We start from the raw sequence: 121,830 nt of genomic DNA, 5'->3' as shown, positions 1-121,830 counted from the left end.
CAATGAATTTTACAATTATAAAGATGCTACTTAATCAGTTTAAATGAGGGAAGCAGAGTTATCAAGCAGTGAGGCTCTAGGCTTAAATATATCAATAGATACCTACCTAGAAAAAGACATTCTGCCTTGGAGAATCTGGAGCCTAAATCCAGTATTGGAAAAAGGAAACCCACCAAACAACCTAGTGAAACATACAGTCTCAGAAACCAAGTGGTTTCTCCCAAAAAAAAAGACCACTATCTCTCTATTCTAGCTGAGCAATTCTACTTGTCAGCAAGAGACTTAAAATGCATCAGGGCATATTTTTGTTACAGGATATATCTCAGGCCTGTATTGATGCTGAGAAACTTTTCCCAGGCAGACTTCTGGCATTTTTCACAGCTGCATCTGGGAACATGTTAAGTATCTGCACAAGGCACATTATGTCTTACATTGTGCTTCATAGTAGTGCTCTATTTATTTTTCGCCTCCTACTCCTTCTTTACTATGGTTAAATAGATATAAAGTAAAATGTGAAAGTGGGAATGTGGCTTCATATCAAATGGCAGTGAATTATTTCACTTTTAGGTGAGGGTGGGAGCTGAGAAAAAAAATCATAGAGTGGTTTGGGTTTGAAGAGACCATAAAGATCATCTAGCTCCAAGCCCCCTGTCATGTGCAGGACACCTACCACTAGACCAGGTTTCTCAGAGCTCCATCCAAAATGACCTTGACATTATCAAGGATGGGGCATCCAGAACTTCCCTGGGCAACCTCACTGGAGGTGTTCCAGTACCTCAGCAGCCTCACAGCAAAGAATTTCTTCTGGTGAAGTCCTTTTAAGAGTGATTGTTTTCATACCTCCACCCACTTTGACATGCCTTTACACCCATTCTAGAATAGCCACAGGCAAAGCAATGGGCTATAAGAACATTCAAACAGAGATTGGATGAGCATAATGCAACTGTTTGCAATTGAATCTTATTTAAAATCTCTGTATTTCCAAAAAAGCTGCACTTCCTTGATTGTTACCTCTGCATCAGTTCGTGGGCTGTTATGGAATAGTCTGATGTTTTTCATATGGAGACATTTTGGGGGCTAAATCTACAGGGCAGTTTGCAAGTCCTGCATTCATAGACCAGTTCTGCACCTGAGGTGCTGTCTTCTCTGTGCACGTGACACCCACAAACTCAAAACTAATGACTTCTAGACAGAGCATAGGAAAAATTCAGTGCTTCTAGAAGTTAAAAATTTCTCTTAAACTAAAGCAGACAACTAATAAATGACACTACTTGTAATTTCTGTGATTCTGTCATGGCTTCTCAAATATTTCTAAAGAATATTTTGAAGCCTCCTCTTTAATCGTTTCCCTTCCTGACAACTATTGTTTCATAGAGAGAGTTACTGCAATTGAGGTATTATATTTGTTATATTTGTTGTGCTCACCTTTTCTATTTAGAGATGCAGTAAGAGAACAAAATAGAAATTCTAAACTTAGGTCAAGGTTTTCAGAGACATTTCATATTCTTGAAAGCAGCTGAAATGCTTCTTGGTAGATATAATTTAGTTGTAACCAAAACAAAAGGACTACTACTTACTGTTACTTTCTAGTCACTCTTTTCATTCTTAAGGCAGCTTGTCTCTCTGTCAGATACTGAAGATGAGGAGAAGAAGTTACATCCAAGCACTTCTGGCTTTTTGTTCTGGTGAGAATACTTTGATATATGAAGCCATACAGGAATTAATGGCCTTTGTCAGGACATGCTCCCTAATCCTCTGTCTAAGATTCTGCAAATTGCAGAGAAAACTGAAGGAAGTTACCCTACATACATACAGAAGTTAATGTTACAACAACCACAACAATGACAACAACAAAAATTAAAAATACATAAATGAGAAGAAATCAACATTCCCTTTCTCCCACTCTCTTTTTGATTATCAATTGGGTTACTTCTTGTTCTTGGATATTTGGTCTATGTCTCTGCTAGGGGATTCAGAAGCTCCAGATCACAAATTAGAATATAACAAAAGTAATTACTTCTATTTTTCAGGCAAAAATCGAATAGCAACTTAAAATTTTACTGAAATTCCTAAAAAAACCCAGAAATTTAGCAGTCTAGTTGAATTCAATCTAAATTGTGAAATGGTTTCTACCACGATTTTATTATGAGATATAAATAAATATTTTAATATCACTAAAAGAGGACTATGCAAAATGCCAAGTGGAAACTTCTCAATGACATTGGAAACTGCTTTTCGCCAACTTGTATATGGGAAAGGTCAAAATATCTGTTAATCCCATAAATTCAGAAAAAGTTGTAAAGTTTTGAAAATTTGAACCACATTTGGCCCCCAAATTCAACATGTGTGGATACCTTTTGGAAAACGCCTATCAATGCCAGGGCATTGACTTTTCTTTTCTGAAGTAATGCCATGTGATTTAAAATACTAATTCTAAAGCTTTGCTTTTCCAGCTGTACAGTAGGGTTTGTGAGTCCAGGTTCTGATAGCAGGAGTGGCTTCTGTGAGAAGCTGCAAGAAGCTTCCCACATGTCAGACAGATTCAGTCTCAGCTGGCTCCAAGATGGATCCACTGCTGGCCAGGGATTTTAATGCACTCAGAGAAGAGCAGAGTGACAATATGTGAGAGGCACAGCCCTGCAGACACCAAGGCTGGTGAAGGAGGGGCAGGAGGTGCTCCAGGCACCAGAGCTGAGCTTCCCCTGCAGCCGTGGTGGGACCGTGGTGAGGCAGCTGTGGCCCTGCAGCCATGGAGGCCCCAGGGGATGCAGAGATCCATGTGCAGCCCCTGGAGGGGACCCAGGCCAGAGCAGGTGGATGTCTGAGACAAGGCTGTGACCCTGTGGGAGGCCTGGGCTGGAGCAGGGTCCTGACAGGGACCTCCAGACCCATGGAGAGAGGAGCTGTGCTGGAACAGGTCCTGGTAGGACTTGTGATCTTGTGGGGGACTCACACTGCAGCAGGCTTTTCTTGAAGGACTGCACCCTATGGAAAGGGATCCACACTGAAGCAGTTTGTGAAGAACTGTAGCCTGTGGAAAGAATTTGTGATGGAGAACTGTCTCCCATAGAGGACACCCCATGGTGGAGCAGGGGAAAGCCTCTTTAACCTGAGCGATGACAGGAACAATGTGTGATGAACTGACTATCACCCCCACTCCCTGTCTCCCTGCATTATTATGGGGAATGAGACAGAGATGGGAAGAAGGAAGGAGTAGGGGAAGGTGGTTTTAATTTTCTCATTATACAGCTCTGATGTTTTTAGTAATACATTCAATTTACATCCCCAAGTTCGCTCTGTTTTGAGTCCTGTAAGTGATCCCTTCCCCATCCCTATGGCTCAACCGATGAGCCCTTTATTTTCTCTCCCTTGTTCAGTTGTGGGGAGTAGTGACAGAGCAGTTCTGGTGGGCGCCTGACATCCAGCAGGGTCAACCAAATACCAACTACTAAAAAGCCCTTTTTGTGTCCTCTGCCTAGGACTGATTTGTTGTATTCATCCCTCTCCCTCTGTGCACAGGCACTCATGCAACTCTGTTCCACTCTGAAAGAGCACAAACCACTCTCGGAAAACTCAGTGGAAAACTTAATTGCAATCAAAATCACCAACAGATTGTGCCACTGAAAGGTCCTAAACCCCTTAACGCTTAGGGGCATTTGCGGCTCCCGACATTACGTGGCGTGACATTAGCCTGCTTTCATGTCAATCTGGTAAGTGTGAACCAGCTATTGAAGCATTACAATAGCGCAGTTTCTCAATGTGGCAGGATGGAGTCAAATGTCAGGGAAGTGCGTGCTTTTTCACAGATGCTTTACTGGTTAATCTTTAACAATTAAAAGGTTTTTAGATTAGAGTTTCTAAGAAAACACCTTAGAAACAGGCTACAAAGAAAGGTGGGGAGGAGAACAGTCTAAGTAATGTAAAAACGGAAATAGATAAAGCAGAAAAAAAGGAAAGAAGCAACCAGAGAAGATGTAGCAGAAGAATCTCCCTACAAATTCCTTTCATTACGCTGCATTTTATTTTTAAGAATCTAACAAGGTATAAGAGGGTTTTCATTCATGGAGAGCAAAGAAGCAATCCAATTTTGCAGTAGAGGTCACTTTCTTGCCACTTGAGGAGAGGTGATGCAAAGTAAATTTTAATAATTTTGAACTCTATCACCCAGTTGCCAAGGACATCCCTGTACCCAACTGTACTGCCTTTAACAACCATCGGATGTTCAAAAACTGTAAACGCTGTTGTTCAAAAACTGCAGGCAGGCAGAGATGGCAGAGTAGTAAACACGGCTGGCTGCTCCTGATCTTGTCATCTCTGGTAATACCTTTGTCTTCTTGAATAGGCAACAGGTCTGTCTGGAATAACATTTGGTGGATTTGGAGTAATATAGAGTAAATACTTACTGGCAGATTTCTGCAGACTCTAATCAAGGAAATCTTCTCTGGTTTGTGTAGCATGAGTTCATATTTTATGAGATTTGGGAGAATTCTTACTTTCCTCAAGACATTTTTGACAATAGCTTTTAACAAAGCTAGGTGTCTCTGTCAAGGCACTGTAAAGCAATGCTACTTAGATAGCTCCTTTATTTCTTGGCTAATTATCCCATAACAATTTATAATAATATATAATACAATTTATAACATTTACAATTGTGGATGCAATAAAATGCTTTTCTGGTAGTGTTAGATTAAGGTTTTCGTCCTTTATGAAATCATTCATATGTTTAATGTACCTCTGCTAATAGTATTCAGTGGTATGACAACTGAAGGGGTTAAAGCTTTAGGATACCAGAAAGGAAGATGAGTGGGTGATATGATCATGCAAAAGAAGCAAGGTCCAATGTTTGCCAGCTATGGTCAGTTGTCCATTTTCTAGGTTAACACTAGCCTGGGACACTACAATAATGGGATGCTGCTGAAAGCACAATGCAGAATCATCTTATAAAGTAAAATCTCAATTCTGCATGGAGCAGGCCTTGCAGCTCAGTACCATCAAATCTTTTGTCTTGGACATAGTGACAAGAGACAAGGCAATGAGAACATTTTAAGAGAAATTAATTCAGTTTGGACTAGTGAAACTAGACTTAAATTTGACAAATTGGATTTGTATTTAACAAATCCTGATGTGAAAAGCAGTAATATTAAATTGGGTAAAAAAGAAAGACCATCTACAAATGAGCATAAATTACAAAGCTGACAGTTGGTTTACATTGCAAAAATTATTATAAAAATGAGAAATATTTTAATATAGCAGTTGGTAGTAGTGATGATGATTTAGAAAGATTTCTGTAATAGCTCAGCTGTACTTTTATTTAACTATGTCTCTTCAGACAAACTAAACCTTGATTTATATAATCACTTTTGTATATGACTGCAAGACTTTAAGAAGCTGCAGGTGACTGAGGAGAATAATGAACACAGATCAATTATAAAATGAAAAAAAAGTTAAAATGCCAAGTTTTCAAGACAACATTTTTGACTGACTTTAATGAATAAATGCTCCAAGTGTAAAAACCAATGAGTTGCTAGTTCATAGAAAAATATTGTACCAGGTCCAAGTGAGTTGACAAGCAGCCAGTGTGATTCTAGAAACTGCATGTGTATGTTACTACAGAGTTATAAAAAAGCTAATGAAATTTCCCTCCCATTTTCCTTACTCTGTGGTACATTTCTGCTCTAACAGAGTCAAACGTCTTTCAGATCAAAGTTCTCATGTTCTTCTGCTCAAAACACTATTTGAATTCACAAATGTCTGTATGCACCTGAGAAGGTAACCAAACCAAAATTGAGAAGAAAGGGGAGGACACGCCTAAGGACTGCCCAGAGAGGCAGGGTGATACTTCAAAAGCAAACAGAACTACCAATTTGAAGACGAGCTTGATGAATTACAATGGCTGTATAAAGGACTGAGGACTTTTGTGTACAGACAGGCGAGGATTATGTCCTGGCTTGGAGAGCTGTGTGGGCATGGCTGTGTGCAGCAGAGAAAGGAGACGCAAATTAATAGAAAAGATTCTTAACAGCCTGCTGGGGAGAGAGGAGACAGGAGCTAGGGACCATGAAGGACTTGTATTTAATTTACCCTGGATAAAGCAACGGAGACAGAGGGAAGATGGAGCAATGTGAAAAGCATTGCTTTCACAGCTCCCATGACCTGGTCCACATGAAGCAGGACTTTCACCTTCAGGTCTGAAAGATCAGGGCAACACAGAAGTGAGCATTAGCCCTGGTGATGCACCACTGTAGCATGGATGATTGTTGAATTTGCAAGCCCTGTGTATCTTGTGGCTCAAATAGGGTTCTACCTTTTCATCTGTAAACTAGAGTGGCTCCTTTGTTCCTTGTATGTGCTCATTTTGTCTGGGGTAGAGTTAATTTTCCCCACAGTATCTGTGATGGAGCTATGTTTTGGATTTGCTCTGCAAACAGTGTTGGTAACACAGGGATGTTTTAGCTGTTGCTGAGCAGTCCTCACACTGTGTCAGGACCTTTTCTGCTCCTCATTGTATCCCACCAGCGAGGAGGCTGGGGGCACAGAAGTAGCTGGGAGGGGACACAACTAGGACAGCTGCCCACAGCTGACCCAAGGGATATTCCACACCATATGGCATCATGCTCAGCATATAAACCTGAGGGAAAGTGAAGAGCGGGGAGGGGCACTGGTCAGGTGTTAGCAACTGTTTTTATTAGCTTCAATCATCTTTCTTGAATTTTATTTCTATCTCTTTGTGGTTTGGTTTTTTGTTTGGCTGTTCTTTTGTTGTGGGGTGTTTTTTGGGGTATGTTGTTTTTTCTTTTTCCTTTTAGATACAATTTATAACTACAATTGTAATTATATTTTATTTCAAATATTAGACAATTCTAATCTCAACCCATGAGTTTTCTTACTTTTACCCTTCCATTATCTGCCTCCTTCCATCCTTCTGGGATTGGGGGTAGTGAGCAACCAGTGGTGTGGTGCTTAGTCGCCCTCTGAGATTAAGCCATGACACTCTTATTTTTCTTCTTGTGCCTGTCACACTTAGTGCTTGAGCTACTACCTTTTGACTTGTGTAATTTTTCCTCTTTCTGGCAGGGAAAAGCTTTGCTAGCACAGTTTTCAAGGCCACCAGAATATATAATTAACCTTCTTACTGATACGAGATGTACCAGTAAGATCTTTTACATGTTTAGGCCACACAAAGCAAGCCTCCTTAATAGTGAAACCTACATTCCAACACAGGGAAATTCTGCTAAGCTATATTCTAATACTACAAGATTCAGTAATTATCACAGGTATCTACATTTAATACAGCAGCTCATTGCTGAGTGTTATTTAAATTACTTTGATATACTTCATTAGTCAACCTAAACTTCAATAGTTAACCAGAGTGGCAGAACAGGATGAAGCAGGTATTTCAAACATTCATTTAGGCCCTCAGGTATATTAGCTGTCTGCAAAACAATTAAGTGTTCTGGAAACTTACTTTATAAATAATGATGAATAGTATTCAGATGTCAAAGTTCCATGCAGCTCTGAACTAGACTACTTCTTTTCTTGGGAAACAATTTGTGCACTAACCTGAGAACATGCAATACATTCCAAACACATGCCAAATGTGACCATTTCCCACAGATGTGTAGGAGAACCACTCAGTCTAAGGCTCCTGTCAGTAGTGACAGTTCAAAACCACTGAACAGCATTAGACTGTTTGAATAATTAGCTTAACTTCAACTCTCAAGAGGCCATATGTGTAATTCAGGTACAAAAATATATTCTCTGGGCCATATATTCCACCTGGAAGAACTACTGATAGGGAAAATCTATTATTTTATAAAGTCCCCAAACACTTTTTCTTTAATCTTTGCTAGCATGAGAATAATCCTCAACTGATTTCCTGTGGTGTTACAGAACCGTGTGGGAGGTGATAGCAACAGTAATTAACTGTTGAGCAACACAAGACACTCCCTTCTAACTGCCACAAAACATGAGAACTTGATATTCTTAACATACACCTACTCTCTGGTATATCTTTTATCACAGCAAACACGGGCTCCCCAAACAGCCACGTTCAATTGTGTCCTTTGACACAGTGTACCTACAGAAAATAGGAAAGAATCCTATCAACAAAGCTCCATCCGTCCAGGTGAACCAATGCAGCGCCCCCAGGCAGGCGGATCGGCGCATGGTGGGGCTGCTCACATCCGCTGAACTCCACAGCTCTGTGTCACGCTGCTGCCTGCAGAACAGACGTGCCCTAAGCCCAACAAAAGGATTAGCTTTTTTTCTCTTGTCGCTCTGTTTTCTTCACAGGAGTTTCCCCCTTTCTTAAAATGGCAATGACATGTTAAAGATCCATCATACAGACCAAGATATATTTGTGCGGATGAAATTAAAATACCGCAGGCAGGCATTAATAACTATATTTCTTTCAGAGGCCATCCTGGACTATTAACACAGAAGATTAAGAATCAGCTTAAAATTCTATATACAAATGAAACTGGCTGTCTACCCAATTTGAGTTTAATTCTTGTCACTGATATCCAGCAAAATAATATTTCTTCATTTATTATGATATGTATTTTGAGATAACTTTTCTAAAAATAGGATTCAAAATTTTCATAGAAAGTTTTAATAATTATGCTGGGAGCTAAGACCTTTAGTTAATGTAAAGTAGTCTATTCAATAAATGCCTTGCAGTTAGAAACAATAGAAAGGGACAATACTCAGTATTTTCCAAATGTGAAGAGAACAGCAAAAAAATATTTTAATAATCCCCTCTTCTCTGCCTCCCACATTGACCCATTTTGTATTGAACAAAGGCATATACATATCATTTTTGTTGCTGAATACATTACCCAGTTCTTGTTTAAACATGTTACTTCAGATTACATATGGCTGTAAAAATAACTGGTTGGACCAATTTAAACTGCTGATTATAATCTCAATTTTGGCATGAGGAAATTTATTACAAAACTTGTTCAGGACTGCAGATGTATCTCTGCCTCACAGCTGTAAGAAAAGGGTGGATTTGCAATGTTCCCAGTGTACAGATCTTAGTGAGTGTCTGAAAGACTCCTTAGCACAAAGCTAAAACATGTCACTAAAAATACATTTTTTTTTTCTAACTTAGTTGGAAGGCAAATGGTGATAAAAAGAAAATTAGGAACAATGCTGCATGCCTATGCAATTAAAATATTCTTCCATGTGTAAATAAAATGCTTCCTTAATAGCCCCAAATATTTTTTTTTCAGTCTTTTGGGCTCAGTGGAATTTGGCAGGACTGGGTGTGGTTAAGGGTTGCTGGCATGTTGGATGACATTGGCTGTCATCTGGGCAGAGCCTGTGGGCTGGTGGGTAAGGCTGACTACACACACAAACATGATTAGAAGGGATGAAGATGTGGGGGTAGTTATGCACCTGCCTGAATTCCTGGCCACTCAGTCATCCCTTTTTATCCTCCATTCCCATTATTTTTACAAAATAGACTAAAAAAAACCAAAAATGGTGGAGGATGGAAGAAGACATGTCCATTTCATAACTCAGCCTTAACCACACAAAAGGACTTTATTGATATGTTTTACATACTTTTGTTCAGTTAGGTATTATAACCACTAACTGCTGACCACTGAAACTAATACACTGCTTTCAAGAACATAAAACCTCAGCACACATCTTGGTGGATAAGTGTGAGAATAGCTGCATAACCATAGCTCTTAGCAGCCAATGCTCAAGTTCTTTCTTTAAGGACTACTTTAACCATGCTAAAAAAACTGCTATTTGCACAGATGTTGTTGTTTAACTGATATGCCCATAATGTGACTACGTATTGCAAACTTAGTGTGTACTAAGCCAAGCAGTAAGTTTACCCATTCACTATGGCAGATGCCAGGCCCATGTGCACTAAAGAGCCCACAATTCTCAACTATGTGAAACAGACCCTTGCCTCCGTGTAAAAATGAGGTAGGACCAAAACCAAGAACTATCCTCCAGTGGTGCCAAAGCAGTGGTATTTCAAGTACTTTTATATCTTCTGTGCATAGATATATGTGCATACATTCAAGGTAGGTTAAGAACTATAATACAGGTATTAAAAAAAAAGGGAAGAAAAACATAACAATCAATCTTATTAATGTTGGCAAGTCGGAGTTTTTTTTTCAGGTTTACTATGATGGGGTTCCTAAATTTTGGATCCCAAGCTGACGAAGGAAATCATTCTTAATTAAAAAAAAACCCCAGGTGTCTTGTGAGAAGTCTGGCCTGACAAGAAACCCAATCAATGCAAAAAAGGTGGCAAACAAATCCCTAAGTTTCAAGATTTGTCAGTCCTTGTGCAAGAGCTAGTACACCTGGCACAGAAAAAAGGGCAAAGGGAGGTAAGAATATGGTGTTAACTTGTTATTCCCTCTACTGGAGAGATAGTTATATAGAAATTCTCATGTGCTAATGCTTTCTTCCAGATCTGTGTAGAGAAGAAAAAAAGAACAAGGTTTTTCTTGGCGGTCTTAATATCAGATACTTGAGCATCATAACCTAGCCATAAATAATCAGAGTTCTATCTTACTGCCTCCACAGAACTCAACTTCCACTTGTCACAGGCTCTTTGTATTTCTTCAGTTGGACTAGCTCAGTCTGATTCCAGCTTCATTGTTTCCTTAGGCTAGAAGGAAAAGAAAACTCTTTGATCTCTTGTAAGAACAAATAAATTCTTCTCCATCTTTTGACACTTACTGTATCAAGTTTGAATAAAAATCTCTGCCTTGGCAGACAAAGAAAATCTTCTAAGCAATATTCAATTCCCAGAACAGCCTGAAGAGATTAAATTCTCTAGAATCTAAGATTAGATTCTCTATGTTCTCTGATACAGTATGACTAAATCCCAGTACCACTAGTGAGACAAGAATGCAGTTCATTGCAGCCTAAGCTCTCTCCTTAAACTCTAAACTTTTACTGTTCTTAACAGCAAAATATAGCTATGAGCTAGTTGACTCTCAAGTGAATAATTTTATTTCAGTATGAACAGAGCACCCATTTTGACACCTGACTGGATTTTTAGATGTCTGATTTTTACCTGACCGATGGGTAAGAATGGAAAGTATGATTAAGTCTATATCACTCTACTTGTTCCACTTTGGGTTCCGAAAGAGTTTTGATACTATTAAAATACATGCCATAAGCATATAAGCAGAAAGTCATAAACAAAGGGGAAAACTCAGATTTAATTTTAACATTTAACTTACACACAAGAAAGATATTGCAGTTGCAACTGATATTGCTGGCTTAGTACCTAGTTCTTGGCAGTGAAAAATCATATACAGTATACCTTTACTGCTCTTTAAAATTTTTCATTTTGAAGACACCAACACTCAGTAATTAAGTACAGCTGCCATAGGAATGCAGAAGATATAAAATACAATTTTTTTTCTAAAAAAAAGCTTAAATAAAAACTTAACACAACTACAGAAAGAAGTAGTGAAGGAAATAATAGCAAAAATATCATTCTTCAAAGTAGAATTTTCACAGAAATTGGTGTTTGAGATGCTGGCTAGTACCAAGAGGTTTTAAAACTTGGAAACTAAACACTGCATGGCAGCAACTGCCATTATGTAGAAGGCTTGCAGGTGCTGGGTGGTAGAATGTGTCTGGATTCTTGCCCACAGGAGAGTCAAGTGTTTCTCATTTCCCTTATCAGAAACACCTCTCCTCCAGCAGAGGACAACAGTCAAGAAGGAGAATAATACCAGCAACAACTGATATCAGAAGAGTATTTGGAAGGACTCCTATGAAGAAGATAATAGTTGCCAGTAGGAGCAAGAAGGCCCCAAGGCAACTAATTTCTATTTTCAACTGTTAGAGACACTAAACCCAAAGGCATCTGGCTGATAAGATACTTGGACAAATAATTCACAGCCCACCTCTTCTTGAGCTGAATCCTTCATGGTGCAACTCAGGCAAAAATGGACGTTTAAAGTTTATTCCGCAATAGTGCATCAAATCCCTCTCCCAATGTGATCTGAGAAATGCTCCCTTAGGAACAGCACCCAGACTGAGCCTCTCTTTACTTACCAGTAAAAACACTGTCTGTTCCAGGAATTTGTGATATCCAACGAGCTCCCATGTTTTAAGGATCAGCCTTGGACACTTTTTTGCCTGAATAAGAACCCAAGTGCAATAATATATTTTCTTCTCTCACTTTCAAAGAAAGTTTCCAAACCAAAGTGTGGCCAGGATGGAACATTGTTATGATCAAAGCCCTCTCTTGCAGCCCTACAAACAGTGTTCCAAAGTGAGACCCTTTGAGCTCTCGTGGAGCAGCAGCTGTGACCAGCAAAGCCCCTGTGAGTGGGGCCTCTCAGAGCCAGGGAACTCCCACGTTTGCTGTATTTGGAAGATCCCCCGACTCCTTGAGGCTCCACCCTTCACAAAGGCATCTGAAGTGGGTATTTCACTACTCTGAGGGGAATTTTTCACCTTGTATAGGCTCTTTGTGCCTGTGTGCATGCAAGTGTGCATGTTCTGTACTAAGTGAAATGCTGCTCCTCTAGATTTTCTAAGTACTTTAGATTTATAAGTTAGGTCTGTAAGTAAGTTACTGTTGTGGTATAGTAAATCCTATATGAATCCTTTGCTAATACATTTAACTTCAGTTATAAGTTATGTGGCATAGTTTTTGGTTTATTTTGGACAGGACTGATTGAGTCCAGGTTTTCATTTGCTTTTCCTCAGTGTGCCCTTAAGACTGAACCTTGCCAACAAACCTTGTCCTGCTGTTGCTTTTATACTGCACCTGTTTTTACCAATACTTTTGCTGGTGATGCTTTAAGCAATCTGAAAACCTTCTTTAGTCTCTGTAGTGACAGAGACTACATTATGTCTGAAGCACAAACTAGTGACTGAGATGAGACAATAACCCCACAAAACTCCTCCTTTTCAAAACAGAGCAGGCATTAGGACCACAAAAAGTTTTAGACGAAAACAGTTTGGAAGGATTACATTCAATATCTTTACCTTGAAATGTGATCTATTCACTACCTTGTACTGTACCTCAACTCTGTTTCTGTCCAGGAGTCCTTCATGTTTGCTAAAGATGTGTGATTCATACATAGAAGGCTGATCTTAAAAACTGCTAACAGGAGCAACAAAAACTCTAAACCAGTTTCTATTCTTAGCTTTCTGGGGCAGAGTCAGATATTAGATGATAGAGTCACCACATAAATACTTGAATAGAGGATCCCTGCTATACCTCCTTCTGAAGAGAATACTGCATTTATGGATAAATATGCAAAACTGAAAATGCAAGAAGAACAGGCACAAACATCTGTTGACTCCCACAGCACATGAGCACTTGAAAATGGATACAATCTGCTCCTTCAAGATATTGATAAAAGTAAGTTGGAAGTATTTCTGAGCTACACCTATTGATTGGAAAATTCTCTTTATCATGTGTCTTGAAATGAAAGGGTTATCTCCTCATGTAGTAAAGATAACAGAAGCAATGTAATTTTGACTGGTCCCAAGGGCTTTTATTTTTTCTTTATCAGCTGTTCAACATTGAATAAAGTATACCAATGTATAAGTACAAAAGTCAGCAAGTATGAAAAAGTAATCCTTTGGATTTAACTTTACAGTAACAAAGAAACACAGAGAACAGTGGAAACTTATTTCTGAAAGACCTTGCTCTAACAGAACTGTACCTAAAATCCAGTTGTGAGAAATCCAACAATGTCCAATTCTGTAAAAGCCTGTGAATGCAGTGCCTGAATGTCAATTTTATATCAGCTCATAATTTAAATTCAGCCTTCATCATCACTGCTGCTCCAAGCATCTTCATATGCTGGATTTACATGTTGTTGAGGCAGAGACTAGGGAAAATAAAAATTATCAGTGTTTTGTTTAATTAAAAATACTACAATCAAATAAGGGAAAAGCTAAATGCACTTTTAAAATGACTACATGTAGACAAACTATTCTCTCATCAGTACTGGATTATTTTTAACTACTTTTTTAGAAATTCTGGTGATTTGAGACATGATAAATTACGAAAAGAAATAGTACTGTATTTAATTTCAATTTCAGCATAAAATATCTGGAGGACTGACTGGAAGTATTACAAATATTTGGTACAAAATGTAACAAATGTTACAACAGTGTTTATTGTGCGCCACTGCTTTAATTTAGATCACAATATCCTCAGCCCATCATAACTTAGCATTGCAGTTTCATACAGGCCAGGCAGCCCTGGCCTCTATCCACATCCAAGAAATATTTCTCACCTCAACCCCACTAGGGTCCAACTAAAGGGTTTGTGTAGCTATGCAGTGCAGTGAACACAATGACTTAGGGTAACTTATTTTTCTTGTTTACTTCTATTCTGGGTTCAGATTCTGGTCATACAAGCACTCAAATGCCTATTCTAGCACCTGAGAGCATACATGAATTAATGGCCTGTGGGCAACAAAACAGCTTCTTACAGAGAAATGTCATCTACAGGGCTCATCTACAGCATTTGCAAACACCAGCTGTAGCTTAACAGATTTCAAAACAATGGCATATGCTACATACTGCCACTGTGTCAAATTTAAAGGAGCAGTTCTAATCAGAGCTAAGTAAATAATGTTGTTGCTGTGGGTTTTTGTTTTCCAGACTAAGAAAAATCCAATTTACTCACATCAAAATTTTCATGGCAAAAATGTTAATTTCAGGTCAACACAATTTCCGTTTAGGGTATAAGACCTTTGGAACTATATTTTTCTTCTCTGCTTAAGTGCAGACAGTTTTGAAATACAAAAACTTACAAAAAGCAAATGTTACAACAATTTTATGTTTCTTATAATTTTTCCATCTAAAATGGAATGATGCGGAAATTTTAAAAACTGGAATTTTCACATGCTATAGGCCAAAACATTAATACACCCTCATTTTTCACCATCAGTACAGTTTGCCAGACTCTGATCTGGTAATGGTTTCAGTTCCTTAAAATATAGACTTTTTGGCATTCAGGCTGCTCACTGAAATATTTCTTGTCTGAGAGAAAGTACTCTACTGGAAAATAGTCTTACATTTAATCTTCCCTGCAATCACCCTAAATGTCTTGCCCTGGGCCTTTGATTTTCACATCATAAATATTTGTGTATGAAGTGTGGTATCCCTAATCTTACTACTTAATACACAGTATATTCTTAAACAATTTAAAATACTATCTAGCACCTCTAAAATTCCAAAACAGGACAAACTGCAGAAAGCAGTTTGGAAATGAAAGACGCAGAATTTGAAAGACGCAGAGTCAAATGACATGAACCACTCTTAAATAAGGAGGAAGGTAGCAGCCTCCAAAAGTTTTCACTACACTACAAGAGAAAACGTGTTCTCAAAACTCTACAAGGATCAAAAGATTGCACAAAAATAATAGGTGATTCTCCTCTTAATTAGAAATTGTTAAAAATATTGGTGGTGAATCACATACTTCATATTGACTTTACACACAACCTGCCCAAGTATAACAGCCACAAAAAAGTGCAGTTCAAACTCGAAAATTCACTACCTTTTCAGACGTATCATCAGGAACTGGTTCTCGTGGAGCTGGTATCCATGCAAGGATATTGCAGTCTTTGCTACCACTATAAAGTTCCTGTAAAAAACAAGCAAAAGTTACTTTCACACAAATTTAGTGAATAGTGACACAGATATCATACTGGGCAGAAAAAAGGGTAGTGAATATTATTTAAAAATAAAGGCAAATAGTAAATTTCTAATTTACATTATAAATCTGGATAAGTAGTATTTTAAATAATATGCCAAAACAAAATTAATATGTTTTTATATTTTTTCCCAGATTGCTCACCAAAACAGCAAAACCACACTGAAATGAACTGTGTTGCTTAAATACATTTTGCTTCTTCCCTCTCTCTAATCTCCCGAAAAGACAGCTATTTTAACAGTTAGGCACCTTAAGAGATTGTTTATGGACAAGTAAAAAACCTGAAAAAACCAGACAAACAAAAAAAAAAGAGAAATATTTTTTTATAATTAAAAACCAGGAATAAATTCAGAAGAATCAAGAATCTAGTAAGACACATCAGAAAAGAGAATATGTATGGAACAAAGATGTATTAAACAAATATAGTCCTAGGGAAGGAAAAGAAAAAAGTAGAGTACAGTATGAAGCTTGTACCCTGTTGGGAAGACATGGATGAGAAAGACTAATTTATAATTTTAATATAAATAACTCTTATAAATTGTTATAGTAATGACTAAGGACTGAGATCCCATTGCACAAGGCGCCCTGCAACACATGGAAACAAATAGTTCTTATATCAAATAGCCCTAAGTCAAATATATCTTAATTTTCTTACTGTTCTTACTAAAGAACAAGTGTGTAGTTCTGTACTACAGGAAATACAGACTTCTCTGTCACTCTAAGATGAGAAAATTTTGCTGGTGAGAAATCCTAACACCCTCTTTGCAGTAAATTTTGCACCTATAACACTTGCACTTTCCGACACGCTTAAATTAACAGGTATGAAGATATTTTCATATGCCTTCAACACTGAATTATATTCCTGCTTATTACATGTTATGTCTGACAACACTTGAGTATTGTTATGTATTTAACTTCCTGAGTGAGACATATGAGTTTTTTTGTAGTATTCAGGTTGACAGTATGAAGAATGAAAGCTGTGCTTTATGTATGCTGGTTTTTACACTTAAACTAGCAACTCTCTGCATATGTGCACTTTATGAGTATGTTGATTCAGTGTAAGCTCAATATATTATCACAGGTCTGTCTTTGCAGGAAGTCTCCTATATAATTTTATATAATCTCCTGTATATCTAATTATATGTAATTAGAACTGCATGAATTATGTTGACATTTGGTAAAGAAATTTAATGCTCAATTCCTATAAACATTTATGTGGGTAATCCAATCAAGTGAGCTGCCATACTTTTCTAAAGCTGGTACTATGCATGAAGTTGCTCATGAATAAAGAACATTCAAGATAAGAGTTTACAATTTTAAGAGACATAACCATCCTACTTACCTTGCTTAAAAGAAGATATGGTACACCAAAGTATAGGTGAAACTCTACTTTATTCTGTCAGCAAGCAGTACTCTGCTCGGGCCTTCTGTCTTTGATAGAATCTAGAATATCACTAAGAACTTCAAAAGATCTTTCTATGCCAAAATATCTCCTTATGAGCAATGTCACAGTGACATCTGCATTCTTCCATTTTAATCCTTCTTATCACTTGTCTCACTTTCTGATCCCGGTACGGTAAGATCTTCGGCCAATATCCACTGCATTAAGCAATACTTAAAATTAATTATTACTACCTGAACTGGTGACTCACACCATAAGTCAGTCAAAAGAAGAGCTAGTGACCTCTATGTAGAATTATGTTATAATACAGGACAGACACATATATTGCACTACAAACATGCTCTGTGCATGTTTATAGTACAATATATGGAAAGACTGCAAATAAAACCTAATTTAACTTCCAGTTAACTTTATGTAATAGCATACTACTGGATTTGCCAAATACCTTTGCAGATGTCACTAGCATTCTTGAGCAGTATGAGCAGCAGTGTGATTTAAATAAAAATTGCTTCCTGTTGCACACCTACTATTTTATGACATGTTATTCATACGGGATGATTTACGTGATTTTTTTTTCTGAAAGGGAAACATAGGTCTTGTTTGTTTATTTAAATCATTCTAAGCAGGCACACTGGTATCTAGTATGTTAGATCCAACTGTAATCATCATCTAAGATATTGCACAATGAAGATTTTCTCTTCCACACCACCCTTGAAATTACTGACCTCCTATTAAATTAATGCTTCTTATTAAAGGGCTAAATTCTGCAGTTCTTATTACTCAAGCAGTCTAACATCTTATTAACTTTATAGAGATATTTACGTAAGAACAGTACAGGCAAACAATAATATAGTGGATTTTATGGCTCTGTTCCTAGGATCAGAAAAGGCACATATACACACATTAACTAAAGCTCATACCACTCTCTGGAGACAGCTCTGTACTGCACCTCAAACATAAAAGGTATTTCACACGAACATGCTAATTAATTTGGATAAGAACAGATAAAGACTAGTGGAATTGAATTTCAAATAGCTAGCTCCTTGGTTATCAGTGATCGTGTTTTATTATATGGTTCCAAGCAAAGATAAGACACTTCTCATCTCAAATATTCTATATAAATTCAAATACATAATTGGTGCAAAATTTAAGTTTATTCTTAGAGCCTATTCTAGTTACAAGGTGAAACAAAGATACCAATTAAAATACAGTTAATGAACAAGAAGAACATGAAGGACTGACAGCAATCAATACTAATAAGGAATTCTGAACACGGTAAAAAATAGTGAGAAAAACCTAAGGACCAGATTTAAGGATGGGTAGGACACAAATCAGTCACCAGGGTTAAAGACAGCAGGAAAAGTTTATAAGACTGTTAATGTGAAGAACAATTAACAACAACAGAGAATACCACGTGGAAATGGCCCGAACTACAGAAAAGATGTAGATCTTGTTTCTCATGAACACAGAATAATAAAGTCTAATTAAGTGCTAACGAGTAACAAAAAAGTTACAAAGCCACTGCTACACATTTCATCACTGTATATATAGCTTACATCACAGATGTAAGCTATGTATACAGAAGAACCATCAAGCAAAACTTCCAGCTTGCTTAATTATGTTTTGATATGTATTTAAAAATTCCAAAGCTGAAAGTGAGCTGACATGCCATTCAGAAAGAAAAAAAAAAAAGGCTGAATAATATAGACAAGAATGAACTGACGTTTTTTAATCCAAACATGACAATGGAAAATATTATCGAATTATTAAGTTACTGTAGAATTAAAATATAGATATATAAATATCACTCGAGAATTTGCAATAGAGCATGTTTTGTTAAGGAAAAGTGATTTTACTTAAAACTAGTAACAAAATACAAATGTACAGCTGGGAATAACTTTGCAGCATGTTGATTTAATAAGACTTGAGACAGTAAAACAGAAGAGGTGACTATAAATTTTACAAACAATATTACATTCTCAGGAAAGAATTTTTACTGGCAAAATTGTAATTTATATCGGAATTACATGAAGACTGATGAATGCACTTAGTTGTATCAAGACAGGATAAGATACTTGGAAGTACATGTGTGAACACTGAAAATAACAGTGGCACTACCTTTGGTATTGAAATCCTGATTAGGATGTATGGATTTGGCATGGCCTGGTTTATTGGTAGCAGGGGAGGGCCACAGGAGAAGCTTCTGTGAGAAGCAGCTAGGAGCTTCAACCATGTCCAACAGAGCCAGCATCTGATGGCTCTGAAGATGGATATGCTGTGGGCCCAGTTAGAGAGGTTGGTAATGCCTCTGTGATGACATTTAAGGAGAAAATCAAAACAGTGCACCTTTTTTTCCCTGGGGAAGTGAGGCACCATGGATGCCATCATCTTGGTGCAGCCCATGGCTTCCCCTTGCTGGCCCCTGCCCCTGCCAGCCGTGCTGCGGGCAGAGAGGGCAGGGGCAGCAGCAGCTTCCCCTTCCAGCACCCGCAGCAGGTGAGGCGTCAAACACCGCCTGCGGCAGCCACCACTGCTCACGTGGTGCCGGCCCGGCCGCGTGGCTGATGGCACAAACACGGTGAACAGCACCCAACCTAGATGAGATCAACTTCCCAGCTGTGGGATCCTGTGGGAATCTGAATTTGTGGAACTTGTTGGCAATGGTACCTATGAGCAGCAGTTTTTCTTCTAGACAGAGAAGAGGAGGTGAGAACATGTGAGGGAAAAGAACATGGCAGCACCAAGGTCAGTGGAGAAGGAGGGGGAGGAGGTGCTCCAGGCGCTGGAGCCAAGATTCCTCTGCAAGTGAGGACCATGGTGAAACAGGCTGTTCCCCTGTAATGCATGAAGTCCACAGGGGATGCAGAGATCCACCGTGGGAAAAATGCTCATGCTGGAGGGGGTGGATGCAAAGAAAGCTGTGATCTAGTGGGAAACCTGTCCAGAAAAAAAGGGCTCCTGCTTCCAGAGACAGAGAGCCCTTGCTTCCAAAGCAGAGCAGCCTATCCTTAGAGGACTGCACCCCGTGGAAAAGTGACCCACACCACGCCAGTTTTTGGGAAGACTGTTTGCCCATGGGAGGGATCCCACAGCATAGCAGAGGAAAGACTCCTCATCCTGAGTGAACAGAAGGTGATCTCCCGTGATGAACTAACCAAATCCCCACGTCCTGCCTCCCTCCACTGTCACTAAGACAGAAGGAGGGGGTGAGGGGAAAAAAGGTGTTTTAAAGGCTTATTTTACTTCTCATTATCCTCCTATGACTCTGATAATAATAAATTTACTTTATGTCTTTAAATTTGAACCTGTTTTGCCCTTAGAATGTTTTTCTCCCAATCCTTACCCCAACTTATGAGCTTTTAGTTTTCTTTTTTTCTCTCTCCTCTGCCCAAATGTAACAGGAGAGGGTAAGCAAACAACTCTTGTGGGTGCCTGGTATTAAGCCAGTGCCAAATCATGACATATAGCAATGTTGTTTCTCAGACTACCTATTTAATACAACTGAAAGCACAGCATTTATGAAAAAAGAAAATCCAGTCACACTTCTACAGTATAGCACTGAACTCTGGAAAAGGGTGCTTCTGAAAGAGAATCAGGAGTCACATCAGAAAAGCAAATGAAGTTGTTGACATCACAAACTTCTAGATACTGCTGTAGTTCTTGTGTGCATATGCACACGAGTGATCCTTTACCATGGATCTCAAATGCCAAGGTAGAGACACCACATGTAAAACAAGTAAAACGTGTTTTACAAAGAGAGACCTAATTAGCCTCACCTCTTCAGTTTATCAAAAAGAACACCAAAGATAACTTTATATAAACACACTAGAAGTTTTGTTGGGAAACTATTCTTGAAAAGACAAAAAGCTTTTCAAGAACATTCTGGGAAAGATGTTCTTTAGCCACAATGTGAATATTGCAGTCGATGTATCTCACTGACTATTAGTATCAGAACTGCCTTCCAGATCTAGCAAAGTTTATTAGCTTAAGGTCCACTCATGTCCATAATGTGACCATAATTTTCAGTGACGTCTGTCTCAGTAATACAGTCTCAGTGATTCAATCAAAGCTACTGGACACAAAGCAGAAGCTACCAGAGTCACTTCTATGATGAGAGGTCATAAAATGGTATCTACACACCCCTTGTGCCTCAAGTATTTCTACCTGATACTCAGAAACAGCAGGAAAAGAAGGTAGAGCTGGGACATGAAGTATGATCCTTAATACAGGGGGGCAACTACGTAATGGCCTGAAAATCCATACTATCATACATTTTGCACTTGGCACAATACATGCCATATGAACAATCTGTTCTAAAGTAACTCATAACAAATTAATTTTTGTTGTCCTTAAGTCTTTTATTACAAGAGAAAAATACACCAGAGTGGGATAGGAAAAGGAAAAAAAGGCAGAGAAGAAAAAAAAACCTGTCAGTACCATGAGTCCCTGTACTGCTATGGTATTTCTCAGCTGAAATATTCTCTGATAAATTTAAGAATCTCACAATGTTATCAGCATTTTATCCAATGTGTAACTATAGGCACTTGAGCAAGATCCCCTTAGCAAAATATTTGAGAGCCTTCTCAGTACTCACTGAAGTACTAATGCACTTCACAGTCTTTCTTAATGTGATTAGTCTCTGAGAAAGATAACTCCTCTTCCATTTTACGGAAAACAAAAGTCTTCACACATATGCTTTATTAATGATTACACAAGTCAAAAAATTACTAAAGGTATATTGAGAAGTTACATATGTGAGACAAAACAAGCAGTGGAAGGAACCTAATCCAGAAAATGTCATCCCAAAAGCTTGACTAAACTTTTCCTGGATGACACATAAGACACATCTTATGATCTTTGATTAAAGCATATCCCTGAAAAGTGAATGCTTTTATAGTGCAAATGGTATGTCAATCTGCATAAATATTCCTGCTTGCCTGGAATACTGCTTGTATTTTACTTACCTGAAAATGAGGTTGAAATACACAGCAGTTGACAGTACTATAGTGCCCTCTAAGCATAGTTATCAGTTCTCCTGTGAAAACTGTATAAACAGCAATGGTACTTCCATACGGAACAAAGGCAAACTCTGGATTACAGCCACAAGAGATGGCAAATTTGAGTCCTTTCCTACTTTCATTACAGACTTTCCCGTAGTTTACCTGCAAAATAAAAGATCACATAGATTACATAGTCAGCTATTAAGTAAAATCCCAGGAAATTATATTAAAAGGTCAATTTTACTTCATGTTTAACACTCAATAAAATTAATTTCAGGTTATGTTAATAAATCTCATAATATTTCAAAGTACAGATGCCTACCAAGATAATTATTTTTATGTTCAATAAAGTTTACTCTTCTTAATATCAATTTAGAAATAAAGAAAAGAAAGAAAAGAAAGAAAAGAAAGAAAAGAAAGAAAAGAAAGAAAAGAAAGAAAAGAAAGAAAAGAAAGAAAAGAAAGAAAAGAAAGAAAAGAAAGAAAAAGAAAAGAAAGAAAAGAAAAGAAAGAAAAGCAAAGAAAGAAAAGAAAGAAAGAAAAGAAAGAAAAGAAAGAAAGAAAAGAAAGAAAAGAAAGAAAGAAAAGAAAGAAAAGAAAGAAAGAAAAGAAAGAAAGAAAAGAACGAAAGAAAGAAAAGAAAGAAAAGAAAGCAAGCAAAAAAGGCCTTAAAACTAGCAATTCCACACTAAGAAATAGGATTTCAACAGGCTGTTGCATGCCAGATCTGCATCAAGCACCTAAACCCTCAATGAAATTAGACGTGGTTCAGGAATTACCACCTGTTGTGGTTTAGGAATGGTGTTTTCAATTCAGTACACTCGCTCTCCTGCCTATTCAAAACACAACAGGCAGACATCATGGATTAAGCTAAGAACAATTTACTAGAAATAGCAATAAAAAAACCAAACAGTAAAAGCAACAATTAGTAACAAAAGGTATGAGACAATGAAATTATTTACAAGTTCAACAAAAAAGTACTGGACCATTTTCTCCCAGGGCAGCTTTGATAGGAAAAATTTCTAAGACTTTAATGGTGAGGTGTAAGGGAAGTCTTGCAAATTAAAACAGTATAAAAGTACCTTATTAACACCTGTACTAATGTCTCAAACTATAGTTTCATAGAGTTTCAAGCTCTTGACAAGTTTTATACAGATAAAAATCTCATAAAAGTGAAGTTTCCAAACATGTTTGGAAATATTCCAGTTGGCTATATCAGTCTAATTAGGTTCTATCAGACATCAGAAGTATATTTATGAAGTGACAGAGAAATATATTCATGGAAAAAGTCCCGCCTTCCTCAAAACAAGTCAATTAAAACAAAGCATTACAATTTGGACTATTTTTTCATTAAGAAAATGCATTGTGTTAGAATATTTACACTATGAACTTCACAAATTTCTTAGCTTATAGTCAAAAGATTTCACAATTGGAATTGTTTTCCTTCTTAACTCTATGCCTTCAGTTTTAGGTGGGGAGATTTAAGATTAACACAGAGAGCTTTGCTAATATTGTACACAGCAGTGACATTGCTAAAAGAAAATAATATGTATGGCTTTGTTTCTATGCCTTTTGAAAGATATAGAAAAGAAAGATTTAGGTCAAAAGGGTGGACTAGTCAGGGAAATAAAAGGACTATGGTGTAAACTTTTAATACTTGTACATGCATTCATTTCTTTGCTGATGCCTTAAAATTATTTTAAGCAATACCTCTGGGCAGTGTGTGAAAATACAGTACTCTGGACAATACAACTCTGAACTTCAAAAAGCAAAGCAGGGCCAAGCTATTCCACACCAGATTAGAAAACTGTAAAATAGCCTATGAAACAAGTAAATGAACTAACAGGCACAGAAAAATCAAAATCCAGTGATCTGGCTGGTAACAGGAGAGTGAACAAACTGCATTATCTACTTTGGTGGTGATTTGAAGACGGGAAGATGTTTGTGTATGAGGTGCTGAGAACAAGCTGGCAAATATAGTAGGATGGAGAGAAATCTTTTTATTTAAATATCTATACAGAATTATTTTTGCTCTGTTCAGAAACTAAGCAGCACAATTAAAAGATTTCTGAGGTATAGCAAAATTTCTTTCTTTCCTGATAGCAATGACAGACCATAATTACAGCTGACTAAAATTCCATGGACACTGACTTACCTAGTTTGTTCGTCTTTCAAAATAAACAAAGACAACTATTTTCTTTACCGAACAGAAAAATAAAACAAGAACCTTCAGCACAAAAAAAATCCAAAAGCCATTGAAAAGACTGCAATATCAGTAGAGGTTTAGCACATTTCCCACCCCTCATTCCTGCTGCTGTGTGATTCCAACACAAATCTGGAAGAATGGATGAATAGATATTTTTAATACTGTAACGCAACTTCACAGGAGAGATTCCACAAAAACAGAAGGAGATTTGCAAGAAAACCAGGCAGCCAGTGAAACTCTCAGGTATGGCCAACTGCTTTATGGACAGCACATTGGCAACTAATAGTTTAAAAAACCCCAAAACTTTCTACCAACAGTCACAGTTTATTCAAGTTTTTATTACTGTATGAAATATTTATAGCTATACTCTCAAATTTATGAACTTAAAGTTACCATATTAAATCTTTAAGTAGATTAGGCTTCTTCATACTCTTTTTTCTTTACAATAAGTAGAAGATAAGAAGTCTGAAAGAAAACAATGTTCACCAAATGACCTAGTGATGAAATTAGGCAGCTACATCCTTTATGAAAGTGAAATCCAAGTTGTACTGACAAGTGCAAAAATTATAAATCTCTTAAAATTAAATGAAAGGAAAAATGCATCTGAAGTGCCTTGAAAACTTACTAAGGTGTTTTCTCCAGTGGAGCTATTCCAGAGCCGCATTCGATCATCTGTACCAATGGTTAGCAGGTGAAGTCCATCATTTGTGTAGCATAAACCATTAACTCTCCCATTGTGAGCAGTGTTTGCTGCGGGGGAGGAAAAAGAGCTGCCTCAGGTCTCTAGACAAAAGTTACTACTTTGTATACATTTTTACTTCAATGTGGAGCAGTGGAAGTGCTGTTTGAATGGTAACATTCAGTTAAAAACATTTTAATTTTTTGTTTATAAAAGCATGTGGCCCGCTAACAGCCACCAGCAGTGCTCCTCGGGGCGCAGTTCAAGGGCCAGTTCTGTCCAATCTATCATCTAGTTGTTGATGCCCCCAGCCCGTCAGCGTTCCAGAGGCATTTGGACAACACCCTCAACAACATGCTGTAGCTTTTGGCCAGCTCTGAAGCAGTCAGGGTAAGGTCTCTGTGTACAATACTGCAGTACCTAATTTAGACATACCTTTCAGGTAGAAATATGACTGCTTTTTAAAGATTTTATTAGAAAATAATTATTACTTGCTATTGGTTTAGTTCATATACATTTCAATAAATTAAATACCCTAGCCTATACAATTGATATTAGACAACCAAAAAATCATCTTGAACCTGTCTGACGAAAATCAAGTTGAAAAGAAAGATGTTGTGATCGAACAAATCAACATGTTTTTCAAAGGAATGTATGAAATGGCACTAGTCGTCTTTGGAGTTACATCAAATTTTGGTTTTCATTAAACAGTCTTTCTTCTTTTTTGTCCAAGTACTAGCTTTTTTTAGAAAGTTTTCCTCTCAGAAATTTTTTTAACTTCAATCAATTTTGTATTTACATAAAGGCTTATCCACAGCATAAATGAATTCTTCCACTCACAAAAAAGATAACAGAATTTTCCATTTTAGAGGAAAGCCATTAAGAATAGATACACTGCTATTGTTTAGGCAATCTCTCTAAACAAGGTCCCAAACAACAAAAACTGACTCTAAACCAGAAGTAAGTGAACAAAGCTGAATGGCCTCTGTTGTGTATTAAGTCACAACTGGACTATCACTACTCCCCTTGCTGGTCTTAGTATTTCAAAACATAAATGAAATATAAGAATGGCATTAGTTACATATGAATTACCACCAGTTATATTTTGTATTACCTGCCTCAGAAGATGCTTTGGACTTTTCTCCATTGTACTGATCAAGCGTACTTAGACATCCAGAAGCTCTCCTCACATCCCATAATTTTACTCTACCATCAGCACTAAGAAAAACAGATTTGCTAAGATTAGGGAAACTGAATGCACTATGGTTCAGGAACCGTCTCTGGTCAACACACCTGGCATTCACCTTAGTCCAGCAACTGTTATGAACCACTCATCGTGTGGGCACACTCAAGTCAACAGAATTCCATTAAAACATTTAAGGCAGACTTCAGACTTTCATTTTCACGTATTAATAACTTCAGCTGGTATACTATCAGGACCTAACAGCGAATCATCATCTGTAACAAAATACACTTACCTCTTTGACTACAACCTAACACCCTTGCATACACACATAGCTTGAGAATAAACTTGATAAATCTTCTGTTGCCTAAACTGTAACTACAGACTCCAGCACTGTCTGTAATAGTGGTCTGAGAATTTGGGGTTTTGTTATCACAGATCTATTGTATGACTGGTACAAAAGCTGTCTACAAGCAAACAATTTTTCATCTGCTACAACAAGACAAAAACAACAAAAACCCCACAAATAAACAAACACAATCAAAGCAATCCCTAAACAACACACTGTTAAAATATTTTCCAACTTTGATAATCCTTTCAGAAAGCCTGCGTTCAGAAACCAAAGGTTTGCGAATCTGGTAACTTCACTGAACTGATAAAACTGCCATTCCACTAAACTTATGAAATAGCTGTTCTTCTCTGCAAAAGAAAAAAAACCACAGCATCTAAAAAGCAAGAAGAGAAATGTCACACAATAATCAAAAGTTAACTTGTGAAAGTTATAGAATAGCCAAGAGGATTTTTTACATTAAAAACATCTGGACAGAAAACAAAGAAAGCCCAGGAACATCAACATATAATCCATATTCACTGAATTACAGTCACTTGGAAAGTTACATCAGCTAAGCTACCCAAGTTATTCTTTTTGACATTAAGTGTGATTACCACAATGGTAATTTGAGCTAATAATGTTTTACTTTTATTACAACATGGATTAGCAACACATACACTAATAAACAGTAATAAGTGAGTATATCCTTAATATTCTACCATTTTCCTATATCAGTAGTTACAGTTGGTATTTCAAAACTCTGTACAAACTTGCTATAAAATAAGCATGACTTGTTGACAGATCTTCAGGTTTTGTTTTTCTAGGGAAAAGCTATAAAATTGTGAACAGTTAAAGTAAACAAAGAAAACTAACTCCAGAAGGACATTTGAATTGAAGTAAGTATGCCTAAAAAATGTATAAAATTTTTACTGACCAATATTCCAGTGCATGTAACAGTTCAGCAACATCCTTACCTTCCTGTTGCCAAAACATATTCATGACGTGGGGACCAAGACACTGCCAATACTTCTTGTCTGTGACCTAAGAATTACATGAAAAAGCTTATTATACACACCATTTTGTGTAAATAACTGAAGGTAAAAGCAAATATTTAGTTGTATAGGATTCCTCAAGCCAGAATAATAATTCAAACTGTAACATCAATTTATATTTTGTGAAACTATATTATTTTGGGACAGAAGTTATTTCTGTCTCTTCTTCTTCTTCCCTGAATGGGATAGTAGTGAGCAGAAAGTGATACACACAGTATTACATGTGTATAATTTTTGATAATAAAGATGTACAAACACATTACAACAGGGAAGGAACTTTCCATTTATTTTTCTTCAAATCCTTTAATAATGTTAAATTTAAACTATATCTACCTTACATATTTACAATTAAAACTTTACTTGTTTTATCCTCTAAGACTTTTGTCCTGAATTTGTGGTATTTTTTTCCCTTAACTATTAAAGTATCGAGGAAGCTAGTGAAGGGTGTTCCTTGCAGAGGTCCTGCAAGGAAAGCTGAGGGAGCTGAGGGTTTTCAGTCTGGAGAAAAGGAGATTTGAGGGGATCTTACTGCTCTCAAAAACCACCTGAAAAAAACCAGGTGGGGGGTCAGTCTCCCAAGTAACATACAACAGGAGAGGAAGTGTCCTCAAGATGCACCAATGGAGATTTTGACTGGCTGTTAGGAAAAATTCCCATACTTTACAAATAAAATTCTGGCAGGAACAGGTTGCTCAGGGCAGTGGTTGAGTCGCTACCCATGGAGATATGCAAAAGATGTATAGATGTGCCACTTAGAGATGTAATTCAGTGGTGGATTTGGCATTGCTGGGTTAAGAGCTGGACTCAACGATCTGAAAGGTCTTTTAGTATATATATATATATATATATATATGAATGTACATGTTTTTTGGTTTTGTTTTTTATACACACACATGCACACACCCACACTTTAAAACTTGGCAAGTTATGTTAAATAAGTACAGAAAATGGGAAGGATAAGATGTCCTAAATGGAAAGACTGCAATCATGCTTCACACCATAACAGAAACATATTACTGAAAAATAAACTAAATCATAAAATACATTCTTGCTAACGCAGTTTATAGGTTGTGCAAACCACCTTGTTCCTGGTGCATCTTCTAGTAGGTGCTTTCCCATTATCTGAATTACTCAAATCACTGCAATGACCAGGATAATAAGAAAAGCCTCCAAGATATAGGTATTACAGGATACACTTAGAAGGCTCAGAGCAGACAGATTTATTGGGATCCATTAATTAAACTACAGCCATGCATATACCTGTATTTCAGCTACTAGAGTTAGCCTATGTGAAAATATCTGTACATATGGTCAAGACACTACTGATTGCTTCAGTTCTGCAAGGAAGATTATCCCTAATTAATAACATATTCTCCTTCCACTTATTCCTCCAATATTGCACTTGAGGTAACAGGCTACCACTGGTTGTGTACTAAGACACAACGGAGCTTGTGCCTGGAAAGCATTAATTCTTGTATAAAATTAAGAAACCCTAATGAAACCAAACAGAATCTTTAGAGAACTGTTTTGGTCACTGCCCTGTCTGGAGCTTTTGGTTCTAGGAACAGAACATGAGATGCTTGTTCATAGAAGTTCAACTTCAACTGCAGCTTAAGCTCTGCATCACAAAAAAAATCACCTAGGCTCCTTTGAGACTTAGCTGACCAGTGAAGAAATAAAGCTGAATTTGCACATTGCTGTATCTGAGTTAATGTTTCTCTACAGTTGAAGCATGAAGATTTGCTTCATGACTGCCTTCTCTTGAGCATGTGTATATATACTGACACTCCAGAAAGTATACATTAGAAAAGGGCCACCAAAGGCAAATTCTTACTGAGTGACAAAAGTAATGGATTATGGAACAATAAAACATTACATTTAACTGAATTAGGAAAATAGAAATTATTTGGTAATATCCTCCTACAGAAAGGTTGTCTTACAGAAATGAGAAACTTCTAAACAAACCCATTAAAACATCTCCATGGGATACTTTCTTAAAAGCAATGAAATTTTCTTTTTGTTTCTTTTCTGGAGGGTGTTGGGGACCTTCTCTTGTTTTACTTGGTTTTCTTTATTAAAGACCATGTAAAACACAACTTGTTGACTCCATAACCCCCCAAACCAATGACTATATTTAACCATAAATAGTAATCGGTATTGATTACACCAAGAAAATGTCCAAACATCAGTAGTAACTGCTCATTAATTAATGTTTGTATTCTGCAATTCAATAGCTCTAGAAAAACACCCAGAAGAACCTCTTGCCACTGTGTAACTTTCACAACTGGCTACAAATAAATTACTCATGTTACTGACAAAGAATACATTGTATACAGTGTTTCTTTACAGGACTTGTTTTTACTCAAAGTAGTTATTGTTTAACATTTATGTTTCAGACTAAAAAGTACCCTGTAGAATGTGAGAACTGGATCCAGACTTCAAGTCACAGAGCTGTACTTTGGGGCTTTTGGTACCAACTGTAACAAGAGAAACAAAGACAGCTAAAAAACCTCCCAGCATCTGAAAGAACAACAACAAAAAAATCTTAGCAATGGCAAAAAAAAAAAAAAAAGAAGAAAAATGCTAGCTGCATAACTGCTCATTCAGTCAGAGCAATGCTTCTATTAATATGATGCTTTATGCTTAATCCTTCTAATAATAGATTTACATTTTTAGTCCAAACAAATTTACCATGTAAAAAACAAAGTTTAAAAATTGGAAGTAAACAGGATCATACTTGGGAAACTTAAAAATATCTCCTCAAATATTTTTTTGCTAAACATAGTTTAATTGTATACATGTAGCAAGACACAGATCTATTTACAAAATTTACTATATTTGGATCTAATAACCTTTAAATGATAACTTATCTAATGAAAGAATCTAATTACAGCTAAGAATTTTATCAGTAAGGAGAACTGATTGATGCATTATTTCAGAAGAACAAATATGATACTCTCATTGACATCATCCAAATAATGGACAGTACAATTTTATTGTACTACTAAATTTACATCTTATCAAGACTTGATTTATGTAAAAATAAGACAGGGTAGGGGAAAAAACCCAACTGAAATATTACTTGCTTATTATTACAAATCTTATCTATCTCTACATATATCTGTTTCTTAAAAACAGATACATACCTGCTATTAAACAGTGCTTTGTAGCAATTGGAGACATATGATGGCTATAGACTGTTCCCTCAAAATGAAATATATCTGCAGGCTGATGATAAAAATATTAAATTAATTACAATGCAAATATATTAGCAGAATGCAGATGCTCACCATTATTTTTCAAGTAACAGCTAAAAGTAAGACTAATAGAAATATTACTATTTACATAGTAATGATAACTCTCCTGGTTAGAAGCCAGATAACACAAACATCACAGAGTAAGCCTGTTTCCAACAGCAGGACAGCACTAGAGCTCAGAGATGACCCAAAAGACAGACCATGAAAACTGACAAATAAGAAGCATGCATGGAAATTATGACAGTTACCAAAATTTAATAAAGCTAGTAAGTAAACAAAAAGGTTGTAATATAGAAATAGTGTCAACAGGAAGAAGGCACTTCAGACTAAGTTTAAAGACCCTTTTCATTCACAAATACCACACACTATTTTCAACTCCCAAAAAAATAAAGTAGTTCCATATAAAACTATTATCTGCCTCATGACTATTTAAAACCAATGGGATACATTTACTTTAATAAACTTGAATATTTACTTTAGTAAGTACAATTTCTTCCCAGTAAACTGCTTTTTTTTGTGTCATTCTAAAATATTGTGTATTAAAAATCTCTCAAAACTGAGTTGTCTGTACTTTCAAAAACACCATTAAGTGGCAGAACAGGTCATTTAATAACTTTTATGTGTACACTGTGTCTTTCAAGAGATGGTCACAAAACTATCTAACTATCTGGAAACTTAATTTTTTAATGAGATTTAGCAACTGCAAACATAGCTTTATATCTTAAAAAAAAAAAAGAAAGGAAACCACACCAAACAAGCTAATTTTTTTCCATATTACATCCCTAGAATGACAGACCTCTTTTCAAAAAAATATTTTGCCATGTGTGAAAAAGCAGTCAAATACTATCAATGTAAATTCCAAATCCTATGACTCAATGTAAATGTTCATAGGGAACAGGACAAACCACAGCCATGAATTCACAGTTCAACACAAGATGTCAGGATTACTGAATCAAAGCAACAAAAATTCCTAAATAATCTGTTTACCTTATTAATGTCAGTTACATTGGTTAGTGTGGTTTTAATGGTTTCTCTCATTATCTACTGATTTTTAGAAATGGTGTTTATAGTGCTTACAACAGCAAAATTCAGGAACTGCATCCTGTATGCCAAGACCACCAGTCCTTCAAAAGTACTGGTTATTAGATGCTGGTTATTAAAAATAAGTAGCCACTGCCATTAGACTCAACAATCCCCAAGAATGAACAGCAGACTAGACCTTGCTGGACAGGTTTACCCAGAAAAATTCAACTAGCTGTATTCCTGTTCACTGCAAAAGCAGAAAGGAACTGTTCCAAGGGTTCCAGGCTCTCCTACAGTTTAGACATTCAGTCTTCAGAAATGGGCAGGTACACATCAAGGTGTACACAAATGCCAGGACCACACCACCCTGCTGCTGCACCCACAGTTCTAACAGGTAGCTGGTTTTCATCTTCAGGATACATAGTTCTGTTCACCTCTGTGAGAATTTCAGATACACAATAAATAACGTACACAAAGAAGGTAGCAATCTGTAGAAACTCTCTTACTTGTAAAGTGTTTGTATCCCATATTTTCAAGGTTTTATCAAATGAGCTCGATGTAAACATGCCAGTGTCATGAGGATACCACTGGACTGTCTCCACACTGAATTTATGTACATCAGGATGACTCCTAAAATCAAGAAAAATATTCCAACTGGTTAAGAGCTTTGATAATCATCTTGTAGTTGTCTTGGCATTTGATGACAAGCTGAAAACATAAACATTTTTCTTAATTTGTCCTGAGGTTTTCAAGAACTATATTTTTGTTGGCTTGATTTTCATTCAACTAATATTCATTACTTTGAAGAGTCTTCATTTCAAGAAACTACAGATCATTACCTTTTCAAAATACGATAACTGTAGCCTATCTCAAGACACTCATAAAGCATAAAAACTCTTTTGAAATATTTAAGTTGCAATGTTTACAAATCTTATGTTAAATGTGATGGCTTAACACTATCAACCATTTATGCTTCTTAGAAATGGATCCATTGAAAAATACAATCACACATGCAGTTCAAAAAATTCATTAGTATTAATGAGTAATTACAGCTACACATTTATTGGCAATTCCTGTCTGACAAAGTCACCAGAGAGCAGTCAGCTAAGTTACTGAGAGTCATTTATATTTGCATTCAGAAATCAAAGAGGAAGAACAATAGGAAACTTTCAAGTGAACTACGGATATTTAGAGACTGCAATACAATTAATAATAAACTGTGGCAGAAAGAACAGGCAGCAGAGCCAATCTTGACAGCTCCAGGATACAGACTCAACTGACCAGGCTCTGAATAATGCATGTCATTCAAATACCTGGTAGACGACTCATATCTGAGCTGGATGCACATGGATCCAGCTTCAGGGGCCCAAAATCAGCTGTTTGCTTACTCTACGCTCTGCAGTGGGATGAGGGAGAGCATACAAATGGTGAAGGTGTGAAAAGTTGTGGATTGAGAAAAACATATTTTTGTAAGTGAAAGGGAACAAATCAAAACAAACCCTGTGAACCCAGGGAAAAAACAAACAAACAAACAAAAGAAACCCCCACAGTGCAGGAATGTGCCCCCTGTTGACGGAGTGACAAAACTATCTTTTGTCCCCTCAAAAAGGAAAGAAGCCTAGAAATTTCTCTCCTGGATTAGATTAAAAAGCTGCCTAATAAGCCTAGGGGACTCCATCTCAAACTTAAAAATAGCTAATTGGACAGAAGCCAAAAAGTCCCACCTGGGCAATTTACTAGAAAAAGAAGTGAACAAAGAAGCTAATCACTATTGTGAGGTATTTTACCAAGAGCAAGAATCTCTTGCACCTGGCTCGGTTTTTCTCTATTTGTTATTTTGCCTTTTATTAAATCCTTTTGTTTCCAACACTGCAACAGAAGCCATCCTGCTGATTTTTAGGCCTCCAAGGGTAGCTAAGCTATCTTGGGTGTGTTATAGACCCAAGTGTTAAGAGCTTATGAGACCTGGCTTGAAGAAGTTCCTATAACACCCACCCAGTGAAGTGATGCCAAAGTAACCCCTTACCACAGGCTTAGATGGCTGCACATGGCACTTTACGGTATGGAATATCAGTATGTCTCTGGTCAACATGGGTCAGGTGTTCCAGCTGTTTCCTCGTAGCCTACTGTCCACCCCCTGAGGGGGCAGTGAGGAATGGTGATTGCCTTGACACTACCAAGCACTGGTCAGCACTCCCTAAAACATCAGTGTGCTATCAAGACTGGTCACAAGTCTGAAACGTACTACTATACAAACTATAGTAGTATAGACAAAGGAAATTAATTCCATCCCAGCTAAATGCAGTACTTATGGCAAAACTGCAGCTAGAAAAGGCTCCATGATATTTCAGCTCTTATCTTTGCATTGTTCTATCAAATGTCCTGGCCTCCACAAGCCAGGAGTAAGTATTAGTAAGTACTGCAGGGGTATCATTATGCAAACAGAGATGCAGATCTTCAATACTGCCACATATAGAAGAGCATGCACTTCTCAGTGTACCTATGCCTGGCCTAAATTTGTCTACTGCATAACACTACCTTTTAAAGGCAGGAGTGGATCATCACAAAGGAAAATCAAAACCTTTCACCTCTGAAGGGGATTAAACTTCTCAATAGGATGCTGACATCTCAATATGCTGAATTCAAAATAACTAAATGCGTGACAACAGTCTTATGCACTGTTGTATGCTGTATGTCAAAGTGGATTATGATGAAGGGAGAAAACCATACATACTTGCTCTTCTAAAAAGAGTGTTAGCATACCTTTAAAATATCCCATTCAACACTTGTGATTTGTCTTTGAACAGACCCAAACTCTTGACTGAAAGAGGGCCTTCAATTCAAAAGTGCTGAAGTGCCATTTTTAACAACTTAGCCTCAGCTGTTTATTGAACTGTCTCCTCACACTTATAACATTGGTTCCTTCTCAGTCAAGAATACAGGTCAACAGTAAATGTTATTTAACTCAACACAGTCTCTCAAGTAAGTTAAACTGTTGATGCACAATAATGTTTCCACAATCCAATCAGCTCGCTCACTGCTCCTGAAAACCTCTTATGCATGATGGACAGCATGGCTGCATAAACAAACCTCACTTCCTCTAGGCAAACAAGGAAGGATGTGACTGGTATCCTGGGAACAGGATGGGGAGCTCTAAGCAATAACACTCTGACTTATTAAGGAACAAAAAACCAGTCACAATAAATAGTGACTTAAATAAACTGAAACATCCTCTATGATCTTCCCTTTTGGCTTTCAGAACTAATCAATGGTTTCAAATGGATATATTACTTCAGTGGGAGGGTGCTAATGAAAAAGACCATTAATTGATCACAGATGCACTTAGCATAGTCCAAACCTATGTTTCTTTAGCACTTACTTCTATGCAAGTTCAACTATGCATGCACTGATGACAGCTACAGTCACAAGGGAAGACAAAAAAACCATTACTCATTGAAATTTGAGAGGTAATTTGGGTTAATACAACTGAATTTCAAAGGAATTCCAGTTCTGCTGGTATTTAGTCAATTTTACCTATGATTCCATGAGCAGCACAGCCACACCTTTTGTGTTAACAATACGCAATGCTTCACTATATGATATATACCCAGTCACTGCATTAGAATTAAACCACAATAGAACTATACTCATCCTCTGGAATATAGAGTATGCGCCTGAAAAGACAGAAATAAATGGAAGACTACTGATGCCAACATTGAATGAGGGCAACAAGGATACATTTCTGAATGCAACAATACCAAAACCTAAGGCATTTGTCTGAGCAAAATATTCCTCATTTTGAGATTCATCCTAATGAAAACTTGGAAATCATGTATAATGGTAAAGGATGAGCTTTCTATGAGATCCTCTTGTGATTTTGTATTTGTGGACAACATTACTGTAGACACAAGTAATCACTCTCACATTTGTACTATAACTTTGCCAACATGTAATTTAAGTATGTAATTTAAGTTATTCAGATCCTATTGTATCCTATCAAAATATTAGAATCTAATTATACTCTGATTCAAGATTGCAGCCTACTCCCATTGGTAGGAACCTCATGCTGCTAAAGAAATGGTTAGAGCATGAAGACCTTAGCTGTTTGTTGACAACAAATGCAAAAAAAATGGACAACATATTTTATTTACTGTCCATCATGATGTGGAAGAGACAAATCACATGATGGAGTATGTGAATAAAGCGGTGGGACACCCTTTTTGGATGGTCACTAAAAGCTACCAGAATTCTCAACAGTGCTTCACCCTGCTGTCATGTTGCTGATAGTAACTCTTTTGCTTTTTGTTCTAATAATCATACTGTATGTTAAGATTTGGATAATTAGAAAAAATTAGCCTGTTGGCTACCCTCAGTAATACCAGATAACCACACAATAGAAATATATTAGATGATCTGCACTGTATAAAAGTGTGAAACATTCTCAATTTGGATATTGTGAAGTTTGAGTGACTAGTCATGATTAGATTATGCGGAAAGATGGCTGGGGGTAAAATGGGAGGAAACTGCAAAGCTATATTCACATCCTAACAGAAGTTATAATGATATGGGAATTATAGGGTAAAGTGCAGTTGCTTCTTCTGGATGGAATGTGGTGAGCATGACTGAAAGCAATTCCACAATGATTCCCCATACAAACAGCCTGCAACCTCAACCACCTGCGAAGGGGGATGAAGTGGGGGGTGGAGCCAAGACTCCATGGCCAGGCACCATTGAAATCCCTGCAGGGAGGGGAACGTTGTATCTGATAAACCACACATCACCTGTTCCCCAAGGGAGAGAAAATGTCTTTCTGTTGAAGAAATTTTGGTTAAATAGCTCTTCTTGGATGAAATTGGTTCATTATTATCTAACTGGAATACGAATGCAGACCCCCAACCCAAAGTTCAGAATCACAGGATATTCTCAGTTGGAAGGCAGACACAAGGATGATCGAGTCCAACTCTTAAGTGAATAGCCCATACAGGAACCAAACCCACAACCCTGGCATTACTAGCACCATGATCTAAATCAACTCAGCTAACTTCAACTTACCCACCACCAGGGAAAGATCACCCCTCACTGAGCATGTGCTCTGCATTTTATTGACTGCAGCTTTAAGAGAAAAGGGAGAGAATTTTACACCATTTAGTCACAAAGGTACAATACCTCAAGCTCCAAATAAACATAATGGAATTGTACAAAAGTAAGTCAAAAATTGTGAAGTTAGGGAAGATTCCATTATAACTTCTGAGATCAGCCAATAAGGGGATCTGTCTTCATCCCCAGAGGAATGCCTGTTAGTAAGAACCCTACTCTATATGTGTTCTATTAGGGATTAAATCTTGTCTGTATATTGGCCTGAACGTGTGTTAGCAGTCAGAAACTATCACTGGCAGGGCTTAAACCTTAACCTGTCACAATTTTCTCTCATTAATAAAGAATGTTATTCCATAGTTAGAGTGAGTCTTTCATGGACACTAGCATGCACTGGCAGTGGGTAATGTACCTGAATAAAGTAGGAAACCCCGCTGAGGGGGTCTCTCTTCTGCTGTTGGTGTGTGTCCCTGAACAAGTCAGTTGAACTGCCCTCTGATCCAGCAGGACTATTCAGTGAAGGGTCCCTATAAGAGGGTGCTGAGGGGCTGGTTGGACACAAAGGTCTCAGCTTTTCCAGGGCAGTGACAGACTAATCTAACACTACAGGTTGAGGAAATTTTCCCTTTTCATACGACATCTTATAGTTCTCATTTCATCTGAGCTAATAAAATTTTCTGCTCACTTGGGTTGCTACAAAGCAAAAAAGACACCTTTAGGAGAGTTAGCCTGAAGCCAGCACTGACAATACTAAGCAAGAGATATTGAGCAACTTTTGAGCTTAGTTTAATGACTTCTGCATTGCTCTTCCACCTCTGATGCATATCCTAGAATGGCCTGTTACTCTGGCACAGTGCTAAAAGTCAACAAATTTTATACCTCTATTCTTCAGGGACGTGTGCTGGTTTTGGCTGGAGTAGAATCAATTTTTTTCACAGTGCCTAGCATGGGATACGTTTTGGATTTGTGCTGAACAGAGTTAGTACATAGGGGTGCTTTTGTTATTGCTGAGCAGGGTGTACAGAGAGCCAAGGCCTTTTCTGCTTTTCATACTGACATGCTGGTGAGGGGACTGGGAGTGCCTGGGAGGAGCCAGAACAGGTGACCCCAGCTGACCAAAGGGATATTCCAGACCATGTGACATCAAGCTCAGTATATAAAGCTGGGGGTAACATGGAAAGAGGAGGAGACACATTTGAAATGATGGCATTTGTCTTCCTGAATAACCATTATGCATGATGGGGCTCTGCTTTCCTGGAAATGGCTGAAGAAGTGAATTAATTCTTTGGTCTGCTTGTGTTTGCAGCTTTTGCTTGCTCTATAAACCTATCTCAACCCAGGAGTTTTCTAGATTTTACCCTTTTGATTCTCTCCTTGATCCCATTGGTAGGGGATCTACCTATGTGGAACTTGGTTGCTGGCTGGAGTTAAACCATGGCAAGCTAAAAATCTTCAGTACCTGCAGAGCCAGGAAATCAAGCTTAACTCAGAGTGAGCTTACTCCTGGAAAGGCCTTTCCATTCACTGTGCAGAAAAACCTAAACCCATGGAAGAAATTATCTGGGTACAGTAACTATAAGTGTACAACATTGGACTGTAATCAACTCTGCACAAGAACAATCAATTCTCCCATAATCCACAGGGCTGAGGAATGAACTAACAAACTCTTGAGTAGCTCTGCAGGAACCACCTTTGAACTAGCTAAGCTTAGTAGTGGCTACATGCCATTCAGCCTAGTTTCACATCTCAGGATGTACATTATTCCCAGTTCATTCCAAATGAAGTATTTTCATCCATTACTCAAAATATCCCAGCCTTTTCTACCATAGACAAATACAAATAATTCTACGGATAATAGGTCACTGTCATTCATTCTTCCTAGACATGTTTTGAGTAGTAGAGACTACCTTAAAGATAAGCATTATCTGCATATTATCTAGAAATGGTATTGTTTGTTTACACTCAAATGCCAGTTTTTGTCCCAGGTCAGCATGAATCATTTGAAACCAGGTAAAGTGCTGACTCCCAGGAAAACAGGAAAAGTTTTATTTTTGTATTTGCAATAGCAGCCCTATATTCCAGACTTGAAACATGGAGTAAATCACAGCCTACCACCAGGAATTATGTCTTTTGTTGTTCTATACTACTGGATCATTAGCAAGCCCAGTTCAGGTATTAAGAAACAGCTTTAAGGGGCCTTTAGCAGGATATTCTTTAAGGAACTTTGAGATCAGATCTGTGTTCTGCCCTGCAATCTTGGACAACAGGCAAACTTGGACAAGACATCAGCACTATATCCTTCAAAGACAGGAGCTAGACAGTCAGAAGGAGGTGCTTCTGCAGTATAAATTCATTTATTAAGTCAGGAACTCTGAAAAATATTCAAAATATATGAATATATATATAAACAGTAGCTAATTAGTTAGCAAGTATTTAAAACATACTAGGAAGCTTAATGAATACCACAAATAAATAATTGAAGAAATAAATCTACTAAGATTATTTAAGCAGTAATAATCATAAGCCTGTTACTTAGAGCAGTGCCACACAAAATCAAATTCTACTAACAAAATTCATGCCTTGAGTGGTAAGAAATAAAAGACACGGCTATGCAAATTAACACCTACTCAAGAAACAGATAACCAACTAACCATACTCCTAAACAGAATCTTCAAAGATGGATTATTTCTACTGATTTAACTGAAGTTAATGATAGCCTGATTTTAACACAGATTTGGTAGCTTTTACATTGTGCCTTCTTAGCATGAATTTCTTCAATTTGCTGCATCTGTTTCAGAATTCATCTCAGTTTTAAGATTTAGAGAGGTACAGTCATTATATGTTCTTAACCACAATTTAAAATAATTTTGTGCAAGAATCCCAGCCATGAGGACTTGTTTTATTAGCTATGTTCTGTTAGCCTTTTTCTTTCCTATGATACAAGATATTGTTAAGGCCTTTTATTGTTGCAAATCTGTTGTATTCTTGCATAGCTGACTCATGAAGCATCTGACTCTCAGACCTCAAATAATTTTGTAGACTGGGAAAAAATAAGGGGAAAATGCAGCTACCAATCTATTATGAAATCGAATATCTCTTACTGTGAGTCTTAGGTGAAGTTCTAACCTACTAGACAAGCCTTTATCCAAATAAAAGAAAAAAACAGCTTTTGCTAGAAGACTTAATGTCTGTAATGGGAAAATTTGTACTGCCTGCAGGGACAGCCTGACAAATCAATTAAGGCTTAGACTCTGTATAAAGATTTCACACAGCATGGCAGTACCCTGTTCTTTAGAAAAATACATCCCATTTTTACAGTGGCACACCTGTCTTCATTCAAACATGTTCTTAAGAAGTTTTGTACAAATCACTTCTATATCTGCTGAACACCTGATGAACTAAAAGTAGCTACTAGTAAAGCAGGAAAGAGAGAGAGGGGAAATAAAACAATTTCAAATAGGTGTTAGATTTTTCTCCAAACAGATGAAAAGGATTATGCAAATAATTGCACAATAATCCTGCTAAAAAGTGCATTTACTCAAATTATACGTATTATATATATTTGGGGAATACCGGGAAGGTTTCTACAGCAGTTTCAAAACTTCTTTCTCAGTTACTGGCATAGAGGCACCAAATTTCAAAATAAAACACTAAGAAAACTCACAGGTCAGAAATTATGAGTTAGAGAAAGGTCTGGGTTGCCTTTTTTTCCCTGTCTTCTTTTTCTAGTGTTAAAATATGAGGTTAGAATACCAGGTCTGCCTTCTTTTTGTGGTCTTGACAGCAATGTAAGACTGTCTGACTTTAGTTTCCATGTGAGTACAATCAGTATCCTTCATTTTAGCTTATGAAATTGCTATAGATTTGCTCAAACAATACAAGAGTCACTGTACGTATATTGTAACTATTAAGAGTAGACAAATCAAGAATAAAACAATTAGCTCCTGCTACTAGCCTTCAAAGATTTCTAGCAGTATTTTCTTTTTATCCCAAAAGTAAAACAGACATTAATTTGCAAGTTTAATTCTAGACACCCAAGAACTACTTGTAGTTTTAAAAAACTTCAGAGTACTTACCTTCCAACTGAAAAAAGTGCTTTACACGTGTAACTTGGCTTCCTGCTCAAGTTTTCAAGGTCATAAAGTACAATAACGCCATCTGATCCACCAGATAACATGCTGAAAGTGTTAATGAAGCACAGAAGTTATAACACTCATAATCGCAATATGTTTAATATAATGAACGTGTTCAACAAGACAACAAATTCACAGTACCCAAACACAGTGAATTACTCACGGACAGTTGTACCAGCCAAAGTATATACTTACTATCTTCCCTCAACAGGCTCAATATCAAGGGTGTTGATACCACTTCCATGTATTCTTTCCACATCTCTATCTTTATTTAACTCCAAACTTAAAACTCTACCCACAAAAAAAAAGAAAAAAAAGGAAGAAAGAGAGATTAAAAACATGTTATTATGAAAAAAAATGTTATTATGTAGCTCTGAACAGCTGAAACCTAATTTCATGCTCCTTCAATGCATTTACTTTATTCTTGCCAATTTTTGCAAAACTACACAATACAGAGATAGAAATAAGTCTTGTGAAGTTGGCAGAAAAAAAAAACTTTGTTGTTTGGAAGGTAAGAGAGAAATAACTACATAAAATGGGCTCAAAGAAAAAGCAAAACTGCATTTTGGGTCAACATATTAAACAAAACCTGGAATGTAATTTGAAAACACTAAGACAAAGAAACATTAGAAGCTTGTAATCACGACTAGAATACTGGCTACTTTGAAGCTTCATCATGTAGCATCCTTTCAGGCTTCATCCTGCTTGGAACTACGGACATCTAGCGGACAAAGTAATTTAGTTTACCAAGTTTAAAGTATTTCCTTTAATGAAACTAAGTTTGTATGCAATATTTTCTGAAATACTAAATAAAAACCAGGCGACCCCCAATGATGAAGCTTCCACAACAATATTTTCTAACCTGCAACTCTTAGCTTGTATTTTTGAGTATGTAAATATTGCACAGTCAAAAAAGAGATATTCTGCTTCATTAAGTCATACTACCTGATAGAAAATTTAACCTTGCAGCATGATCAGAGCCTCCCACAGCACCATTTAGTACAAAGCTCAACACCACCACAACAGAAACATAACTAGGTAAGTAAGTGAAAAGCTGTGAGGCAGAGTGCCCCTACTCAGCCTCAGCTCAAGGGGCAAAAAATCCTGATGTGAGAACCTTAGGCTGCTACAGGCAGGCCCCTATCATCGTGTCTGCAGACATGCTATAAAAGCAGCAAATCATTTAAGCTCTTTTAAACTATGTGAAACATAATTATGCAAGAATTCACCTAGAATAGGAATTCTGACATACACAAGATATCCAATTTAAAACCTTTGAGTTACAGATGGAATTTCAGGAAACACGAAATCCCCCTGTGGAAATGTGTTGAAATATATGACTTCAAAAAGCAGCTACAAATAAAATCCACTTAAAACTACCTTTGCTTTTTTAAGTCAAAATAAAAAAGTTCAGGAAGGGAAATGCTACGCAGACAATTGTCCAAGAAAGGTTAAGTTTGTCCAGTGGGTTACTGTTCTTAACACTGAATGCTACATGAGGGCTGAGGGCACAGAGGGACATAACTGTGTTGTGAAAATGCACCCAGAAACAAGCTTCCTGAGCTACCAAAATTAATTTCAATTTTAAATACTTGTTTTACAATGATACAGCGTCATAAATCCATAAATCGCCACCACAGATGCAGAAGTTGTGTAACTGAACTAAGATTGGCTTTATTTGATTTATCTTGAAATACACCTACAAAGTAGATTCTCTGGTATTGAACAAATATCACATTATAACCTTTAGCAGGAATGTTAGCAAATCCGTCTATGCTGCCATCACTTCCCCCAAAAACTGCTAAGAAACCCCCTGCATCTGATTCTTCTTCAACCTGCCAAAAGGCCGGGTTTGGGAAAAGGAAGGACGAGCAGAGGAGGGCACAAACACCTGTTTGTTCCAAGCGGAGCACAGCCGCACGCAGTGAGAGCCCCTGGAGGAGCCGCGCCGACCGCAAGGGCGGTGACTCCGCGGTGCGGGGAGTGAGGCACAGCGCACAGCGCCGCGCACACTCCGCCCAGGGCTGAGCACCCCGTACACAAACACCATGCCTGCCGACCCACGGCTGCAGCTCCCCCGCCCCGGCCCCCGCGCACACGGGGGCTGCGGCAGCGCAGCGCAGCCCCTCACCCCGCCCCGGGCCGCCCCACTGCGAGCCGGGCCAAGCGAGGCTCCGCGGCAGGGCGGAGCAAGGAGCTGCCGCTCCGGGGCCTCCCCGCGCAGGGACACCCGCCCCGGCCCCGCTACCTCCGGGTGCGCTCGGCCCGGCGCAGCCGCGCGGGGTCGTCCAGCCCGGCCTGGCGAGCAGCCATGAGCCCCAACATGGCGGGAGCGCCGGGCCCGCTCTACGCCGCGCCGCCATCTTGTGGCGGGCGCGGCCGGGATTGGCTCGGGGCGGGCCGGCCCGCGCCAATGGCCAGCGGCGTTGCTGGCGCGCCCGGCGCCCATAGGCGGGTTCGGCCGCGCGGGGCGGGGTGGTGCTGCGCAGCGGCGGGCGCGAGGCGGCGGGGGCGGGACGCGGGCTCCGTGTCCCCGTGTACCGGTGTCCGCGGGCGGGTGCCGCGGCCTTCCCGTCGGGATCCCGGCATGAGCCGCGCCTTGCAGGCTCTCCGCGCTCTGCGGCTGAGGCTCGTGGGGCCTGCCAAGGAGCTGGTGGGCACCGACCAGTTTGGCAACAAGTACTACCGGGTGCCCAAGTACGAGAGCCGCGCAGGTACGCACCGGGGTGGCGGCGGCAGGTGGGCCCGGCGGGAGCCGTGCGCGGCGTCCCTGAGCGGCCCCTGACACGCCCACCGCTATCCGCAGCTGGCGGAGCGGCTGATAAAAAAATTCTAGCGGCTGAACAGTAGTGGGAAGGAAAGTGCCGCGCTTCGGGAAACACGTGCGGGTTTCTGGTGCTCTAATGCCAGAAAAACTGTAAAGCCACTCACTGGACGGTTTCAGAGCGCGGCCTGTACTAGGTAGGTAGGCAGCAATTATTTGCTCTTCTTGGTAATTCAGAGCGCTTCTGCATAAGCTTTTAAAAGCTAGAAGCTAGAGTCCAGAGAAGGGCAATGGAGCTGGGGCAGGGTGTGGGGCACAAGTGCTGTGAGGAGCAGCTGAGGGAGCTGGGGGTGTTTGTCCTGGAGAAAAGGAGGCTCAGGGGGACCTTATCACTCTCTACAGCTGCCTGAAAGGAGATTGTGGCCGGGCGTTGGCCTGTCTTAGGCAACCCGTGACACAACCAGAAGAAATACCCTCAGGTTGCACCAGGGGAGGTTCAGGATCACGATAGGAAGAATTTCTCCATGGAAAGGGCTGTTAAATATTGAGACAGCCTACCCAGGGAAGAGTTGGTGTCACCGTCCCTGAAGCTCTTCACAAAGCCACTGGACATGGCACATAGTACTATGGTTTAGTTTACCTGGTGATGTTTGATCTTAGGTTGCACATGATGATCTCAGATGTCTTTTCCAACCTAACTGGTTATTTAATTCCATGAAATTAATTCTTGCATGTACATTTATGCCACTGCTGTAGAAAATACTTTTCTAGATTTCTGCCCATGTTCCAAGAGTTTGGATGCCCTTATTCTGTATGTAAATAGAGAATAGGAGAGTTTGTATGGGACATAATACTGCTGTGATTTTGTGAAAATACTACTTATGAAAATTCTGATTTTTTTCTGTATATTTGTCACTTGTTCTGTATATTTGTCACTTGCTTTAGCTTGTTCTAAAAAAACCTTAATCATTCAGCAACAGCAGAATGACAGAACTCTGAAAGAAATAAGCATGCCTTCTGCTAATAAAGAAGAAATCAACGTGATTTTGGTTTTTAATGAAAGTGTTCAAATGTTGCTTTTTCTGTAGCACAGCATGTATCAAAGTATTGTGCTGCCACAAATTCCATTTCTGTGACCTCTTAATTTGGATACCTATTTTCTTCCTCCATTTCCAGTTGAAATGAGAGACTGTCATCCACTTTCCATACAAAATGGACTGCCTTGTGAATGTTCATTACTGTTTTAAGATATAGTGCTCCCTGACCTTTGTTGTTTGGAGTTACTTGGGTGTAGGAGATCGTATTTCCCCTCACACTGGTGACTTATTTCCACTGTAATTTATGCCTTTGCTTCTATGAATGGCCATCCTTGTGGTGCCAGTATAGAAAAGATATGAGATTTCATCTTTTCCAGATCAGGAGAGTATGCCAGTTCTCCCTCAGGCTTGTGGCTGAGCAGGAAAATCATTCTGATACTAGTTGATGTGATTACAGATGGTTGCAACCACTGCTGTGGGTGGTGGTAACCAACTGCCCCTCACAACATTTTTGAGCAGCGTCCTGTGCTCTACAAACAGGGTCACACCTGGAATTTGTGGGCTCTAATAACTTTGTGAAGAAGTTTAAGGATATGGATTGCAAAGGCAATAGAGATTGAGGAAGGTCTATAGAAAGTAGAATTAAAATATACACTAAAAATTTCTGACAGTTTGTTTTTAAAAGAAACTAGGAATTAAAAAGTGCTGAGAAAGCAATGCTCTCTTTTCAAGTGTTGGGCAGCATTATTTGTAGTACTTTAGGAAGATCTGCTGCATATATAATTCATAGCTTACCCAGTGTCCTAACCATATAGAGACAGTGCAGGATTGGAGCAACACTAGAAAGAAAACGGGTTGTAGATGAGACCAGTGAGCTGTTGTGGGCAGGTTTCACTGCAAGTTCACTGCAGTGTGTCTGCAGTGTGCTTTGTGGTCTGCCCTATGGATTTAGGGAGGACTGAGTAGGTCTATCACAGTGCCAGGCCTGATGTGCTTGATCTCTTTGTACTGTACTGGATTTTGATCCAATATATTGCAGAGTGTGCAAAACAGGCAGGTCTTGCTTTCTCTCTCTTCACTTAGACTGGGTAGGTCTATCAGGACAGGCTGGGCTTTGTTTCAGACCAACATCCCACCTTAAGCTGAAGGTGAGAGCAAATAGTGTAAGTAGTGTCTGTGTCACCTCCTGCTTTGATCAGAAGCCGCCTGACACCTTTCTTTTGGCGTGCCCTGGTCTTTGGCAGGGTTTTGGAACAGAAATAGGGGACAGTGTGATTAATGTTTTCTTTCTGTCTGTTGTGAATTGGGCTCTTCTACTTTGAGTTCAGGGTCCAAAACAGTTTTGGAACCTGAGTCCTTCTCTGTAGTAGGAGACAGTAGGAGCAGGTCAATGTATACAAGTGGTTGATTGTTGAAGTGAGGGGGAGACGACCATCCTTTAATGCATCGAACTCCAATTTATTGATTGATCAGTCACTTTAAATAACAGTGTTAATTAACTTCATGCATATTCCAAAATCCAGGTTTACAGTAGGCTAACAGAGAAAACTCTAACCACTCCTTTTGTTTTACAATACCGACAATTGTTTACACAAAACAAAACCAGTGTTCCCGCTGTGATATGAAAGGTTCCCAAAACTTCCACATCTGTTCCCAGGGTGCCATCTTTTCCCAGAGAGGGTGTTACACTTGTTATGGGAAGACTGTCTGAGAACCTTATTGTTTATAGAGTGATGCCTGAGAGAGTCTAATTGTTTATAGTAATCAGGCTGGGAACTGCTTTTGGAACTGCTTCGCAACTACCTTTTACTGTTCTCTCAATTGCATGGCTTCATGGCCTTTTTCTTTAAGCCATGCTTGAACTAAACTCCCAACAGTTGATATTGAGTTTCCTAAGTGCTTTCAGGAAATTAACTACTCTAATTTTGAATTCTCCCATATTTCTTTTGGCACTATAGTTACTTTTTTAGGATCTTTTCCCTCCTTATTGGCACTCAAATTTTTCTTAACTCTTTTTCTACTTCTATCCATTATTTTCTTCACTGAATCTAATGACTTCTTACTCTTACAGCCAACCAAATATGTCTTGCTGGAAATAGCTGATTCTATTTTTCATTGAAAATAATTTATAAAGACTCTTAATAACCATTTTAGTTTAAAAATGCAGGAAGGGGCCCTAAATACTCAAGATCTGGTATATAATTTTTTCATCAAAAGGCTGAGCAGGTTATATTTGCACATTTTCAATATCTTCATTTGCACTCATGTATTGTAATGATTAAGAGTTAAAATGAGCACTGTAAAGTACCACCATATGCAAATTTTTATAGGAACAATAGGTTTTCATCAAGAAGTCAGTTTATTTCATAGATGATGTAAGAATGTTAAAAGTTCTCTTCATGGGAGCAGCAGACTCAGGTTTGTTTTGATTTGGACTCTCAGCTTACCAGAATTGCTGGAAAAGTAGGAAGCATTCTGTTTTCCATATGTTTTTATATGTTGCACAGCCTCTGCATTAGGGGCCATATGTGGCCTAAGTTTCTGATGCTATGAGCTAAAGTTTCTCAGTAGTCTTATCAAATTGCATTGAGAAATACATGTGGCATTACCAAGTTTCAGTGGTAAATTTTGTTGCTAATAATTGAGTGCAAGCACTGACTTCTGTGGGAAACATTTTCTTCGCGTGAAATAGCCACTCACATTTGCATAAGCCTGTATCTTGTGCAGTAAATTCTCAACAAACAAAAAATGTGTAATTAAAGAAGAACCTATATAAGGAAAAGTATTAAGTATTCAGTTGCATTATATATATATATATATATATATATATATATATATATATATATATATATATATATATATAAATTGTCCTATATCTGATTGAATCCAGTCTTCAGTAGAAGTATGTACATTTTTTAATGAAAGTTAGGAAGACTTAAGGTTCTGTTGAGACTAAAGGAATCCTCCATGATAGTTGTAGTTGCTCTTTGTTTCTGGTTTTAGGTAGTGGCCTGTCACCTTCCTGTGCATCAGAAGTTTAGAGTAGAATTTCTACTTTATTTCAAAATCTTTTATAAAATGCAGCTTTTTATTGAAGGCTAGACTCACACATTCCTGTAATGCTTTGTGATGAATGGCAGAGAGTGGAAGAAGCAACAAATCTCCAAAGCATATCTTCAAAGGTAAAAGCGATGGTTTTCTTCTGAGTCTGAATGTTAGCTTCCTCGCTAACAGGAATGAAGTCTGAGGAAGAGACAGAAACTGGTTGTGATTGTATGAAGCATTTGTAAGCTGATTATTGAGAACTGCAGATAATTGTACATTGTATTACTGAACATAAAAAGTAGTTTCTCAAGTTAGCTTTTCAAATGTTGGTGGAAAGCAAATAAATTTTAGTTTTACATGTCCAATGTTAAAATACTAATGAAACACAGAATTTGAATATTCATTCATGAGTAGAAAAACAAATTTTAGATTATTTAATTATCTTGGTTATGGAAATAATTCTATGGAGAAAGTGAGAGTTAGTTTGTTTGGTTTTTTTTTTCCATGTAGAGACTCTCACACCACAGCAATGCCTGTCAGTTACAGGTTTGTCCAGGTGGTGGCAACATTGTTTTAAAAACAGAGCAGCAAGTACTGACAGCTGTATTGAGTATTCCTTTATGGAGAGATTTTAGAATACAGAAACAGAGTTCTAAAATAATTGTGTGTATGTATGTTTGTAAAGAAGTAAAACTTGCACTGCAGATTGCTAGTTTCTAGGGCAGTAATTCTGGAATGACAAAACGGCTTTTCAGTCTGGATGAGTTGTTATGTAGCAAAGCAATTACACTTTGGAGAGCTCATTGCAGATTATAAAAGCATTAATATTTGAAAACACCCATCTTTGTTTGTGGTGATATAGAATCATAAAGGTATGAAAAAGACTTTTAAAGAGGTACAGTAAAAGACTTTTATAACCTATATATATAATAATATATATTCTATATTATAATTATATATAATAATAGAATTATAATTATAATATAATTGTAATAATATATACATATATTATATTACATTATATTGTAATTATATTACATTATATTGTAATTATATTATATTATATTATATTATATTATATTATATTATATTATATTATATTATATTATATTATATTATATTATATTATATTATATATATAATAACCTGTATTATAACCTATTTATAAACACCACCATATCAACTAAACCACAGCAGTAACTGCCATGTCCAGTGGTTTTGTGTAAAGTTTCAGGGATGTTGACACTACCTCTTCCCTGGGCAGGCCATTCCAATGTTTAACAGCTCTTTCCATGGAGAAATTTTTCCTGTTGTCCATCCTGAACATCCCCTCGTGCAACTTGGGGCTGTTTCCTCTAGTGGTGTCATTACACTAGCTACACCCTTCTGCCAGGCAGTTGTGGAGTGATAAGGTCCCCCCTGAGCCTCCTTTTCTCCAGGACAAACACCCCCAGCTCCCTCAGCTGCTCCTCACAGCACTTGTGCCCCAGACCCTGCCCCAGCTCCATTGCCCTTCTCTGGGCTCTCTCCAGCCCCTCAGGGCCTTTCCTGCAGTGAGGGCCCAGCCCTGGACACAGCACTGGAGGTGTGGCCTCAGCAGGGCCCAGCACAGGGGGACAATCCCTGCCCTGGCCCTGCTGGCCACAGCATTGCTGATCCAGGCCAGGATGCCATTGGCCTTCTTGGCCACCTGGGCACAGCCTGCCTCATGTTCAGCTGCTGTCACCAGCACCCCCAGCTCCTTTCCAGCCACTCTGCCCCAGCCTGTGGACCTGCCTGGGGTTGTTGTGACCCAAGGGCAGGACCTGGTACTGGGCCTTGTTGAACCTCACACCATTGGCCTCAGCCATGATCTAGCCTGCCCAGATCCCTTGAAGAGATAATGCTCCCACTAACTTGGTGTCATTTGCTAACTCACTGACGGCATATTCAATCCCCTCATTGAGATCATCAGTAAGGAAATTGAACAGGGAAACAGTACAGAGCCCTGGGGAACTCCACTGGTGACCAGCCACCAGCTGGATTCACCACCATTCCCTGGGCTGAACTTCATTCACCACCACTCCCTGGGCTCAGCTATCCAGAAGTTTTAGAGAGATAAGTGCATCTGTCTGAGCAACAGTGCCAGCATTTTCAGAAGATTGCCATGAGACACCATGTTGAAGGCTTTAGTGAAGTCTGAGTGGGTGACACCAACAGCCTTTCTCTCATCCACTAAGCATCTCACCTGGTCATAAAAGGAGATCAGGCTGGTCGAGCAAGATCTGCCTTTCCTAAACTCATGCTAGCTGGACCTGATCCCCTTGTTTTCCTGGATGTGCCACATGAGAGCACTCATGATAATCTGTTCCGTATGTTTTTCTTCTAGTTGCCAGAAGCAAACTGGCAAGGGCCATGGTATTAATCTCTCTGACTTGAAAAACAAGGAATAGCAATAAGTAGTCATGTGGACAGGTAATAACTTGCATATTATCTGGCCATTGCTACAGCCAGGTTTGATCTTCAGCGTGTATATTGGTATTAAACTGAGATGCTGATCTTTTTGAATTCTGCATGCTGCTCTTAACATTCATATGCTGTACATTTGTAATTTAATTATTGTGCATTTAGCTTGAAAAGCTGTTTTGATTCTTTCAGTACAGGTGTATGAAGAGGTATTTGAGAGGATATCTTTTTTTTTAGGTTTCTTCAGTTGCCAAAAAATCAGATAGTTAAAAAAAATTTTTAAATTTCCGTGTATTAGTAACTCTCTTCTATGGTGTATAGAGAGAAAAAGATAGTGTAGTGCTATAAACGCAGATGTTTTCAATAGGTAGAAAAATCTTAACAATATATTAATCATGGTGATTTGGACAACCAACACATGTAGAGCTGAGAGTAATAGGGCTGTGTGTGTTGCAAACAGGATTATTAGATCAATCAGGACCGTTGGTAAATCATCATGCCTGCTTTGTGACTAAATTCCATGCCTTTAGTTTCATTATTCTGAAATACAAGGAGAATTCAACTTACTTTTCTGGTTCTAAAGGAGGAAAACAATCCATCATTAATATGCATAAAAAGAACAAATCACCTATGTTTAAAGTTTTAGGATTTGAAATCACATTGGGAAATGGAAGAACAGATTTTACAGAAAAGAGTGTAAGTAGTCAGTAGCAGGTACAGGGAACTTTTTTCCTATTATGTGTGTATATAATTAATTTCAGCACATTATATAAATGAATTTGGGTAAACAAAAGATTTTAAGTACTGTATACATGCTTTGTTACTTCTGATTTGGATGTGAAAATTTGCAGTGTCCATTTTTGCTGGTACCTAATTTGGTGTATCCTTTTTTTGGAATTGTTTGTTACTGTTAAATAAGAGTGCAAACAAAATTAGGCATTTAAATGAAAGTGCTGGGGCTACCCACCAGTGGTGTCATTTTAAAAAAGATAAAATGACAAAGAGCTTAACAAAAGATTGCAGTTGAGAAAACATGAGATTAAAAATAGCTAAGTAATGTTGGCATACTACCCTATGGGCCTCTGTTACCTTTTAAGGTTCTCCTGAAGAATAGAGAAGGTGGTAAAGAATTAGGTGCAATAAGTTTATTGGGCTTTTTTATAAATCTTTAAAATAACAAAGTTTCTGTCACCAGGGGCTTTAGAGTTTTAACATCAGGTTTGCTGATACAAGAACTGCTTTGCTTTGAGGAAAAGGTAGAGTCAGTTTCCTACTCAGGCTCTGGGCACAGAGGTTCAGAAGGGAAGAATATTGAGAAAGGAATGTGACAGGTTGAGGGAGTGGAAGTGATGAGATAAAGAGGTGAGATCTTAAATTCTAAATGTCTTTTGTTTATAGCCATCTGTGTACGAAAACCATGTTATTTCATCCTTCTTGAAGTGAAGGAGTGATTTGACTTGCCTCTTTACACTGGATGAACTGGAGATGCCATCAGCAGGAATTGCAGTCAGTATGAAATTTTTAGAAGAGTTCAAAGAAAGGGTGGATTCTGGCAGACTTCTGCAGGCACTGGTCAGTGCTGTAGGAATTGAAAATGTCACTAGCTTGGAATGATTAAGCACATGTACTGATTGATATTTTGTCTGTTAGAGGGATATCAAACTCCAGGATGAAGAAAAGTTAGTGCAGCCAGCTACAAACAGAAAGATGGAATGGAAAGATACATGGCAATATGTAGCAGGAGGTCCATTGAACAAAACATCCAACTACAGATGTTACTGAACAAGTGGTATTTCTTCAAGTAGAAGTTTGTGTAGCAGTGGGAAAGATGCTGGAAAATTCTTTTAACTCTCACACAGTAGTGAATGACCTGTCGTTAATGCTTAATTTTGTACCAGACAGTGCTTAGTACAAATACCAGAGGTCAGTGTGGCCTTGTGCTAACTCCCTGTTGTGACTAATAAGTCTTGTGACACCTAATGCTTCATTGTTAATTTATACTAGTGATTATCATGTACTAGTTGATGTCTTAGTTTTGTGAACACAGATAGAGTGCTGGAGTAAAGAATGATAAAGAGAAGGGCATCATGACCTGACCACATATTTGAGATACTCTCAAGGAAAGAAGATTCATCAGAAGATCTGGGACCATAAAAGTGAATTTTGAGGAATGAGATATTCCCAAATAACCACAAGAAGACCCTCAAAAGATTCATATCTGAATAAGTTTGGGCTACAGGGAAATCTCTGTTTTCACATCTAGAACACCTTCTTATCTTCGTTCTTCACTTTACTTTGGTGTCTGCAGAGTCTTACCTCTCACATATTCTCATTCTTCTCTGGTTGCAATTTCATCTGCGCAGTAACTATTTTATCGATGGTATCAGGGAGCAGAATGAAGATGTTATCTAGGAGAGGCAGTCAGAGAACTGCTGAGCCCCTTGGATGTTCCTAAATCCATGGGCCCAAATGGAATCCATCCCAGGTGATGAGGGGGCTGGCAGATGAGCTTGCAAAGCTGCTCTCCATCATTTACCAGCAGTTCTGGCTCACTGGTGAGGTTCCAGAGGACTGGAAGCTGGCCAATGTGACAACCATTCATAAAAAGGGTAAATGAGGAAGGAGGATCCTGGTAATTATAGGCCAGCTAGCCTGACCTCTGTACCAGGGAAGGTTATGGAGCAGTTTATACCGAGTGCCAGCACACAGCGCTCACAGGATGGCCAGGGTGTCAGACCCAGCCAGCACAGGTTTAGAGGGGCAGGTCGTGTTTGACCAACCTGAACTCCTTTTATGACCAAGTGACCCGCCTGGTGGATGTGGGAAAGGCTGTGGATGTTGTGTACCTGGACTTCAGCAAGGCCTTGGCACTGTCTCCCACAGCACACTCCTGGAAAAGCTGGCAGCCCACGGCTTGGACAGGAGCACTCTGTGCTGGGTTAGGAACTGGCTGGATGGCCGGGCCCAGAGGGTGCTGGTGAATGGTGCTGCATCCAGCTGGTGGCTGCTCACCAGGGGTGTCCCTCAGGGGTCTGTGCTGGGGCCAGGGCTGTTCAGTGTCTTTATTGATGACATGGATGAGGGGATTGAGGCTTTCAGTAGTGAATTTGCAGATGACACTGAGCTGGGATCATGTGTTGTTCTGTTGGAAGGTGGGAGGGCTCTGCAGAGAGACCTGGAATGACTGAATGGATGGGCAGAGTCCAACAGGATGAAGATTAACAAGTCCAGTTGTCAAGTCCTGCATTTTGGCCACAGTAACCGCCAGTAATGTTACAGGCTGGGGATGGTGTGGCTGGACAGTGCCCAGGCAGAAAGGGACCTGGGGGTGCTGGTGACAGCGGCTGAACACGAGCCAGCAGTGTGCCCTGGTGGCCATAGAGGCCAGTGGCATCCTGGCCTGTGCCAGGAACAGTGTGGCCAGCAGGAGCAGGGAGGTCACCCTTCCCTGTACTCGGCACTGGTGAGGCAGCACCTTGAGTGCTGTGTCCAGCTCTGGGCCCTCAGTTTGGGAAGGACCTTGAGACACCCGAGCAGGTCCAGAGGAGGCAACGAGGCTGGAGAGGGGCTTGGAACAGAAACCCTGTGAGGAACGACTGAGGGAGCTGGGGGTGTTTAGCCTGGAGAAAAGGAGACTCAGGGGTGACCTTAACACTCTCCACAAGTTCCTGAAAGGTGGTTGCAGTCAGGTGCGGGTTGGTCTCTTTCTCCAGGCAGCAGCTGACAGAACCAGAGGACACAGTCTCAAGCCACAGTAAGCGAAATATAAGTTGGATATTAGGAAAAAGTTTTTCATGGAAAGGGCGATAAAGTACTGGAATGGTCTGCCTGGGGAGATGGTGGAGTCACCATCCCTGGATGTGTTTAAAAAAAGATTGGATGTGACATTTAGTGCTGTGGTTTAGCTGAGATGTCAGGGCATGGGTTGGACTTGATGATCTTGAAGGTCTCTTCCATCCTAGTCGTTCTGTGAATTCTGTGAAGTGTATTATACCAGAGGTGCCACCAGGGCTGCTGATGGGCATGGCCTTGTCCGGTGGTGGGTCTGTGCTGGAGCTGTCTGGCCTTGCCTCTGTCAGACATGGGGGAGTTTCTCACAGCTTGTCAGGGAAGAGGCATCCCCTCCACTAACAGAATCTGGCCACGCAAACCCTATTTATTTATTTGTTTGTTTGTTTTTTGTTTGTTTGTTTATTTACCAGTGACTCATTATGGCAAAGAGTACTCAAGATACACAATGTAATGAAGAAATTCAGATAAACAAATTGAGGTCTTTGATATCATGTTTTGCTCTCTGGATTATAATGTGCTACCCAAAGACTGATAGCAGTCAAGGTGAAGGTTCTGCCTGAATCAGGGGGAGGAATTAATCCAGGAGTATAGTTCATATCTGATTTGTATAAAGGTTGGTCATGGAGGTTGGTAAGTAAATTTATTGCTGCATATTTAAACTTAAATCAGCTGAATATTGATACTGTTTCTCAGAACGTACAGTGCATAAGAGAGGAATTAGAAGTCGTGTCTTAATTCAGCATCTTCAGTACAATAAATTGATACTCGAAGGAGGCTGCTGGCTGTTTCTGCTCTTTCACCTGTAAAACTGATTAGGAATTGAGGAAGGCGGAAATAAAGTTCCCAGACACTCAGAATGTCAAGATCTGTGTTTTCCAGACTGGTGGCTGTTATCTGGAGCAGATGCATCCAGATAACAGAGTACTAAAAGAACACTTGCTCCCATGAACAGACATCAGGAATGATTTAATTTCTAAAGAAGAACGGTTACTAACAGTAGCAGTTATGTGGGGTGGGGAGGACATAACACCTCCAAAACCTTAGGCAATTAAAGATAGTAGGTGTTGTCTACTTGATGGTCCTGCACTCTCACTCCAAATGGTGCTGGCTGCTACTTTTTCAGACAAGCCCAAGGCCAACCAGGCACAGCAAGTTCAGTGTTAAATTGACTTTTTTGTATCTAGCAGCATTCCTTCTTCTGCTTTCAACAAGCCTTCATTTTGTGTTTGAAAGAAACTAAAAAACAGATAAGCCTCCTTCATGCACTAGAGCTTCATTGCTGTGTGAGAATTGTGAAAGGTTCAGGCTGAGCAAGAGTACCAGGAGACTGCAAAGAAAAACAACCCATTTAAATATGCCTGAAAACTGCTAGAGTTGATGATTAGCCATCAGACCTTATATTCTTGTGCTTTAGAGGTGGTGGCTTTTCCCTCTATGTTAGCTACAGTGCTGGTTAGTGTAGTCATCACAGTATTGAAACAACTAAACCTTCAGATGGACTGGTCCTCCAAAAATGTTAAAAAAAGTTTGGTATGGTGCCAACAGCTTCTAATTGTGGAATTATGAATGTTTCAAATATAGTGACACAACTTTCATAAGCAGTTATCATGCATCTTTTCCTATTCTTAGTCAATTAGGAAATGTTTGTTAATATATGATGGCTTGATTTTGGTCAGAAGCATCTTTATATCTTTTACTACTTAAGGTTTTTAAAATGCAGATTTTGAATGGTTTTCCATAAGAAATGAGACAAAGCTTATTCTTTTGAAGTCAATGACAGAATTTCTTTTATCTTCCAGAATTCCACTTTTTGCCATTTTTGCAAAATATATATTGAGAGAGTTCTGTATGTAAATGGCTCATTTAATGCATAGTGTGTTCTGGTGTTTAAACTGTAAATACTTGGTCTAGGCAAAATGATAGGAACACTGAACTCTAAAATTGCCCAAAAAATTAAACTTCTAATTTACTAATTAAACTTCAATTTTCTGCAAAACTACTTGGCTATAGTAAAATTACTATCCGTATTTATTTGTTTGATACAGTAAATCTCTGATCTGAGAGTTAGTAGAGTCTAGTATTTTTGACAAAAAACAGTGGTCCTGTTCCTTCCTCTGGCTGCTCATGTCTGCTTTGTAATACTCATTACAAATGTTTGTACAGCCTTGTGCTAAGTCTATTGACTGTCTAACCTAGTGTGCTGATTTGTTTTCAGCAAGAGGAGTTACTTTATCTGGTTCATGGCACAAGCTGTGTAAAAAGCTAAAAAGAATCCAGAAATGAGATCAGTCCCAGTTGGCTACTTTCTGTGGCTCCTCTAGTTTGAAATGCTAGTTGAACTACTAATCCAGGTAATTCTAGTAATTCTAAAGAGTCAAAGGCTGCATTTTTACCTATCTGTGGAGATTTGCAAATACTGGTATTGTTTTTCTTAGTTCCCATTTGTAATAGCAATAGAATTTTTCAACTGTTGTCTTGTACAAAACAAAAATCTAAATTAAACCTATGTAATGATTATAAAATAATCAAAAGAGTAGTTTTAGAAATAAATTGTGATTATCATCTGTTTGGGATTTCTTTTTACTACTCAGTGTAATAACTGTAACTTTGTAAGAGTTTCTTCAGATCAAAAAGGAGACATTTTTCTATGCTATTAAAATGCTCTTGATATTTCTATCTGGATATTTTCTAATTTCAAGGAAAAAATTTGCTTAGTCTATCCCTGATTTAAGAACCAAGAATCAGTATCCATAGGCATTGACATTGGTTCAGCGTAATGTACCAAAACTTCCCAAGTTATTCTTGAAATGATTAAATGGGAGATGACAGGTGGTTTATGAAATAATCTGGTTTTGTGACATTTTCATCATATCAGATTGAAAAAACATGCTGCGTAAGCAATTTCTGAGCCAGAGCTGGAAAATGGGCTGCTCTGGATTTGTGTCTGACCCAGATATGTAATAGCGTGGGAAAAAGTCCAAAGAACTGGAGCCAGAGTCTGTTGTGAACCTGAAGGTGAAATGAGGTTGACTCTGTTGATTAACATGAGTTTGTCATTGATGAAGGGGAGCGATCTCATTCATCCTTTATCTTCTTTTCTTCAAGCTGAAAGTAGCATTCATGAGAACTGTTGCTGAGCTAGTTTAATTCAGTTGAAAAAGTTGAGCTTGTGGTTCTCTGAGTTAAGAAAATGGGACAAAGAAAGAGGGTGGAACCTTTGAGCTAAAGTGGGGTGGGAGACTGGTGACTCTGGGTGGAGGAACCTAGAAGACTGCCAGGGGAACACATGCCTTCTTACGTAGCTTGCTCCATAGTGTTTCTATTGGATTACTGATGAGATTTTGATTTTTTGTTTTGTCTTAGATTAAATCAAATCTCTTGTATGAGAAATAAGGTAATTTTTGCTGAAATAGGAAGGTTACTGTGATTTGTTGCTATGATCAGAAGGTTTTGGCAGGTATATTAAACTGTTTTTCAGTTTTGGAAGAAGCAGTTTAACCCTGTTATAAGAGAAGAAATAAAATTGAGTATTTTAACAAGCTTTATAGAAACTTTTTGCCAATGGAATGTCTACTAAAAGATTTGTATGGTCTGAGCAGATCCTGTATAATAGTAAGGTAATGCTTCTGAGGAGATCCTTGTCCATTCCACACCAGGACTTTCCTCTGAGAGTAGGGAGGAGTTAGGAAGGCACAGTCTCCTGCAGGGCATGTTAGATTTTAGACTTTTGCAAAAGGCATGGTATTTCCAAATGTGACTAACTCTATCCTCTGAAACAGACTATAGGTATTCTCAAAGAGGTGTAATTAATTAGTTTCTGGAGTGTTGCTGGGCTTGCAAGGGTTCCTCAGGGGTGAAGAGAGAGGCGAGAATCTTGACCTCATGTTCAGAAGGCTGATTTATTAGTTTATGCTATATATTACATTATTACGGTGCTAATAGAAAATAGAGAGAAAAGTCTCAGAAGCTTGCTAACCTAAGAATAGAAAAGGAATGAATAAACAAAGGAGCTCTCTCTGATTCTGTCCCAGAGGGAGCTCAGTCTTTGATTGGCGCTTAACTGTACACATGCAACATGGGCCAATCACAGATGCACCTGTTGCATTCCACAGCAGCAGATAACCATTGTTTGCATTCTTTTTCTGGGGCCTCAGCTTCCCAGAAGGAAAAATCCTAAAGAAAGGATTTTTATGAAAAGATGTCGATGACACTGGAGTAATTAATCAGTTAACTGATTTCTGCTGCACTGTTGCTTCTGTGCAACAAAACAGTTCAGTACAGTCCATAAACGTGATTCTTCCATGTCCTTTGGTTGTTCACATCTTCTCCTCAGTAAAAGAAAGTTGGCTGATCCAAATCAGAGTTAGAGGCCTTGAAAGCTTAACTATACCAGCCTACCAAAACAGTTTCAATGTACCAGAAAACCAGCAAAAAACATGCTTTTTCTATAAGTCACAAGTTAGTTGTTCGATTTGCTTTAATAATATTGAAGCAGCTGGTGAGCAGACTGTTGAAGTAAAGAAATAGGTGTGTGGCACCCAAGCACCTTGCAGCCATTTACAGTTGTGTCTAAAAAGGAAAGAGGGCTTCAACTAGTTACACATTCTAACCTGCCTCCTGAGTGACAGCTTGCCACTGTCTCTTACGCTCTGTTTTTTTACAAATTATGACTGTATCTCTGAACTTGTATCTTTAGCATGAGGGGTAGTCATCAAACTACCTTGTAGAAATACATTTGTAAGTTATTGAAGTACATAAGACATCAGGTCTTGTAGTGTGATTTACTATCTCACAACTCAAAAAAGACTGTGTTGAATTTTACCACTGGATTGATTAGGGTATAAGTATTGTTTAGTTGGCCATGAGAGGGAGTCACCTTATCACAACCAGTGTGGTTCTGGGGGAGTGAGAGTAGGGGCAAACACTCATCTTGTTCTACCCAAGGGAAAATGGAGATCTCTCACATTCTATTCTGCTGGCTGTCCAATCTAAAAGATGATCTAAGTTTTCATGGGGGATGGAGGAGGGTGCTAGTGCTATGAAAATCTTACTGGTATTGTTCCTGGACTTTACCATGAAGAACTGTAGGAAAGTAGAGGTGCACTTTCTTTAGTTTCCCACCTTGCCACTCTTTTGGATAAGAAGAAAGAATGATGTGATGGGTGAAGATGGAAACTGGCTTTCAAGCATTTGTTATTAGCCATTCCTTGCTAAAATTTATGAATCTGTTGTGCTGGAAAAACTGTTATGTTGAATGCTTTTTGTGCTTTGAAAGGTTTCCAAAGACTTCTGCATCTTGAAAAAGTTCATTTGAATTGTCCTCAAAGGTCTGAAACAGCGAGAAGTTTAGATATAAACTTAGTTTCAGATTGTTAACCAGCATCCATATACTTACCATGCAAACTGAATGCATTCAGTAATCTGGTTTGTGGTGCATGTTTACAGAATGGCTGGTACTCATTAAAATGGGTTGTAATGGACATGCCAGTACAAAGTTACATTACCTCGTTAATCAAAACAAAGGAACTGGGGATTAAAATACATCAACTTGCAGACTCTGACCCTCTTTTTAGCTGAAAGGGACTGTGTTCCTTCTCAAGTGTTCTTGAATCCCTATAGCTGTATTATCCTGATGTAGAGCACATGACAGAAATCATTCTCTAGTACCAAGGTGTGGCCTAAGAAGAGGGAGGACTACAACTACCTAAATGTAAATGGGCAATTAAGTGGAAATAAACCACATGAGCTAGAAGAGAAGAAATTGATAATCTGTTATAGTAGCACAGTGGAAACCAAAGACAGACTCGGTGTGATGCTGTGTCTTGTTCAAATGTGTAAAGTGCAAATGTGGATCTTCTTTATAGATGGGTGAGGGAAGCAAATAAATTTTACCTGCTGTTCTGTAAAATTGGTTTTGGTTTTTTTCTTCTGTTGGCAAACATGTCCTGAGATCAGGTCTGACTTCAGCATCTAGCTTTTTGGCTCTTCAGGTGTAATAGATATATTAGATAAAATAGGCACTACTTAATGAAAAAATCACTGATGCTAGATCATGTGTTCTGCATGTTATCAAGCGTGAATTTATAGTGGCTTGTGGTTTAACCCCAGCCAGGCACCAAGTCCCATGCAGCACTTGCTTCCTTCCCCACCAGCAGGATCAGGGCTAAGAGTTGAAAGGGTAAAAGCTGGAAAACTTGAGGGATGAGATGAAGACTGTTCAATAGGGAAAGTGAAAGCCATATGTAGAAGAAAATCAGCTATCTCAGGATAGCAGTGTAATGGGTGCTGAGGAAGATAAGTGCTGTCACTCCAAATGTCATCCCCCCCAACTCCTTTTTGCCCTTGCTTTGTATACTGAGTGTGATGTCACCTTGTCTGGAATGTCCCTTTGCTCAGCTGGGTCACCTGTCCTGGCTGTGTCTCCTCCCAGCCTCCCAGGCACCCCCAGTCCCCTCCCAGACCACCACGGCAGCAGGAGAAGCAGAAAAGGCCTTGGCTCTGTGTGAGCTCTGCTCAGCAATAACAAAAACATCTCTGTATTGTCAACCCTGTATTCAGCACAAATCTGAAACACAGCCCCATGCCAGCCACTGGGAAGAAAATTGTCTTTACTCCAGCCAAAACCAGCACAAGTCTACTAAGTGGATTATAGGCATCTTGACTCATACACTGACATTGCTTAATGTAATGCAATAGCAGTGATGATTCCTTGTCATTTTTCTATCAGCCTCCCTTACTATCTTTCTCCCTTCAGGTGGTGTAAAATCAAACAAAAAAGTAAGTTAGGAAATCTCAAATATTTAACTTCCTCCTTACTGCAAATTCATTACCCATAGATACCTGTTTTCTATCTTCTATATTCTACCAAACAGAAAAAAACCCCCAAAAGCCTTGAAAAAAAGCACCTTCTTCTGGAACTAGAATAAAAAGAATTAAATTAGAAGAAAATGAAGTTCAGTTGCTGTTGGTGAAATGTATTTGTTTATGTACAGTTATTTCAAATTTTTGATCTTATAGTAGGAAAAGATCTGCTGTAAAACTACTTCAAAATTTTCTGTGCTGCTGAGAAAACAAGAGCCATATCTACTTTTCTTTTATCATCCTGTATATTGCGGCACTATTTTTTCCATCTGTGTTGTTTAAATTTATTTTCAGATTTTTATTATACATGTGAGCCACAGCAATGTCTTGCATCTCTAGTACCTGTTTGAGATGGAAGGATAGCCTTTATTCAAGGTATTTAACGTTTATGCCTAAGAGATACTGTAGGTAAATATGGATAGTAATAGCTATCCTTAGCAAAACTACAACCCACTTATGGCAGAAATTTTATACTTCACGTCAAATAGAAGGTAAAAGAAAACTTTAAAATTACTTTGTGGATATTCATGGAGTTCTTACATTTAGTGGATAGAAACAGAAAATAAATTTTGCTTGATTGACACAGACCCATGTGTGACTGAAGTCCGCGTGTCTCAGGCTATAGAAAGAGGAGAAAGGTACAAAGGAGACTCCTCCTTGCAAAGGAGTCTGAAAACAAAGTACTCTGTAGTCGAAGTGAAAAATAGAAACCTTGTAGAGGATCTAAAGACACAAGTGAGTTCCCACAGTCCCTGACTAGATAACCAATCTTTGCAGCAGTGTTACAAATTCATGAGTAGAGTGGGATGCATATGCCTTGTTATAGTTGTGTCTGAATGGCAGATTTAGCAGTATGGAAAATCAAGAAGATCACACAGAAAATACCCTATGCAGAAAGAACCTATACATTAGAGAGAATTCCTGAGTACCAGAAAGGAAGGAGGAGAATGATCGCATTCTTCATGAATATGTGGAAAGGGAGGATAATAAGATCTGGTTTAGACATGCAGTTTTTTACAGGGAAGTTATACGTGTATTTGGAGAAGCCAGTGAGAGAGAGGAGACAGAAGGAGGCAGGACTAAACTCTTAGTAGAGAAGAATTTGTTTCTGTGTATAAGATGGGTGAACATTGATAGGAATTTCAGCAGAAATGTGGAGGGTGCTTAGCAGTAATTTGAATCAGAAAGAAATGGTAAAAGTGATTTGATTTATGTTGTGGTATCTGTACAACAAATACTTGTCTGAAGGGTGTTTGTGTTGCAAAGGTTGCAGTGTCTCCAGAGGTGAAACACAGGAAGGCAAGCAGGGATGCAGGAAGGCAGTGCCATGAGGCACTTCACTTGCCCTGTAATACTGCAGGGTAATTGTTAGTCATGTATTTCTGAGAGTAGCTATTAGAACAATTGCTGTAAATGCAGTAGTACACTGGAGCTTTTCTAGCTCATCTTGGTGATGAAACAGAAGAAGTGGGAAACCAATGAAGTAGCATAGAGAGAAAATGCAGCTATAGTGAGAAATGGTGTGGTGCTGGTTTTTTTGGTGGTGTTTTTTTTTTTTTTTTTTTTTTTTTTTTTTGAAAGCAGTATTGTTGACAGACTTTATGGAGAAAATGTCGTGAAAGGCCAAGTAAGTAAGCATTGACAATAAGGTGAGAGGCAGAAAAGGGTTGGATCAAATCAGAATTTTTCCTCATAATGAATATAGGTTAAAAACATGGAATTAAAAGGACTGTAAAGTTTTAAAAACATTCTTTGGTTGGGAGCTTTATTAATGTTGGATGGTGATTGATATTTGTTATTTGGTCCATTTATAACTGATTTTGAAAGTAAAACAGAGGGGGAAGGTGAGCAGAAATGTATCAGCATTTGAGAGTTAGAGGAGTATCATGCTGCATTGTTTTGTTCTTTTTTTTTGCTCTGCTGTCTTGTTTGACACTAAAGGTGAACCCTCCAGAATGAGTTGCCTCCATTTATAAGTTCAACCAGTCCTTCCCTTTCCAATCCAATTGGTTCAACCAATTCCACCAATAAGAAAAAATATGAATACATACAAATGAAAAAGTTACTAACAAGCAGAGCAGCAACAGTGAAGAAATAACATCAAAGAACTACCAGATACAAAATTGCTAAATCTTACAGACTCCTCCTAAACAGAGACACAAAATACCATTTATTGATGACAACTACCAGTACGAAATGTGGGTGTTTCCCCTCAAATTAAACCCCTGTTTATTAGTTTTTAACATTTAGTTTAAGTATTGCATAAACATATAATGTGATATGATGTCAGCTCAATCTCTGCAGCACTCATTATTTTTGGGATTAGGCACCTCTTCTTAGAAGGCAGTGTCTGTTTAATTTGAACTATATTTTAAGTACTGGTCCAGTTAACAAACAAAAAGAAATTCTGTCTGTTTAATTGTGGAGAATGTTTAATCTCTGAAGCACATTATAATGTCTAAAACTGTCAGCATAGTCCATTTTTGGGGCTTTTAAAGTTTTATTTATACTAAGGTAATTCTTGGTACAGTTTTGATTCAGAAAGAAGTGATTTTATATATAAAACTGACCTATCTCAAACTGCGAGGTTTTTTCTGTCAGTTCTATGGCCCTACAGGGGCCACACAAATTATGATATGTATGCAGTATTCACTAATATTCATTCTCTCTTTTTCACCTACCTCCCCCTCATACCCTCAAGCTGTGAAAAGTATAGCAACCGCTGTGCATAATTTTAGTTACAATTCACAAGTAGCAATAACATTTTACCCCTTTTGACTACCCAGCTCATCTGTAGCCAGCATATCTCTGAATAGCTGTACACGCCTCTTTTTCTCAGGGTTGTTTCCTAAGGCATGTTCCGTAGTTTGCCTTCTGTCATGCTGAAAGACCTTGCAGATGATAAAGGCAATATTTCTGTGAATTTGGAAATTTTTGTGCTCTTAGATGGCAGTTTGCAATTTACTCAGTATTGCTTTGTTTTGAGTCTTTTGAAAAGGCATTCAGATTTATTTTTTAAGAGTTATTGGCAGACTGAAACTTATATGTTACTGTGAAGTTCACACAGTAGGTAAAATCATCACTATTTAATATTTTAAAGTGTTAGTGTTTTAAAATAATGATGTTTTCATCATTCTATTACATATGAAATCATATGTAATAGAAGACCTCATAACTGCTTGTGAAATTGAAACAGTTTATAGGAGGTAACTTCTAGGCAAGAGTGGATAGTCTGCATGAATAAGATGGCAAACTCTTGGACTGATGTTGGGATAATGGGGTTCTGATGCATTTTTAAGTGAACAGGCACAGATGCAGAGATTCTGAGGTGTTTCTGTAAAATACTGAGCTATTTCTGTGCAATGAAGTTCAAGAATACATTGGCTCTGGATTTGGATCTGTAAGTATATATGTCTACCCATTTTATCTAGTTGGACTAAATGAAATTATTTCAATTAGATCATCTAAACCGGGGAGAAAAGAGAAGACTAGAAGGAAAATTGAGCTGACTAAAAAATTTATGACATTCCTAATTAGGAAAACATACAGCATAAGGAAGTTGGCCAAAAGGTATAAAACGTGACAGAGCTGGCTCAAAAGAAAAGATGCTATTGGATGCATCTGAAGATCTGTGTAAATGTGATGAGTGAAAGATTGCTGAAGATGAATGAGGACTGAAACACAGTACTTAATTCTATGTAGAGAAAAAGAACCTGCAGCTTGTAGTGAAATGGATGACAGAATGCAAAATATATTTAACATGGACAACAGAACTATTATTCATTAGAATATTTTTTAAAGTATAATGAAGATGTAACAAATACCATGTCTGCATCTGAAAAACAGCAAAATAGTGGACTAAAAGGAAAGTGATTGGTGGTTTCTTCAGTATAATGAGTGTTTAGATAGTGTAACTAATAGATTCTTCATAGGTGCTAAAGAAAATAAAATGGTGAAAAAAATTGTTAGAAGACAGCTTGCCTGATGGATGTATAGGATATGATGTTGGATTAGTCTGGTGGATACTACCCTGTATCATATACAGGACTTCCATAGTTTGCCTTCAGAAAAAAAGGTGGATCTCCTATGCTTGCCTCCTTTTTATTCCAAAGGTGTAGAAAGCCCTGGATGGGAGAATCCATACAAAGAAGTCCACACTTCTTTGTTCCTTTCCAGTGCTCTCCTTTTGATACTTTCTCTGTAGGACAGTACTATGAACCTGCTATTTGTGATGCAGATTACAAGAGGAATTAAAGTTAGACTTTAGCATGTCTGTCTGAACTGTTGACTGCTAAGTTCTGTAAGACTCATGCCTTTATGAGGGAAGGGAGGGAAGTTTTCATAGAGGAGATGCAATGTCAAAGAAAACAACTGTGAAACAGTTTTTTGATGGTAGTTGGTTAGTTGAGTTTTTTCCCTTTGTCAAGAGAAAATAGGCAAATAACAAAGCAGTTTGAGATAATCTTTGTATAAGTGAAAGAAAAACATAAAAACTTGCAGTAGTTTTAGTGGGGACTAAGAATGCAGTTGTAAATATTAATGAACATGGAAGGCTAGGATTTGATGGCAGATACCTATAAATTGTTTATATTTTTCCTTTTACATCAAGCTTTAGACAAGTCTTATATTGTGTGCACAGCCTCTTTAGGATCTTCTGGTGATTCAGAATTCTTTTTGTTGATCATCTCATTGGTGGAAAACATTTGAAAATTACACTTAATGTATATAATAACAGAAAAAGGATAATGTTTGCTTGATTATGCATTAATTAGCATGGCATCACTCCAGATGAAGCTTTTGAGGCTGTCATAAATAGTGATACTGGAGATCACTGAGCAACATGATTATTCTGACAGTTTTGCTAATGGTTCAAAGATCTGGAACACAAGGATTTCTGGAAACCTGCATACAGATTTCTATTATACTGAGAAATTTTTTGGGGGAGGCTGGATATTAGCCATTTTTTCTTTTAAAAGGTAAACATTGTGTATATTAGGGATGATGCAGTGTTATTATAGATGCCATTATCTAAGCAATGCTTATAGAATTCTAGAAATGAATCCAGTTTTGCCTGAGGGATAAGCTGACATTTCCATTCACTTTTTAATTTCTCTGGGACTTTACTGGGTTAATATGACCATTTTTCTCTAGGGATCCATGAGCTGATGGAAGTACTGTGATTGTGTTTCCTTCTCTCTCAATGGTAACAACTGTAATATTTCTTTTTTCTCTTCTTGCTGGTGTCCAGATGCTTTTCCACAGGCTTTTTCTGAGAGACTTTAGGTACAAGGTTATGGCACTGAACAGCTGGCCACTGTTGCAGTATTCTCTCTGTGTCACATCCCTGCTTCCTTGTCAAAGTGCCATAAACTGTGAAGGCCATGTAGAACATACAGGAGTTCATGTTCTCAGGAAGGCTGTATATTTTATGCCTATGGGGAATCAACTGGCTGTCCTCCAAACAATTCAGTTTTAACCACTGCATGTGCCTGCTTTGGAAACTATTTATTGTTTGGTTTATAAGACTTGGTTAAACTTCACAGCAATTTCCAACAAGATATTTTTGAAGTTTTTTTGACTGGAATGATTAGGTTACATAGGGGTTGCCTTGCAACAGAGTACTTTGGATGGGAAAGTAATGGATCTTTTGTTTTTTTATTATTACTCCCTTCACTTTTGCTTGCTTCCAGTATTAGCAATGATTATGCTGTATTTTAAAAATCAGGTTCATAAGGTAGTAGTGCTCCCAATCTTTTTAAGCAGTCTTGCCATTTACAAACTTTTCTAGTAGTCTTAGGAAGAAGATGAGAAAAAGGAAATCTTGGTGAACTTCTATCCATGTGTGTGCAGGAGGTATTATTAAATTAAGACCAAAGCTTTTAAAGTGGGAGGAAAGCAATGCAATCTGCAGGTGATGTACCTTAATAGCATGAAAGTTACAATTTTTGTTTATTTGTTGTACTTCTGATACCTTGCCAAAGTACAAGTTTAGTGTCATCCTAGGTTATATTGGAAGGAAAAAGGGAATCACACTTCTTCAGTGGCTTTGCAGTGCAGAAGATAGCATTGGGGAAATACATAGATCATACTCATTTTTAAAGGATCACAGTTGGGTTTGTACTAATGTGTTTTTTCTTTTGTGTAGCTTTGTGTGGTTTATTAAAACTGTTTTCAGTTCTCATTTATTTCCCTAAGTTTTGAATTACTTTGGTGTTTTCAGTTTTGGTAGGATGCCTAGAGGTTAGCAAACCCGACTGCACACATAAATTGGAAAATTCTGCACTTTCATGAATTCAATGGAAGTTTAATCAGCTTCCTTTGGAAGCACTTCAACACCCTGCACTTTATAAGGCATCATGGCCTAGAACTTGAAAGATATGGATAAAATAGAAGTAATTGTTTTTGAGAAATGGTGAGGTTTTGAAATAATACAAAATAAAAATAAATCGCAAGGAGGCCAGCTATTATGCAATGATTATTACAGTTAGGAAGGATTCTTTTTTCCTGTGCTTTGAAATTATTACAAACTCTTATAAGTAGTACTCTCAATATTTTGAGAAATAGAGCTAGATTGTCTTGTTATGCCTACCTTCCATTCTGGTAGGCTCCACAGATAAAAATAACCAAATAATATTCAAGAATCTGTTATAATGAAAGCTATTATAGTACATTCAGTAATTACCACTCTTGCTACCCACCCAAGCAGAATTTATAGCTAAAACTTGTGACTGGAAACCATGTGGGACAGAACACCTGCACATCACTATATAAAATTACTTGTACGAGAGGAGAGATTTGTGTGTGTCCTTGTTTTGCTGTTAAAGCTAATAAGTGTATGACAACTAAATGTGAAAGTATCAAGATTATTTGATGTGGATGTTGTAACTCAATGAAACCAAATCAGAGTTCTGTCAAAATAACATTTTCAGTAAAGTTGAGGGGTGTTTTTGTCATGCTGAGTAGGAAACACTCTAAGAATAGCAAGTTCATAAGGGTCAGCTTAGTCAGCATAGGAAGCCCAGTAATTTTCCTCTGAGCAGCATGTCCCTCTGACCTACCTGTTTGCCAGAGCATAAGATTTCCCCTAACTAGTGCAAGTCCTTCTCCAGCTACATACCAGCATTCTTTCCTTAGGTATTTTTTGGAGACTAACCTTATTTTGACATAGACTAGGGCTCTTGCATACTTATTGGTTTTTAAATCAGTGAATTATACTCAAATTTAAGAAACCAGTCAGCAAAAGTGTGTAGATCAATTTTGAGGGTTTAGAATTGTAATCAACTCTCTGGTCATTCCAGTTCACATAAAGCAGAATGCAGAGCAGGTAACTGAAGGAGGGAGCAGGGAATGAGGAATGACTCAGCTGAAGAAATGATGTTATGATAAAAGAAGTAGAAATGATACAGTGATAAAACTGTAGTACGTTGAAAGTCTTTTGCAATGGAATTGCAAAATCTGTAGCTCACTTTTAGGTTTCTTTCCTCATTCTGATAGTGAACTGAAAGTTTGGTATATGCAAAAGAAGATACCCATTTGAATTTTCTCTATACTGAAAGACAGTCTTGTGTTTTAGAATGTGTATTTGTACGGAAACATCCAATACAGTGTCATTCTTTTCAGTGATGGTGAAGTCCAGTTCAGTACACCCTTCACCCATCCCACCACAATATTTTTACCAGAGAGAAGAAAGTAAACAGAAAGTCAGTTAGTTCTCAACTACATGAATAGATGAATCATCATTAATAGTGAATTTCTCTCTGTGAATATTTCTTAATTCCTTTCCATATAATAAACAGACTAATTAGTTTGCTTGCAAATTGGTTAAGCAGTATTGTTTTATAGATTTCATGTCAATGCCTACAGAAGAGAGAAACAAATCTTTATCTCAAGCAAAATATTTGAACTGCTATAATATACTTGGTAAGCTACATGTGCCTCCTAAGCTACTACAAGAAACAGTAATTGAATGAGAAACTTCATTTTGTTTTATTGTGTTCAGAATACAGTAAACAGTACAAAACTCCACTGAAGTTTTGATTTTTGTAATTTATGCATCTATTTTCTGTTTTCCATCAACAATTAATGTAAAGTGGGACTTAGAAGAAACAAACCATCTCTATGAACTATTTTGGCACCACAGGAAATTCTTTAGGTTCTATTGCATCTACTTGTTGGGGGTTTATCTCTTCAAAATACTGTAAAATTGAGTGTTTTGAGGGCCTTTCTATTTTTCTTCTGAAAAGAACAAATGGAATTAATTTTTTATGTAAAATAAAAAAGAAATAGATAATTTTTTATGGGTTATTTTTAACCCTTTCAATGTCAGAGTTGAGATAATGAAGGGGAAAATTAGTTATCTCGATCTGGCAGGAACTATATCTGGGCTGGCTCTATTTTAGTGCAGCTCAAATTCTAACATGCGAAAATTGCAGAAATTTACAATTCAAAGTGTGTTTCATCAGGGAGAAATCCATAGATTGTTTTGACACTCGGTTAGAAATTCAGCATGAAGATGGACGTCTCATGAAATTTGCAGCTGCTGATTGAATTTATATTTCCATAAAGGCCATCAACAATAGCAGCCTGCAGGGGAAATGGGGGGGAAATGACAAAACTTGTGAGGCTAGCATTTTTTCCTCAATCCTATAGTAACAAATTGCTTGTAATAAGGTCCTATACTGACCACCATTAAAGAGAAATACAGGGAGCCAGGAAAGATTTTTCAGTTTAACTGATTTGAACTAAAGATATTTGAATTTTGATCTTTAACTATATATGCAGTCATCTGTACAGTATGTAAAATGCAACTATAAATCAGAAGTGTCCTTAAACTGAAAGACTCTTACTGATAATTGCAGAAGATTTATCACACATGTGATTTGATTGCATAATAAATTTCAAGGATAGAAAATGAACAGTATTGAAATATACTAAAATAGATTATCTTTTTAGGGGTGAAAAATCTCATTTTATCTGTGGCATGTTCCCTCTCATTCATACACATAGATAGGAGAGAATGTGTGGGTTTATTTTTCTGAGTAACAAGTCTCATTACGTTCATCATTTACAAAAAAAAAATCCAGTTACAAAAACCAAATTCATGTTATCAAAACAATTAGTAAGAAATGCTGCTGAGACAAATACTATGATAGAATATAACCAATGTTATCTTCTTTGGTTACAATATTTTGTATATGTCTATCAGTTTCTGTTTTTTATGGAATAAAGAGGGCAGGAGAAGGAAAAGGTCAAATATTTCTAAAGTATCTTCTTTTGTAATAGAAGCAGTAAAGCAGTTGAAACAATCATTGTTGTCAATCCATTGACAACTTGGTTTCTGAATATCTGTGCATCTTGGGACTGTGGAGAAGTTCAGTGTTGAGTTGTTTTCTATAATCTTGATGTTAGAGATTAATGCCTGTAGCTGTCAATGCAGCTACACACACCAAGCTGTGTCCAGAAGCCTTTTCCTCATAGTTTGTTGTCTGCATTGGTGCCATTCTTTGCAGTTAAGGAAGATCAACAAGGTCTTCCTTAACTGCAAAGGAGGCACTCAGTTGTTGCAGAATATAAAAAGGGAATTCTCCACGGCTGGACAATGCAGAGTTTAGTATGGTGAGACACAAGTCATGTGTTTTTGATACTTAAGAATTAAAGTGCTTGGGTGACATCTTAATACAAACACATAGGCATAGGGATCACATATCTTAGCTGGTCACACCAAAAAATGAGTTAGAATGCTAATTAGGTTAATTTGGTAACTTTGCAATAATGAAAATCCTCTGTAAGTGTCTTTATTACTAAAGAGTTTGCATTTTAGGGATGAAGCATAATAGTGTAACTGTTTTTAATTTTACTACCAGTCGTAGGTAGTACTACTAGGTATCTTCTAGTCTTTACTGTATAAAGAAATGAAATTTGGTTATAGAGTTTGTAAGTATCACAGTTTGTGTTTTTCGTGGCTGTAAACTCTGCGAGTCAAACATTTGTATTACAGTTATTACAAGCTATACAATTCTAAAGGTCACCATCCATAAGTGGTAATTTTTTCTTTCTCTGACATCAGGGTAAATGCTTTCACAACTTATTAATAGCTCTTAGAATAGTTGCCCCTGGTGCAATATTCTTAAATCAATGAGCGCTCAAATAGGTATTGAAGTACTTAATGATTAGGTACCTCCCTACACTCTGTAAAAGCACATAAACCTCAGTTTTTTCTGTTTAGTCTACAATTTAATTAAGCTGGGACTGTGGAATTAGAACTCTCAACTCTGTGTTGCTTTTTGTGTATGTATTTGCTCATTCTAACTTGAGACTACACAAAGTCTGAGAGTTGAGTAGAAGAATAAAATAAAATAAAATAATGGGTTGACTCAGATGTAAAAAGCTTCAACTTATGGTTAGTCCTTGTTCTCAGCTGTTGCACTTGAAGTTTTTTTTTCTGCTCAGATTAGGTTTGAAAGCAGATCAGGAATTGCTGCAATTCCTGGGTATGGGAAGGCTTTTTTTATTTCTTCACCACCTAGACCACTCTGAGCCCACCAAAATCAGCTAAACTATGTGGTTTTATTCCTCCAGATCAGTGTTGCTGGAAAGTACCTTAACTAATGGGTACGTGCACAAAGGCCAGCTTAGAGAAACAAACTTTTGAAGAGAGCTTTTAAAGTAACCTTACGATGTAAAGCTAGAGGGTAATAAAAAAACCCCAAAACAACAACCTGTTGAATGGTAAATGATTTTACGTTGCTATTAATCAACTAAAATATTGCTTACTAGTATGTGCTGTTTAACATTGTTTTAAAAAGTTTTAAAACCTTTGAAATACTTGTTTGATTTAGAACTCTAAGCAAATAAACTAAACATTCTTTATTTCTATGTAAATTAAAAATGCCATTTTGTAGAAAAAAGAATAACGTTTAAGGCTCTTTAAATATTTGTATGATATGCATATGCATGAAGTGGGTAATACATCTCAAGGACATTAGCTAACTTTTCTTCAGAAGTTTCACTATTGTGTTGACTGTGGCTGAAACAGGTGTGTTCTTCCCTAACCTCCACAATGAAAAGCAAACACAGTAAAATAGAAGTACCAGTATTCTTTAATCCTTCAATGCACTACAGTATTAGCTGTAATTGTGTTCAGACCTTGTATAAGTCTGAATTTTCTTTGCAAATCTCACACCTGTAGTCCTTTTGTAAAATTCGTTAAAATATACTAACCCCCAAAAGTAGCATTAGTACCCCGAGAATGTATGTGAAGCTAGTTGTAATAATCTGTTTATTCTGGAAAAAGAAGAAAAGTATTCTGGAAAAGTATTTCTTGCGTGGTAAATGAGTTTTTACAAAAGATTCATTGAAAATTCATTTCCAGTGGAAATGTAATGAATCATCCAAACCAGTCTGTAACACTGCTGTGTTGGGTCATATTGCAGAATGGATGTTCTTCACAGCTGTGAGTTCCTTTTATTTACAATTCATACTCTTGCTGTCATTTACCCGTTTCTCTTCCCTGTATCACTGCCTTTTTATCTCCCTGCCTTATGTTTTTATTTATATGAGTACAAGTTATTGTGCACTTCCTATCTACCTGCTAAATTCCCTTTATACATGCTAAGTTCCCATTTTAAGCCATTTTCCATACATTTATGGAATAAATTAAGCACCTCATTCTTGAATTTATCCACATTTTGACAGTAATTGGTAGAAAAGCATTTCTTGAATCTGATGGACCAAAAGAAACCAAAAGAATAGTTGGAAGAAAGCTTCTCTGTGACAGCCCACTGAGCTTCAATCAGCTTTGCAAGGAACTGTCATTTGTATTAGTATCATTTACACTTGTGTTCCCAAAAGAATGTAATGTTGTGTAATTCTAGTAGGCTTATTGTAGTCTCATTTACAAAACACTGCTTCTTTTTAAAGACATGGGCTTCACAGATGAGGAGGACAAGGCCTTCCAGTGAGCAGGGAGTGGGAACTGGTGGTGCTGCATCCTGCACCCAGATTAAGAGAGCCCAGGGGCTACAATGGCAGTGGATATTTAGCAGAACGATTTTTCTGTCCCATGAAAGAAATTGTTTCTCGAACAAATATTACTTAATTTAAATGCCACAGCCCAAGATACAGTAGGTTTTCAAAACACAAGATTTGTATGAATATCCATGAGCTCCATGGGCACTGATCCCAGAGAAAGTTACTGACTTTGTCAGCTGGCAATCCTTTTGGGAAGTGAAAAGGGACTTTGTTTTTTGATTTTTGTAGTGTATGTCAGCCTTTTTCTTTGACAGTACATGCTCCCAAAAATTGAAGCAATTTCCCTGGCTTCAAATTTTCAGAAGTCTGAGGAAATGTGTCTTACTTTGGGAATAAATTAGTACTTGCAGGCAACTCTGGAAAGCCAAATGTATTGCTATCAAAATGTAAATATAAGTAGCAAAAATGAAACAGAGTTCTTGACTGTGAGTGCCTGGTGTTTACAATTTGTATGGACTTGCTGAGTTAGCGCCTAACAAGTGTAATATTGCTTGATCTTGCATTGCTGTAAAACTGGAAATCATTGATCTGGTTAATTTCAGGTTAATGGAAATCAGAACTATCAAACATCTGTGGCCCTGCTGGCTCTTAAAAGTTAAAATGTATTTCTGTTATGGTTTTATAAAGCATAAAGCATATTAGATGATTCCAAGTGTGTTATTTATTGGGGAAAATGTAACTACATCTGTAAGTGATAGATGTTAGGTTCAAATACTTAATGTTTTTTGTATTTCAGGATATTGTATTTATTGTATGAATGAATATAATGAACTGTTGGAAGTTATTAATTTGTCACTAAGCAAAAGTTAATTAAGCTCATAGCAGTCTAAATTTGGAAAAAAACCCCATAATTCTTTGGGGAAAAAATATTATTTTAAAATATTTATATCTTTGCTAAAGTAAAGATAATTATTGCAGAAACACTGGAAATATGATCACGAGGTAACATAAACACAGTCATCAGTGAACAGACTCTCTCAGCTAAAAATCTATACAAAGAAAAGATAGTGGCTTTCACAAACTAATACTCACCTTTAAATGGGTTGTCTTTTATAACAAACTTTTCCATTCTTCAGTGGAGATGAAAACTCTTGATCCTGTTCTTATAGTGATGGGCTGCTCCTGCAGCCTATAGATATGAAAATTCTGCACCCTAAAGATGCTTTTGTTACTTTTAGAGAAGTAGTTCTTCCTTTGCTTGGTATTAAGAACTGCTCATAGTTCAGGTGCTTTGGTAATTGAAGTACTACTTCGTATTTAGCAAAAACTACAGTTTATTTGGTGGTTACCAAACAGAAAATAAATGGGTGACCTGTTACTTGAGTGTTGTAAGATATTGCTGAAAAAAATTTAGAAATCTTTGTTTTGAGTAAGTGAAGTTTATGTTGGGTTGGTGACAAGGAAATAATAGGCTGTTAGTGAATTAAGTACAATTTAGTCTCTTCAAATTACAGAGCACTTCAGTAAAAAGGTATGTTTTAGAAATGCATGTTTCATCATGAAGTTTAGAGTGCTGCTGTGCAAAATCATTTGCCTGAAATTCACAAAGGCTGCAAGTTCAGTCTGTGCATTAAAAAAAAAAAAAACAACATCTTAGTGGAGTGTTTCTTCCATGGACTCTTAGCATGCAGATGTTGCAAATCAGCAAGCCAAAAGAGTCCTGGTCCTGAGTTCTCATGAACATCTGATGTTCATTCATTTTGAATGGGAATTGTTACTTTCACATAGTAGTGTGTGAGAAGGAGATCCTATTTTGATTTGCAGACTGCAAAACATGCCAATATTTTATACCTGGCAGGGGCTCTTGTTCAGGTAGCTCAGTTCAAGTACCAGAAACATCCAGTTCCCTGTTCCTGGTCCCATTTCTGCTCTCACTCATTATGTGTGCCATAGTTTGTTTAGCTGTACACATTGTACAAACTTGTTTGAGGGTTAACAGGAAATAATTTTCAAATAATGCTTTTGTAAACAGTGAAAATCAAGCTAGGGCTCCTGAAGGTCTTTAGAGTGTATACATTTTTTCCCCCAAAATTGGTGTCAGAATAGTAATAACCTGTTCATAGAACACCACAATTTTGAGATTCGTTAATTTCATTTGAAAGGTTCTTCAATGGCTTTTTCTAAATGTAAATACATATATATAATATTTAATGACTGTCGTGGATTAACTAGGATATTTTGCCCATAGAAAGACACTTCCTTAGAAGTTACTGAAAAATTAAAATATTAATTTTAAAACATCTTTGCTTATCTACTGTTAACCGTGGGAATTTTTGTGAAAATATAATCTGGTTTCTGGTCTCCTTAATGTATAGATAAGGCTGTAGAAATTTAGAAACTGCTTCATTATACATTGGCTACCCCTTAATGTTTCACTGAGTATTTCCTTTGCTGGATTTGACTATCCTCTTCTTATGCCAGCAGGCCACAAACTTCTGCTAAACACTTTTGTTTTAGGACTTTTATACAAATTCATTTCAGTCATGAAGCATTAGTTTTTCAATAGACTGGGACTGAAAGGTTTTGAGAAAATATGCAAAGTGAGAAAATATATAAATGTAATATATGTAAATACTGTATCATATGCTGAAAGATCTGTCAATTATGTAGTCTTGGCCCTTTTGCAGACTTGAAAACTCCTGCAAATCTTGGCTACTTTGGCGTTCAATGTAAAATGATGTTGTATCTGATATTCTGTGTTACTGTTCTGTACATCTGCTAAATTCTTTCTGAAGTGACCTGCTATTTTTTTAAGATGCAATTGGATATATTGTGTTACATATATAATCCCAACTTGATCCATTTATGGTTCTTCAGTGTTTCTAACATCCAGTGGTCACATGAAAATGAGGTTAATTTTAAAGTTAAAACTGTTTTGATGGTGCTATTTTTAATTGTTTTTTATGTATGCTCTTGCAAGTGAAGTTTCTTACATTGGTGTAGCAAAGACCCAAGTATTTGTTTGAACATACGGGGATGAATTAATAGGAAGCAGAACATTCAATAAAGGCAATCTTTAGTATGAAAAACACTTTCCTAAAATTAAAATGTTTTAATTACATCTGAAGAGACCTCAGTGTGATCTTCCCTACAAAAGCCTATGTAAATTGTCAGTGGTGGTCTGCCAAAAGAAACCTAGGGAATAAGGCAAATCAGACAGTTGAAGTTAATTAGTGTCATGCATGTATCACAAATATAGAGAGGCTTAAAAGCCACCAGCAGTACTCAAAATAACATGTTTGGGAAATAATTTCTGAGTTTGGCTCTACAGTGTGATTTGTGGGATCTGGAGGATGAGTTTTTATGTGAGTTTTGTGAAAGCTTGCAGCAGAATAAGAAGTGGAATATTTTGTTTAATAATATCAGTCACAAGTTGTGGTATCTTCACTACTCTTTCTAATGGTGCTTTATTCAGATGGTGTAATACTGAAATTAAGAACAGTTTTTTAAAAGATGCTGTTCTTACAGTAAAGTGTAGTAACTTTACAAGATGGGAGAAGAGTGGTTTTTTGTGAGACTTGTATAGGATCAGCCCTAATTAGATACCTCTTCAGCTTTTCTGGAAATCTTCTGCATGGGAAGAAAGTAATTCTGTAGTTTTTGGTTTTGTTTTTTTTTTGTTGATGAAGAACAGTTCATCACTGTTCTAGATGAACAGTGTAAGAAAAAAAAATCATCCATGGTGTTGTTGAAAAAAAATTGTGTTACAGCTAGGTATGAACTATAATTTCATCAACTTATAGGAATTGTATACTTATAAAACAAATACGTATAAATCACATAACTTCCAACATTGATTAAAAATATCTAATTTTGAAGATGAATGCATTCTACACAATATTCTTTGCCTGATTGCATATCTTGAAAAAATAAAAATGTTGCATTGCTTAAAAATAAAATATAAAGCAAAAGAAAAATCTTTAAAAAGGAATTTCACATTATATACAAGTTCTTATTTTATTTTATTAAATACTTAATAATGAATAATAGTGTGAAATTTAGCAACTAATGGTTCCAAGTCCCAACTGGTATCAGTTTTAAAATAACTTCAGTTGAAATACTTGTTGAAAGCATACTGAAGGAATGAACTGCATTAATCACTTCATTATGAAATAAAATATTTTGTGCAGATATACTAAATGTTTCCTCAAAATGTCAAATTTCTGCTTATCAGCACCCCAGGAAGAGAAGAAGCTGGTAGAAAGAGCCTAGGGAATATTGTTGGGTTTTTCCCCTATGAGGGATGGGAACCTTATATATATTTCCAGTACCTGCTGCTTTAAAAAGCAATTTAAAATACTCTTTCTCCATAAAGTAGCATAAAATCTGACAGTCAATCTGCTGTGTTCCACCTTACAGTTCAAAGTTTTTAATTCTTCCTTGGCAGTAATACAATCAGAATGTGGGATGTAGACTCAAGTTCCCCACACTGTCTCCCCTTTCAATATACTGAGTGTTCCCTGTCAGATTCCTACCTTCTGGTTTTTGTTTTTTAACAAAGAAAATATTTAGTTTATAGGTAGTTGTGAAAAGTCTCACAAGCACAAGGCAGATGACAGTGGTTGGAGATGATGTGACCTGATAACTTTGCAAACCTAACCCAGTGAACTTTGAGTCCTGTTTTTCCATAATCAATAATACAAGTAACTTCAAAATAGAACATGGAAGCTTTTCTTGAAGTTACTGAAATATAATATTTCAAACTGACGTCTAGATGGTAATAATTTTCTCAGTATTTTAATCTTTCATTTTCATCCTGTATGTCATTGCACTCACGTGAATAAATACATTCTTTCAAGATGATAAGGTGATCAGCAATTATAAATTGATATAGAAATATAGAATATAAAATACCTATTGTATAAAAAGACATAAGTATAATAAAATATTTATATAATATATTTTTATATAGCTATATAAGATTATATAGAAAATACATAATATAAATATATGTATTTTTCATTCTTTTTTTTCTGCTTTAGGGCAGATTATACCGGAAAGAAGATTTGTAGAAGCAGTAAATCGTGAAGCATATCAGTATCAAATTGGTGACTTTCCAGCAGAATGGGAAGGTAAATATTTTAGTTTTATTTCAAGAAAATTTTGGCATTGAATGTAGGCTCTGTATTTTTAATATAGAAAGCCTGACTATATGAACAAGTAACTTGTTATCTTTCATTTTTGGTAAGGCAGGCTTTTATTTAACTGCATAACAATATGAATTCTTGAAGTAGCCTCTTTAAAAATAGGATAAATTTTGTTTGAGAAGTCAGTACTTAGTATTTAATGAAAGTAAAGCCTATGTGGAGATGACTTACTCCTATTAAATGTGAAAATATTTATGCCTGTGGAGGATCTGATTGAATAACCAGCATGAAGTGCATTAAATAAAACAAAACTTCCTTATTATTCCTTCACTGCGGTGTTAATATGTAGGTCAGTTGATGTGCATATTGGTGTCACCAGTGATGGGGCTGCTTTTTTTACAGTGTATTAGGTTTCCTATATTCTCCCTTGCGCAATCTAGTAGAGAGTTGGAGAACATGTTAATAAGTAACCGTCTTGATTAAATTCTTGTCTGAAAATTTGTGATGTAATAAACATTTCAGGGAAGTTAGCGCATTTCCTTAGGATTAGCTGATCAGCTCTTAGAGAAAAACAAGAGGAGTATATGTTGGTCTTTGAAGTTGTTAGGTGCTTGAGCCAAGTGTGGGGTTAAATGTGACTTAAAATCCAGGATTCTGCAGCATAAGTAAGGAATCCCTGAAATAGTATGAGCAAGGAATCCCTGAAATCCTATGTAGAGGCTACCCATTACTCAACATGCTTTTGGGAGAGTAAAATACCTAGACATCTCTCAGAAATTGTTAGGTTTAAAGCAAACAGATTTTAAGCAGTGTGTAATTTAGCTCTGGAATTCCTTGTCATGAACTATTCTACTTGTTGGAAGTCTGAGTGAGTTAGTAAGAGGTTAAAAGTATTGGTGGAAGAAAAATTGTTCTTATATAATATATACAGATATTACTGATAAACAGTCTACAACATGTTTGGAGGAAATGTCTTATTATACTTGTTTACCTAATTTTCTTCCTTTATGCTTAATGCTCTTCTCTGAGGGAGATGATACTGAGCAAAAAGAAAACTTCAGGCCCATTTTTTCCCTTAATGGAGTCAGTGGAGAAATAGAAAACATTCTTACCTTTTTTTTTATCATTGTCATTACACTAATTCCTAGGATTTTTGCTGTGATCAACTGAGGCTAGTATTAAGAGCAGAAAGCTTCTGAAAGTGTTTCAACACTATTGGCAGTGTTTGCCAGCTATGGTGAAACCACGGTATCAACAGTTTCTGTCTTCGACTGCTGCAGTACCCACAGGGGTTTGGCAAGTCTTGCTCTAGCTGTTTCTGCTTCTTTGTCAGTCCAAGAGAGCCATCTGCTGAAGGAGAGCAGCAACCTGATAGGCCTGTCCTAACTAAATCATCTGGTGCTTGAATGGATGGATGCTATTCATCCAGCTTTCTGAAGGTCTTCTTCCTTGTCTAAAAGTTCTCTATCAGAGCTCATCTTAGTTCTCTGTGACTGTCATGCAAACACTGCACCACAGACACCAAGAAGCATATATGAAGCATATATGAAGCTTCAGGTAACTCTGCTCTCCTGTGAAGGAATTCTCATCCAGGACAGTTTGGTAGTCTCTGTCTGCACTTGTCTGGAATTAACAGGAACACAACGTGGACAGTCAGACTGTCTCAGATGGGTGTGGGCTAATAATCCTTTTCTTAATGGGGTTAGACTGCAGTGTTCAACCAAATTGCTATACAAACCCATTGCTTCATGCTATTGGGATCTGTGTAGCACTAAAAATCCTCTGCTATATCTCTCTTCAGAAATTTAGCACAAATCCGTGGGATTTGACAGTGTGGTGCCTTGGAAGTTGCAGATTTTTGGGATGTTGTGTGTGACAAGACCTTAAATTCAAATACCATGTACCCTCAAGGGTATATGGACCTTGTCTAAAACGGTGCAGCTGGCAGACCTGGGACACACTTTTCAAATCAAGGCATCCTGTTCAGATTTGTTTTAGAGAAGAAGCAATAACCTGGCCAGTCCTGTTGTTATGAGCTATGTTTACATTTTTATTGCTTAACTTCCTCATCTTCGTATCTGTGGGGTTTTGTCTTTGTGATGTTGTCAGCAAATACAAATACATTGTCAGCAAAGAATTCACAGAGGAAAGGAAAATTTGCAGTTTTCAGATTGAGTAATAGTCTTTTCCTCTTAAGTACTTGTCCTGATTTTGGCCAAGGATGGAGTTAATTTTTGCAATCACCAAGAGATGGTGTGGCTAACAGGGTGTGGCCAGAATCCAGATGTTATACCATGCTGCCTTAGGTCATTGCTGGCAGTAGGGGAAGGGGACTCTGGCTTCTGAGAAAAAGGGTGTGGCTTCTGATTGGGAAAAAACATGGCTGTGGTCATCTCACATCATCCTTGGTGAGCATTTTGCATGTAAATTGCCCTCTCTTTTGTATGCTTTTATTATGAGTATTAATTTATGTTTGTTTTCTTCTCTTACTGCTGTTTCCAGTAAATTGTTATCTCACCCCATGATCTTTACCTTTTGTGCCTCCCATCCTCCTCCCTGGCCACCCTCAGTGGGGAAGGGTGGAAGAGGAGGGGAGAGGGAGCAAGCGGTTGGCTCTGTGGTTTGGGGAACTTTTGTGGGAGAAGTAAACTGGGGAGTCCCATTCCTCAACCACAACACTACTGAATTTCTCTAGAAAGAAGAGATACATGCATGCTTTTTCCCCCAGTGCATTTATTAACCAGAAGGGTGTGTAGTGTATGCTTCTGAGAGATAAAGATGGGAATTCCAGAAAAAAGGCTAGGCTGTACTTTTTTGTCCAATGCTAGTCTAACCTTTGCAAATGGTTTTATGGATGTAGAATTTTAACAAGCCAAAACTGGTACTTCTGCTGTGGGTGGAGAAGTTGTTGAAAGACCTATTTTGTCTTGGCTACATATTGTGGGGTGTAAGGGATTTAAGATGCTCTGAATTTCGATTTATCACTATTTCTTTTTTGCCTCCTGTAGAAAAGAAATTATGAATTAGTTGAAAATGAGAAGGCATGGAAAGTGTAGTAGTAGTTCAAATACAACTATAGAAGACAGTTATCTGAGTAAAAGAAGTTTAATTCAAGATTTTTAGACACACTTTGCTGAAATGCTCTTTACATTTCTATCCCAATTTTTTCCTCTTTAACATTGGTCTAGAAGTTTTCCAGGCCCACAGGACCTGTGCTGAACTTTCACTGTGTATCTTCTGTCCAGATGCTTGAAAATATCCCAGTACATTTTTTCTGTGGGTGTTCATGTTATAATTCGTGCTATTATGGATGCTGATCATTCCAGCAAATTGCCTGAGACTTTGCTGAAGGAGTTCTAAAATACTTGCTGTTTCCTCTGAACAGTAAAAGATAAATATAAGGTTAGAATCTTATTTAATATTTCCTACTTTGTTTTCTCTTTGCTCTTGGACTCTGCTGGGCACACACTTACATCTCCAGGTGCCTTTTCTCCAAACCCTGTGTATGTACTTTGATATCCATGGCCTCTGCTTAAGTTTTGGCTGGCTCTCCTCCTTCGCAGGCTTTTCACTTTTAGGACTGTGCTGAAGAGTCTGTTGCCTTATCTCCTCCTTTTCTTGAGACCTGGAGAGAGCTGCTTTTACCTGTACTGTCTTTGTCCTGCTAGGACTCAGGGTTTTTTACTTGTGGACAGTTCTAAATGGCCTCCTCATTTAAAAGCAGTCATTCCAGCACCCTTTCCCTTTCTTTGTTACCCTGCACAACTGTACAACTGACTGTATGACTAGAAAAAGAAACCTCTTATGACCAAAATTAATGAAAGTACCATCCCTGGAAATACTTACAGGTATCACTTGTCTGAGGAGAGCTTACATGAAACCAGGGACAAAGGATAGTGTAAGGAGTGGGAACAGGCTGTAGAGAAATTGGAAGAGGGGACAAGTTAAATCTTATTCTGTACCTAAGACATGCAACTTGGACAGCTGGTAACATAAGGAACTGATTCTGGTAGTGTGTTTATCAAGTTTTAAACATGTAATAAAGTAAAGGAGACCAAGTAGAAAGCTATAAAGCATCATCTAGATCACAGACTCAACCTGTGCAAGCTGTTTCTTCGACTGGAGAGGTTGTTTGTGTACTGATCCTGGGAGTTTAGTGAATACAAGGCCAAGGGTTTACTCCTGAAGGACTCATCTGAAAATTTTATCCTAAAGATGTTAGTTTTCAGTGCTCTGGAGGATTGAATTATCTACATTCTCAGACCTCTGAATATTATTAAAAGTTCTGAAATGTACATCAAGGCTTCTGTAAAGCTAAAACAGAATCCCTTGTGTTATCCTCAGTGTTAGCTCTTTGTATACCTTTAATTTTAATTTTAAAAATTCAAAAGTGTATTCCCTCTTGTGCTGTAGTTTTAAATTTAGAATGCAATCCATATACCAATATTTGTATACAATAATAATGCAAATATTGCCTGGTTTTGTTTCAGTGAAGTCTCTTATATTTTACTTCAGAGTGTGAGTGCCTACTTTTCCTTAGGCAGTATGGATGCACACAACAGATAACATTTCTGTATTTTAGTTCTGAATGTTCACCTACTCAAATATGTGGGATTTACTTCCTCAAGACATGTCAGTAGTGCTCATGAGAGGACATCTGAAATTTTACATACCACAGAGATTCGGAGAAGATGTTCTTCTTACAGCATTTTATTGCCATCTACTCATAATGTCTCTTCTTTTTCTTGGTAACATTTAGTGATTAATGGGAGTCTTAATTTGCATGTTCACTTTCTATGGCCATTGCAGTGTGTTATCTACCAGTAGGAGACTTAAAGTTCAATGAAAATTTCATGCATACTAATAAGAATGCAAATGAGTGCTGATGAAAGAATGCGAATGTCTCAAGGTAGGAAATGTCCGGCTTACTTGCCAAATTCCTTTTAGACAAAGGTAGAATTAACATGAGTACATCCAGATAAAATTAGAAGCAGCAGTTTTAAATGGGGACAATGATTCATTTTGCCAAAGCTTTGGTGTGCAGGGGGATGTTGTGGTTGCACTCAGTACATACATTTTACCTTCTCTGCCAGGTTTAAAATATCTTGGCTGACAATGGTGAAGGCATTTTGTTTTGTTAGCTTGGGGAGTGGGAATGTAATGAAAAACTTTTTCCCAGCTATAACTGTCAACTTTTAATTAAATATATATATATATGTGTGTGTGTGCATATGTTGTTCAAATATAATGTAATATAGCACCTACCTACCTACCTTGTTTCCATGAACAAATATTTGACTATAGTATAAAGCTGTTGCATAATCTAAAAGTGCATTCACTGAAGGTGTAATGCAGATCATTAAGAAAGGTACAAGAACTTTTTCTTTACTCAACTGTATACACAGATATATGTATTTTGTATCTGGATATAGGCAGATACATAAAGAGAATGCAAAATATATAACTTCAACATATTATTTACTTGAATTTTGTTAAACGTAGTGCGAACTCAGTAGGAAATCGGTTATATTTTTGTACACCTTCATTCTCCCTATGCTACCATGAATTTCTCTTACACCTGAGTTATGAGGTGTTGGTGCTTTTTTTGAACTGTGTGTTGGGTGCTCAAAATTTTATCAGTAACTTAAAAGTCAAGGATTTTAAAGGCTTTTAAAAATTCTCCTATCTCAAAGACAACATAAAAACTGGTGTGAATTAAGAGTCCTCCCATTCTTAGCCCCAAAGATTAAGTGGTCAGGTGAATTATTAGTAAAATGTGTTCTTTTGAAAGACTGATCAAACTAGTGGATGCTAAACTGCAGTGTGCTAAAATATACTGAAATCAGATGATGTTTTCTTTGCTTTTAAGCTCGTATTTCTTCTTCAGCTTTATGAAGAATATTTGAGAAGTGGATTTGCACAGACAAGTGTGATAACATTAAGTCTAACTAAATTCATCTTATGGATTTACAAAGATTTTAGTAAGTTTTCATACTATATTCCTGCCTCAGCTACATGGTAGTGAAGAAATCTTTCATTTAATAATGACTTTCTTATGCAGTTCATGAGAGATATTAAAATTAATGTACTTGTAGTAATTCAGAAAATGGTATCAATATTTGTGCCAACAAGTTTTATGTACCGTTAAGCTGAAAAAGATTTGTACTCCTGACATTTATTAGAAAACAGAAAGGTTACTAGCTCAAATAAAACCAAGTATTCACGTGTTGTTATAACTGGAAAGAAAAAGAGCACAGTGTTAAAACTGTATGCATTATTTATGTATTTAAATAGATGCAGTTCTATTATGGAATGTTTGATACGAAAACTCTTCCTAAATTAACGTTTGTTTCTTTGCGTTTGAGTGTTGGTACTGAGTTCAGTTAATGAATGAAAGTGTATTGTGGAGTGGTCCTTATTTCACGGCCTTTGTTCACAGGACATATGTGATTTTGTTACCCTTCACTGTTTTGTTTGCAGCTTTTAAAATGAGGTATATAATTAAATTATAAAATAATTTACTAGAAGTATTCCATTCATCTGAAAATCATTAGTCAAAAAACTGCTAAAAGTCACAAGTGGTCTTGAAAGAAAATCTATTGTACTGTTTATATTTCAGCAGTACTTTTTGGCTGCAGCTTAATTTTTATTTCAAATTTTTTCTTTGAGGATCAGTTATTATAATGATCTGAAATTAAAATGCTGCTGGTGTTTTAAGAAAACACAGGCAATTTCAAATAAAGTAAAGCAATTTTTACATGTTGATAGCTGTGGGATAGAAAACAGTGGTACTGTCCTTCCATAGGTCAGAAGCAAGGCATGGCAAAGTAGATGATATTTCGTTGAAAGTAATCTGTTAAATTTTGATGATTTATGCTTTACTTTTTATGAGGCATTTTGAACTAGTATTTTTGCCTTCCTCCAGCTGTATGTTTTATTGATTAGTGTTTAGTATACACACTTTGCTGTATCTGAAATCTCTACTGCTTTTTACATTTTTTCTGAATGATGTTGCCAAGTATTTCAGTAATCTGAAACTGTTGCTGAGTATGGACAAAGGTAACTTCCTTCAGGACGAAATGCTTATGTGATAAGATTTTCTTCAATAGCATGGTCGGTTTTGTTACAGAGTGTATGCAAGGCTGCCAGCTGGGAAGTGACAGTCTCAGTTTAGTCTTTCATCTTACCAGATTTTGCAGTTTGAAGTCCTAGTAGAATTTAAATGTTTGTAAGTGCTACTACAGGTGCATACAAAAAGTTATATAATTCTATAGTTTTAATAGAAAGTCACGTAGTTGTATTTTGATTACATTATTGGGCTGTTTTTCTTTCCACTGACATAAAACTTGCAGAAAGTGTGATGCTAACTCTTTATAGGTCTGTCACTTCTCCACAAGGACAATAGATTTGGACCTATTTATTTGTTAGGAATGCTGAGAAGAGATGACAGGGATGCTTTTAAGAAAAGTAGTCTGAGAAAGACATTTAAAACTACATATCTTCAGAAGTGGCATCTGATAGACAAGAACCAAAAGTATTACCTTACTTCATATCTTTGCAGGTATTTTACCATTAAACTTTACCATTAACCAAGGCTGTTGGCCTTGCCATCCTGGATAAATTCCAAGCTGTTCTGCCATTTCATCTCCATTTGTTCTTATGTTAATTGGAACCTATTCTCTCTAAAACCAGTTGCATACTGCTGCTGGTGTTAGTTATGTAGTTGCTTTTTGAGAAATGAGATTATGTTATGACTGTGCAGGTTTTAGTGTCTTAGACTGGTCTAAATCATTCACTGGTTCCCTTCAAAATACAGCACAGATGGTATTAGAAAATTAAAATACATAACATATACTTCTTAAAGCATTTCTGTATTTTATAGATGGCAACAGGTGAGGCCAGGAATTTGAGTGTGTTATAGCAAAATGTTATTTTTGCTCTAATTTTCAAGTATAGTAACAAAAATCTTGATTACCTAAACAAACATATGAAATAACATTTTTCTGTATCTCTGCACTTGGAAGTGGCTTTCCTTATGTTTGTCATTCTGTTCATTACTGGCTGCTTGTGTTCTGCTTCTAATTAATTTGAAAAATATGTGCAGAAAAGACAAATGTGTAGATTAAAAAGCCATGAAAAAATGCTACAGTAGTGGTGTTTCTAAAAGGTGGTGTTAAGTCATTCCTCTAAATAATGTCTGTAATAGTTGGAGCTCTCTCTCTTAATTCATTGACAAAGTGAGACCTGTCAGTGTCTGTGATGTGGTGTCTGGATTGTTGCCTCCTGACAGTCCCAGCTAACAGCAGTGATAGTGACAGGAGTAGGCAAATATCCGTGGATCTCATTCAGAAACCCTGAGCCACAGGACAGCTTTCATTGCCTCTGCTTTCATTCCTTCATTCCTCTGCTGTCTTTTCCAGCGAATCCTTCTCCCACTCACAGTACCCGCCCCTCCTGGCAGTGAGCAATCCCCCAGAGCCACATGATGTGTTCAGTCCAGGCTCTGCAGTCCCTCACTCAGATCTGGGGCTGAACCTTTCATACCTGAATTCTACCTGGTAGTAACATAAAAATTTATCAGCTTTAAGAATGTCTGAAGCATGAACAGGAATCCTTTTTCACCAGAGTGGTCTAAGGCTGTTCTTTCCATTAGTCAGCTAGTCATTTTCTTAGGGTGTACCTCATCTCTGTATTGCAAGTTCAACAATAAGCCTGTGCCATAAGCCCTGCTCTTTAAGCCCTGTTTTGACAACCAAGGTGCTATGTAAACCGTGCCAAATGTCTCTACATAGAGGTGACACCATCCCCCACCTCTCCCTTCTCTGAAGAGCAAGTATTGAAACAGGAAATAACATCTTGTGCCTACATTTTGGAAAATGACAGGTTTGCCAGATTGTGGTGAATTCTAGTGTAATTTTTTCATAAATACTTACTTTTTGTTACAAATTAATAATAATTTTGAGTTTTAATACTGTTTTTGATCTTTGAAATAATCAATTTTATTTTTATTTTTTTTCAGCATGGATAAGAAAAAAGAGAGAAGATCCACCCACAATTGAGGTGAGATGAAATGTTAAAATTTTCAATTGGTGAAATGAAACTACCATAATTAGTTTATAGTGGACTCATCGGTGCAGTAATCTGCCACTTATGTGGGAGAATTTAGTATGTTCCTTGCCAAATTGATGAAAATGCACACTGACTACATATCTAACACTTAGCAAAAAGTAAAATAAACTCCATTATTCTTTAGTCATTCTCTGTATGAATTCTTTTAAGATGGTATACATAGGTTCTTTAAGATGATCATATCCATTGAAGAGTCTCTTCAATTGAAAAATTCCTAAATTACTGCTATGGCTTTTTAATTAATGTAAGTTTTTTTTCGTGGTAGTTGATACTAAAATGTGGGTTTCAATCCCAGCTGGCAGTGGAGTCATCAAAACAAGAAAACCAATTGCAGTAGCATTTTACAGTGTTAATGCTACAGGGAAATACGTCTTTTTCCATAAGAGAAAGCAGAGAAATGTCCTCTAGTGTCTTTTATGCTGTAAGAAGTTTAAAAACAAGTCTGCTGATCTGTGCATGCCAGATGCATGCACACACGCACATGACTTGCCCAGCATTTCTATTGTAAGGTGCTAAGCACCAGCTAGGAATGAGAGAGGAGACACAGTTTGCTGCAGAAGATTCAAAATTACACCCAAGGAGGCAGATACTTGACTTGCATCAGGAGTAACTGTGTCAAGTTCGGATCCCTGAAGATATGTTGGCATATCCAGCCATTTGGTCACTGCGATCTTCTGGAACATCATGGCCTGTGAAAAGTTGTCCTGACTGCCTGTGAGCTGAGATGACCTGAGGAAGCTTGTCATTGAATCAAGCTCCTACACAACATACAGCTTTTCAACTAATTCTGTCTGCCCCTCTTTCACACTTGCTACTGAGGCTATAGAGACAGTAAGGACTATAATACATCCATGAATGAAAGAAGTTTAAGTTAAATTTATCCTTAAACCTATTCAGGAAAGTAGTAAATGTGTACTGGTTTTTTTTTTTAATTTTAAAAATTTTTTTCCCTTCCCTCCCTAATCTAGTTACTTATGTAGAGCCGTGGAACTGATACTACAACAGTTGCTCCATCTAAGTTTGGACTGACCTTTTTTTTTAATTACTTCTGGCTTATACCTACTATATGCAAACAACTTTTATTGTTAAAATTACCACTTACTGTGATGTTTGAAGATGGGAAGTGTTATGTGTCTTTTGTTCTATCATTTCTGTGAGCCAGGCTGCTCTGATAGTTGTCCTGAGGTAAATCTTCTCTAAGACAGGCAGCCTTGGGTTTGGACTTCATGCAATAAAACTCCTTCTGGTACTAGAGATGTTGGTTCATTTTTGAAATAGGGAGCAAGAAGTCTCTACAGGTGAGAGAATTGTGGAACAATAGTGTTCTAAATATTTTACCTTCCAGAAAAAGCAATTTATAGAGAGTGAAAGATTGCTGTGACTAATGGCGTGTTTAGAGTTACAGGACTTCTTATATTTTTAGTTTCATGGGGTAATAGATCTGAGAAATAATTTAGCAGCTAGGTACTTCACCTGCAGGGCTGTGCATTGACCATATCACAGAGCAGAAATTATAAACTAGGAATTTAAAAATAGTTAACTTTTCAAGTAATCTCTAAATGATTTTTTCCTGTGTAAGAAAAAGTAGTTAAAATATAACTATGTTAAAAATTCTTCCTAATATTTTGAAGAGTGCTCCAGTCATATTTTTAATATGTGATAGTAAAGCATAATTTTTTTCTCTGTTATGGAGAATAGTTTGGGGCACTATATATGATCTGTTTTTCTCCTAATTTGAAAGTGGCACAAATCCTTACATCTTAATATAATTATAGTAGTGAAGTACATATAGCATAATGTTTGGTCCCTATTTGTAGGGCTGATTTGATTTAGTGTTTTAGCTACATAAACCTTACTGGCTACTATTCCATATTATGTTCCCCTTTTGACAGTAAAGATGGTATGATAAACTGCTGTTTGACAGCTATGAAACAAGAGAAATTTGTGGCATATTCCATGTTGAAATCCTGTATAACAAAATCTTTGTTCTTTTGTGTATTTCTCATGAGACCAGACTATTTCTGAAAAAGGATGTAAAGCCCACAAATTTTATGTTTTTGCTTTAATGACATTTTGCTCTCATCGTCTTATTGTAACAACCCAACAACAACCTAAAGTTTCTGGAGCTGTGCCTATGTTCCTACCTTTGCAGTCTGTGAAAATACTTTTTTGAATAGTTTTCCTCTCTTTCCTGTCCTTTACCTGTCATTTTTTTTTTCTTTCTTATATCAAATGACATATGTTAAACTTATTACAATTTCTGTTCCACCTCTGTTAGTCTACCGTGCCCCTTTTGAATCATATATATGGGGTTTTTTTATTTGTCTTTTATTAGCTCTTGGCTATTGATAATAGAGGTTGCTCAACTACTCTGGTTACCAGGTTTCATGATGAATTTTTAATTGAAAATATTGCAGAGTTATAGCTTTACAAAGCAGTTGGATCATACTGATCACACTGATGACCACATGTTGGGAACCAACGGTTTGGTAAATAATGTAGGCTAACAAAATGTCATTCATAATCATGAGGACATGGCAGTCATTTAAGTGAGAACAAATGTGAGTTGTTCCTCCCTGACAGTGGTCAACATCAGCTAAATCTGATGACATCAAGCTAAATCTGCTGGTGATTTTCTTGAGACTTGATAATGTTTTGTAATCAAGCCATTCTTTTTTCCACAAACACTTGATTTTTTTTTTGTTTGTTTGCTTGTTTTCATTATAAAGTTTTCACTTTTGCTCAGAAGAGGTTGTTTAACCTCTCTCTTTGGTTTCTCTCTCCTGGTTTGTTTGGTTTTTTTTTTTTTTATGGAAGAATACTCCAAGTCATCTTGTGCAGTGTTAATTATACCACATCCCTAATGGTTTCTTTCCTCCTTATGTGCCCATCCCTTTTTCCCCATTTTTGAAGGAAGTCACTTGGCCTTCTCTGTCTGGCTAGACATAATTCATGAATGCTGCTCATCACTTTCATTATTCCTAACTTGGCCACGTACATAAGGAATGTGAATGCTGGAAGCCTTGGTTTTTAAAATAATTTTCTGGGATACTGGTTAACAGCTGGTTGTCTTTTGATTTTTTTACAGCTTGAAATATGCCAAGTCTCAGCTTAGTTATGATAAGGGTGATAACTTGACAAATTAGTGCAGATCATGTTGTTTCTGATGTTCTGCTTAAACATACTCTGTTCCTATGGTAATCAGGGAGTCTCTCTTGATATAGAATTCTGGATCACACCTTTGTCCTATTTGAGCATGTGTACAGTATGTGTGTATATACTCCTTAATAACAGTGAGAATCTGAGCTTGAATACAAATATTTTTGCAGTACTGTAGCATCCTGTCATCTGTCCTTTTATATGTGCATTGAGTATGATCATATATGGTTGTCTGAGGAAAATTATTACCTTGATTCCTGTGCAGCTCTAAATTATATTTTAACTAGTTTAACTAACTAAGTTAAACTGGTTAAAATGTAATTTAATTATAATTTTATATAATTAAATAATTAATATTTATTAATAACTAAGTTGACTAATAACTTACTTTATTATGTTTATAGGAAACTGGATGTATGTAGTAAGTGTTTTGGCAAATAGGAAATATGTCACTGTCTAAGGACCTTAAAGTTTGAAATTAATGAGAATGTTTTAAAGGCTACTAATATTAAAATCATTTTAATCAAATTCTATTTTGTGGAAGCAGATATAATAATTTATCACTTTGCATGTGTATTAGTTCATCTGCTGAGCTTTAATTTTGTTAGAATTTATTAACAAAAGTAGTTTTGAAATATAGCAGTTGTTTTACAGAAAGGATGTTCCATCCATGGAAATTATTTCTGTAAGAGGCTATTCCCTTCCACTCTTTGAGCCACAGTCCACCTTCTGTATAGCTCATGCAAAAATTTCCTAGTTAAATGTAAATGTGCTGTCTTGCGAATTCCCCTACCCCCACTTTTCCTTCTGGCTACAGAAATTTAAACCTGTCTTTATATTTTAGATTTTTCTCATCTTGTTTGGAAAAGAATGAAAAGATGCTCATGAAGACAAGGAGAAAACCTCTCTTCAGACCTTTCTGTGCCTAACTTCTATTTGATTTTTTTTTTCTTATTTCAGAGGGAATCAGAATTGTAGAGGCTTTTAAAGAATTCTGCCATCTATAACACAAGATATATTTTGATATATATTTAGAAATCTAACTTTTATTTTCTCCCACAACAGATCTTCTAGTTACACATTACTTCTGACAGTGTCCTGAAGTTCAAGGGTATCTGAGAAACCTGGCATTATTTAAGGCCATGTCTGTAGAATGGAGACAGAAATAAAATTACAGACTTTGTTGGAGTGTCAGAAAACTAATGAGGAAACTTGCAATTATGGCAATGCCGAGAGAAAGTGGTGTGGAGGGAAATGTGGTTTATCTCTGAACCCACCAGTGTGGTATCCTGAAAGTGGTAGGTGTGAACCCATAGTAACATATGCTATGGTATATGTTATAGTAACATATAGTAACATATCTTTGTGTACACAGATAACACTTCCCTGTTGATCTAGAAGGTGCTTCCTCTGTAGCACACACAGGGCTGCACAGCCACAAATCTCAGTTTGAACTGAAACCTCTCTGTTGCTCTGTATGTGTGTGTTACATTAGTATTTAATGGGAAGTAAAGTAGAATTGCATGTTCCTTCAATTAGCATCAAGATCCTGAAAATAGGCTGAAATTGAAAACCACAATAAACGGCAGCTTTTCTCATGCAGCATGTACTTGTCACACAGTAATAAAATTCAGTGAGTTCTGAATTGCACAGTTGGATAGACGGTGAAATGCTAAAAGAACCTAATGTGATGATGACTGTATTCTTTCAAACTATTTCTAGGGTATCCATAATTATCCGATTTGGCAAACTCCTTGTCAAGTGTGGAAAAAACATACTTCAGTGAGTTGTAATAAGCATAAGGTTTCTTCCTATCTACCCCCAAATAATTACATTGAAATTAAATTCTATTTAGTTCCCACAATAAATCCACTCTTCCCATTTGTTTGATCATAAGTATTGCTTATTTGAAAGATGGTATGATCAAAAGCAGGTTCATTCATGTAGAGTAGTTTACACAGAATTTACATTCCTTTAAGGAGGATGGAGTGCAGTTTAGAAAAATGCTTTGTTTGACACTGTTGGGATTGCATGTTATAGTTTTGCCTCTGTCTGCTTTCAGGTGCTTCAGTTGAGAAGTTGTAAAATGAGAACACTGATATGGAGCTTGTACATTCTTACATAGAGATTAGGGTTTAGAGCATGAGTAATTTACTTCTGAAGCCACCAAAAGCTGTAGTATGATTAACAGATTTAAGGAAAAAATATTTTAAAAGCACAGGGATAAACATGTCTCCGAGCAAAATATTTCCCACCATTGTTGTCCAGAATCACAACCAGGATTTGTGCCATATTCAATAACTTAGGTTGCACTTAATAGCATTTTGCATAGTAAATTATGCATGATTCCAGGGAGGATTATTATTTGGTGCAAAAGGGCAATAAAATTTGACAATATAAAGAACTGAGCTATGAAGACATTAAATAGAAGGGAGTAGTCATAGAAATCAATTTAAAAAAATAATTGAGCATTTGCAGAAGCCATCATCTTTTGGATTTTTACCTCTTGTTCACTTTTACTTTCTCTTCAAGTTTGAAATACAACTGCTTGCCCAACCTCCACAGAGGAGTATTGGGGCACCAGTTTGTCCCATTACTTCTAGACTGCCCATGCTGTGCTTTCCAAGGTAGCAGAGGAAAGAGCTGCTGCTGCTTTTCTGCTCCTGTCCATGTGGGAAGGAGTGCATGGAGCACTGGCTCTGTGTCCTGATTCACTGACAGCACAGCTGAGTGGGGGTGCAGGGCAAAGGGAAGCGTACCAGGAAAAGGGCTGGTACAAATTACATCATATGTAGACTAGGGAAAGCAAGGACCAAATTGCAACTGAGTCACAGCTACAGTTCCTTGTTTGCTCTGTGGAGATCAGAGCTATGTGTTGTCCTTTATTCAGGGCAGAGTGCAGTGGTGCCAGGCTAATTTGTGTTTCTTGCTGCTTCTACTAACTCTCATCTGTAACCTTGAATATATGTGTAGTTCTGGACAAATACTTTTGCAGAACTGTAAAAATATTTCAGGCACAAACCCCTACTGTCTCCCATGTGTTGGTGATATGCTTTACAGTCCGGTGTCTCTTCCTTTTGCCTCTACATGCTCTTGCCAAACACAAGTGTATTACACTGTGGTGCCCTAGAAACTATGTCAGCTCATGCCAGAGATTCTGTAGTTATGATTAATATTTAACTGACTTAGCATGGTAGTAAATGTGGTATTAGCTCTGCATGTAAAACTAAATATTGTAACTGATCAGAGATTTGCTCAAAAACTGAACCTGCATAAAACAAACCTTAAATTGATTTGATTAATGTTGTTTGTTGATGGATCAAGGATATTTAGTGTATGTTCTTTACAAAATTAGCAGTCAGTTGAGTCACTGTTTGATTTAAATAACTATTTTGTCTAATCCAGATAAGCTTTTCTATTTCAAACTGCTCATATGTTTTTGCCATGTAGTGACAGCTTTTCATTTACCACATTATTTCTCATTCCCAAGCTGGTACTGCTGGGCTCATGTTGCTGGTACTGCTGGGCTCTCGTGTTGCTGAGATATCAAGACCTGCCCTGGATCAGAACATTCAGTGCTTCCCAAAGATGAGGTCCTCTCTCTGCCTCCTACTCTTGAAATATGATATAATAGCCAGTTATCTCATCTTGCCACTTAACTTGCCAAACTGGAAAATGTAGTTTAGTTTAATTGTTTGGTGACATTCTAAAAAATAGTGACTCAGCTTAACTTCTAGGATTTTGCCTGAGTTTCAGTTAATTTGATAATGAAGAAAAATTCTGACATGTTAAATTGTCTTACATCAATTTCTCTAATACTCTGCCAAAACAATTTTTTCATCCCATTTGTTATTTTTTTCAATTTTTGTCAACCTAGAGGTATGAATTTTTAACAGGCAGAGTTCTAAGTTCAAATTAATTCATGATTAAACATAAAATATTCAAACTATGCACAAAATGTGACTATTCAATGAATTGCACTGTCTACAGTTTAGAAAATCTGTCCAGCTGTTTCTCAGTTCTGGCAGCAAATAGTAACTAGCCAACAAGATGCAAATCAAGAGAAATCAGGAGTATTTCAACTTATGGTAACCTGGGAAGTAGAAATAGTTTCTAAGACAACATGAAGAAACTATTTATTTCTAATATAATCAAAATAAAAATGCATCTGAAAAAAGAAGTGACATTTTTCTCAAAATTAATAATACATAAAACTCTTGTAATTAAAGGGTTAGGTGTTTACAAAACCTTCTGGAAAGTGCCAATCTGTTAAAATACCCCTTAAACCCTGCCCCTTAGAGCCTGTACATTGGTACTGCCTATCTGCATTTACCTGCATCCTTAGAGCTCTGTTCACACTTTGTGCCCAGGAGTTGGAACATGTTTTGTGGGAGGCAGGTGCTGATGTGACTATGACTAGCTTAAGGGCTGAGGGACACACGGAGAGGGGAGAACTGGTTCCTCAGGGTTTGGGGTTCAGCAGGTGCTGCAGGACTGAAAGGGTTCAGTACCACCATCTGCCTGTGTGGAAGAATAGCAAGAAGTGTTCAGCAAAGACTGGTCACTACTGAGCCAGACTCCACATGAAGGAGTGGGTGTGTCTAGAGAACCCTCTTTTGTATTCATGACATCTTCCTTCCAAGAGCAACTCATTTTATTAATTCTGTAAAGCTACTCATTTATTCAGGAAGGGGAAAGGAGTGACAAAATGGGAGTCTTTAAGAGCAAAAAACCGCTGCATTGCAAATATTTACCCTACAAAGCAGATCTTCCTGTTCAGTAAGGTAGGCATCCGAAATCCTTTGTGTAGATTTTTCTGCTTGTATGGAGTGGAGGTGAATACAGTTTCCATGCCACAGAGGATACTTTGTGATACAACTCAGTTGCTGGAGTTATGTCAGAGCTTCGAAAAATATAGTTTGCAACAGAAGTGAAAATTTCATGCTGGTGGCAGGAAATACAGCCCAATGCCTTTTGCAGAAACACCCTTGGAAGACAGCAACATGTCTTGAGCTTGTGTTGCTCCTAGGAGCATGCTATCTTTCATTCTTTGATCATGCAGCTGTTACCAATACTAAGATGTCAGACTGTGCAGAAGTCAGCAGTTTTGTGGATGAAAAACAGCTGCCTCAAACTCCACAAAGGGCTACTTTGGTATTTCCTTAATAATAATGTTCTTCAAGGAAACCTTAGACAGCACTTTCTTAAACTCTGTCCACCTAAGGAGAAAAGACATGCAGCTCCAAAAGTTAGAAGTGTTAAAAACTTCATACAGCTTAAAATAATCACCAAAGCTGGACAACCTGCAGTCATAAAATGTCTTGTTTTACTTTCCACCTAAAAATAAGCTGCAGAACATGTAGTTGAACGTAGCTCTTGGCATATCATGTGTATCCTGTTCTGTATGCTGGGAGCTGATACATTTCAAAGTGAACATCTGCACGTAGGGGGTTCGACTGCTTTAAAATGTGGCTGGATATCTTAAGGCATTTTTTTGTTTTCTGTTTTTTAGAATTTTCTTTTTGTAAAACTGGTGGAGGACATTTCTGATACTCTTGAGATGCCATGTATTTCCTGAGAATTGCTGGTTCAAAGAGCTTATATAATTTATTTGTACAAAAAGAGAGTGTTGGAAGAACAAGCTAATCCTTTAAAACCGGCAGCTATCTGATAGGTTATGTGTTCTCTGGGTTGGATAGAAAGATTTTGCGCTTTGCCTAATGGTCAGAGCACATTATGTGTTTGTGTACTTATATTTTAGCAGAAAACTTACTGGGGGGCAGTTTTAGTAAAGATAGCCATCTTAAAAAATACTGTGATTCATCTTGAAGGAGAGAATATAAATGTTTTGAACCTGACAATGTAACTTAAACAAAAAAATAAAGAAAAACACCATAAATAAACTAACTTTTAGCCCTCCATTACTTTTTATAGCAAATCAGACAGTAAAGGATTGGTTAGCAGTGGAATCTCAAAGTGAGAATGTATTTGACCCAGTTTTTCTAACATGCCAATTGACCTAATATTTCCAATTAATATTTTCTTTACGTTGAGCACAGGAACCCAGTGATTTCAGTGTATGTGTTAGTGGCATGAGTTTAATGCCAAAAATGGATATGTATCCTGGTAAATTGTACAGAAAATTCTGAATAAGTCACTTCAGTTTGGGTTTTTTTTTTTTTTTTTTTTTTTTTTGTTTTTTTTTTTTTTTTTTGTTTTTTTTTTTTTTTTTTTTTTTTTTTTTTGCAATTGCTAATAAGAATCATTTCTCATAGGGTTTGTTTGAGATCCAGTTTTTTTCATTTTGCTCTATCACAATTATACTTCATCCACAGAAAGCTGATTAAAAGAGCTTTATTTGAGTCTGAAAACCAGAGAACAATTATATATCAACATTTAAAATGGACTTGGAGCATTTGGTGTTTAGTTACAGCTGCTCTTACCTGATTAAGATAACTTTGTGTTGAAGTAATCACTTGAAGAGATTTTAAATTAATAGCTGTTCATAATAAGTAGGTTGTATTTGTCTTTTAATAAATCACTTCCCATGGTTTTACCAGAGACAATGATGGAGCTTCAGATATCACAAAGGTGTTTGCTTTACTTGTTTCTTAGTAGGGGTATATCAGAAGCACCATAGGAGTAATCCCGTGGAAATCAGTAAGGTTGTGGTGGATTTAGATAGGCATGTGGTAAACAAGAATAGAATTGAGAGATGCCACAAAGAAGTTTTGCTATACTGCCTGATGAAAATTTGATCTTGTAATGCTTGGCAATATTTCTATTTGAGCATGTCAGATTTTTCACCCCTTCTCAGTTTGTGTCATTTGTGTATTACTTGTGCATTTCCATTCAATTTCCATTTGTAAGCTATTGGAAAAAAGGCTCCCAATATTACCAGTTAGATTGTGCCTGGGCCAGTCTGACCCTCGCTGCTGGGCCAAAGGCAGCAACTGCGGCGTGTCACCCCAGAGATACCTTGGCTAGCTGGTGGTTGCAGCTGGGCACTGAACAAGTCCAGGCTTGTTGGAACCCCGTTCACCTCAGGAGGAATAGCTTCAGGCGATGGTGAAGAGAAAAAGGAGAGGATTCCGCTGGAGGGTTTAATGTCCAGAGGTTTATTCCATGGTTACAGAGGTCTGAACGTGAGCAACTGCTCCAACAGAATCCCGACCGCATGGTCTGATGACCTTTTTAAGCTCAGGGACAGGGGGAGGGGAGGTACAGGTGAGCCACCAACCAGGTGAGAGGGGCAGGGGCCCAGTGGAAGATGACACCCAGACAGGCCAATGACCCCTGGGCCTGAGTGGCATCCTTTGAACTTGACCAACCACACGATGCCTTGCTGGAATGCTAAGTCTGAGTGACAGGACTCACTCAGCATGGGGGTAAGGGGGAAGGGAGAGAGTATAGGCACACCTGGGAAAGTGACCTGGAAGGCCAAAATGGGACATTACAGCACACCACAACATCTCTCCCTAGTTTTGTTTAAAAAGAAGAGGACTGTGTTTGTTTAGGCACACCACAACAGTAAGCAAAGGGTTCTGCCTCTGCTCTCGGCATCTGTGAATTTAAGTACAGAAGCAACTAAGAACTAAGAAAAGGGGTTGCTTTCCATGGTACCTCTAAGATAAGGTGTATAGGCCAGGTTTTGGTAGCAGGGCAGCTACAGGGATGGCTTCTGTGAGAAGCTGCCAGAAGTTTCCTCCATGTCTGGAAGAGACAGTCCTAGCCAGTTGCAGGAGGACAAGGTCAAGGCTGGGCCCATCAGAAATGGTGGTAATGCCTCTCTGATTACATATTTAAGAGACTTAAAAATTTTTTGTGGAGTTTTTGTGTAGGCAGAGAATACGTGAGAGGAACAAATCTGCAGACACTGAGGTCTGAGGTCGGGGAGAAAGGAAAGGCAGGAGGTGCTCCAGGCACCAGAGCTGAGGCTCCCCTGCAGCCCCTGGTGCAGACCATGGTGAGGCAGCTGTGGCCCTGCAGCCATGGAGGTCCCAGCTGACCATAACTCCCATTCCGTCTCCCTGCACTTGCTACGGGGAGGAGACAAAGCTGGGAAGAAGGGAGGGATGGGGGGAGGTGATTTTAAGATTTAATTTTATTTATCATCATTCTGCAACAGGATTGAGTCTGTTTTGCTTGTGATGGCATTCAGTGCATGATATCTTATAGTCCTGAACTTGTGAACTCTTCACTGTATTTTCTCCCCGCATCCAGCTGTGGAGGGAGGTGACAAGCTCTGGTGGGCATCTGGCATTCAGCCATGGTCAACCCCCTACATAAGGTTTTCTTTCATTACTTTTTTTTAAGCATTCTTAGGTGTTCATAGTTGCTATTTAAACTCTTGGCAGTACCCCATGTATTTTAGCACCTAAATTCCTAAAATAATATCTGGTCTCTAAAATAATAAAATAATAAATTGGTCTAAAATAATAAAAACAGTCTCTTGTTCACAGAGGAGTGTACTGGTATAGAGAAAAGAATTCAGGCTTTTTCTTAATTCTAGAGGCCATATCTATCCACATGGATAACTGGAAGGTGATCAGGAACAGTCACCATGGATTCACTGCAGATAAGTCATGCTTGACTAGCCTGATTGACTTTTATGGTGAAACAACTAGCTGGATAGTGGAAGTGAGAGCAGTGGAACCTTGACTTCAGCAAGGCTTTTGATACTGTCTCTCACAGCATCCTTGTAGGAAAACTCAAGATTTATGGACTGGATGAGTGGACAGTGAGGTGGATTGAGAACTGGCTGAATGGCAGAACCCAGAGGGTTGTAATCACTGGCCCAGGGCCTGGCTGGATGTTTCACTGGCCCAGGGCCTGGCTGGGTGCAGTCACTGTCCCAGGGCCTGGCTGGATGTTTCACTGTCCCAGGGTCTGGCTGGGTGCAGTCACTGGCCCAGGGTCTGGCTGGATGTTTCACTGTCCCAGGGTCTGGCTGGATGTTTCACTGGCCCAGGGTCTGGCTGGGTATTTTACTGGCCCAGTGCCTGGCTGGATGTTTCACTGTCCCAGGGTCTGGCTGGATGTTTCACTGGCCCAGGGCCTGGCTGGGTGCAGTCACTGGCCCAGGGTCTGGCTGGATGTTTCACTGGCCCAGTGCCTGGCTGGATGTTTCACTGTCCCAGGGCCTGGCTGGATGTTTCACTGGCCCAGGGCCTGGCTGGATGTTTCACTGGCCCAGGGCCTGGCTGGATGTTTCACTGGCCCAGGGTCTGGCTGGGTGCAGTCACTGTCCCAGGGCCTGGCTGGATGTTTCACTGTCCCAGGGCCTGGCTGGATGTTTCACTGGCCCAGGGCCTGGCTGGGTGCCGTCACTGCTGCTGTTCCCCAGGGTTCAATACAGGCCCAGGACTGTTTAAGTTACTCACCAGTGACTCGGGTGAAGGGACAGATGCCTCCTGAGCAGGTCTGCTGAGGATGCAGAGCTGGGAGCAATGGCTGATGCCCCAGAGGGCTGTGCAGCCCTTCAGAGGACCTCGACAGCTTGGAGAGGTGGGCAGAGAGGAACCTTGTGAAATTCAGCAAGGGCAAGTGTAGGGTCCTGCACATGGGGAGGAACAACCCCAGGCACCAGCACAGGCTGGGGGTGCCCTGCTGGGGAGCAGCTCTGTGGAGAAGGACCTGGGGGTCCTGGTGGACAAGAAGCTCTCCATGAGCCAGCAGTGTGTCCTGGTGGCCAAGAAGGCCAATGGTATCCTGGGGGCATTGGGAAGAGCATTGCCAGCAGGTGGAGGGAGGTGATCCTGCCCCTCTACTCAGCCCTGCTGAGGCCTCACCTGGAGTGCTGTGTTCAGTTCCAGGACAGCAGAGACATGGAACTGCTGGAGCAGGTCCAGCAGAGGGCAATGAAGTTGGTTAGGGGACTGGAGCACCCCTCCTACCCAGAAAAGCTGAGGAGAGATGACTGAGAGAGGACATGATCAGTGTCTATCAGTGTCTGATGGGAGGGTGTCAAAAGGATGGATTCAGGCTCTGCTCAGTGGTGCCAGGCGATAGAACAAGAGGCAATGGGCAGACACCTATGCCCAGGAAGTTCCACCTTTATATGAATATGTTACTGTGGGGTTACTGAGCACTGGAACAGATTAACCAGAGAGGTTAAGGAGTCTTTCTCACTGGAAATAATCAAGCAGCACCTGGACTCAATCCTATGCCATGTGCTCTAGGATGATCCTGCTGGAGCATGGAGGTTGAATGAACTTGGACCGAATGACCCACTGCACTATCTTCCAACCTGACCAACCCGTGATTTTAGTTATTTCTTTTGTAGTCTTGCAGAAGCAAGACCCCAATGGTTGCACATCTGTTTCTCCCAAAACTGTGCCCTGAGGCACAAGTACCTAACACCACAGGCATAGTGAATTACAGGAACAGATGCAAATGATAAATATCTGTAAGTATCAACTCCTACATAGGAAACAATGCAATTAATTTTAATGTGCTTTCACATTTGTTGATGTATTTAATTTCTTCTTCTTGTTCCAATAGAATAGTGAAGTGGACACAATACAGTTAGGGTTGAATTTGCAGTTGTGGAAAACCAACAATTTGGCCACATTTTATTTTACTTTAATACTTGCAAATGTGGGTTATAAAATTAAGAAAATAAACGACTGTTTAAAATGCTTTATTGAAACACATTTGCTTTTGACTTAATTATCTTTCTACTGTATTTTCAGGAGATTCTTAGGAATGAAACTTATAGAGAAGAAATGAAGCAGAAAGTCAAGGATGTATCTGAAAAGGATAAGCTGCTTCAGGCCAAGGAGTATGAGGAAGGACTTGTTGCTGAACCAAGTCATACTCAGGTTAAAGGCCACGCATCTGCCCCTTACTATGGAAAGAAGGAGCCCTCACAAGACCCCACAAGCACTGCAAATACCTTCCAGCCAGGTGCCTGGATGCCACCAGGCAGTGGTAGTAGTCAAAATAAATAAGCAATTTAATGGACAGGTACTGTTAATGGATTAATATTTTAACAGATGACATACACAGCTGTTATATACAATAGTACTGCAATAAAGTAGTATTAAAGCAGTTTGAGTTACTTTTGCAGAACTATTCAAATAGGCTTGATCATGACAAAGTATTGTTGAGGTGTTTGGGTTTTGTGAAAAATGGTGTGTTACTAAGTTTGGTTTTGATAGTTGCTGCTCATCACTCTTGAATTAATTTTTAAAAGACTATCTAAATTTTCTTTAAGTCTAAATTGCTTTTTTCCCTGAAGACTAATTTAGTTTTAAAACTGTTCTTGATGTAAGAATTGTTGTCTGTACACTTACATTTTCCCAAGCCTTTGCCAAGACATCTCTTCAGAATAAATCCCTTGGCAGTGCCAGCATGCTTTCCGCTGGCAAGCAGACGGAAAAGTTGATTTCATTAACAGGAATCACTATGACACTACACTGATTACGCACTGTACTCATCATAGAGACGTTCTTGGAACTTAAAACAATCAACATATTTGAATGTTTGATTTTAAAACAGTCAACATATTTGAATGTTTGATTTGCAGACAGCAATTTGTACAGGGTAAAACCAGTTAAAATACATATAACTGCTATAATAGAAGCTAGAAGTACTTGATAAAGCTGCTGGAAAATAACACTAGGTCTGGAACAAGGGACTGTCATGAATATTAAAAAAAATACTAGTTTTTATTCCTTGTGTATCCATGGACTTCCCTAGATGATGAGATCATTTTGGCCATAGTTTGGATACATAAAATGTGCAGATTATTTGCTTAGAGATGATGTTTGAGAACTTCAAATAAAAATGAAGACGACACAATTTTTTTCAAAAAGTATCAAATTTATTTATGGAGTGTATCCCTCATCAGTTTTCCTCCCTGTGTTTCAAGCTATGTAGGTATCAAAGGTAGAACACATACATATTTGACAACACTTCATACAAAACATGGAGACTTAATCTCACATATTTATAAAATGCCCAAATGTCATATTCCAATAATGCTTGCTTTCACCAACAAAATTGAAAGGGGATCAACTTCAAATTTACCTAAAAGTAATTTCAGTTAGACTCCCCACTTCTGATCCCCCTTGGTGTCAGCCAGCTCTATAGGTCTCTTCATTTGAACAATGGTATTATTTTAAGATTTTATTTTTAAACCTGATCAAAGAGTAGCTGCTAGAATGCACAACTCTGTGCTGATGCAAAATGTAAAATCTTAATGACTGCTACAAGCTCTTTTGAAATATACTATGTAGAGGCCACCACAGACTATTATTAAAAAATTAGGCTTTGAAAAATTAATCAAGTCTATTAAGAAGAGATTAATTGGAAATAAGGTTAGATAATTTTGATGTATTTACAACACAAACCTGACTTTTTTGACTATGTCAGCATCTTGCAACCTTTAAGGCAGCAGTTTGAAGGGCCATGAGAACAAAAATCCTACCTAAACACAAGTCTTAAAACAAAGGTAGCCAGGTGGTTACTGTCACCAGAACTACTGTCACCAGCTCATGCAACACCCTTGCACAGCCATCTGCTATAGCAGAACACTAGGACACCTGGGTCTTTGGTCTCACCCAACTTATGGCTATTCTTTGAGGCATAAAGAATTTATGAAGGCAAAACCAAATTAGTTACAGGTGGAGCATTCAGGTGATTGTTAGGGAAGCTCAAACAACAGTACTGTATTTTATAGAACATGAGTGCCTTAAGAGAAATGAAGCTAGCAAGAACAAGCAATCAGTTTCCTGGAACTTGGGCTGAAGTTAAAGTCTGTTCATGGCTTGTAGTTCAGGAAAAAGTAAAAGCTAAGGTAGGTTATTTTTGCAGACAAGCAGCACCATCAAAGACACTGCAGCAGCCACTATGGGCACACACAGCCATATGCAGTGACCTTAAATGAAATCAGTCATGTCTGCTATCTAATGCTACAGGTAGCTTGTCTCTACAGACCTGCTCAAGGTATGCCAAAAATTGCATTTCTGTAATCCAGTTTATTATTCACATTTTCCCCTAAACTTGATAATTTTAAGACACTTGTTAAGTCATAGCTCAACTAAGAGGAAAAAAAAAATCTACCTCCAAAGCCATCCAAGAGGTTATTTTTTTAATTTAACATGCAAATTTAGAAAAGCAACCTAGACTAGAATACAAGTAGTAAATTTAATTACTCTAACAAGTGTCACTTGGGCAAATTTTAACACAAATCAGCAGGAAAAAATTACACTGGAAGTATTAAATTTTATACTTCAAGAAATAACAGGATCAAGTATCAAAGGACAGTTGCAACACAATATGTACAAGTATTTCATTTTAAAAGTGGATTATTTGCACAAGGAAGGCCATTTTTGCCCATTTAATCCTTCTTTGTTCGTTTGGCCTTTGCAATGTTCTCCTGGCGTTTCTGTTTCTTCTTCAGCTCTCGTTCCCGGGCCTCAATCATTTTTGCAAGCTTCCATGACAGCGCCGCGCTGATGACAAACAGTGGCGTCAGAGCCAAGATCACAGTGGTGAGAAAGCCGTAGGGGTCCTTGGCAGCCCACTCCACAATGTACTCGGCCCAAGCCTTAATATCGAACATCTTTTCTGTTCTCCTACTGAGGATACCCTGTAGAATATTAAAAAAAATCTGAGTACTCAGCAAATTAAAAGCACACATACAAAAGAACAAAACTCAACAAGTTCCACCTTCACGTGGGAAAGGACAACTTTACATTGAGGGTGGCTGATCATGGGAATAGGCAACCCAGGGAAGTCATGGGGTCTCCCTCTGGAGATACACAAAGCTGAGGTCGGCAGGTTCCTGTGTCACCTGCTCTAGGTGACCCTGCCTTCACAGTGGGGCTGGACTGGATGATACCAGAGGTCCCTCCCTACCGATTCTGTGATACTAAGTACCATATGTTGTCCTTGTTCACTATTAAAGAGCAAGATCGTCTTTGCTAGAAGTTAAAAGCAGTGCATACTATGTGAAAGTGTAATACAAAGCACTGACCCTATGTTAAAGTTCAGCGTTTACAGAATAATTGGTATTTAATCCAACAGAGCTGCAAACGCTAAGAATGTACTGTTAAATGGAAAAAGAGTGCGGTTTGTGAACCTTCCTTCCTGGAAGTGAAGGAAAGCTAGCCCGGTTGGTTTCTCTCTGCAGGTTTCACCAGGGAGGCGGGGGAGCCCCGGCAGTGCTTTGGGTACTGAACCGGCGGCCGTGGGGCACCCAAAACCCCCGCAGCGCTGCCGGCCCCGGCCCCGACCGCCTCTGTGCGAGCCTCCCGCCCCGCCGCGGCCGGCAGCGCCTCACCTGCGGCCCCGGGCACCTCCGGGCCTGCCGAGCGGCGCAAGGGCGAGCCGAGCTCCCTGCGGAGAGAACACACGGCGCCGTGAGGGGACGGCGATGTCCCGCCGCCCGCCCGAGCCGCGCTGCCGGGGCCGCCCGCCGCCCACCGCCCGCCGCCGCCCGCGGTACCGCGGCCCTGCCGCGCTCCGGGATCCCGAGCGGAAACAGGAAGGAGGCGCCCGCCCCGCCCCAGCAGAGCACGCCCGCCGCGGGGCTGGAGCGGCCCCGCCCGCGGGGAGCCGCGCCGGGAACGGCCGGGAGAGCTGTGAGCCGGGACAGGAAGTTCCCGAGGTACCCGGATGGGCCGTTCGCGTGGTGCGATAGCCTCGGGAAGCGGGAACGCGGCTCGCACCGGAGCCGGGAGCCCCGTGGTGTCTCCGTGCGGGGGCCGCTCGGCGCGTGGAGCGATCGGGAGCAGCCCGCGGGTGCCTGGCCGGTGCCTCGGCACGATGCCAGCTGTGTGTCCCGGGCCTTTTGGGACTGCTGAGCCGCTAGGGTGGGCGCAGTGTGGCCCTGCTCGGGGACACATGGCCGGGCAGGAGCCGCTGGCTATTGCGCTGCTCCCCACTGGACTGACCTCAGCAAGATCGCCGTGTATTCTGAGCCTTTCATATGCTCATACTGAAAAATAAATTTAAAAAAAAAAATGTTTTGCCTTGGTATGTTGCACCAAGCCTTCTCCCCTTGCACAGACACATACATGTGAAAAACAGCTTCGTTATATTTCCAATGCAAGGAAAAGTGCAGGTTAGGATATTAGGTTAATACATGAGAGGATCTTGAAAAATCTCTAATTGTATCGAGCAATTCAGGATCAGTTACCTGTGCTATACCAGCAAATGCCACCACAGCAATCTGCTTCCATATATATTTTCTTTATGTGAATATTTATATTATTTCAAGGGAAGAAAACAGCCAAATAAAAATATGTTTGGCTAAAGAGTTATTGACAAGACACCTGACTAATAATCTAGATTGCTTCAGTTTCAGTATGTCAAATACAATTTTTCGCTATGCAGAGAATTGCATTATTTGTTTTTATTGTGTTCAGCCTCTTGCAGTACCAGGGGAGGGGAGGGGAGGAGAGTTCTTTTGAAAGGTACAACTATTATGTAGTACAACTGCCTGGCAGCTTCAGGGCTGACCAAAAGAAGCAGCGCCGATGGTGGCTGGTCACCTGCCAGATACAGCCCCTCACCCAGCACACCGTGAACTCACTGTTGGACAGCATGTTCAGGAGGATGCTGTCAGGGACAGCATCAGAAGGCTTAATCCAAACTTAAGAATTCTTAATCCTTCCTAAATGCAGGAAAACTGCATCCATGTCCTTTCCTTCAACCACTAGGCCAGTAACCTTGCCAAACAGGACTTTCCTTCTGTGAAACTTTGTTGACTCTGCCTGATGATTGCATTATTCTTCAAGTGCCTTTCAGCTGCAGCCAGTATGGTCTTCTCCAAATTTTTTCCAGGTAATGAGATTGTACCAACAGGTCTTCCTGGATCTTCCCTCATGCCCTTTTTGTAAATTGAAATAATGTTTGCTAACTTCCAGTCCAGGACCCCCAAGGACACCAAGATCTTTGAGAGCTACCTGTACACGTATATCTGTACTTGGGTTACTCAGCCATTTATGTGAGCATTAAAACTCCTAGAGAAGTTATGGGTCCCTCTTTGGTCTGTAGTTTGTAAATCTTGGCAGAATATAACAATATAAATTTATTGGATCTTCAGTTCTGTTTCTGAGCTGTTGTATCTAATGGTATTATGAGAAGAAGGTTTTGCAGCCTGTATAGCTAAGTTAAAAGTAGGTGGGTATTACATAAGTATATCCTATTTCTGGTAAAATTGCATATTCGGCTAGAGGGGACACAGTTACATTTCTGATGTCTGAATGTCAAATTCAGATACATCTTCCAAAATAAGCACTGACTTAGTCAGCAGCTATATACAAGCTTTTTAATATAACCGCTGCAAAATTAATTTCTTGTTCCAGTCTTTTGCATAATAGAAATTGTCTGATCTGTCTGCCTTTCAATGTTTTCTCTGCCTTATTGCTTTAAAAAGGAGAAGTAACTGATTTATTGTGGCAGGGAAGAAAAAAAAAGGCAGGTATTCTTAATTCACTTTTCCTAGAAAACAGACCTTACTTAATTACTTTTCCTGCGTCCTTCTCCTCCTAACAGTTTGTGAAGCTATTCACTGGTTATACTGGCAAAGTAGTAGAAGTCTTGTACATAATAATTTTGCTCCTTTTAATATCTGTGAAAACCAGCCCAGACTACCACCTTGACTGAAAGCTGCAGTGCATCTTTAATAGGAATGAGGAGGTGTTATGGGAATACTATTAGATGGGGAGGCTTCATTTGTGGCTTGCACTTTACCAAATTCAGAACAATTCAACCATGAGGCCGTGGTAGATCAGGATACTTGTTTTGATTTTCTGAATTCATCAGCTGTTGTACCTGAGGTAGTCAAAGAGAGAACAGAAATTTCAGAATTAACTACAACTGGCACAAAACTTCACAACCCTTAGTACACTATTAGGGAAGTTTAGAAGACCACATTAAGCATGTTTCATGTTAACTGTAGCTTTGCCACTGAATTGCTGCTTTGCAAATCTGCACTTTCTTTTACATCTAATCTAGAATTCCTTTACATGACCCTGTTCTGTTATTTATAGTTATATATGTGCCTGTGTGTATTTTAAGACAGTCATTAATTTTGTATGTCTCAGGGAAGGATCCACTGATCAAAGATCACAATGAGGGAGTGGGCAGGGAAATGGAAACAGCACTGCAAAAATCCAGAAATAATAAGATACAGTGCTGGGAATGCAATACAGGCATAGAAAATGGGAGAATTACTTGCATGAAAACAAAGCCTTTCTCACACCAGCAGTGACTGAAGGGTCTGTGAAATGTTTGGTTATGTGTGGTGAAGACAAGCTTTGAGTAAAATGTATTCGTTTCACTCAGATGTGTTGACATGTATCAGTAGTCCAGAATCTTTCTGTATAAAGAAGCTGCTAAAAATTTCCCTCAATGTAATCTCTAGCTACCCTTCTCTCATTTGTACAGTCTGAGGATAAACTAGTTCCTTGAAGCTAGTTTTTTTCCTACATAGAGCATGAATTATCCAGTAATCCTTATATGTAGTTACTAATGTGCTGGGCATGGCTTAGTCCACTTGCTGAATATCTCTCTTTCTAGAAGAGCTAATTGGAATTCTTGTACCACTGCACGATGGTGGGGTTTTTTAGGAGTTTTGTGAAGTAAAAAGACTGTTTATTTTTTCCTCCAGCCTGTTGAATAGCGAAGCTGTGAAAGCTTTATTGGCAACTTTTTGACCAGGTATGATATTCACAGTATGTGCCAGCCAATAAACATTCTGGTTTTTACAATTGTACTTAAGCCAACAAAACTCCTTTGCAGCACTGGGGATTAAAGATTCTTTTTCTGCTATAAATCTTTAAGAACTTTGGTGTTTCAAGTTGAAGTGGATTTGCAGTCTATCTTTATTCTGTAAATTGCATGATCAACCCCAAATGTTTGTAGTTTGGCTATCATCCCCAACAGTTAGGTCTGAGTATCCAAGATGAAAGTGGTAAAAATCGTGATTAATACTGCTGCTGTACTAAATTAACTTCAAACAACCCTTATAAATTCTTCTACTCCTATGTATATTCAAGGACAGGACATGTTGGGACAATGCATGACCCAAAGATTAATATGCTGCATGCTTTTTTATCTTAAGATGGTAACAGAACATAGAAGTACATTTCTCTAATATTTGATTAAAGAATGATCAAATGCTTCTGTGCTCTAGGTGGGCTTATTTATGTAATAGCATTGTTTTTACTACTGTTGTAATGAAAAATATAACTGAAGAACTCAAGTGTATCATGCCTCACTTTAGCCTTCATTTGTTCCTGTTGTAGGTGTTACTGTAGCTCAAAAAGGAAAAAGAATTATCCAAGATAGAAAAATGAGCTGTTCAAATGGTAGGGATCTTTTCATCTCCTGGATCATTTCTGTGTTCTGTTATGGTCATGACTGATGCAGGTATTAACTGACTTCTAGAATTTATGTGGTTTGTATTAAAGGGAAGAAGAGGGAAAAAATCATTATCGATACAGCTTTATAAATCCTCAGATCTTTTCCCAGAGTAGTTTAGTGTAGCAGGGAGGATAAGAAATGGGAACACAGGAAAATACAGCAGCTGTGACATTAGGCCTGGGCTAATTTGGAAAATTTTAGCCATTTCCACAGAAGTTTCATCTCCATTTCAACAAAGCTGAAAAGCACTGGAGAAAGATTGGTAGTAGTAGAAAGACTGGTAGATCTGAACAGTAATTCAGGCCCTCCACAATGCAAGTCATGCTCTGAAGCTGCCTGCTTATGCTCACAGACAATGGAGGGCCCTAAGGACTGAGGATTAAACACCTCAGTGAAATGCCAAATTGAAGTGCAAGAAACACATACCAAACAGTGTATCTTCCAGTGAATCAATTCCACGTAGAGTAGGTGCTAATATTTATTCACCTTCTTAAAATACTTTGAGGCTCTAGAATAAAAGAAGCAGTGTTAGCGTGACTATTAGTTGAACTTCTAGGATTCAGGTTTTCCTTGATTTTGTAGAAACGTGAGTTTAACAAGCAACTTATGTCTGTTACAAAGCTATGTGCAAGTAAGGGTTTTAAATACAACTTTTTCAGGTTCAGAGAGTAGGGTTTTACTTCTAAAACTTCTTATATTTGTGTTTTTACCCTATTCCTGTTTATAGATGTTGGTATTTCTAGTGTGCAGCTTGACATCTCAAAACTGTGTACAACTGCGTTAATTTTTGTGGCATCTTCAGCAGACAAGACAAAATTGAGAAGAGAAATTGACATTTAAGTCTTAAATGACATCCTGTTTTAACTTGACTGATGTACACTCTAGGGTAAAACACCTGGAGCGTACATAAGTCCTTTGTATGTTCTGAGAACTAGAGAAGGAGGTTCTGAGAACTAGAGAACAAGAGGCTACATTTCTGTGAAACCACCACATTTCCTCATGGGAAAGCCAACACAGTTACTGTTTTCATAGTTTCTTTCCAAGAGCAGTAAGAAGTAACAGTCTTGCTTCACTGAGTTGGTTCACAGCTGCTTTCTGCAGGTCACACTGTCCCTAACTAGGGTTGAATAAATCTCCCAGGGTAGTGTCTGCAACAACCTCTTTTCTTGAATCATTGTGATCTGTGTATTTTGTAAGAATGAGTTCCTGATTCTTCAGTAATAATAATAATTGTACTGTTTATTGTTTCAGTACTTTGAAGTGTTCATTACATAGAGTACATCTCACAGCTCTTCTAGTGTCTTTTCTAAATTCAACTGTAAATAACACATTTTCCTCAACAAAATTCCTTTTCACACCTCCAGTGGTTTTGATTTCCTTTTTGCAGGGCACCAGGTATTCCAGTGTAAAAGTGGAGTTGGGGACTCTGATAATAGGACATACTTTAATGAGTCAGGACTTCTGTGATAGTAAGGCACCCTAATTCTAATTCCTTATTCCTTTTTGGGCAAAGTGACCTTATGGTAAATTTTGTCCTGGGTGCTTTACAGCTGTCATCTTTTTCTTTTTCTTTTTCTTTTTTTTTTTCTTACGTGTGTTTATAAATTTGAACTTTTTATAAAGTTCAGTGCTGAAAGACACTGTATAAATCTTCAGTATTGATAATGAGGGCCCATGTCAAAATTAATTTACTTTGGAAGAGTAGTGTATGCATGAATCACAGATCTGAAAGGCAGCCAGCATTGCTGGCTGCTTCTTGCTCTATCTTACATGGCAAGAAACTTTTGTCAGTGTCAGTGGGAGTCTGTACCTTGTGTGAATTCTTAGCTCTATGAAATGGAATGCTTTAACAGTCTGTAGCATTATGTGTACATCCCTCTTGCCTTCTTCCTGGTAGCAAAGGAGTCTTTAGCAAAACAAAAAGAAAATTCTAATATATTCCCTTACTTAGCTTTCATGCTACAATTAAAACACCAACATTAAAACATTATAGGGAATAATGTTCTTACAAGAGCTTTCACAGCTGAGAAATCTCATGGATGTAAATTTACTTTAATCATAACAGTGGGGGTCAGTTTTGCATATGTAAAAATGTATGTTCTTGAAATTGAATTGTTCATGACACACTTATCATTTTGGGTAGGTGTCAGCTTGTCTGTCCTTGTCAATGCCAGGTCCACCCTAAGTTTCAAACTTATAGAGTATACTTTTAGAATAACATCACTAAGAAAAATCAACTAACTAAACTTCAGCAACAAAGTAATTAGATTTGTTGCCAAATACAGTAGCTTATATCTGCTATATCTTAGATTGTTGCCAAATACAGTAGCATATATCTGATTTGTTTAGAACCAGCTCAACAGAGTAGATTACAAAGCGCAGACAGCTAAAAGCTGCCGTCGGGATGTTTCACACTGAAAACCGAACAGAACTGAACAAAATCAGGTGCTTTTCCCTCAATTGTTTCTCCATTCTAAAGCATAGAAGAAAAGTAGATTCAAATGCTCATCTGACTCTCTTGGTAACAGAAATTCTGTGTGAGATGTCAGGTAAACTTTTAAAGGTAGAGGTGTTCCTTGCTGGACTCACGGTTTTTAAGAGCTCTGGGATTGATTCAGTGTCCTGCAAAGGATCCCAGTGAGCAAGAAACAGTGAGGACAGGCCCTGTGAGGACAGGCCCCTGTGAGGACAGGCCCTGTGAGGACAGGCCCCTGTGAGGACAGGCCCCTGTGAAGAAGGCCCCTGTGAGGAGAGGCCCTGTGAGGACAGGCCCCTGTGAGGACAGGCCCTGTGAGGACAGGCCCTGTGAGGACAGGCCCTGTGAGGACAGGCCCTGTGAGGAGAGGCCCCTGTGAGGACAGGCCCTGTGAGGACAGGCCCCTTTCAGGACAGGCCCTGTGAGGACAGGCCCTGTGAGGACAGGCCCTGTGAGGAGAGGCCCCTGTGAGGAGAGGCCCCTGAGAGGACGAGCCCCTGAGAGGAGAGGCCCCTGTGAGGGCGGGCGGGCCAGGTGAGCGGGCAGGCAGTGCCACGGGTGCAGCCCCAGCGTGCCTGAGCACGAAGAGCAGAGCAGGCCTGGTGATGGCACCAAGGCTCTGCTCACAGACCAGACCAGGCAGGCCTGTAGGAACGAGACAGTCCAAGATCAAGACAGAATATGAAGTGATCAGGTCAGGATCAGAACCAAGAGGCTGGAAGGTGAAACACCAAGCACAAATGCAGACTGAGGGCAAGAGCCTGAGCTTAGAAGCTGCTGTACAGCAAAAGTGGACAGAATCCCACCACCTACAGCTTTTTCCCACCCCACCCTTTCTAGGCACACCTCTGACTCAAGGTCACAGAGCTGCATGAAGCCAGGGGTGCAGCTAAATCACAGAATCAGAGAAACACAGAGTATCCCCAGTTGGAAGGAAGCTTGCTGGATTATCAAGCCCAGCTCTCTGCTCCTCAGAGAGCTTAAAACAAAACCTAATGATGACTAAAAGCAGCATCCTGGTGCTCCTTGAACTCTGGTAGGGTTTGTGTCGTGATCATTTCCCTGAGGAAATCTGTTCAAGTGACTGGCCACCCTCTCAGTGAAAAACCATTTCCTGATGTCCCATCTGAGCCTTTCTTTAATGCAGCTTGGTACCAATTCCTTGGGTCGTGTCACTGGGACTAGAGAGAGAAGGTCAGGACTACCCCCTCCCCTGCTCTCCTAGAGGAAGTTGTAATCTGCCAGGAGGTCACACCTCACCATTGTCTTCTCCAAGCCAAAGAAGCCAAGTGAACTTAGCTGCTGCTCCAAAGTTTTGTCCTCAGGATCTTTCACCATCATGGCCACTGTTTTCTGGACATACTCTAATAGTTTGGGGTGTTCTTCATATATTGAGGTGTACAAAACTTCGAACAGTGCTTGGCCACGGAGAAGAGATCCATTTGGGGCCCTAATAAATCTCAATATTCCAAGATCCAATAGAGATGTATTTAACCTAGAGAGAGAAATTAAGATCCACAGCTGTGTTTTTGGCCATGGTAAGGTGAACTGTTCTGCCCATAGCCAGAATCGAACAGCATGTAGATTAGGTGGCCACAGCGGACTTTATCTGTTACATGTCTAGTGAACATTCTGTTAAATTGAAGCTAGTGCTCCTAGTGGCAACAATGCCTGTTGAGGGTGGCACCTAAAGAAAAATTTTGTCTCCTATACATAGTTTTTATTTGCAATTATAAAACATAATTTTATCACTATTGCTTTTGAAACAATCTTATTCAATATTATGTTGTGTAATGAACCTCCAGATTATGAGACAGGACTCTTTTGTGAGTCTGATTCACTGTATTTCCCAACAATGTTATCTTTCATCTGCCTTGAATGGTGAGGTAGGTGTTCATGCTCTGTGTCACACCTCTCCAAGTTGTTTGTTCTGTTATTTTACACATTATATAATGTTTGCTGGAGAAAGCCAAGGGCTATGACATCCTTTTTGTATGGAAGTGTTTCATAATGTGTTTGAGGGCTATGATTCAGCCCAGCCTTTTATGTCATGTGGATACTGAATTACCTGCTCTCACATTTCAAGACTCCCTCAGCCTAATATGACACAATGTCCTTGATTCTGAGACTTGCCAGTAAACTGTGATTAACAAAGAAACACCTGCATGACTAGGACTATTTCTGCATTCCAAGTTTTGCTTAATTTCTGTCCTAAATTTTATGCTTTTTCCTCAGTTTGCTTCTGAAAGGGAAGCCTTTTCTTCCCTGCTGCCATCCGACATGTATTATAGGAGGTAAAGTGTTTTCTTCAAGGAGAACTTTCACTTCATCAAAAATATCAAGGAAATATTCTAAAAACCAGAAGGCACAATTTTTCCTGCTCTGATTTAAAAGCATTTTTCACATTAGTCACAGTCCTTTTCCAGGCAGGGAGAGGCATGGCCCCTCGTCTTCATTCTTAAAAACATTTTTAACCAATCAAGAATATTTGTACTTAGTCCTAAAGTTTTAACTTCTCCGTGCTTGTTGTGTTTTTTTAATTGCCAAATCATTTCTCTAGGAAATTTTTCTCTCTCTGTTTTGGAACAGAGAATAGAAAGATATGTGAATTCTGCTGGTTCCCACAAACTGCTCCAAGCAGAGATCTGACTCCTTGGTCACATGAAGGATATTCATGACTCCTAGTCCAATTCTGCCTTGCCCATGTTGGTGTTGTATCTCCTATTGACTTGACTGGAATGAGAGTCAAACTCACAAAGATGACATTGAGGAGCGTGATGCAAAATACATACTCATAAAATAATTTTTTTCCATCAGTCTAGGAGGCAAGTATTGAATTACTGGGCTTTTTTTGGGAGCTGCATTTTCATTTTACACCACTGGAGAACCTGCAGAAAAAAAAGAAGTTGAGAGAACCTGCAGAAAAAAAGAAGTTGAAGGCAGAGGAGAGGGCTGTGTGAATTGCTTAGAGATGATTGCTGAATTTCATGTTGGGCAAGTGCTTTACAAAATGCCTGTGTCTCAGGAGGGCAATAAATTAAAACAGATGCACATAATCAAAACAGGTAAAACATGTAGGAGGACTTCTTCCCTGCACAGTGCTTTACTCAAAAAGTACAAAAAAGTTGTGTCCCAATGCCCTGTATTAGGCATTCAGATAAGATTCCTTAATGCTGGCAGTGGCTGACCAGTGAGGATATGTTCTCAGATAATATTTTCTTTCTTTAACATTGTGGTGGTGCCAGAAAAGTATAAAACAGCTCGGAACTGAGGATTGGGATGCCACAGTGGTGGGTTTGTTGATTCCTCATAGGAAATGCCTATATTAATAGTCCCATAAATCACAGGTGGAAAAAAATAGTCTGAGTTAAATATCACCACTTTGCTGCCATGTGGCAGAACTTGGGGTTGAAGAAGTTACTTGATATTGGCTCTTTGGAGAGAAATGAGCAATCCTTCCAAGAGGATAAGTCACACACAATCAATTCTAATTTTTTTTTCAGAAATCTTCAGTCCTGATTCCAATATGTTCACTGGAAACAACTTTTAAAAGACTATGACTTTCAATCAGCTGTAGGCTGTGCAAAAGTCTATTGAAAAAAAATCTGTTGAAAACAAAAGAGACATATAAGCAACATAGTAAATGCAAATGTAACAAGGTAGTGATTTCATGAAATGGTATAAGTTGAGTGTTCACTTGAAACTAATTTTACTATCTGTCCATTTGTTTTTTGAAAAGTTGGCCAGTTCAGTACTGTGGTCAGTAAGTATGGAAAAGCACATGAGGTTTTGACATTTACCTTCTGCATTAGAGTGCATCACTCCATTCACCATCTCTAGATGTTTTCTTGTAGGCAGGTTGCACTTTGATCTTTGCTGCAGTTCTCACATAATTGGTGTTCTGTACAGAAACTTCTTTGACTGCATCTTAGTCAGGAGTTCTCCCATGGCCCCACTTCTTTTCTAGCTGGGTATGTCTACAGTGAGAATGCTGTAAAATGGTATGTGCTGGTGTGTTATTAAAACTAATTTTAGTAACATTCAAGGCAGGAAATGTCAAACTTATTTTCAGAGATATCCCTTCTGTCATTTTGCACTTTTACACCCTAACAGGCTATTGAATTGCATAATCCCAAAACTTCGGATACCAAGATGTAGCATACCACAGACAAAACTGAACTGCTCTGTTGTCTATAATAAACCAGGCACATATATAAATATATATATGTTCATATATAGTATACACATATATATAAAAACATATATATGAACGGCATAGTATTCTATCATACTGTCTTTGGGGAGATGTATTCTATGATCATGCAATATAAAAAACCAGTTAATACTAATGTCTACCACTGCTATTTTAAAGACACTTGGATTTATCCTATGTGAACACCAAAGGAAATTCATTTATTATCTATGCAGAAAATGGTAAAATAAGGGGAAATTTAATTCTATAAGCACAATTCTCAGTTAGACCAAAGCTTATTGAAGAAGGAATTAGTCCTATCTGCATTTATATATTCTTTAATACCCTGGTATTTTGTTTGCATTATGTAAAGAAGCCAAAATATGGCTACATCTGTCTTTGTAGCTAGAATTACTGCACTTATGTTAAAGGTTTTTATTGTTTTGATTTTGGTTTGGAGAAGAAACTGTGTATAATTGTTTATTACTGGTTTGGTTAATATTTAGAATATAAATACAATGCACATGCTGCTGAACCTAGATACAGCTCAGACCACTTCAGCTTCCAGACCACTACAGTATTACTTTAGCATTATTGTCTGAATCTTTCTCAGTTATGATTTGTGATATTTAAAAATGTTATTCTAATTGACCACAATTCCCTCAAACATTGCATGTAACTATTTCTCATTTAAAAAAAAAAAAGACAGCATAGTGGGCTGCTTTCTTTTTACAGTCTACATTGATTTTTATTTATTGATTTTATTTCTGCAGCACCAATTTGATTTTGTAGTGTATAAGGATATACTAGTGTCTCTCTAAATCACACATGGACCTTTTCGTTACACAGTTTAGTGTTTGTAGTGCTAATAGTTCAGAGAAGCTGCCAGAAACCAGCCAGAGCATCAGCATGCCTCTAGCTATATCTTGCATATTTTTGTATTATTTAGCAAGTGTGTTTATTTGGTGTATTTGGTTCAATTATACTGCGTGGTTTCTTCATGCTATCTTCACTGTGAAACAAGTAAAAGATGTACAATGCCCCACAGCTCTAAGTACCTGTCAGCATCTATCCTGGTGAAAGCTTTCAAGGCTTCAGTGCATAATTCAGAATTCAGTTCGTCAGAATTTACTGTTCTTGGTGCTACTATTTACACATTCTCCCACAAAAAACAAAAGCACTCTGGGGACCAGTGTTATGAAACCCCACCTACACTGTTCTTCATTATTTCCAGCCCTTCCATCTCTCAGGCCTCATCCTCTTCGAACATCAAGACAAGAGGAATTGTGTAGCATGCCTGAAATGTTTCTAAATCTAGGGGAAATCAGATCCCAGACCTTAGGGCCTCAATTGAGGAGTACTCTCTTATACTCTCTTATTCCTGAACTCCCAAGTAGTTTGGGAACTGTCAGACTTGAGGCTTGGCTTTTGGGCCACATCTATCTAACACATAGCTAGTGATAACATACAAGAATATAAAGAAGGAAATAAGGGATATGTAATTCCTTTTTCTCAGTATTGCTTAGCATTTCTAATTCTGAAGGCCAGAAAACTTCTCAAACAGAACTACATCTTCACAGAGAATGTATATACAATAAAATGCTTTCTGCTTATTAAATACATATTTTATTGTTTAGACATTTGAAAGAGAAGAATTCTAAATGAAATAGAAATGAGAATATGAAGTGTCCATCTGACAGGGACCATGATTTTTGCTATTATTTGACTGAGATTTATTCTTCCTAGAACACATGATGCACTGGAAAGGGCCAAATGTTTGACGCGTACTTTGTTCCAGTACTGAAGATGTGTCCAGAGACTGTGGCAGACACAGTCTTCTTTGTGGACTTGAATGAAATGTCAAATTTTTTACACCTTGCAGACATTCCTAAGAGTTATAATCAGAACCTGGAATTTCCATTTTTTTTCAGAGACTTTTTCTGAAACAAACAATTAAATTAGTTCAGGGCAATTACACTTTGCCTAAAGCAGGAATTGAGATAAGTATATTTTGGGACAGTTTTTATTTAAATTAATTTCAAAGTATATGGAATTTTATTTTTTATGTTTTTATTAGCTGTGTATTCTTCCTTATGAAAGACCCTATATAACTACTAACCGAAAATCAAAGTATTTTTATGGTACTGCTGTTGGAATCCCGAGTCCAGAAATCCAGAAAGAGAGAGGGATCACTTGAGTGGGCTCCCAAGGCTCATCAACGCTTGAGTGAGTGCAGGGGCCAGTGATGGCAAAGGCAGACTTACAGCAGTTTAAGTACGAGGGAGGGAGCAAGGGGAGGATGCAAGCTGTGACCAATGGCAGGAAAGCTGGGGAGGAGCACGGGGAGCGCGCATTGTCACAGCCAATGGGGGACAATGGGGGAGGAGAGTAGAGTAAGCGCACCAATGGATATTCAAGGGATACAGCATGGACACAGAAGGTTCTAGACATAAAGGTGGGGTTTCTGTGATGGACAGGGAGGAAGGCAGGGTTTCCCTGAGTGGCGGGGAAGGATCTGGAATAAGAGGTCGATCTTTAGGTGGGTGGACTGGGGAATGGGAGGGTACATCTCTGGGGTGAACCAACATGCAGGGGGGACGACCAGAACAAGCTACTTTCACTTACAACGGGAAAGAACAAAGCACTTTAAATCCATAATAGAAAAAGGCACACCATCACAAGCGAGGTTTTTCCAACACACTTTTCCACGTGCCAGAGCGTGAAGCGTAAGTAGAGGGGAGGAGGAATTGCTGGTGTTGGTAGCAGCTGGATGTTAAATTTTTTTCACAGTAATGTCGAACTACATTACCTACCTTTCCAGTGTGATACTCTGCTTATCTCTGTTCATTTTATCATAGACAACTTGGTATTGACCACAGTGCTTTAAAAGATATTTGTAAACCAGACAGAAACATGCAGGAGAACCTTTATAAATACACATGAATCTCTTTTCATTAAATCTGGAAATTGAAAGTGTTTGTATTGAAATCATATGGCAGAAATTAGGGAATCAATTTTTAACATGCATACTTGGTTAACCTGTTTGTCAATAGGGAAAAATACCAATAAGGAAAGAAAAGTCTATCATATATAAAAAATAAAACTTCACTTATAATAAAACCAGTTTTATTAATGTAAACATTGTGCATATAAATCTCTCTATAAATATGAGTTATTGCACATCACATAAAGGAGAGTAGTCTGGTGTCTCAAGCGACTACCATCCCAAATAACAATAAAAATAGGGAAAAAATGCTGCAGCACCCTGGCAACAGAATCTCCTTGGAATCATACGATGTGGAGGTGGGATTTTTTTCATACATACCCACAAAGAAATGCACTTGGAAAGAACTTCACCAGCAAAAGGAACATTTCCTTGCCTTATTATCTTTTCCCTGTCAGTGTGGTACCTTTCCAAGTCCCACAGCAGTTACTCAGGCCTCTCACAGCCTCCCTCCTCAGGGCAGGGTGTGGGTGCTGTCGTGAGCCAGGGAAGAGCTCAAGAGCTCTGCCTGACCCTGAGCTGCAAACTGGGGTGCGTGGGCTCATCTCGCCCAGGCTTGCTCTCATTTTCCGCGTGTTTATTTCACAGAAAGTGTGTGTGGTTTTTGTGAAACTTTATGCAGGCTGTAAGCACTGTACCATCCAAAAGTACCTTTGTGTGTAAACTGGCAATGGTTTGGAGAATCTCCCTGGAATCTTGTAGCCTGTACCTTCTCACTCAGCCTCTTGTCCAATACCATGGAAACACATAGGTCCAGAACCTGGCCATGGGAGATGCTATAGAACAGATGAAAAAAGTACTTCTCTAAATAATGTTATACTTTTTAAGTATTTCTGTAGGTGCCTAAGCCCTCTTCTTATTGGAAGTCAGCAGCTTGCCTCAGAATATCCTTGAGGTAGCCCAGGGAGACATTGCTGTAAGTTATTCTTGTTCCTGGTGTATAAAATGCTTGCATAACAAAAGCACTTTTTTTTTTTTTTTTTGGCTTTAGAAGGAATTATTTTCTGATTCATTTTATTTTGTATTTGTATGGTAAATACTTAAAATGCAGTGGATGTTGCCTGGGAAAGGATACCCTTGGATTTCATGGACAGCTCTTACCTTTGTTAGTAAACCATCGTCAATTTTTGTTCTGTTGTCCAATGTACTTTACTATTCGTAAGAAAATAAAAAAGAAATTAATTGACTTTCCTTCTATTCTTCTCTACCAGAATAAATCCAGTGTTGTATCCATGAAACTTGACTGCAGTCCTCTTTCCTAACATGGAAGTGGCAAGCTAGGAAATAAGTATATGACAAGCCTTTAAAAGTAACCTCTTTCTTTATGCATTCAGAAACTTTTCTAATTCAGATATTTTTGGACATGCAAATTGTTTCCTTTAGAAAGATGAATCCCTGTTTTCTGTTGAGCAGAAGGAAAAATTTGTAACAGAACTTCACAATAGTGACTAAAATATGGGCATATATATTTATAAGAAACTATCCATCTATAGGTTGATTTAAATTCATGCAGTGGTGACTAACTGCATGATTCAGCACACATAGAAGTGAGTGGAAGGACTTCTGTTAATTTCTGCCTGGATGAATTGGCAATATGGACCTCCTTTTTGGGACCTAATCTGGTTTAAGCTTGAGTATATTCATGTATATAGATGTCTTCCTGTGTTCACAAGTGTTATACTTCATAATTTTAAAGAAAATAAAGCAATGGAAATGGATATTCTCTCCTGCATTAAGTGAGGTTCTGTCAATATTTGCTTTGAATGGCTGTTTACTTAGTGCAGTTAACATGGGGCATTATCTGCTTTGTCCACAGAATGACATTTCCAAGTGTTGAGCAAATGGCTAAGGAATTACAAAATTAGTTGTTTGAAATTTAGCCAAAGGGATGATGCCAGTTTCTACAGACTGTGTGTGTCTTACAGGTCCAAAGTAGTTTTTATTTCATCACTGAAGTGTAACAAACCAGCTGCAAACAGAAATGTTGCAGATTTTGTTCCCCTGTTTTTAAGAGAAATGCTGTATTGTACCCTTTTTCTATGGCTTTTATTTTTAAGTCATACTGAACAAGAAATATAAAAAATCCCACTGAGACTGTTATACTTTTAAAACTGCGTTTTCCATGCACAAAAAATAATTGTGAATTCAACAATTCAAGCACAAAAGAAAACAGGCTTTTGGAGTTTTTTTCTCCTCCCCTTGTTTACTTTCTAGAGTACTGCAGAGTTCTGTTTGTAGAATAACATTTCACAGCTCAAGCTACCCTTTTTCAGTGCCTATAGGAAACCGCTTCTTTTGTTCCCACAGTTCTAGTACCATATCAATTTAATTTCTCAGCTTTTTTTTTTTTTTTTTTTGATAAGGACTAATTCTAGATGTGTGTTACTAATGCAGGCCACTTGCAGGCCTAATGTGATTGTACTATTATCATAAAGCATAATTTTGTGGATAATGATCTATGTTTTGGAGTATTTTTTCCATACTAAAAAGTTACTGGGATGTTACGAGAATTTAATCACATATCACTGACTTTTAATTATTGGTCATATTTTGTGTTTCAGTCAATAAATCAGTTTATGAAATAGCTGCAACAGGGATCAAAATGAATATGACTGAACTGGTTACTGCTACTGCTGTTATCACTGAGGTGCATAATGGAACTACCTGCTCCTGTGGAAAGTAAAATCTAAGTTCATGTGGATTTTTTTATTAGTTGCTGACAAATGTGGCTTGGTGCTTCCTGTGCTTTTCTTCAGGTACTCTTTTAGCCTGAAATTTGTGGGAAAACCCCTCTTCATACCTTTCAACACCTGTTATCTCTAAGTGTGATTTCATGGTCATCATCTACCTTCCTTTTCTCATCGCTATGCTGACATATCTGTTTCTGTGGGGGCTGTCATAATGAAATAATTGGTGGTCCATAACTGCAAAAAACTCCTGAGTTGTCTTAGAAGCAGAGAATAACCTTTTATGGGTGAGCCTAAAGTCCTGAGCCTCAGTGTACTGCAACTGCATATAGAGTAGATGAAATCTTGGCTTCACTTCATGCAAGTGGCAAGGATCCCACTGCCTTCGTCAGCAGAGCCAAGATTTCACTAATTGGGTATTTGAAGTAGTAATGCCTCTCAAAGACAGACTCGTGGAGAGGCATTGGCACACCAGTGGTGATCCTGCTGCAAGCCCACTCCTCCCAGAATTGGAACCAGCACCTCCTGTCAGCTCCGATCAGAGGCACTGATTGAAGAAACAGCAGCACAGATGAAGTTAGACTAAAAGAGATAGGATCAGTTTCAGCATACAGGCTGATTGAAACTAGTATACAGCCAGCATATTTCAACTAGATTTGATTCTAAACAAATATATATGTTTAAGAGCATTAAAAAGGAGAGAGG

The 121,830-nt window shown here is 38.2% G+C and overlaps 3 protein-coding genes across 6 annotated transcripts; 1 reads left to right on the top strand and 2 right to left on the bottom strand.

Annotated features, from left to right (window-relative positions):
• Positions 1–13,477: 13,477 nt before the first annotated feature.
• ERCC8 (ERCC excision repair 8, CSA ubiquitin ligase complex subunit) lies at positions 13,478–43,413 on the bottom strand. Of its 3 annotated transcripts, none has more exons than XM_059492047.1 (12): positions 43,285–43,413; positions 41,232–41,327; positions 40,980–41,081; positions 32,316–32,439; positions 30,676–30,757; positions 29,938–30,006; positions 27,452–27,518; positions 26,078–26,181; positions 24,910–25,034; positions 22,043–22,240; positions 15,521–15,607; positions 13,478–13,841 (listed from the first exon to the last, which is right to left on the bottom strand). In XM_059492047.1, the coding sequence occupies exons 1-12, from the start codon at positions 43,359–43,361 to the stop codon at positions 13,773–13,775; spliced, it is 1,200 nt and encodes a 399-aa protein (XP_059348030.1). In that variant the 5' UTR covers positions 43,362–43,413; the 3' UTR covers positions 13,478–13,772. The 3 variants fall into 3 exon arrangements, with proteins under 3 accessions (XP_059348030.1, XP_059348031.1, XP_059348032.1); XM_059492048.1 differs by lacking the exon at positions 43,285–43,413 and adding an exon at positions 42,928–43,074; XM_059492049.1 differs by lacking the exons at positions 41,232–41,327; positions 43,285–43,413 and having other exon boundaries at positions 32,316–32,436; positions 40,976–41,068.
• Positions 43,414–43,537: 124 nt separating this feature from the next.
• Positions 43,538–102,190, top strand: NDUFAF2 (NADH:ubiquinone oxidoreductase complex assembly factor 2). The gene is made up of 4 exons (XM_059492261.1): positions 43,538–43,750; positions 77,993–78,082; positions 87,117–87,157; positions 101,080–102,190. The coding sequence occupies exons 1-4, from the start codon at positions 43,624–43,626 to the stop codon at positions 101,335–101,337; spliced, it is 516 nt and encodes a 171-aa protein (XP_059348244.1). The 5' UTR covers positions 43,538–43,623; the 3' UTR covers positions 101,338–102,190.
• On the bottom strand, positions 102,191–104,874 carry SMIM15 (small integral membrane protein 15). Of its 2 annotated transcripts, XM_059492263.1 has the most exons (3): positions 104,841–104,874; positions 104,676–104,731; positions 102,191–103,982 (listed from the first exon to the last, which is right to left on the bottom strand). In XM_059492263.1, the coding sequence occupies exon 3, from the start codon at positions 103,953–103,955 to the stop codon at positions 103,731–103,733; it is 225 nt and encodes a 74-aa protein (XP_059348246.1). In that variant the 5' UTR covers positions 103,956–103,982; positions 104,676–104,731; positions 104,841–104,874; the 3' UTR covers positions 102,191–103,730. The 2 variants fall into 2 exon arrangements, with proteins under 2 accessions (XP_059348246.1, XP_059348245.1); XM_059492262.1 differs by having other exon boundaries at positions 104,676–104,865.
• Between the last annotated feature and the right edge of the window lie 16,956 nt (positions 104,875–121,830).

This window comes from Ammospiza nelsoni, chromosome Z (genome assembly GCF_027579445.1).
Source record: "Ammospiza nelsoni isolate bAmmNel1 chromosome Z, bAmmNel1.pri, whole genome shotgun sequence".
NCBI lineage: Eukaryota > Metazoa > Chordata > Aves > Passeriformes > Passerellidae > Ammospiza > Ammospiza nelsoni.
The sequence above is the reverse complement of the archived record's forward strand: the minus strand, read 5'-3'. Positions and strand labels throughout refer to the sequence as shown.

Excerpts from the sequence above, each read along its gene's own strand:
- NDUFAF2 (XM_059492261.1), top strand. The coding sequence starts at position 43,624 with ATGAGCCGCGCCTTGCAGGCTCTCCGCGCTCTGCGGCTGAGGCTCGTG. Across the intron at positions 78,083-87,116 it reads CTTTCCAGCAGAATGGGAAG|CATGGATAAGAAAAAAGAGA; the intron begins GTAAATATTTTA and ends ATTTTTTTTCAG. Across the intron at positions 87,158-101,079 it reads AAGATCCACCCACAATTGAG|GAGATTCTTAGGAATGAAAC; the intron begins GTGAGATGAAAT and ends CTGTATTTTCAG.
- ERCC8 (XM_059492047.1), bottom strand. The coding sequence starts at position 43,361 with ATGTTGGGGCTCATGGCTGCTCGCCAGGCCGGGCTGGACGACCCCGCG. Across the intron at positions 41,082-41,231 it reads GAGCCTGTTGAGGGAAGATA|CATGTTATCTGGTGGATCAG; the intron begins GTAAGTATATAC and ends TAACACTTTCAG. Across the intron at positions 30,758-32,315 it reads GGGATACAAACACTTTACAA|CCTGCAGATATATTTCATTT; the intron begins GTAAGAGAGTTT and ends TTTTATCATCAG.
- SMIM15 (XM_059492263.1), bottom strand. The coding sequence starts at position 103,955 with ATGTTCGATATTAAGGCTTGGGCCGAGTACATTGTGGAGTGGGCTGCC.